Genomic DNA, 140,250 nt, shown 5'->3' on the forward strand with positions numbered 1-140,250 from the left:
TGTAGAAATCTTATTTTAGCCTTCTAACTAAAGATTTCAGTTTCGAAATTCTTGATCCCAACAGAGATTCCATCAAAAAGTTGGAATTCTGACGCTAGAGTTTAGCCGGGTATTACACTAATTCTCCAAGAAGAATAGAGATATTATTGCTCAATTTAGATATGCACATATTATTAGAAGATTATTGCATTTAATAAAATTTTTATACTTATATAACTTATACTATGTAGATTGAGCAGATTTACACAAAATCTAATCATGGTCGTTGGACTATTTTAATCAAACTTAATAATTATTTGAGAGGTACCTTGAGTCATAATATTTTATATAGTAGATATCCCACTGCATTTGAAGAATACAATGATATTAATTGAAATTTACATTCAAATGAGATAAAATCCATTAGTGAATATTCCACTATTAAGGATAAAGACTAACTATAACAGTTTTATCTATTTTTAAGTATTTGAGTTATAGCTATATACTTATCTTGTATTTAGTTAGTTGTAGACTTGTATTATATAAGTTTCTGTAATACGTTCAGTAAATAATACAAAAACCCTTTTCTCTATATGGTATCAGAGCTGCAATCTGCTCTCACGAGTTTTCTGATCCAATTTTCTTAAATTTTAATCAATGGCTTCGTCATCTATTACTGTTATTCAATTAAATGCTCCAACGCATTTTCCTATTAAACTTACTCAGGAGAATTTTCCTGTTTGGAGAAAACAAATTCAATCAACCTTAATTGGTCTTGATTTACTTGATTTTATTGATGGTTCACGGGTTGCACCATCACAATTTCTTTCTGAAAAAGACAAAACAGCCAACCCAGCTTTCGCCTTATGGTATCGACAAGATCAAATCTTGATCAGTGCTCTTTTAGGAAGTTGTTCCGATACTATTCAACCCTTGATTTCTTCAGCCAATACTGCCAAAGAAGCATGGGATCGGCTTCACCAGAGTTTTGCTAATGTTTCTCGTTCTAGAATTTTGTCCTTAAAGACTAAATTAGCACAGAACTCTAAGGGAACCAAACCGATTGCTGTTTTTCTCAATGAGATGAGGGCTATTGCAGATGAGCTTGCTCTTACCCAGAATCCGGTGAGTGATGATGATTTAATTGTTTATATTATCACGCGATTGGGAGATGATTACAGTCCCATAGTTGCTGCGTTAAAAGTTCGTGAAACCCCAATAACCTTTTCTGATCTCTTTGAAAAACTTACTGATCATGAACGATCCTTACAAGAAAAAGATTCCACAACTGTTTCAGCTACGTCACAAGTGATTGCTACTGTCAATTACACTCAACGTTCTAGAGGGCGTTCACAAAATCAGAATGGCAATTATAATCGATCTCCACAAAACTACAATTATTCTGGAAATCAACGTGGTGGTCGTGGTTCTTACTCTGGTGGTCGAGGTCGCGGTTCTTATCGACCTAATGTGGTATGTCAATTTTGTGAATATACTGGGCATGCTACTGCTGAATGTCGCAAATTGGCTCGCTTTCTTAAGGAGAATAATATGTCTTTGAAGACTGATACCTCTCATTCTTTAGCACCGATACCTGCAGTTAATGTTACTTCTGCTATGGCTGCTTCTTCTCCACAACAATGGTTGTTTGATAGCGGAGCTTCTCATCATGTTGTGTCGAATCCAGCTTCTTTGCAAAGCTATTCTGACTATGGAGGTCCTGAGGAAGTACAACTTGGTGATGGTAAAACGCTTGCTGTATCACATACTGGTTTTGTGCAAATTCCTGCTTACTCTAAGAATTTATCATTGCCTAATGTGTTATGTGTGCCTAATCTGCGCAAGAATTTGGTTTCAATTGCTAAGTTATGTCGCACTAATCATGTTTCTGTGGAATTTTTTCCATCTTATTTTGTTGTGAAGGATCTGTACACGGGGGCGTCTCTGCTACGGGGAGAGAACATTGATGATATCTACTGTGCAAGTTTTTCTAGAGTTAATTCTCAACGTCCTCAGCTGAATGTTACTACTCGGTGTCTGTCTTTGCTTTCTGAATGGCATCACAAGCTTGGTCATCCCAACAATAAAGTCTTTTTGTTAGTACTTCGAAATATTGGTCTTCAGTCTATGTCTAACTATGTTTCTAGTTTTCATTGTACTTCCTGCTCTATGAGCAAGAGTCATAAATTACCGTTTTCTGAGAATTCTCTTGTTAGTAATAAGCCTTTGCAACTTGTTTATTCCGATGTTTGGGGTCCTACACAAAAATCTATTGATGGCTATGAGTATTACGTTACATTTATTGATCACTATTCTAAGTATGTTTGGCTATATCCCATGAAGAAGAAATTTGATACTCATGATTTGTTTATCCACTTTCAAAAATTGGTTGAAAATTATTTTCACACTAAAATTGTTTCTGTGTTCACTGATAATGGTGGGGAGTATCAAAAGCTTAAGCATCATTTTTTGTCTTGTGGTATTTCACATTATACAACACCTCCACATACGCCAGAGCATAATGGTACTGCTGAACGTCGTCATCGCTCAATAGTTGAAACAGGTCTTGCTATGTTACAATTTTCGTCTTTACCTTCTAATTATTGGTCTCATGCTTTCCAGGCTGCTGTTTATTTGCTCAATCGGTTGCCTTCATCCGCTATTTCGTTTCAAACACCTTTCTCTAGATTGTTTGGTATGTCTCATAGTTTTAAGAGATTGAAATCTTTTGGTTGTCTTTGTTTTCCATGGCTAAGGCCATATAATAATTCTAAACTTCAGTGTCGTTCATTGCCTTGTATTTTTCTTGGATATTCTCCAACTCAATCTGCATACAAATGTTACGATCCAAAGGCTAATCGTTTGTATTTGTCTCGTCATGTTCAATTTGTTGAGCATATTTTTCCATCTGAAACTTGCACTAGTTCTCATCAATTTACAGATTATTTTCGAGATGCTTCTTGTACAGGTTCGGCACAACAACAAAATTCATCACCTGTTGCACCAACTGTAGTTGCTTCGGTTCCATTGGCAATTTCTATTCCAAGTGATTCTGATTTGTTGGTTTCGAGTACTGGTTCAGAATCTATTACAGCATTATCAGCAGAATCTAATCAATCTGCCATGCCATTAATTAGTACTGAGACTCAACAAGTTGAACCTTTGATGACTGAATCTTTTACTGCTGATTTAGATTTGCCACTACCGATTGTTTCACAAGACTCAGTTCCAGCTCCTGTACAACGGCAGCAGCGACAAAGGAAGCCTAACTCAAAGTATTTTAATTCTTCTTTTGTTAATCTTACAACTAAATATCCTTTACAGGATACACTCGAGCCAAGAACAGTTAAACAAGCTCTGGCAAGTTCACTTTGACGGCAGGCGATGGATTCAGAGTACAATGCTCTTTTGCAAAATAAAACTTGGGAGTTGGTTCCGAGAGACAAACATCATCTTATTAGTTGCAAATGGGTGTTTCGGATTAAGCGTAAACCGGATGGTACTATTGATAAGTACAAGGCCCGTTTGGTTGCCAAAGGATTTCTTCAGGAACCTGGGCGTGATTATTTTGATACATTTAGTCCGGTTACAAAACCGGTCACAATTCGGGTAGTTCTTACTCTTGCAATTTCTAAAGGATGGCAGTTAAGGCAATTGGATGTAAATAATGCCTTTTTACATGGCACACTTTATGAAGATGTCTACATGCAGCAACCTCCAGGATATGTGCAACCTGAGTTTTCTGATTATGTTTGCAAACTGAAGAAGTCTCTTTATGGTTTGAAACAGGCTCCACGAGCTTGGTATCTTGAACTTACTTCTTTTTTGCTCAAACTTGGTTTTCGCAAATCAAATGCTGATGCGTCCTTGTTTATTTTTTCCTCCAATGGGATTACTGCATATTTTCTAGTATATGTTGATGATATTGTACTTACAGATAATAACAATCATTTTCTGAATACCTGTGTACAGAAGCTATCTGCTCAGTTCTCTATCAAAGATTTGGGAATATTAAATCATTTTTTGGGGGTTGAAGTAATTTCTATAGCTGCAGGATTATTTCTTTCGCAACATCGACATATTGCTAATTTGTTAGAGCGATTTGATATGGCTGGAGCTAAAGAGGTGAATACTCCTATGTCTACAGGAGACAAGCTAATCTTAAATGATGGTTCTAGTTCGACTGATTCCACCGTATATCGCCAAATTGTTGGATCTCTTCAATATTTGGCAATTACGCGTCCTGATGTTTCTTTTGCAGTGAATCGGCTGTCACAGTTTATGCATGCACCGACGCAAACTCATCTTCAAGCACTAAAACGTGTTTTGCGATATCTCAAAGGAACCATACATTATGGCTTATTTCTCAATCGAAATTCTACTCATACTCTGTCTGCCTTCTCTGATTCTGATTGGGGTGGTGCCCTTGATAATGGGCGGTCTACAACTGCTTATGTTCTATATCTTGGTTCTAATATTATCTCTTGGAAATCTAGTCGACAAAAGACTGTCTCACGATCTTCTACAGAGGCTGAGTACAAAGCCTTAGCCAATGCTGCAGCAGAGGTATTTTGGGTTCAAAGTTTATTACAAGATTTGGGAGCACCAATATCACAACCACCAGTCCTTCATTGTGATAATCTTGGTGCGACTTACTTCTGCGCCAATCCAATCTATCATACTAGGATGAAGCATCTTGCACTGGATTACCATTTTGTTCGCGAGAAAATTAATGCTGGACAGTTAAGGGTTCTTCACATAAGTTCAAAAGATCAAGTTGCTGATGTGCTTACAAAGGCTTTGGGAAGAACTCAGTTTTGTTACTTTAGAACCAAGATTGGAGTCTCCAATGGCGCCTCAATCTTGCGGGGGCGTATTAAGGATAAAGACTAACTATAACAGTTTTATCTATTTTTAAGTATTTGAGTTATAGCTATATACTTATCTTGTATTTAGTTAGTTGTAGACTTGTATTATATAAGTTTCTGTAATACGTTCAGTAAATAATACAAAAACCCTTTTCTCTATATCCACTGCATTTAATGGATGTCCAACTGCATTTGAAGAATGCAGTGATGTTAATTGAAATTTAGATTCAAATGAGATAAAATCCACTAATAATTATATATTTAATTTAGATGTTGTTATAATTACTTGGAAATCAACTAGACAAATTATTATTGTTAAAACCAATATGTAGTTAGAGTTTATTACTCTAGAATTAGCTAGTAGTAAAGCTGAGTGATTAAGAATTGTCTTAGCGAATATTATGTTGAGGGCTGTGATTGTCAAACTATAATAGCTATTGTAAAAAATAAAACTTTCAATAGCAAAATTAGACATATTCTTCTAAGACATAATATGGTAATACAACTGTTAAGAAATAAAATTATATCATTAATTATGTGAAGTCAAAGCGAATTTGACCAATTATTTGACTAAAGTTTTAAGAAAAAAGTTAATAAATAAAATATCGAGGGGATTGTGATTTAAACAAAATGAAATTAATAGTGATGCGAACCCAACCTTTGTGATTAGAGATCTCATGAAAAAAGTTCATTTAGATATAACAAGTCATCTGTTAATTCTGCTAGCACTATTTATCGTTATCCCTCTTATGGTATGAGAAGTGTTATACTGCATTGATAAGAGAACGAGCTGAATTTCTTATGGATAGTGTATAAATTACGGTTTACACATACTGAGCTCTCAATGATATTCATATCTTGTGAATGATATGTAAATTACAATATACACTTGATGGTATCACCTATATAAGTGGGGTCGCTTTTATGAGATTGTGGTACGCATGGCCTATTAGCGTAAAACAGCATTGACAATAAAATCGGAGATGTGTTATGAGATTGATGAAATATTAGACTACCAAAAAGAGTTTTTAATTCATAAAAATGAAAGTTTTACCGATAACTCTACATGTTAAACCTTATTTTTATTTTTTCATTACTTTCTACTAAATTATGAATTAAAAATCAACTGTTTAATATTGAAACTGTAAAAATTTAACTGCAATATATTAGGTAAAAATAAATATATATATATATATATATAAATATATTAGGTAAAAATAATAATTTATTTAGAAGAAATAAAGTTAAGGGTAGCCACTTAAGCCTCTAATGAGTTGTTAATTATTCAGAGATGGGTATGCGTTTGCGATGCTAATCATTGTACTTGTCATGATTATCCTCATTATCTTCTGGGTAAATTATGCCACCACCATTCATAATCATTACTCTATTTTCCCTTTTATTTTCTTTATTTCCTTTGCCACGCAATTCGATTTCACCTTCTGCCCACTAAAATCTTTAAAGCTTGAATCACAATTACAGCTTAATAAATGGGAAAAAAATTATTAAATTTCTCAAATTTTAATTTAATAAAGTCTAAATTTAACTTTTTATCCTATGCATTTAAATTCAAATAAATTATGACATAAAAAATATTATTTTTAATTTCAAATATTAAAATTATTTATAATTTTTATTCTTTTATTTTTAAAAATTTTTAATTTTTAATTTTTTCTCTAACATAAACTTAAATATCTTATAATGAGTAATTAAAAATATTCGAATTCGAAATTTCACTTACTTTCTACATTTTAAATGTAATGAAAAATTAATTATAATATTCTAATAAGAGTTTATAATTTTATTTAATTCAATAAAATTAGATTAGATTTATTTAAATTTGATAAAATGTTTAGAGTATGATTTGAAATTTTCGCCCTTAATAAACCATAAAGAAGAGGAAGAGAAATTTCAGCAAGGGTACCAGGAGTTGACTGTGAGTGGCTTGGGGAAGAAGATGGATGAAGTTCCTTTCCTTTCTGATAAAAGGAAATTGCCTAGCAACTGATGGACAGGAGGAATATGCAAAAGAGAATCACAAGTCATGTTTACTGACTCAACCCTAACATCAGATTTACATTCATTTTGGATAAACATTCTCTTCAAAACTCATTTTCATCCATCTCTATATTCCAACATCTACACCATTTTTTTTCCATTGATTATAGGAGAATCCAATACAGTTACACTTCCAATATCTAGGCATTTTTTTAAAAAAAAAAAATAATAATAATAGTATTAGTGTGTGGCGCTAAAACAGAGAAAAAGACAGGTCTAAAATCCATTAGAGTCCACTAATCAGGCCAATCCATCAACGCTTCATTCAATCTGCACTTAAGGTAGGCCGGATTGATTGAGAGCCTGGACCTGCCAAAAGAAAGTTTAGTTCGTTTGATGTGATGAAAAATAGGAGAGCAGGTCTAGTTATGTCGCGACCCTATCAGCATGCGTGTCGAAAGAGAATTAAATAGCCGTCTGACAATGATGAGCAGACAACCCGTATGTATGACTCTGCGTGACAGAGACCTATGGCATTATAGTGAAATGATGGTTATACGTTATTAGAGAATAAGAAGAAAAAAAAAAAAATCTCCAGATTAAATTTACACACTTTAGAAAAATTATTTTCTCTATATCTCATAACATCATATTCCATGACCAAATTTAAAACAAAAAATTTAAAATTTGTTCAAAAGGACAGTTATTAATCCAGAATAAGAATAAAAAAAAAAACATGAGATTCTCTTATAAGCCTGGAATGTCAAATGACCTTCTAGTGGCCAAGAGAATCAAAACCCAAAGAAAGAGCTTTCTAGATATTGAATGAGATTATAAAAGGGCAGCTTTGGTGGTTTCAGAGTTTTTCTTTTATTTTTATTTTCTGTGTTTATGATTAAAGTTGTCCCTATGGAGAGAAGAAAATGGAGTCCATAGTATTGATCAAATACTAATTTGTAGGACCCATTAAATGATTTTTTATTTAACTAATTATTATAAAATAATTATCTGCTATTAAAATAATTAATAATTATTAAAAATAATTAATGAAACATGATTCAGTTTTAATCTAAAGAAGTTTATATTTCAGTGGTCTGAACAAATTAAACATGACTTAATTTGAGGATAATGAACTGAGATATCTGTGATTAAAATAAAAATAATATTCATCAGCAGAACCATTGATTATTCCACAGAATTAACATCATGACTAGAGGAGATAGTCATCTAGGGTATGATTCAAATGGATTTGGCCAACAGCACTATAATAGAATAATCAGAGATTGGTCCCAAAACAGTCCAATATAGGTCAAACAGAAAATAAATAGAAAAGCATTCTGCTTATGACTTTACTATGAAAATGCATTATGCATGATTTCTTTCCCTCTTTTATCCTTGCCCTAATTCAGAGAGATAAGGAAGAGAGGTACAAAAAAGAAGAAAGAGCCATATGCAATAGTACAAATAAATTAAATAAAGCAAAGATCTTAAAAGAAGAAACAATTCACACACTTCAAACTTTTAAGGTGTTTTTTTTTTAAATTTTTCAGAGATAGAACACACAGACCGCAAATATAAATAAAGTTAAAATGTGATAATTTTAATAAAATTTTTAGGTGGTATATAAATTCCCACATATTCATTTATAATTAATTTGAAATTTTAAAAGATTTTTAAAAGTGGGTTTTATGAAAAATAAAAATTAAAATATTTTAATGGCTAAAAATAATGACAAATTAAATAGTAAATTTTTTAAAACGTTATTTTAATATATTTTTAAAAATTATGAAATAATAATTTTTCGAAGAAAATCAGAGTTTACGGAAAAGAAAGTTTTCCGCTCAAACAACTCCTAAAGCAAGGGTTAGGGTATAACAGCTAGCATCTTTTTTTGTTTTTCTTTAATTAATGTAGAAAGCAAAGGACTAGATTTTTGTTTGTAAAGGGACACAAAACCCAGAAGCTGCTTTCCACATTGCAATTCAATCTTTTTCCCACTTGCCACCTCAATCTCCTTGTAAACACTTAGTAATTATAAACTAATACTCAATCAAGATCTTCTTTACACATCAGAAAGAGTTTGTTAGACAGATTTAAGGGTCCTACAAACTCAATTAGCATACCCACCTACACAAAATCACAAAGCACTATCTTGAAACTTAGCAGGCAGGCAACGGTTTGAGTTTGTACAAGTTTCTTGGCCAAAGTTTATTTTTCCTCTCCATTTTCAGCTACCAAACATTTGCCACATGTTTTTTTTTTTTTTTTTTATAACCATACAATATTTGAATTTCACTTTAATTAATTTAAAATCACGTTAAATAAATTATTAGAGGGTTTTTTAATTTTAATGGATTAAACACACATGCCAAAACCCATAAAGTAAGCCAATATATCATTAATCACCATCTAATAAGCAACATCCCAAATCTACTTTACACATAAGGAGTAAATAACAAGAAGAGACAAGAGGAGACCCTACTAATATAAACTTCTGAACACCAACCTTAAAAGAAGTAAAAAGACACCAAACTAAAGCTAAATCACCTGCCACTCAAAACCCTCACTTCCCCTCTTATTCTCCTCTGCCTATTATAAATTTAACTATCACATATCTAATATTTTACAAAATTTACCACCCTAGGCTCATACAACAAGTATGAGCTCCATGTGTTTCCAAATTTTTCACATGATTGAGCATGCATTTGGATTTTCATCGCTGAAAATCTCAAATGAATCCGACGGCTGTGATAGATCTGAGTCCAAATCAGACGTTGGAGGTTCGCTTGCCGTCCCCGGATGCATGTACACGTATGAGTACGATGGGGGATAGATTGATGCACCGTAGCTAGTACTGGGATGCGCTGTATTGTAGTGCGCGGCGTACACTGGTGGAGGTGCATAGTAATGTGGTGGGTAGTGAGACACGTGGTGATGTGGAGGGCTTTGATTGATGGGATAGTGAATGGGGCCTTGACCATTACCTTGACTTGGTGATCCAGTGCCTGCGGGTGCATCACTAGAATGTTCACCCTCATCTACGTTGGTAGTATTCCCTTTTTGCCCATTCTTTTTCTTCTTTTTGCCTCCACTTCCACCTTTCTCAGCACCACCACCTTCATTTTCACTGCTGCCTTTCTTGTCAGTCACCGGTGGCGGTGACTGGCTACCAGCTGGTGTGGTCACAGGTGGTTTTTCGTCAATCGTCACCTCCTTCATTTGGCCACCGGCGGCAGGTTTACTGGTTGTGCCGCCTTCGCTAGGTTTGCCAACGTTATTAGTCATCTCTGGTTTATGAGTACTACTTCCATTTTCAGTGGGTTTAGAAGGGTCTTGAATTTGAATTTCTTCAGTTTTCACAGTTTCTTTCTCTTTTTCACCATCTTCATCACCATTTTCTGGGTCGCTTTGTTTTTCTTTCTCTTTTTCTTTCTCCTTATTCTTTGATTTTCCTTTCTTTTTCTCCTTTTGGTCAGCTTTTTCAGGCCATAGCTCTGCATGCTTCCCTGCCTTCACCAGTTTCTTGATCAAAGTATCTGCATCTACATTTCCCAGCACTGTGACCTTTTGTTGTCTTAAATCAATTTCTGCGGTGTAAACACCTGACAAATACTGGAAAAGCTCAACAAGAATAGAACAAGATATCGTAAAATCAACTAAGGGGACATAGATTTTGCCTAAAAATGAACGAAAATGACAAAGGAGGCGTGAAAATGAACAAAACCCAGATGGGATTAATAATCAATAAACAAGTTTGAGAACGGAGAAGAGAACTAATGATAGCTTTGAAGAAATTTTAACTTGCAAGTAAAGAAAAACTCTTACGAATGAAAAAGAGAGCCTCGAAATTCTGGCAAGAACACAGAACTATAAAACCCAGAAATGATGGATGAACGTAAAGTTTTACTGGTTACGTACCGTCAGTATTTGTTAGGATCTTTTTAACTTTCCTTTTGCAGCCTTCACAATGAACGGAGACTTTCAAGACCAATGTCTAAAGAGATGTAGACAATGAAGTTAGAAATATTTAAAGAATGAAAATTTTCCAGAAACATGAATTCTTTCTGGTGGAGGTATAGATCATCATCATGCTTTAATTTACCTTGTACTTGAGAGGCGATTCTGGGTTTTCCTCCACTGCTACTTCTTTATTAGCTTCCTGTTGCGATTCAGCTTTGGCTTCAGTCTTCCCTTCTGCCGCCATTGGAAGAGGTGGAAGTGGGTTCATGAGCGTACGAGAAGAGAGAGAGAGAGAGAGAGAGAGAGAGAGAGAGAGAGAGAGAGAGCGACGAGGGAGGGAAGCAAGGGAATCCTTAATAAGAAGACGCAAAGGGTAAGAAGTGAGAAGGGCTCAAAGAGAGAGAGAAAGGAAAGGAAGTAGGACCCGAGGGTTGGTGTTTGATGGGGTGGCAATAGTAAATCTGGTGGTGATGGGAACTGATGAAAGAAATAAGGGAAATATTTTTTAGTCCGACATTATGATAAAACTAATTAGTTACTCATTTGTTTTTTAAAACATATTAAATTGTTTCAGTGGTTTTAAATATTGAAGAAAATAAAAAATATATATAATTTTATTGATTTTCAATTTTTATTCTATTAAAAAATTTGGTATTTATTTATTAATGCTTCTTAATTTATTTAATTTACTGAATTATAGATGAATGTTTATAGAATTAGTACAGGGATATTTCCACTTAAAAAATCTATTGGCTAGCAAAGGAAAGAATTTCTGGTAACAGAGGGTTAAGTATTCGATTAATACTATTGAAGAATACTTAAATTAAATATGAAATTGTTTAATTACAAAATTAAGGAATAATTGCTGAAAATTGAATGCTACATTTTTTTTATTCTAATTGCAATTTGTTTCTCAAAACAAGTCTCACTATAAACAAGAACCAATACAATTCTTTTACTTTGATGACAGCTTTTTTTTTGGGCAGTATAAAAGAAAAAGAAACTAAATTACATTTCAAAAAATATTTATTTTTTTAAAAGAATTGTTAGAAATTCTCTTTATGAAAATCAAACTTGGTAGTAGTTTTCCTGGAAAAGTCTTGAGCTAGCCTTCTTAGTTCTCCGGTCAATCCAGGTGCACCACAATAAAACACTCCTGCAACAAAAGTACTGCAATCAGCAGCTTGACCCAATACATAGCACGGCTCACATGAAATTCTATGTATTTCGAGTGTATAATAATTCGGTGTGAGTAAAAATTACCCTATTAAAATAATGAACTTACCAACTTTTTGATTGGGATAGTTAACCGCTACATGCTTAAAAACTTTTCGCCAATTTGGTCTAGCAAAATGCGTCTTAACACGCGTTTCAGAGACAACATCAACGCCATTCTTAGCATGTTGAAGAGATTGAAGCATAGCGATTAATGCAGAACGAGCATCTCCTTCTTCATAAACACTTGTACAATAATTATGAAGCTCAATAACTCTGTCTTGATCATAATCAGCCACTTCATTCATCACACCTCTAAACCACTCGAACGAGCCTTGCTCGCGAGTGACCCAGTAAAAATAAGCTCGTTTAGTAGCAAAAGGCTTTCTTTTGTTACCCTTAATGCCACTCTCTACCATCCCTTCTTCTATTTCCTTTTGCTGCTTAATGTTGTTAAGCACATCCTTAACTATGCTAATTAGAGGTGTGGCACCAATTCCAAGTCCAACCAATAGAAGAACATCATAATTCTTGTAGTCTTGTGCTGGTGCTCCATAAGGTCCATCAATTAAGAGCTTTGGCAATCTGCTATTAATGTCAACTTAAGATTTTGAAGGAAAATAAAGTTGGAAAGGAAAATCTGAGAAAGAAAATACCTAGGCTTATTATCACTGCTTGCTATATCAGCTCTTAGAAGGCCACTTTGATTGCTTGATGCAGGTTGGCAAACCTATAATCACACACCAAAAGGCAGCATATATATATAATTATCAGATGCTGAGGAAACTGTTTAGTCTGTTGATTTTTTTTTAGTATAATTGACTCCACTAGGATTTAAGCTCGAGAACTCTGAGCTTGACGATTCAACTACGTATGTATTACCTTGGAGAAAACAGCTTTGAGCTGTGCTGTCCAGTCACCCAAGGTGCGAATATGGATGCTCAAATAATCATCTCCAGGAGCAGAAGTAATTGAAAATGGATGCCTGAAATTAAGACAACGTAAAACCTTGATCACCATTAATTCTTGGATGCTTGTAATTAACATTTCTTGTCTATTTGTAGTATAATTAACAAGAATTTAACTTACCATTGAAATTGGGAAACAGCTGAACAATTCACAAAGATGTATTGCCCACTAGTGTATCTAAATCCTTGAGGCTTGGACATGTGCAGTGCCAGTACATTTCCAGGGTAGACTGCCACCTAATTTTTTTTGGATTTTTATTAAAATTTCTTCTTCATTAGACAAATTGAATAAATTTCAATTAAATATTATAAGAAATTCAAGCAAAAATTATATACACATACCTTCAAAATCCTCACTGATTTGTAACCCGATCTAAATGCACGAATCAAACGTTCGCATGCATATAATCCCATTGGAATAGCGAGATACATCCACGTCTAAATTTCATTGCCAAAACAATTTAAATATTAAACAAGAGAGAAAGCTTGAAAATAATTTGAATATATTCTATAAGTTTTGTGTTCTTGATCATGGATCTTACCGTTTTCTTGTACCATTTCTTGGAAAGATAGAGATAGTAGCCATGAACGATGAAGAGGGCGTAGACGATAACAAACAAGTGGTGTGAGTACCAGAAGGCATTGAATCCGGTGAGCTTCTTCAGGGTGGTAGGGAGGTTTAGCCTGTTCCGGCGGAACCAAGGCTGGGCTAATATATAGGCTATAGCCATGAGCACCACCATGACCACACCAGTCCAACCCTCAGTCCCTTTCACGAACCACCAGTAGTTATTTGGTCGGTCATCGCCAAAGAATGGCTTCATTGGTTCATACTCTTCATCTGTGGCATGTAGTAGTCTAGGGAAGTCGCACGTTAAATGTGCACCGGCATGCAGCCCAACTCCAATTGCTATTCCAAAAGCAACTACCTTGTGGAAGTTGATATTATCATCGAAAGGGACGACGGCTCCTAACTTGGTTTTGCTTCTGAGCCAAGTGATGGTGTTTCTACACACAGGTAAAAGAATCAAAGCCATGTTGAACTTAGTGGTTTCGGCTGCACCCTTTGCGGTGGTAACGCAGTAGCCCATGACATCGAACACTGCTCGGTGCTTGTACTGAATGAATTTCCAAGTGAAGAGTCCTGCGCAGATTCCAAGCCACAAGGCCATCACCCAAATTCTCTTCCAATTGTCCTCAACGAAGTAGGCTACCTTCCTGTAGCATCTCTTTATTGGGTTGTGATCTTTGGTTGGTACAAGCCTTTGGCTTAGTACTTGGCTTAAGATTCGACTGTCTGTTGCTAAGTTTGTGGATTGATTTGGAGCTTGGAGAAGTAGCATTTCCAAGTTGTAAAGCTGGAAAAAAAAAAGACATTGTTAGATGAATTGAATTTATCTTTAATGGGTTTCAAGTGGGTTTGTTTTTTAAATCAATAGTGACCCAATTTGGAAGTTGAAGCCCAAGAAAGAAGGGGGGGTGTTTGGATATGGACCTCAATGTATCCAAGATTGTCTGGGTCCAATTCTTCCATGATCAGAGCAGCATACTCCTCGGCTCGTTCTTGAATCTTTGACAGCTTATTAGCTGAAGCACTTAAAGCAATAATCTGAAAGTCCAAAAAAGCAAATGTAAGGTTTGGAAAGATTTCACAATAATAATGATAAAAAAGCAATTTCAAAATTTTTTTTCGTAAAAAAAAAAAAAACATTTATTTTGACCTTTTATTTTTCAATAATCTCACCTCTTTCACCTCTTCTTCCGTGATCCTTCCATCCGCATTTTTGTCAACCCTGCATTTGACAAAATTTTGTCATTTTGTGTCTCCACAAAAAAAAAAAAAAGCATTTCATTCCTCAAATCTTCTCCTTTTAATTTTAAATATTTTTTTTTTCAAAATTTCAGTAGAACTAAATTAAAAAGAAATATATTTAAACCTTAAAGAAGTCTTAAACAATATTGAATTATAGATTATTCAACAAAATTCAGGGAAGAACATAATAATAATAATAATAATAATACTTAAACCCTTACATGCCAAAGAAGATTTGAAGCCTGGCATCAAAACCCTGGTCAGTAATTTGTTCCCAGAATTCACGCAATACAGCCTTGCTTATTGAAGCTGATGTGATCCCTCTATTCCGAGCCAATGCATCAAACAGTTCACTTGCAAATTCACTCGATTCATTCATTCCTGATCACACATTTCAACAAAAAATTTATCAAAAATTTCTCCCATTTTACTTTCCTTTTAGAATTTTTCTTAAAAATATATATGACTAAGGTACCTATGCATTGGCCAAACCGGTTCTTGGGAAGCAATCCGTCAACGGCTAATTTATCAAACCTTGCTTCAACTTCAGACCAGCCTTCGGTTCCCACATTTTTGGTCATGAACTTCAGCCCTTTCAAGGCACGAGCAGCTCCAGACTTGCTCCTGTCAACCTTGTCAAACGTATTCGAAGAAGTGATTCTCTTGAGCTCCTGTGAAACTTGTCTTAATCGAAGCGAGAGCTGTGATCCAAGTGAAGGATGATTTTTTCTCTCCAATTGACTAGCTAGAAATGCCGTCTCAGAATCTCCTCCCCTTATGTTCTGAACAGAAACTGAGTCATCGCGAACGTCAAGTGTGATCTCCACGTATTCTTCTTCTTTGTATTTTGAACTTTTCTTGCTACTGTTTCTTTTGTTGGTCGCTAATGGACCGCTGAAGCCAGCTCTTCTGCTGCTGGTGCTGCTTCTGCTTTCTGTCTCCGACCATGTTTCCTGTTGATTTTCTTGAATCTCCATCTTCTTTTCTTCCTAAACACAGTACTCTTCCTCAGATTCTGCTTGTTACCCTGCAATGGAGATTGTTTTCTCTGTAAGATGGTGATAATTCCAGAGAATTTCTCATATAGTAGTATATTTTGAATGATTGTGTCCTACACAAGGGCATGCACATGACCTCTCTAAAGGGTTCATTCTATGAACAGTTTGAGTTGCCACAATAGTGCCTTCCCTAAATAAGAACTATTGACTAAAATAAAAATTGAATTTTCCATGGAGTATCATACAAAACACTCAAAGTTAATTAGCAAATCCCAATTAATGAAGCAATGTAATCTAAATATAAAAAGACTTCTAGGTGATAGTTTGCATTTCAAACTTTGAATTCTTATCTACAATTAATTCAATAATATATAAAAGACAAGAATAATCAAATCTCTCACCGGAGAATGCTTCCTTGGTTGAAAAGCGGTTGGAAAAATGATGTAGTTGATGAAGCTGAAAATTGGGATGAAGAGAGAAAATTGGAAAGAAGTTTTGAGAAGCTCAAGGGGAATGGGAAGAGAGATTTATAAATAGAGTATTGGGGTGGTGGTGGTGGGTTTATTGTATGATAGAGAGGAAAACGAAGTCAAAAAGAAAGAAATCTGGGGGCGCAATGGCGCGTAGTTTCAATTGTTAGTTGAGGTGTAGTGGTTAGGTCTTGCATGGCATACTCTGCCTTTGATCCAGTTTTTTCAAATACAGCAATAGTGCCAGTCGTCCTTCACATTTAACATACACCAACAAAATTTCTTCTCAAATTTAGGGTCAGCTCAACCTTAAATTAATAACAATAAATTATTATTTATTTATTAGAATATAAAAAACTAATTAATTATTTTTTTTTAAATATATATTAAAATATTTTTTTCAACAAATGATTAAAATTAATAAAAAAATTTAATTGGTAAGTTTTTTAAAATCTTACTGATATTTTTTTCTAAAATGAAAATAGGTGAATGCCAATATAGCATAATTAAAGGGGAAAGAACAAAGCATGAGAATTAATTTGTTGGGTGATTATTGATTTGTTCCTTTTAGCAAGTAGAGTAAATTAAGAAGTCTAAAAATGCGGGCTGATAAAAAGAAGATCTAGCTAAAACATTTTAATCAACGAGAATACAAGAAAACAAAGTCTTCTTTGCAATTATAATAACAATTTTGGATTATTTACAAATGTGGAGGGATGCGACTCTGAGCAGTATTTCATATTAATCGAATTGAATTAATTTAAAATTTTAATTTAATTATTTATTTATTTTAATTTGATTCGATTTTAATTTTATAATTTTAAAAATTTTAAAAAAATTAAATTCATCCGATTAATAATAATAATACATTATTTTTAATAATATAGAGATTAAATTATAATTAAAATTAAAATATTTCAATTAAATTTTAAAATATTAAAAATAAAATATAAAAAATAAAAAATCTATTAAAAAGTCTACTGAAAATGACTCGATTCGAATTAATTTATATTTAAAATTAATTCAATTTTATAAATATTAAATTTTTAATTTTTAATTTATTCAACTTAATTTTAAATCAAATCAATTAAATATTTACCGTTAGATGTGACACCCAAAACTTCACCATAACATATAATTATAAAAGCAAACAAAAAATGTAGAAGAAAATAAAAAAAAATTAATAATGTTGTTCGCATTATATTCATTCGGTATCTATTTATAAATTAATTCTAATATATAAATCAGTATAAATGTTAAATAAATAATTGAATTAATTATCAATATAATAACATATTTGATATATATTTGATATGAATAATATTTTATTATAATTATAATTTTATTATTTTATTAAAAATTTTATGTGATTTAAATTATTAAAATTTAAATTTTTTAAAATTATATAAATATTTTAATATATTTCTTAAAATTAATTTTTTTATATCACTTATAGCATTAAGAGTTGGTGGTAAATCCACCTTCTACCATAATTATGAGAGCTTGTTTGTGTTTCAAAGTTATGATTAGAGAGAATATAAAATTATATATTAAACTATTTTAAGTGGATTTTAATTAATTAAGATTTAATGACGTGGCAAATCCATGCATGGATAATACTCATCTTTCTTCAACTAAGATAACTATCATGGCAATTGGCATAGCCCACATTGCACGAAATTTGGAAAAATCCAAATCATATATGCCCAGTCAGCAGCTGATCTAAGCAGTCGAATCATACAAAAATCAAAGGCTGTATTACTATATATTATGTTCTGGATTTTTAAGGAATCCACTCACTCATATCTATTAATTCAAATCTCTTGTATTTTAACGGTTAATTACTTTAAATATTTATATTATTTAATTTAGTATGTATTTTTTAATAAAATATTTTCTTTTTTATTTTTAATTTAAAAATAAAAATTATTAATAAGTTTATATACAGTGATATTGATAAGATCACATTTAGAATATAATAACTTTTTTTATAAAAAATAAAGAGATTTTTTAAAAATATATTATTTTATTAATTATTTTTTAAAAATATTTTAAATATAAAAAATATTTTTCATGAAACAACTCAGTTTTAGTATATTATTTAGTTATTTTTATTTAAAAATTCATATTATTTTATTATTTTATGAAAATATGTTGAGTAATATTTTTTTATAAAAAGAATAAATAATTTAATTTTATAATGTATATAAATATTTTAATATATTGATTTTTAAATACTAATGAAATAATAAATTTTCTAAAAATTTAAGATCTAATAATACTTTTTCTAAAATTAAATTTGAGTTTCAATAGGAGTAGAATAAAAAATTTTTAAAAATACACTCTCATTTGTATCAAATAATTTGTCTCACTTTTTTTAATAGTAATTTATTTATTCATAAATTTAAAAAAATAAAATTTGCAAAATAATTTAATAATATAATTTATTTAACTTTTAATTAAGCATATTAGAAAAATTAAATAAATTTTATTATTTTTATTATATTAATTATTTTTAAAATTATATAAAACTATTATTTTTTTATAATTTAAAGCATAATCTCTAGATTTAATAAAATATACAGTTCAGTCTCTACTGTTTTAATAAGAAATTATTTGGCTCTTAAAATTTCATTATGTTATCATTAAATAAATAATAATTTTATTAAAATTCATGATTAAATTATAATAATTTAATTTTTTGAATTTCGCTTTTTATAATAATTTAATTTTTTTTAATTTGAATTAAAATTTTAATTAATAGTTGATTAATGGTAAATTTAATAATACAACTATTTTATTAATAAAATAAAAAATTTTGAAAATAAATTATTTATTATTAAAAAAAAGCACGAAGTGAGTTGTAATTTTTGTCAAATTTCAAGACAATACCGTAATTTATTGATTTTTTTTTCATAAATCTTGCATGAGCAGTGGATTTCGTAAGGATTATGACATGGCGGTGGGTTTAGAAAAATTAAATAATTAATGTCTAATAATGATGATTAGGTGTCATAATAATTACCAATTAATCAAGGATTTATAGAGAAGCCCAGGCTTCAAATAGATGTCAAAAAGAAGGAGACAACTTCAAATAGAAAAAGTTAAAATTACCAAACTCAAATTGGGATTTTGATTTGGAAAATGCAATGCCCACTTGGGAGAATGTTTAGGATGTTTCTTAAAATCAGCCATTACAGCCTCTTGATTTAGCCAAAACCAGTCAAATTTGAAGGCATAATGTCTCTTTAATTTCAGTTTTGACCCTGCCAACTTTTCTTATATTTTTTAAGTTGCAGGAGAAAATACAATTTAAGAAGAATGTGTCCAAACCAGTGAAGAATATTTTTCCTGCATGTGAATTTTCTTGGACTTTTTTTCCCTAAATTTCGCTATAATTAAATAGAAACAAGCTTATAAATACGCGTTTATAGGCAATTTGGGAAATTCTTTTAATCCTTGCTTGTATTCTCTATTCCTTATGAAAAAGTAATTACAAAAAATTATGTGTGTGATTTGATATGCTCTGTAATTTAATTTATAACAAAAAGAGTCATGTAATTTCACGAGTCATATATGATGATCGCTAGACTACTGACACGTAAATTATAACAGAATCCTTCTAGAAAAGTCGAGTCCAAAATTTATTAGAGCCCATTATGCAAAATTGGCTCATCAACGCCCGTCTGAATACTTATACGTAAATTATAACGGAACCCTTTTAGAAAAGTCGAGTCCAAAATTTATCAGAGCTCATTATGCAAAATTGGCTCATCAACACCCGTTCGAATCCACAGTAAAATTCAGACTCATCGGAGAAGAATCCAGCTAATTTGATGTGATGGAGAGTAGAGAAGCAAACCCAATTATATTTCGATTCTATTAACACAAACGCTATTAAGAAATTAAATAGCCGGTGATGAGTAAGCATTTAATTAAAAGAAATTTAATAAATAAATTTTTTGATTAAATTAAATTTAAATTTAACTCAATTTTTTTTTTCGATTAAATAAATTGAAATTGAAATTTTTTAGTTAATTAAAAGAAATGAAAATATATTAAATTGAATTTTAATAAAAACCGGATTAAAATCGAATATTTTAATGAATTTATTTTAAATAAAAAGGTTAAAAAAACATTAAATTGAAGTCCTCTAATAAATATGGGAGGAAATGAATGAGTAGTATAAACCTAATTATTAATGAGATTACGAGCATAAGCATCAAATACATTGAATAATTCCATGGAAAAATAAACAGAATTTGCTAGATAGGTGTCAAAGGTGGCTTTGGAAGATAACATTAGAATTTAGAAATGACTGTCTCTACATGTTTGGATAACAACGAAAACAACAGCAGCTTTGATATGTCTCTACGCCTCTCCGCCGCAGATTAGGTAGCGGAGAGTAGCACGTACAGCATGGACCGCTGGACATTTAGCATCAGCGTTATTAAAAAAATTATTGAATCATATTTGAATTCCTATTAAACTCCTCAAGGCAACATTACTCTTTTCAAATTGATTTCAACACACATCTCACGTGCTTAGAATTTTACTGCACATAATATATTAATGAAAATTTTAATATCGGACGGAAGATTTTAATATTATATTAAATTTAAATTAAATTTAATTCATCTCAAAATTAATTTAAAAAAAAGAATATTTATAACTCATATAAAAGACATTATTTTTTTTCGCGCTGAATATGAAGTTTAGAAAGCTTAAATAATCTGAAAAATGTTATGGAGAAAGTGAGTTCACCTTCTGCATGCGTGGAAGCTAGAGAGGATGGAAGCACGAAAACATTAATTTTATGAGACAAGAGGATTTTTCCTTCTGTCTCTCCTATCTTTCATTTATTTAGAAGATGATGATCATTATGTTGTCTCATTCCCATGTTTCAGTTGAGGAGGTCTGCCAGAGATTTTTCTTTTGATCACAGCCATGCAATAGTGTAATATGCATCTTATGATCATGGGCCCATTTCTTTCATGTTTATACAGCAAATTCATTATGGGCAGGCTTCCTGATCTAATGGTTCTTCCTTTAACAATCCATCAACTCCAAAACGGAACAAGTTAATGTATGATCTGGGTGCTGCGCTGGCAAATCTTTTATTGTAGGTATGCACTTAAAATTTTTTATATGTACTCGGTTTATTATATATTTAAAAAATAAATAATATATTTTATTTATTTTTTATAGAGAGTAAATTCATAATAAATCCAATAGCCCCATTGCATGCAGATGATCTAGATGGTTAATCTAAGCTACTGCTTTCTATTTTGCAGGGTTAGGTAAAGAGACAGCAGAGGGCTAATTGCTTCCTAAAAGTGTTCTAAAAATCAACTTTGCTCCTACCAAACTGCAGATACTATGTATTGTGAACCTGAAAGCAACAATAACCAACTAGCAACTGCAAACCCATTAACATGGGATTTGAAAGAGACTGCTAATAATCTTAGTATCTAAATACACATCTCTTTTATCTTCCTATAATTTATCATTCAAGTTTGTTTTCTATCTTCCATGTGTTTGTTCTGTGCCCTCAATGAAAGATCACACATGAGAAAGTGATGGACCACTTCTCTTCCTCTCAATTCAATAATGGGGTTTGGAGAAAACTTCAACTAACACCCTCTTGATGGGTAGACATGTCCAACCAAAGTGGGTCCCTTTTAGAAACCTTTCCCTTGTCTGGTTCATAGAAGTTTAGCTTCTAATGTCTCAAAAACTCAGCAGACTGAAAAGGGTAAGTTACATTAAGGTTGAACAGCTAAAAAACAAGAATCAGCTCACCAGCTTTCTCTCTAACAAACACTTTATCTAGAAAGTAACAGAGACATTATAGAGGGAATCAAAAATTAAAATTAATGGACAGAGACATGAAGACAAATTGTGGTGCACATTAACAGTGTTTTGCAGGAAAATTTATGGGGGTGAGAAGAGATAAGAGTGCATGAATGGTGAAGTAATGAAGGTCCAGTACAACTCCAACTGCCATGGTCAGGGGTTACTTGGAGTAGCATTAAAGACTCAGATACATGTTCTTTCTTCCACAGTACCTACACCTCCCAAAAATAAATGTTCTTTTTTTCTTTTTTCTGAAAAAGAAAGTTGGAAAAAATGAATCAGATTTATAAGCAGAAAGTTAGATATTGATGCTTTGATGATTTCTGGTTGAAGAACATGGGCTCGTCTTCTCAGATTCTCCATATCATTTTTCTCATTATAACCATTTTCATGTTCTTATCATTACGAAGTACCCACGTTTTGATTGCTGATGCCTCTTTGGTTGCAGCAGAGTACTTCAAAATTCATGGCCTACAAAAGTTGGATTTCATGGAGGGAAGTGAAGATGGTAATGAGAAGCAGATTGAGAAAGTTTCTGGAGAGGACAAAAGTGAAGAAAAAGAAACTACTATAGTGCAAAAATTCAGAGCTTTACTTGGATTGAGAAGCTTCAAAACAAGAAGCTCACTAAATGAATTCGTTTCACCAGCGCCATCTCCTTCACCCACCATAGAAGCTGAGACTCCAGCTCCTGCTTCAATGTTGCCAATCCTAGTTCCTTTCCATCCTCCGTCACATCACTCAAATTCAATCGCACCAGCGCACAAGATTCTAGTGAAGCACAGAGATAAGGGCAGATTTAGAAGAATTCTAGCAGCAATTCTAGTGTCTGCAGTAGCTGCCTTCATTCTCTGTGTCCTCGGGCTTGTCTGGGTCTCTGGAAAATTCAGAAAGAACAAAACAATATCTGCAAGAATGATGTCCGTGTATAAGAAAAAGGCAAGAACCAGCAGTAAATCTAAGTATATATTTTCGCAAAGGTCAGCAAGAAAGGTGAGCTTAAATCCTGGCCTTGATCTCTTGTATCTCAATTCATTAGAAAGGGATTTAGAGCAACATAATACTACTTGTCTTAAACAAATTCCTGAAGCATTAGATACGTCACCAGATCATAACATGACAAAATGTGCATTTCATGAGAGGAAGGAATCAAACCAAGATGTGATAAGAAAATCAGAGTCTGATAATGCTAGTAGTTCTTCCACAAGGGAAATTATGTCTGTTCATGAGGATGTAGAATCTCTTAAGATTGAATCTGATATTGGGAATTCTTACACTGAGGATAAAGTTATTACCATTGAAGGCCAATATTCCTCGGATGATGAATCTTTTCATTCTTTTGTTGATTCACATTCATCTCATATCAGGCTTTCCAATGCTTCAGCTGATAGTTTTAGTGACATGTCAGAAATATTCCCTTCAAATGTGACCAAGGCATCACCATCTCCTCTAACTTCTCCCCAGAATTTAGATATTCCACAAGCAACTTCAGAATGCAGCTCACAGCCTGCTTTGAATTTAGAAGAAAAATTTCCTCAATCTCCGGAAATTCTCAGAGCAGAAGATCTCACAGTTTCATCTCCGTCAGATTCTGATGAGAATTTTTCACCTTCATGCCCTCCTCTGCCTCCGCCTCTGCCTCCACCTGCTTTTGCACCAAGTGTGCCTTTCATTCCTTCGCGCACACCTTCCTGGTCTACCAGAAATACAGATAAGGCTTCATGTTCTTCTCCTTTCACGGATTTATCATCTCCTAGGAAGTCGGATTCTTCTTCAAGATCAGATCAGACACCTCCAATTGACTTGCTTTCATCACCCCAAAGATCTCCTCAGAATTCACGAGCTCCATTGAGCATCCCTCCTCCACCATGCCCACCTACATTTCTACAAGAAAATAGTAGCTCTGCCAAAGGCCCGCCTCCTCCACCATGTCCACCTCCACCTCCACCTCCACCTCCACTTATTCATAGTAGTTCTTCTAAATGTCCACCTCCTCCACCATGTCCACCTCCATGTATAAGAGGAAATAGTAGCTCCAACAAAGGCCCACCTCCTCCACCCTGCCCACCTCCATTTATAAAAGGAAATAGTAGCTCCACGAAAGGCCCACCTCCTCCACCATCTCAGCTTCCACAATATGCACAATATGGAAAAGATGGAGCTCAACTGCCAAAACTAAAGCCTCTTCATTGGGACAAAGTTAGAGCTGCACCAGATCGCAGTATGGTGTGGGACAAGCTAAGATCAAGCTCGTTCGAGTAAGTCCTCCCTTATACTTGTAACATATTTCCGTTCTCCTGCTTGGAGTTCACCAATCTGTGATTTCACAAACAGGTTAGATGAGGAGATGATTGAATCACTTTTTGGATACAACTTACAAGGCAACATGAAGAATGATGAAGCAAAGAGCAAAACCCCCTCTCCGAGCAAGCATGTCCTAGAGCCAAAGAGACTACAGAATTTAACCATACTCTCAAAAGCCTTGAATGCGACTCCTGAGCAAATATGTGAAGCTCTAATAAGAGGTATATAGCTTAAAAGCAAAACTTTATGAAGGATTATAGCCAGTTACAATCAATAGGAGCAGCAAACCTGAAAAAGTAATATTGTCTGCATTGTGAAAAGCAGGGGATGGCTTGTGTTTGCAACAACTAGAGGCACTGACAAAGATGGTACCCACCAAGGAAGAAGAGGCTAAGCTTGCAGAGCATAAAGGAGATATCAATGAATTGGGTTCTGCAGAAAAGTTCCTTAAAGTAATTCTTACAATACCATTTGCCTTTCTTAGAGTTGAAGCAATGCTTTACAGAGAAACTTTTGAAGATGAGGTGATTCATCTGAGAAACTCTTTCCTAATGCTGGAGGTAACTGATCAAATGAAAATCGTACTAGTTCTTTATTTTCATGGGAAATTTATTATTTAATCCTTAATAGTTGGTTACTTAGTTTTGAAAAATAACCCTGACGATTAAAAAATTTACAAATTAGTTTCTCCCTTAGTTTTATTCATTAAGTATTTTACTTTAGTTTCTGTATTTTGAAAAAGCTTATTCATTTTTCTGTAGAAGTCTACTAACTAGTGCTTTAGACTTTTGTACAATAGTTAACGGTTGACTGCTTAACAAATATTTTAAAAGCCAGATTAAACAATCAAGAGACCAACTAATAAGTTTTCAGACTAAATATTAAATTTCCATTTTTTCACAGTATTTCAGCACAGCTTATGCACCTCTCTCTCTCTCTCATTCTATTTTTTCATCAGGAGGCCTGCAAAGAACTCAGATCAAGCAGGCTCTTCTTGAAGTTACTGGAAGCAGTACTCAAAACAGGCAATCGTATGAACGTTGGAACAATTAGAGGAGGAGCTAGAGCATTCAAGCTAGATACCCTCCTCAAGCTTTCTGATGTGAAGGGCACAGATGGCAAAACCACCTTACTTCATTTTGTAGTCCAAGAAATAATTCGATCAGAAGGGATTCGAGTATCAGATAGCATTATGGGAAGGATCAATCAGAAGAACAAAAGCAAAACCATTGAAGAACGTGAAGAAGATTACAGAAGAATGGGTCTAGAGCTTGTTTCTGGTCTAACTACAGAACTCTACAATGTCAAGAAAACAGCTACAATAGACCTTGATGTTCTTGCAAGCTCAGTATCAAACCTTTCAGATGGAATGGCTAAACTGAAAAATCTAATATTCAAGGACTTGTTGACAGATGAAAAGAGAGGAAATTTTGTGCATTCGATGAGAACATTCTTAAATTATACAGAAAGGAATCTGAAGGGATTGCAGCAAGATGAACATAAAGTTCTATTACATGTAAGAGAAATTACAGAGTATTTCCATGGAGATGTGAGCAAAGAGGAAGCTAACCCACTTCGTATATTTGTGATTGTTAGAGACTTTCTGGGGATGTTAGATCATGTCTGTAAAGAGCTTAGAAGCCTGAAAGTCCCCAACGCTCCAAACCCTCTTGCTCCTTTTCGGTAGATTTTGGTGTGGTTATAGGAGAACATCGTCAAACCACCAACTAAAAATGTAATATTTCTTTTTTTTTTTTTTGTTATTTTTTGAATTTTCATGTAGAGTTTTGGCTTGTCTATATTCAGTTAGCTAGCTGGGACTTACAGATTTGAGCTAGAATTTTTTTTTTTTTTTTTTATTAATTCCTAAGATTTGAGTTGCTTTGGTTGGAGGATTTGTAATAACAATTAATGACGTTATTGATTAGGCAAACATAATTTTTTTTATTTTTCAAAATATTTTAAATATTTTCATAAATTTACATGATATTATATATAATATATAGTTTCTCTTAATTATTAAAAATTTACTTTTTAATTTTTTAAAAATTTTAATAAGACTATTCGTATTTTAATTTAATTTTTCTTTTATACCGTTTTAACCAAATGATATTAATTAAAATTTTCGACGGAATTTAATTAGTTTTTTATCAATTTAGCTGACAATATGCCTATTAATTCACAATAAAAATATCAAATAACGAATTATTTGAATTTTATTTCTAAATTTTGTAATGGTGTTCAATTAGAAACTAAAATTTTAACTTACACATCAAAATCTTTTGATTTATGATAAATTAGGTCATTTTTTACAAAACAAACTAAAATAATAGTTTTCAATTTTTAATAATTAAACATTTATATTATATTTTCAACATTAAAATTACAAAATATAAAAACATTTAACTATTATATGACTACATTTTATTTGAAATATATGATTAAAATGTAAAGATATTGAACTATTGTGCAATTAAAATATTAAAGATATAACATTATAATATTTTTAATGCTTTTCGCTTAAAAATAAAGAAATACTAGTTTTAATATTAAAATATCAAAAATAATTTTTAACAGTAAACATAAAATTAATATTTACTCTCTACATTCTTTAGTGAGAGAAAATTCTCTCTTTTGGTATTTTTTTCTTCAACCTACTCAACTTTCTTTCTGCTGCAATGGTCAGACTTTGTTTGCTCCTCTGGATAGGGAAAAGCCTTTCTTTTGGACGTATATGAAGTTTGTATTTGCTTCCTTGCAATTGTGCTATTTTTGAGAGGTCTATTGAAGTTGTTTGTTTATGTTTATGGTTTTACATGTCTGCTTTGTATTATTTTTAGCAGGTTATTGAATGCATAGATCTCTTTTTTTTTTTTGATGTTAAGTTCAATTAAAAGTGTAATACCCGGTTAGAGTCCGGTATCGGAATTCTACTTTCCGGTGGAATTCAGGATGTCGGAATCCGCTAGAAGATTAAGATTTATGTTTTTGTAAAGGATTATGAGCATGTATGGGATTTGACAGGTACACAGAGAGTATAGCAGGCTTGCTACGGGTCCCGGCGACCTTAAGTCGATCTGGATCCTAGCGCCGGTAGCGATTCGATTTTCGGATCGTTACAAAAAGTGTAAAAAATTATAGCCGGTAGTAGTATCTTGTTGGGTCTTATAATTTTGAGTGGCGTGAGAGAGTCACTAATGTGCTTTATAATCTCCATTCTTTTATTGCCAACGGATCTAATCGATTATCGATTCTTTATAACTTTTTGGTGTGAGCAGTTTCGTCTTGAATGTTAAGTTTTTAAAGCCATGTTATACTTCTATTATAAAATTTTTATGGTACGAAAATCTTCATTAATTCTTTTCATGTTTACTATGCCTAGATAAAGAAATTAGGTGATGAGTTTGGAGAGATATAACATTACTACATAATTATTGTTCTGAGTCTTCTAATTTAAATTCACTTAGGCTCGGTTTGATACACTAGCGATTTAAATAGTTATTAATGGTTTTAGTAGCGATTAACAATTTCACTGCCAGTTAAATAATAGATATTAACTATTAGTAGTTAGTTATTTATATAACGAATCAAAATAAAAATATTCAATATAAAATAAGTCTTTACCAGATTAGCATCTTTCATGGAAAGTCTCAACCTTTCTTTCCTACGTGACTCAGAAAAAATTTTTACACAAACTTCCTTCCCAATCCGTAAATTTTTATTATTCCCATCAAAATTCGATTGTAAATCAAATTTGTAGTATTTGTGATAATGGGTTAAACATCTGTAAATCCTCCCCAATCCATTAAACAATTAGCACATAGTTGAAAGGGGGAAAATAATTTTTTAAAGAGCATTTTTTACCTTTTTTTTTTAATTAACAAACAATTTCTGTTAAATTAAGCTAACAAAAGGACTATATTATAGTATTTATGAGTGATGTGAAATATTTTAATTAACTTTAAAAACTATAAGATAAGCTAATAAATTTTCTAATAATTTAGAGAGTGATAATTTGAGATCCAGAAAATAGGATTTACAAATGGTTCTTCTAAGTTTAGTTTTAGAGAATAATGCTTCTCTCCTTTGTCTGCTAGTAACGTATAACAAATTTCTTTTGTCTGCTAGTGACGTATAACAAATTTCTCGTCATTGGGCCATCTGTCTCTGCCATGTTAATACGGATGTACGAGAATATCAGATCTCTGCTCCATGCGTAACGTCCATTTAATTCTCTCCGGCACGCATGCGGATGGACCCACCAGGCGGACGGGCTGACCATCTTCTTTCCTCCAGGCTGGGCTGATAGAGGAGATCAAAATTGAGCCCAGAGGAGATCTGATCATTGGCTGAAAAAGTTGGATCGATCTGATTGAGAAATCTAGGTGGACCCCGGTTTTAAGGTTGAACGGGTTGGATCTGATTCATGTGGAAGACTTGAGCGCCTTCAAGTAATGGCCTATCGTCATGGGTCTGCCTTCAGACCAGGATGGAGAAATTGAACGGTCATTAGAAACTAATAGTATTTTTTTATAATAAGAATTAATATTTTTCATAATAAACATCTGAGCCTGTTTTATAATTAAAATAAAATTTTAAAATATATTTCAACAGTAAAAGATATATTTTTCTTTCATAATAATAATAATTATTGTAAATATATATTTTGAAAAGATTATCCGAATTTGAATCATGGCTTGGAACTCAACAATACAATGGTTATTATATAAAGGCCAACTGATCATCAACTTTGTACTGTGAACAAAAAAATGGAAGCATTGGTACGGTAGATTGTAATACAATGCAAGAAATATTATTAGCTCTTTAAATTTTTTAAAAATTTATTAATAGGTACATTTTAAAGTTATTCAATTTAAATATTTTTATATTTTGAAAATTAAATTGTTTATTCATTTAATGAAAAAAAATATTATAGTTTTAGTTAAAAATTTAAATAATATAAATATTTAAAATTATATGTTAAACGATTTTAAAATTTATATAAAATCATCAAAACGTTTAAATTTTAGTCTACAATGCCAAAAATTAAAGATTTAAATTAAATCACCAAATTTAGATTTTTCATGTTATTATTTCTTTAAAAAATAAATAAAAATGTTACTTGAATGATTTTAAAATTGAAATAAAGTAGTGAGTTTTTAAAAAATAAATAGTAATTCTCTCTGATAAAAATTGCAGTTTCTGGAAAATGGAGACAGAGTAGGGGAAAGCAAGAAGCGGGGAAAACGCTGTCGTATCTGCAAAGAGCCCTAATTTTTTCTCTTAATACCCATACTACCCCTGAAACCGTCGAACCCGCCATCATTTTCTTCAAAGATGGAGAACTTTCGGGACAATGCTCGAAGCTTTCATCATCAACGTGTCAAAATTTTGATTGGATGAATGGCGTGTTATTGCCAGAGGGTTAAAGCAAGAAAGAAGAAAACGTGGCCCCATTGTATTGGCATGAACACTCTAGCAACGTAGACCCAGCTACAGAAGCAAAAATCTCTATAAATAACGCGACACAGCCATTCGAGCTCCACCTGAAAACAGAGAGAAAGAAAGCAAACAGAAAAAAGATTTCTTCCCGCTGATATCACAGAAACTAAAACCAAAGCGTCAATGAAGATCAAGAGCAAAGCCTTTTCACTTCTCCTTCTCTTTCTTTCAGGTTAGTGGAACTCTGGAATTTATTCTATGGTTTTTAAGTTTTCTGGGTTTGCTTAGTGATCTGTTTTGTTAATGAATATTAACGAGAGAATGTTTCTGAAAGTTGAATGAAATTTAAATTGCATTATGTTCAGAAATACTCATCTATAGGATCTTAGTTTGTGAGCATTATTTAAGCTCTTCAGGTGTTGATATTAGTGCTCTGTTTTGCTTATGGGAAATGCAGGCTGGCATTAGCTTTCGTTTTCTTTCTTTTTATTAATTTCGTCTGGGTGAAAATTTTTCCTTTTAATCTAATGATTCAGTTTAGCACATGTTACCTTGCTCATGAACTCTGATGTTCAATAGAGATGTGAACTAAGCGCGTTGCTTGTCCTTCTTCTTTGAAGAATTTTTGCTAGGATTAGCAGCAGCGGCTGCAAATGATTCTCCAAAACTTGGAACAGTGATTGGTATAGATCTCGGGACTACATATTCTTGTGTGGGCGTTTCTCGTAACGGTCACGTAGAGATTATAGCCAACGATCAAGGCAACAGAATAACTCCATCATGGGTGGCCTTCACTGACACTGAACGTCTGATAGGAGAGGCTGCAAAGAATCAAGCAGCTTTTAATCCAGAAAACACAATCTTTGACGTTAAGCGTCTCATTGGAAGAAAGTAAGCATCTATATTTTAAGCTGATTGATTAACTTGAGAACCATTATCTGTTTTAGGCAGTGAATTGTTCTGGGTTGGATTGGTTTGATTTATATTGGCTGTTATGTAGATTTGATGATCCAGAGGTTCAGAAAGAGATAAAATTCTTGCCTTATAAGGTGGTGAACAAGGATGGGAAACCTTATATACAAGTGAAAGTGAAAGGGGAGAATAAAGCTTTTAGCCCTGAAGAGATCAGTGCTATGGTGTTGGGGAAGATGAAGGAGACAGCTGAGGCATATTTGGGGAAGAAGATAAAAGACGCAGTGGTCACTGTTCCAGGTATAATCATTCTTCTTCTTCATCTCTTCTTTCCCATGAAGACTTGCATTGCCGTTTCATTTGTCTTAAGGGCTTGGTTTATGTTGTTTGCTGTAGCTTATTTCAATGATGCGCAAAGGCAAGCAACGAAGGATGCAGGCGCCATTGCCGGGCTCAATGTGGTTCGGATAATCAATGAGCCTACTGCTGCAGCTATTGCCTATGGTCTAGATAAGAAAGGAAGGGAGATGAACATTTTGGTTTATGATCTTGGTGGTGGTACATTTGATGTTAGCATCTTGACTATTGACAATGGTGTTTTTGAGGTTCTTTCTACAAGTGGTGACACTCACTTGGGAGGCGAGGACTTTGATCGGAGAGTTATGGAGTATTTCATCAAAGTGATAAAAAAGAAGTACAACAAAGATATCAGCAAAGACAAAAGAGCTCTTGGAAAACTTAGAAGGGAATGTGAAAGAGCTAAGAGAGCACTCAGCAGCCAACACCAAGTTCGAGTGGAGATTGAATCACTTTTTGATGGTACTGATTTTTCAGAGCCATTGACAAGGGCAAGATTTGAAGAATTGAACATGGACTTGTTTAAGAAGACAATGGGGCCAGTGAAGAAGGCTTTGGAGGATGCAGGACTAAAGAAATCTGACATCAATGAGATTGTTCTTGTCGGAGGAAGTACCAGAATTCCTAAAGTTCAAGAATTGTTGAAGGATATGTTTGATGGAAGAGAGCTTAACAAGGGCATCAATCCAGATGAAGCTGTTGCCTATGGTGCTGCAGTTCAAGGTGGAATTCTTAGCGGCGAAGGCGGGGAAGAAACAAAAGGTAATTGCTCAAACTTAAACTGTATTGTGCATCAATTTATAAACTTAAGGCTCAAGTTCTCGAATTTCAAGATGCTTAATGGGGCTAATTATTTGTTTTTATCGGCTGCAGGTCTTCTTTTGCTTGATGTTACTCCCCTGAGTCTTGGTATTGAAACAGTTGGTGGTGTCATGACAAAATTGATCCCGAGGAACACTGTTATTCCAACCAAGAAGTCTCAGATCTTCTCCACTTACCAAGACCAGCAAACTACGGTTTCTATAAAGGTAATAAAATAAAGTATTGTAAAGTTTCTATCAACTTTTCTACTCGCATTATGTTGATGAACTAACATATTCCTGAAAAATCTTAGGTCTATGAAGGCGAAAGAAGCTTGACAAAGGATTGTCGTGAGCTTGGAAGGTTTGATTTGTCAGGAATTCCACCAGCTCCAAGGTATATCATTGTGCTAGTGTTTCATGATATGGTGACCTTATGTTCAATATTCATTCATCCTAAGCAGTCTTAAATTAAACTTTGCAGGGGAGTACCCCAGATTGAGGTAACCTTTGAGGTTGATGCCAATGGCATCCTGCATGTTAAGGCTGAGGACAAGGCAGCGAAAAAGTCTCAATCAATCACCATCACCAACGACAAAGGGCGCCTGAGCCAAGAAGAGATTGATAGAATGATAAAGGAGGCTGAGGAAATGGCCGAGGAGGATAGGAAGGTGAAGGAGAAGATTGATGCCAGGAACAAGTTGGAGGCTTACATTTACAACATGAGGAGTACTATTAATGACAAAGACAAGCTTGCGGACAAGATTGATTCTGATGATAAGGGAAAGATTGATAGCACATTGAAGGAAGCACTTGAATGGTTGGATGATAACCAAAATGCAGAGAAGGATGATTATGAAGAGAAGTTGAAGGAGGTGGAAGAGGTCTGTAATCCTGTCATAAAGCAAGTATATGAGAAAAGTGGTAGAAGTTCAGCTGATTCTGAAGATGAAGAACCAGTTGATGAATTGTAGATAGCAGAGCATACAAGAACTGCAATTTTTTTTCCCATTTCCAAATAGATTTTTGTTGCTGGAGTTTGTTACTTCACATAGGCATATGTATCAACATTTATTTACAGTAGATGTAAAGCTTCTAAATGGTTGATGGAGCACTGTTGATTTTGTTTCCACAATTTGGTAGTTATCCGGATTTATTGCGTCAGGTGCATAAATTGCAAATCTTACATGTCATGACATGAATTGTCAAAATAAGTCTGGAAAATGCTAAACTCTGTGAAGCCAGGAAACTCTGTGCAGACCACTTTGACAAATTCTGGATTCGGGAATTCTCAAATCCATTTGATAGAACCTGTGTTGTGGACATCTAAGCTCCGGATTACGGAAATGACAAGTCGTTTACCGTAAACGACAAAGCGTTTAACTATAGTAATTGGGCCTTTAACTTGAAGTTGCAGCCCATTAATGAAATATAGTGCCTGAAGCTGGAAGAACCCCCGCATCAAGAAATCTCAGTTCAATATCTCAAAATAATTCCCAGTTCAAAGTTTTTGGCGGGGCCTGAAAATCAAGCTGCGCGGTGCTCGTATAGTTACTTCCACAAGAACGCAAAACTAATATCTATGGTTCCTCCCTCTGCAAAAAATTCTAGGTTTCCCGTTTGGCTCTCCTCTCTCGCTGTCCTAAATCTGGTTCCTTTCTTTCTAGGTTAGATACTCTTTCCTTTTCTTTTTTTCTTTTTCCCTGATGAAATTGAGTGTATATAAAAATTCTTATTGAATTGTTCCTCATCTGGCTTCATTTTGGTTGGATTTTGACTTCTGGGTTTTCTTCTTCATTTTCCGTTTGGCCAGTTTTTTCTTCTCTAATGCCATGGCTGATGGCCGTCTATCTTCTGATGAAGTCATTGCAAAGCTGATTGAAATGGGATTTGAGAATTCTTCCGCTGTTCAAGCTGTGAAGCAAGTGGGTCCATTGTTTAATGATGCTGTTGAGTATATCTTGAATGGTTCTTGTGGAGATTGTAGGGGTGCACCTAGTAATTCTGAATGTTCCACAAAAAACAGCAAGGCTCTGGGCAAAAGAACGTTGTCATCTGCTGTTTTGGGTCAAATGCGTCAATCTAGTATATTGGATCATTTCCAATCCACAGGTAGACCCAAACGAAGAAGAACTAGCAATGTACCTGACACATCAATTTCTGGTTCAGAGGTCTTAGATCGTCCTGTAAATGAAGTTAAGGAATCAGTAACTAGCAAGGGGTGTGGTAACCTCGGAACTGTTCCAGAAGCCTTGCAAGTTAGCTTCAAAGAAGAGGTAGAACCGGGATTACATTGGGAACAGAGAGCTAATAATTTGTTACAAAAACATTTTGGTTATTCATCCTTGAAGAGTTTCCAAAAGGAAGCTTTGGCTGCTTGGCGAGCTCACCGAGATTGTCTTGTTCTTGCTGCAACAGGATCTGGTACTGCTCTATTGCTTCTTCGTTGTATTTACATGTCCTGATAGGCAGTGTTAATATTTGAAACAATTACTTTGCTGCAGGGAAATCTCTGTGCTTTCAGATTCCAGCATTGTTATCTGGGAAGGTTGTGGTTGTGATTTCACCATTGATAAGCTTGATGCATGATCAGTGCTTAAAGCTATCAAGACATGGGATCTCTGCATGCTTTCTTGGATCTGGACAACCCGACAGTAGCGTGGAACAAAAAGCAATGAGAGGCTTGTATGACATAATATATGTTTGTCCTGAGACAGTGTTAAGGTGTGGAACAAATATCTCATTTCTGCTTGTGTTTGGAAAATAGGAATTTCATTCTCTTTTGATTAAGTGCAAAATTTTTCTGCAGACTAATAAAACCACTACAGGGACTTGCAGAAAGTCGTGGAATTGCTTTGTTTGCAATTGATGAAGTCCATTGTGTTTCTAAGTGGGGCCATGGCTTTCGGCCTGACTACAGGTTCCTATTCCTTAATATTTGCTGCATTTCGTGTCCATGTTGTGCTTTAGAATTATATATACATTCTGATTTTTTTATTTTTTGGGGATATTTCAGGCGTTTGTCTATATTGCGGGAGAACTTTAATGCTAGCAATTTGCAATTTCTAAAATTTGATATACCACTAATGGCATTGACTGCAACTGCCACCATTCAGGTTCGAGAAGATATTCTTGAATCATTGAGCATGTCAAAGGAAACAAAGATTGTAATTACCTCATTTTTCCGACCAAATCTACGGTTCTTGGTAATTGTCTCCCCTGCTCATTCACTCCTCCTTATTTATGTTGAGTGATCGTTAACATCTCATTTTCTTGGTAATGCTTTGCATCCTGTCAAAATTTAAGAATCAAAATAGGATGAGAAGGAGGAAAGGAAGAGAAGAGGAATAACCCAAAAAAATATCTTGTTTTTTTACATAATATACAATGCCTATTTATAATAAGAAGCTGCAAAAAATAGATTCATAAATTAATGCATAAAGTAAAGAGAGAATTACCCTTGAATTATGGAAATAATTATCTCTAAATTAAGGAGTAGTTTCTCCTTAAATTAAGAAAACCTCATCAATTTTAATATATCTTGCTGAAAGGAGTACATTGATATAGATGATTTTATTGATCATGATCACAACAGTTTTTTACCAGTAATTAGCATGTTACTTATGCATTATATGTGGGTTAAGTTCTGATGACCTTATCCATTATTTATTTCCATACAAATTTCATCTGACATTTTTCAAAAATAACATTTTTTGCGTGTTGAAATTTAGAGTAATGGCTATGTGGAGAAACAACAAATTTATGTGACATCTACCAGGAAATAATGTTCATTTTTTATCCACAAGGATTGTGTAGTGCTAAGATCAATGTATTTCTTAGTCGTTTCAACAATCTTGTTCTTATGAACTGCCATAGTATAGCAAAACTTAACAGATTTATCTATCAAGGATTCAGATGTTTCTGCCACAAAGAATGAATAAATAAATAAATCAGTAAGTAATGCTAGTCATTTACAAGGAATCAGTTTTATTATACGTATTTTTTTAATGAAACCATATGCTGCTTCTTGTGCTCAATAATTCATATTGATGTACTGCCACGTTAGATGCTATACCTGTTACTTCCCTACAGTAAAACTAAAATCTATGTGGTGTTATTTATAGGTAAAACATAGCAGAACCTCTTCTTCAACATCTTATAAGAAGGACTTTTGCCAGTTGATAGGCATGTATGCCAGAAAGAGAAAGAATGGCAATAAGAAACAAATTATGATCTCAAATGTAACAAGTGATTGTTCTGATAGCTCAACTGATATTAGCATATCAGAGGCATATGAATATAGTGATGTGGACGATGATGTACATTTAACCAAGGAAAATGGGTCAACTCCATCAAAGCAAAGAGAACTGTCAGCTGAATATTTGGAAAATGAGCTTGATGTCTTTCAGAGCGTGGATGACTGGGATGGTATCCATTATTATTATCACAAAATTTCGTGTCCCGTTATGCATTTTATTGGTTGGCTATCATTATGCACTCTAATGACAAGATAGTACTTGAAAATAAAATAGCAAATGAGTTTACTCTTGATCTTCATTTTCATTACTTGTTTGTGGTATTATGTTATGATTCACCTAGTTTTTCAATTTTGAAGTTGCATATGGTGAGTTTTGCGGACAATCTCCTCACAAGGATTTGGAAATGAGTGGGTTAGTTGAGACAGCTGATGCCCCTGGTACTATAGAAGAAAGATTAGCCCTTTTGCAAGAGCCTTTAGAAGAAGGACCGACCATCATATATGTTCCTACAAGAAAAGAAACACTGAGCATAGCAAATTATCTTTGTGATTCAGGTGTGAAGGCTGCTGCTTATAATGCATCGGTATGTGTCCATGGTTGTTACCCAAGGTTTATTTAGGCACCCACTGTATCAAGTTTGTTTTAGTATGATATTTTGTTTTCATTCCTTGATCTAAGAGTTAGCTCTAGTTCTAGGGCCAGCCGCAATTTGGTTCCATGCTGGAACTAGAATTAGATTGGTGGTTCTGGTTCCAGGGCAAGGGCACCAGGACTGGACCTAAGGATTTGCCCTAATCTTGGTTTCGCTCCATTCAATTCTGTTTTGATTAAATCTAATGGTTAAGGGAAATTTTCAATCTTAATGGGCTGTCCCATTCAATTCTAGTTTCAGTCGATCCAGTTTTGATCAGTTCTGATTTCAAATTGGACAGTGGCCATCTCTATTTAGTCTCGATGATAATTTGGAACTATGATACTCCACATTCATTTATATACTCCACATTCATTTATAGGCAAATACATTAAAATGATAAAAACTTGTCTTGACATCTACATTATAAAAAAAGGGGTTGTTCTTTTGTTTGTGAGGCGCTTGTCACTGCTAGTCCTTTGCTATTCTACGTATTCTATGCCACTTTGAAAGGTTAATATTTTTATTAGGTTATTTGTAGTATAAAATACTACTACTGCTGCTGCTGTTATTATGCAACTAATAAGTGGTCATTTTTCCCAGTTGCCTAAATCACATCTCCGACGGGTTCACAAGGAATTTCATGACAACATGCTAGAGGTTTGGATAATGGAACCAAGATTGTTTTATATTTCTATGATCTAAATCTAAAATTCTCTGTAGATAATGGAACCAAGATTGTTTTAAAATTAGCATATAGTTAACCCTAGTCTGATTTAGCATCTGTTAATTATTTTTCTGTTCAAATTTTTTAGGTTCCATTTCCTTGTCCGTTATTGAGCGAAGCCACGTTCACTGTAGTAGCATTATCTTCTCATTTCTATTATTAATATTTTATTAGTTTCTTTGTAATGCCTATTTAAAATACACTTAGTGATTTAGTAATTGCAGTATATTAAAGCGTAAAGCAGATTAGACTGTCAGATATATTGTAATATTTGAATAAAGTCGTCAGTTTTGAAATCCAGTTTGCTAGTTTCAGTTGGCTATATATTTTAACTATCTGGTATGTTATCTGATTTTAATATCGTTTAAATTTAGATAACTAATTTTATTTTCTGTTTTCTGCGATCGTCAATCTCTTTTCCCCAACAGAATAGGCCTCAAACATCTTGTGATCTTTATTATCTTGAAAAAGACATCACTGTTTTGAGTTTCCTTTCACTTTCAAGTATAGTTGTGACAGTTTTGAAAAAGACATCATCTTGAGAATTGACCTTTTTATCATCATCACTATAGGTTGTGGTGGCAACAATTGCTTTTGGAATGGGGATTGACAAGTTAAATGTCCAAAGAATTATCCACTATGGCTGGCCACAGGTTTACATTGGATATTGCTGCCATATTTGGTTGATTTTGCAATCTCTTTGAACATGGACTTCTCAAAATATCAGTCTACCCAATCTTATGTTATACTTTGTCTTGAAAACTTCTTTTGATCTTAAGTTGTATGACAGAGTCTGGAAGCATATTATCAAGAAGCAGGTCGAGCTGGAAGGGATGGGAAACTAGCAGAATGCAGTATGTCCCTTTGAAATGTTAGAATATATGGTGCAAATTTTTGTTGTTCTCGTAATATTGCAACACATAACTGTCATCAAAACTTGCTTACAAATGTATCATTATTTATAGTTGCTTCCAGGATGAAGAATTTCAGTTATGAAGTATAAATTTTAGGGTTAAGTACTTTGGATTAATAAGTTAAAAAGTAGAAATAATTTTCTTTCCCTTTTGGACCAAGCAGTTCTATATGCGAACCTGTCAAGAGTACCATCACTTTTGCCTAGTAAAAGAAGTGAAGATCAGACAAAACAAGCATACAAGATGTTGTCTGATTGTTTCAGGTCAATACCCAAGAATATCTCCTTTTTCTCTTTGCAGCTTTGTTTGTTCTTCTTTATTTCACCATTTTCTTGTTTATTACATGCAGATATGGAATGAATACCTCATGTTGTCGAGCTAAAATCCTTGTGGAGTATTTTGGGGAGGATTTCAGTAATGAGAAGTGTCTCTTGTATGCAATGTCTCGTTCTTTCTAGGATCTGTTTAATATCTGTATGATACAGTTATCTTTTGAATGATGAGTTTTTTGAAGAGTAAAACCAGCTACTGTCTTTTATAGCAATGGGCCTTTGCCCATCTACTTTGTTTTAATCTGTAATAGAATAAACATTTTAATTGCACTGTTTTGTTTATCATGTATTGCAAATGACCTGTATGGTTAGCTTCTTAAACAGTTCCTATGAAACTCCTTTGGTGCAGGTGTGATGTGTGTGTTGATGGGCCTCCTAAAGCGGAGAATCTGAAAGAGGAGGCCAATATATTAATGCAAATTATTGCCTCCCAAAATGTACGTATGATGAGGATCTCCATTTTCCATTCTAATTACCATGTCAGGATTTATTTTACATTATCTTGTATTCTTGTTATGTTATGGATTCTTAAAACATGACCTAATTTTTGTGGATGCAAGGATAGTAATTCTCCTTTTTTCTTTTTAAAGATAAATTCTTTATTGGAGGTCTATGTTGAATTTCAGGGACAGAGCTGTTTTCTTGATGGTTCATACGATGATACATACAGTGATTCTAAATCACATAGATTAATGCAGAAGCCAAACCTCAGAATGTTTGTTAGTAAATTAAGAGAGCAGGTAAACACTAGATCTCCATCTCTTATTCTTTCTTTCCTTGTTCCAGTCCAAGATCATTACATGTCATTGAATTATAAGATGCTGCTTCTTATGGTTTCCATATGGTGATCATGTGTAGTCCCAAAAATTTTGGGAGAAAAATCAGCTATGGTGGCAAGGTCTTGCAAGGGTCATTGAGGGTAAAGGATACATCAGAGAAGGCGATGACAAGGTACCTACTCAAAAAAGATTTTCTGGTTCTGAGTAGAATTTGTAGTTGAACATTATTACAGAATAAGTTCTTTGATTTTATATTTACTATTTCAATTTATTATTAATTGTTCTGAAATAAAACATTGAGAAATATGATCACATCTGAAACAGGTTACTCGGTTTCTTAAAAACATTTGAGATGTGGTCATATGAATATGTTGGTTTGCTCTTGCATTAGCATTTGCTGCTCTCTCACATGTGTGCATTGTGCATGTTATGTAAATGTCTGCATCCATAGTTATTCTGGTATCGTTGTTTCATCTTCATTGTTTCTTTATGCAGATTCATGTTCAAATAAAATTCCCAGAGCCAACAAAACTGGGATTGGAGTTTCTGGAAGTTGAAAGAGATAAACCTTTCTATGTTTATCCTGAAGCAGACATGCTGCTTTCAATGAACAAATGCAAATCTTATTCTACTTTTGCAGACTGGGGAAAGGGTTGGGCTGATCCTGAGATCCGCCGTCAGCGCTTAGAAAAAAGGCGGCTGGATAGAAAGCCAAGAAAGCCAAGAAGAAAGAGAAAATCCAGGAAAAGGAAACCAGATATGACTACTGCTAGAGGGAGAATAACAGCTAAACTCTCAAAACTGGGGTGATCCCATTATATTTTGGTTTCTTTTCTCTAGTCAAAGAGTGGTGCAACGTCCTCCATCCCCAAGGCCCCAACAAGAACTGAAAATCAAAGGGACAGTTTTGCAGAATGCAGAGTTATTATTTAATAGGAGATTATGGATGATAATTGATTTAGTTTGTATAGCGACAGACTACTACCTAGAATTGATTCAGTTGTTACATTTAGGAGTAATGGGTCAAATATTTACTCATGCAAACCTCCAGTGAGAAGTCTTACCTCTTATTGTGTAGTCCATTCTTTTATCTTCTAAAAAATCACATCCTCCGCTGCCTGATCAATAATCTATAGTAAAAAAGATCAAGTATGAAGGAGATAACATCTAGTAACAAAATTAATTGTAAGTTTTAAGCCTTGGAAGTAAAAGATTTTATATTTAATACATAAGAAAATAATTTCATAAGAGATAAAAGTATGAGTTTTTAAAGTAATAAGTATATTAACATCTCATCATGGAGCAACATTTTCTTAAAAAATTATAAGGTTTTTAGAGATTTGGAAATTTTCAATCTAACAAATTAATGTATAGATGAATTTCTATATCTTTATTTTATTTATTTAGAAAAAAAATATATTTTCTGATACCGAATATATCCAATATATTCTTAAACAGAGTTTAAATATTAAAAAAAATCTGACAATTATAATAGATTATATTTTATTAATAATAAAATAAATTGCATTTATTTAATAATTTCTTAATTATATTTTATTATTTTATTTAATAATTATTTATATTAAATTTATATTTTAATTAAATATAGGTGTACTCTACTCTATACTTGCCACTGACTGAGTAATAAATAATTAATAGCTTAATAAAAAAATAAAATTAATAAATATATTTTCAAAGTTTATTTAAATCTAAATTATATTTGAAATAACTGCATTAGCAAAAATCACACAACGAATTGCGAGCATAAAAAATCCGACGGTCCAAATCTAAAGAACGCCCCAGATACAAGACAAATCATCACTGGCAAACCAAAAATTAAGATAGCCAGCGTGGCAACTGCTTGCCATCAGATCATGAAATCAAGACAAAACACCATTGGCAGAAATATAAAGTGCACGGATCGCCAACGTTGCAAGTGGTCCATAAATACCAATCTCACTATCCCTTCTATATCTCAAATTCGAAAGTTCTCACATTTTCCCTCTTAAACGCTCCGTTTCGATTTCAAAGTCTGATCTAGTCTGGTTTAATAATGGACGCTTCAAAGGAGAAGAAAGGTGCAGGAGGAAGAAGAGGGGGAGACAGGAAGAAGGCTGTTTCGAAGTCTATTAGGGCAGGCCTTCAATTCCCGGTCGGTCGCGTTGCTCGGTTTCTGAAAAAAGGCCGGTATGCTCAAAGATATGGAGCCGGAGCACCGATCTATCTTGCTGCTGTTCTTGAGTATTTAGCTGCTGAGGTTTGTCTCAGATCCGATCTGTTCTGCTTAAATGTAAATTCGATCGAATTGTGTTGTTCCTATTTTTCCTTTCTTTGACAATGTGGAAAGTGATATCGAAACGGAAGGTCTCCTTAACATTTGTGCAAATCTCGGCTTCATGTTATTTGTGATTGAATGTGTTGCCTCTTGGTTTCACGCTTTATTTTTTTTTTCCTCATTTTCTAAGCTAATTGGTATTGATGCGGCTGTAGGTGCTGGAACTGGCTGGGAATGCAGCACGAGATAACAAGAAGAATAGAATAAACCCTAGGCATGTGCTACTAGCTGTGAGGAACGATGAGGAGTTGGGGAAATTGCTTCAAGGTGTGACCATTGCTAGTGGAGGTGTGCTACCAAACATCAACCCAGTTCTTTTGCCCAAGAAATCTGCTGCTACTGATAAATCTTCAGAGTCCAGATCCCCCTCGTCCGCTAAAAGCGCTTAAAGATAAATCCTAGTGTTATGTATTAATTCCCAATAATGGATTTTAGGATCTAGTTAGTTTTTCTCTTCTTTTTATTGTGAATTTAACCATCCTCTTAGGTGCATAATGTAGCTGGAGATAAAGTTTATAATGGAAATTTGCCATTTTCTCGCATTCTCTGCTCTAGTTTGCTTTGTTTTCTTGATGCAGACGAGTGTTTGCTTGTTTTAGTTGATTCTAAATAGTTATACGGGACTGGTAAACCATGAAAAACAAGGAATATGTTCATAAATATGAACTCAAAATTGAGCTTTTTCGAAGAAAGGACTTGGCTTGAAATGTGCTGTGGCAGACCTCAAAATTGATATCGGGATCTGGATCATATGCCAGAAAAAGTAACTTGAAAGCGGGCTAGATGGCAGTTAGTCTCTATCGTGTTTGACCAGTTAAGGCCACTATTTTTCTTGAATTTTTATCGGAGCGCATTACCTCGACAAATTGATTCGGAGACTTCTCTAATGGAAAGAGTAGATGTCCACATCTGAGAATCTCACTCTTTACAACTTGAATGATCGGAACAAGATGGATCTCTGGCTTTTTGAGGCTCTGGATCTAGCAGATGAAAGGAGAATTTGGGTTTGGGCTGTTGGCTGTGAACTTGGCCCATGTACTTCTAAACTTCTATTACAAATTCTAAAAATGGCGCAGCGGCTTGGGCGATCATCGGATCGTTCTAAAACCCAGCGAGCAAGAGGTTTTACTAGGGTTTTTAGATCGATACCTGCCGTTGGTGAGGGACATGAATCAATTTCTGGTAGCAATCGTTCTAGCATAAGTTTTCAATTCATTTCCAACGTTGAAATCGTGTCCAATTGCCTCTTACCTTCTATTTTTTTGGTCGGGCAGAGAAAGGCTTCAATCTCTTGTAGCCGACGATTCTTCTTTCGGGCACTATCCATTGCTGCTGCCGGGTCAGGTCTTCTCTATGCTGAGAGCAACTCTGATTACAGTGAGCTCCCCATTCCCTCCGCAAATTACTTTCTTCTTTCCTTTTTGTTTTTCTCCCTGGGGGGTTATTTATTCTTCTGTGATGATGTTTGACTGTTAAAGACTCGAAATTTCTTGACTGTTTCCATCAATTTCTGTAGAAAAAAAAATAACTGTTACGGATTGATTGAATGTTATAGACGCAACGATATCGCTGTCAGTTCCTGCACCATTGAGTGAATCCTTATCACTGCCATGGTCATTTCACTTGATCCCTTTGCGTCCTTCATTTACTTCCCCAGATAACCGGCACTTTGGTTTGTAATTCTTTACTTTTATTGTATTTTTTAAAATAATTGAATAGCTTGGGGCTATTCTTTCAATGGAATTTGAATATGTGTTTAAATTTGTAGGAATTCTTCCGCTGTTTTCTCCTAGAGTTAGTCCTGTTCCATCAACTGACAGAGAGAAAGAGTGCCCCGGTGTTGTTGCCGGAGATAGTTCGAAACCAAGTTGTGGATGCTTAGGCAGGGACACTATAGCCAATGCCGCTGCTAGGGTTGGTCCTGCTGTTGTCAATCTATCTGTTCCACAGGGTCTGGTTTGGGAATTCTTTCAAATTATATGCTTTGGTTATTTCTTGGAATGTTATTGCACACAAGTTTTTTCTGCAACTTTGGCCTTTTTGTAGGATTCTATGGGATCACAACTGGAAAGAGCATAGGCTCTGGAACTATTATTGATTCAGATGGCACTATTTTAACTTGTGCTCACGTTGTGGTGGATTTTCAAGGCATGAGAGGTTCATCCAAAGGGAAGGTTAGTGATTCTATCGAAATAGATTTTATTAGTCAATGCATAAAGATATTTAAAGACTTTAGCAATGTTGTCCAATAGTAGCTAACAATCTTTTGTCACTGTTGTTTTGTTGATATGCTCATTGATATTTCAAAGTAACATACTTTGTGGAAAATTAACATCTTTGTTTCCTTAGTTATTGGCATGTAGTTGCATTATCTCAAGTTGTCAACAATGTTGAGAACTGATTTCCTAGTGCAGGATAGCAATTCTGGATTGCAATTTGCTACAATAAAATTTTTTCAGACTTGCTTGTGAAGTCTCATCTGTAGAAATAGATGCATTATGGACACTTGCAGGTAGATGTGACTTTGCAAGATGGTCGCACATTTGAGGGTACAGTGGTCAATGCTGATTTACATTCTGATATAGCTATTGTCAAGATAAAGTCTAAAACTCCACTACCTACTGCAAAGCTTGGGTCGTCAAGTAAGCTTCGTCCAGGTGATTGGGTGTTAGCTATGGGCTGCCCACTTTCCCTTCAAAACACTGTGACAGCTGGAATTGTAAGGTACTTGAAATGTTAAAATTTAAAATTATCAGAAATTTGCTTTTTCCTATCACTTTTTTTTAATAGCTAAAGTGGAACTTATCCGTGTGTATTTTGTATCTAGTTGTGTTGATCGTAAAAGCAGTGACTTGGGGCTTGGAGGCATGCGAAGAGAATATTTACAAACAGATTGTGCAATCAATGCGGTAGCATCCTCTCACTCTCACTCAGGCTTGGAAACACATTCTTTCAAGGATTACTTGCTAAAGTGATGCTTCGGAGAATTTGTATTCTTTCGTTCATTCCTGTGCAAGAAATTTATTTCACCCATAATGATTACTGAGGTTATTTTTTGTCTACTTTTATGCCATAGGGAAATTCTGGTGGACCACTTGTTAATGTTGATGGACAAGTTGTTGGTGTTAATATCATGAAAGTATTGGCTGCAGATGGATTGAGTTTTGCTGTACCAATTGACTCGGTGATCAAAATCATAGAGCATTTCAAGAAGAGCGGGTATGCGATTAGGCTTTGTTAGCAGTGAAGTTACAAGTATTTGCAGCCTACTTTGTTTTGTTTCTCTTCCATCTAAGAATTCGTGTGCTTTTGAGAAAAAAAATTACTGAAAATAATAGAATATTAGATAGTATTGATAAGAAACATTATTTTGAGGCACCGAATAAGTCAGTAGTCATGTTTTGCAGGAGAGTAGTCAGGCCTTGGCTTGGCTTGAAGATGATTGATCTCAATGAGATGATCATTGCTCAACTCAAGGAGAGAGATCCTAGATTCCCTAACGTAGACAGAGGCGTTCTTGTACCCATGGTGTGCTTGTCTAAATTCTTGTTCCTCCCTGCTCTTTTGCATATAACGTTATTTAAATCCCACTGTTGACATATTTCTTTTAGTTGGTTTGGTGCTGCATGCATTTTATATTCCATTTACGTAACTGATGTGTTAATCTCAAAGTGGCTTTTAACTCTTTCTACGTTCTACATTTCATTACTTATTCCAGGTAACTCCAGGGTCTCCTGCAGATCGGGCTGGATTCCATCCGGGCGATGTTGTGATTGAATTTGATGGGAAGCCTGTCCAAAGCATTAAGGAGGTATTCTACATTTTCTTATTACTCCTGGATGTAGATATTCAATTTAGGTGGGTGCATATCTGGAGTTGCGCATCTTTACAGAACAACTGAATTGCTTTAAAACCATAGTGGTCTTCTGGCAATTGGTCCATGCATTAAAAATAAGATGTTAGGAAGAAGTGCGTAATATGGCTGATGCTTTAGCTTGAATGAATTTGTGGCAGATTATTGAAATAATGGGGGACAGGGTCGGGATTCCCCTGAAGACAGTTGTGAAAAGACCAAATGACATTTTGGTGACTCTGACAGTTATTCCAGAGGAGGCAAATCCGGATATGTGAACCACTAGCATTTCCTGTTTCATCATACAAGTCATACTGAGAATGGTACAAGTAGAGCTATAACGCTGAGCCAAACGGAATTGAAATGACAATATGTTGGAATTAAGGCCGAGTCGAATCAAGTTGAGCAACTATTTTTATGGGTCAAGTTGTGAATTTGTGAAAAGGGTTATTATGATCTTTAGCCCTCTCGAAATAATACTGTAATAAGCACTTTTGTTGTTATTATTTAATTACAGTATACAATTTTTTAAATCTTAACTGTTCCTTATTTTCCGTTTTTTTTTTCCAAAGTTATCATATTCATTCCTAAAAAGGCTCGTACCCCAAATTCAATCACAGGAGGGTCAAGGCTTGAAACTCGTAACACCACAGGGTTCTAACTTCTAAAGCCCACAAGAAATATTGAGCCCAAATAAGGGACAAATCATGTAATCCAACAACTTCACTCGTCAGGATCTGATTGGAAAAATATTGCATCGCTGCTCACAGTTGCGGGACAGCGCTAGGCCAAATCCAAGATTGAAGATTAATCTCCCACCCAAAAAGTCCATGCAAGTAAACTGAGGCATCATCTTTTAAATTGCAAATGAGCAGCAATGAACAATGACAGCATCGTCGGACGGACCACTACAACACTGCCTAGACAAAAGAGAGAACAATCCAAAAAACAGGTGCCAGCTTCCACTTCACAAGTCCTATTGCCTCGCATCAGTAGCTGAAGACCATAGCTAGGGAGCCTCAATCTATTTACAGAAACAAACGAAACATTTTTTAATATTTACATTTCCACCTAGCGGGAAGAGGTCACAGACTAGTGGAGGTAAGGAATCAGACGAGAACCGAAAACAGCAGGGCTGAACCTAAAAAAAGAAAAACGAAAAAGAAAAAGATACTCTCCCTTCCAGAATGTATGTGTTCTTCATTTTCCGTTTGAAGCGACTGGCAACTATAATCATGATGGATGATAAATTTGATCTTCTAATTTTCACTAGCTCCAGACTGGGAAAAATCCAAGTACCAAAACGCCTGAGCCTGACACACCCTCAGACTTCAGTACGCTGCTCTAATGCTAAACTTTCATCAATATTAGATAAAATTACACGCTTGGCAGATTAATAAAAGGCTTCCAGGATTTGGAGACGGCGGCGTTTTAGCACTTGCACGCACAGGATAAACCAGTGAGAAATATTATGAGTTATGATCATTATTTAGAGACATTTACAAAGGTTTAGCTCACAGCCTGGAAGATCTAGCTCATATGATTTGCTCATTTTTAACATTCACAGAGTAAAATCTTGTACCCTATAGTTGTACAGCATGCGATATTAACAATAAGGACAGGTGTAAAATATAATGCAATCTTTACATCGACTTGAGAAAAGTTTCCCCTAGCTTTAAGAAATTGTCTACATTCAGGAAATTGTGATATTCAAGCTGAGTCATCTCTCCGCCACTTCCTGGGTTAAACTCACATCGATAGAAGCTGCACAACGCAATATGACAAACTCGTTAGATCCTCCAAGTTATCATGAAAATGAAATAGAGTTTCATGATTTTCATAATATGATCCATTGAAACATTTTAAGTAAAAGCAAGTACCAAAATTTTTGACTTCCCAATTGCGCCCATTGCCATAAAGGCCATGGAATTATGAATGGTAATCAAGTAAAGCAATAATGGTTTACGTGAACAGAGAAAACAAGAAGGAAAACAAGAAAACTCTGATGTTTCATTACCTTCCGTCCATGCCAATGATTACAATTGTGTTCTTCTGATGGCCAAATGCAACAAAATATTGCAATCCTTCAGGTAATCGAAACTGAGCCACTGACCACTCTGAGCTGAAATACTTTGGCAATACACCTGCATAACGCAATAATGTTGGATAAGCTTGCTCAACTTCCAAAACATTGATACGCAACCAAAACTGCTATGTCAATGTTTTACGAGCTGGGGACTTGCATAACATATAATTGAATTCACCAAATTGGTGAACTTGAATTAGAAGTGCCATAACGTATGCAGCAACAGTATACAGTTCCCAACTAAGATTTGCATCACTAAGCTAAAAGTTGGTTCAGCATAATAGTTCAACAACAATAGACGATTGATCAACATATTACCTTTCAAAATGGAAAGAGACGAAATGCCTGAACCATTAGAATGGTTTGGTTCAGATGCAACATGCAATCTATCATCGGTCAATGTCACCAAACCTGAATCAACTTTGAGGCTAAATACATGGACAGTTCCCTTCTCACTTGAGACGGCTAACCACTGTGCATTGGAAGAGAATGCAAGACTGTATATTTCAGCTCTATCAGCACCTCTCCTAACCTAGTATTGGGGTCCCAAGAAAGGTCAACAGTCAGCAAAAAGGGTTAAGCTCTTAATAGCTTCAAAAACTTTAGCTCAATCCTTTCACATATGTTTATTTCTTCTACAAAAGCTTGATACTTGATAACACAAAAATCTCCATATGTGAAACTATACATGACAGAACCCGTAAATTTATCAATTATCTCTTTGCTTCACATGATTCATTTTGCGAGAAAAGAATTCACTTAAATTCTGCAAAAATCATGTAAGGTTTCAACTTTTTCTAAAATGAAAATTATTTAAACTAAAAAGAATTGAATTCTTTCATTTTCAATTAAAAAATTGTTAGAAAAGAGATTAATGAAATTGAATTCTTGTAAAATTCTTTATCCCTTCTTTTACTTGCAAAATGAATTATAATGAATTCTTGCGAAATCAGATTCATTTCTTTTAAAAATAAAAATTCTGCAAGTTAAAAAAAGAAACTAATTCTTGCATTCCAAACAACAAACTAATATAAAAGAATTGAATTGAATTCTTGTCCAAACAAGAAAGCTCACGAAATCCACCTATAAACATAGAGTCTGCACGTAACAGCATATGGAGGTAAAAGTAGTCGCACAAAAGCGGAATAAAGAATCATACCTCCTGCAGTAATGACCCATCCAAAGTATTAAACACCCTAATCAAAGTGCCCTTACTACTGGCAGTAGCCAACAATCTGCCCTCTTGAGTCATAGTCATACAAGCGATCCTCGAGTCATGTGCCATAACAAACTTGGTTCTCTTGGACCCATAATTTTCCACTCTAATTTGCCCCTTCTGAAGGCCAAGGCAAACAAGTACCATCGGTGATGAAGTATGGGATATCTCACACAACCCTTTTGGGTTCAAAACCGTCTCGATTTGGTGCAGCAGCTTCAGGTCCGCAAAATTGTACACAAAAATCTTCTGAAGCAATACAACAATTATCCTGTCCCGCCGAAGTTTCACGTTTTTCACCTCTGATCGGAAAGATAGCTCTCCGATGCATCGCGATTGATGGTCGTCCCAAATCATTACCTTGCTCATTGGATGTATGGGATCAGGACCACCGCCGACCAAGCAAAGAATGTTGCACCGGAAGAGCATGGCCACAAGGCCGATTCCGGCCCTCGAGTCAAGATCCCGGCGAAAGAGAGGCTTGAAGGGATCGGTATTGTATATTCTAAAACCGTTGTCGAGGCCGGCGGCGAAGCAGCCATAATCTTGGTTGAAGGAGAGATGGTAGATGGCCGGGGATTGTGCGGGTTCGTGGGTAGTACAAGGGAGAAATAGAGGGGGGCTAGATGAGGAGGAGGTATGATCGTCGGGTTCAGAGTCGGAATCCGGAGGGATGTGGTGGGTGGCGGTGCGAGCGTGGTGGGGCTGAGCCATGAAGGGGAATAATTAACTACGATTATTAGGGTTTGGCCAAAAATAGTTGGCCATCGGCGCCGGGCGAGACGACGATCGAGGGCGAGGTTTCTTTTTTATCTTTTCAAAGCACGGGAGGATAAGTCTTCAGGTTATATATATATAATAATAATAATAATTCAGACGCTCGTTAATTAACTGGATTTTTTTTATTTAAATAAACTAATATGATTTTTTTTTCTTGAAAATATAATAAATTGGGAGATATTCTTCGATTTTTCTTCGAATATTTGCATTTTCTTTTGAAGTCGTTTTATGTTTTGGGTATAAATGCAACGGAAGTTTCGCAATTTGTTGTTTGGTTTGAAGGAAGGCACATGTGAGAGCTTTTTATTTATTAGGAAAAGTTTGGTATACAGACAATCTGATAGAGAGTCCCACCCCTTCGAAGCTAAATTGTAGATTTTTTTTTTTGTGTGTTTTTACCATAGCTTAATGCTTTTAGGCTATGGATTTTCTTCTTTTGAATCTATATACCCTGATCTGAACTTAAGAGTAAAGCCCATAGACCTAAGAAACCAAACTAAGTTCAAGTTAGGTTCAAGATCTACTAGAAAAATATATTTTGGAGAGAAGGAAAATTGGAAACATGGTCTCATATAAATTTTAGAACTGGGATACCAACAAGCAGTAGTCAGATCGTGAATGTTCCCGAAATGGTCAACTTTCCTCAATTATTGCACAAGCAGCAGTTGATGTTTTTCAACTGGATTACGTGGATTCTTGGGTTCGTTTGAGAAGGTGCATCTAATTCTTCATGGCTAAACAAGAACGAGATTGCCAAGGAGTGCAACTAGCCATCCCTTCAATCCACTTCTCACAGCTGAAAATGGTTTCTACTTGTGGTGCAAGCTTTTAGATATGTACTTTCTGCACTTTTTTTCTGTTGAAGATATATCTTCTATCACAGCTCTCTTGTTGATACTTTCATATATAACACCTTAAATTATAATAAGTACAATTACCCTCAACATTTTAGTTGTGAGAATTTATTTTTTAAGAGTATTCTTTTTTTTTTATATATAGAAAAAATCAGTTTGTACTAACTATTTTAATATTAAATAAAAAATTCAATATAATGCTAAAATTTACTATGAATATTTGTCCATATAATTATTTCTCATTTCCACGCACACAGATGAAATATGTAAATAATAAATAAAAATATATATCAAAAAAAAAAATTATATTATACATTCTATGATTAATAATACATTATTCTTATTATAATAAGTTTTTTTTTATCTAATAATAAAATTGGATTATAAAACTGCTTTTATATGATACTCTTTCATGTTTTCATTCTCTTTTTTTAACTAGTGAGAATCTTCTTTTTTTTTTTTGTTCCGTTAATTGGTTCTTGGAAGTGCGTATCCCTTTTGTTGCCGTTCTTTGGCCTCCCTCTGTTCCATCTAGACAGAGGAGGGTCTTTCCCCTTTCTACCCCGAGAGTAGGTCTCCCTCTCCCAACTTTTTCCCTTGTTTTTTGTTCTTTTTGTTTATTTTTTTGTAGATCTAATGCTAAATCTTGAGAGTCGTTTATATCCACTTTTCTAGCTTTTAGTTTTATTTTACTCGTGTTGGTTTTTCTGCTCTTCATCGTTTGGTTTTACTTCTGAGGAGTCACTGATGTGTGTATTGATCTGATATTCTTGCAGTTTGCTGCTTGATTCGAAACGAATGGTTCTCTTTTCTAGGGGGTGTATCTCTTAGGGACCAATCACCCAGTCTCTCAAAAACCGTCGATGTCAAAAGAGCTCTGCTCGCAGCCCACATTTTCTCTTACTCAGATCTGCTAGCCTATGCTCAGCTTCCCTCTTCTGTTGGCTCTCCTTCCAGCTTTTGAAGTTTTCTACCTGTTGCCTTCGGCTGCTAGAGTTTCTTAAGGAGTTTTGAGTGCTTTTTCTTTCTTTGGACTAGTAGGCAAGATCTACCTATCATGTTCTTTGGGTCTGTTTGTATTACTCTAAGCTGGGTCTGTTTGTATTACTCTGAACTTGGTTTTTGGATCTGCTTGTATTACTCTAGGTTTAGCCCTATGTACGAATGACCTTTTATCTTTAGCTAAAAAAAAAAAAGCCAGTATTCAACACCAATTTAATTCCTTTCAACAAACCAATCCCGAGCCTCCGCAACAGTAAAGAAAGACCATCAAATCTTCTTGGTAATACCGCCCATAATTAAACATGTATTAGTAGTAACTATAATAATAGTTGTCAAACTAATTCTTTCAATTAATCTCCATAATTTTTAATGGTAGTGCACACTAATCATAAACTAAAAACAGATACATAAACAAGACCACTCTACTATAGTTATAAAAAATCATTAGAAATATGCTGTGAGGAACAATAGAATCAAACACCAACTTGTAAAACACTCTTATTCATTTTCTTTCAAAAATGTCATAAAGTAAGAACTGTGAAGTATAGGACCATCACATTTTACTTAGAATTATACAACTATTTCCACCATAAACTGAAAATTAAAAAAACCCTACGACTTTAAACAATACAATAAAGACCGTAAAATCAAATCACTCAAGTTATCAAAAGAAAAATTTCAACAAGGTTATATCATTATTAACTTATGCTTTTCAATTTTCTTTTAATAAAAATCAGCTAGAATCTTTCGGAGGAATGGAGTCACGTTTGAGACTGGACCTTACGGCACTTGGCTAATAGTAAATAGATAGCAACGTTGATGTCCTATCATAACTAATTTAATCAAAGTTTTATCGAAAGAGATTTTTTCTCAAAAAAAATTGATGTTATGATATGCTCTGTGTAAATTTAAAAACAATTAAAAGGTCACATTATTTTGTATAAGAAAATAACGGCTCTAGTGTCCTTATCATAAGGACATTAATCAAAGTTTCATGAAGCTCCTTGTTCAGGGACGCAATGGAAATGAGCACTGCAGTTATTTCTGCAGACAATAATGTAGATTTTTATTTATAAATATAAAGACACAGAGCCTCCATCATATACAATAAATTTCTGCATCTCTCTCATTCAAACGAGAAAATAAAAAAAATTTATAAATATTAAAAAAAAAGGACCTAGAAATCAAAGCCACCGTCGTCGAAGCCAGCATCATATCCTGCGTCGTACGCGGCCATCTCTCCAACATCAGAAATCATATCACCGACTAGCAACCCACCAAGTAACCCAGCTCCCAATCCCAAGCCCAACTTCCCCATACCGCTCTTCTTCGGCTTCTGCGGTTGCTGCACCACCGGCGGATATCCGCCGTACCCATATGCTGGCGGGTACCCGCCAGCAGGAGGATACCCTCCGTATGCTTGTTGTGGAGGCGGTGGATAACCCCCTGGAGGCGGATAAGGATAAGGATATGCAGCTTGTCCCTTAACCGCTTCCGTATGGTATTGAGGCGGTGGCGGATATGCACCTGGAGGCGGATAGGCGGAACTTCCACTAGCCCCTGCGCCAGGATACCCTACCGGATACGCCATGACGGGCTCATCTACCTTCTTCGCCTTCTCCTGCAACGGAGCCTGGAATTTTTCTCCGAATTTGAAGGAGAAATACAAAGTACCTTTGCTTTTGCCATTAGGAGTCCTCACACCATAGCTGACGTTACCTTCATTCTGCGTTTTCTCATCTCCAGATTTCTGAGACATCAGCTCCTTGATGGGTACATGTACTTCACCGATGTCCTTATCGCCGAGGCTACGATCGGACTTGAGTTTGAATTCGAGGATGAGGCGGTTATCCTGAGCAGAACCTTCATGGATGGTGAATTTCATGGGGAAATTCCATTTGGGATTGGTTCCACAGTCTTTATCGACAGGGGTTTTCTGTTTCTGCTTAGAATTATAAGGATCCCCCTTGATGGAAACCTCAGCATAGACATCCATCTTGGTGAATCTATTGACATCTTTAATGTCCTTGGCTGAGATCTGAGTGATCTCTAATGGCCTGCACTCCATGGCAGATTGTGAAATCAACCAAGAAAATAAAGAATTGGGCAGAAAAGAAACGAGGAAAAACTGAGAGTTGTTGAATTGACGAGGGAGATTCTTGAATTGGGAAATATGGGGGATAGAAAAAGGAACAGGCTTTATATATAGAGAGGAGGAGGCGGAATCAACGATGGGAAAGACGAAGATTCGTTGGATAGGCGCCGTTAACAGTGGAGAAGAGAATATAATGGAAGGTTGCAGATGCTCGCTTTATAATAGGATATAAATCTTCTATTAATGCTTACGCGTTAATAACGCGGGGCCATATCACGGAGAAAAATCTAAATCTTAAAGAACAATATAAAGCTAATTACAAGGACATGTTTGGCAAATTATTAAATGCAGATACTGTATTATTGGTTGAGATAATCTATTAAATCAATAGTTTTAGAGTAAATTAAATTTTAAAAAAATTAAATTTATCTATCGTATAAACGTGATTTTAAATTTACTGGATAATTATAATTTTTTAAATAATTTATTAATAAATTATTGGCTTGAGAGTGGTACAGCGAGCACAATCATTTAAATTCTCCAATGGGTTGACGAATAATTGACAAGTGGATGTCAAAACACGATTGTAAATGCTCAACATGCAAGATTTCTGCGACCGCGTATCTAGAACACTTTCCTTCCTCTCTATATTCCTTCCTCTTGAAGGAAGGAAGGAAGCAAGGAAAGAAAGGGACGAACGAACTCATCGATGAATTGGATGCCAACAACAAGCCCGGGCTAGGCCTACCTGAAGCGGACTCCTTTTTGCTGATAATGGAAGCCTGGTTGACCCATAAAAGTGAATCCACTGCTGGCCTGTTTTCTCAGGGGAATCATGGGATGGGCCTATACCCCACTTCTTTTTTTTGCCAACCCTATACCCCACTTCATAATATATTCTTTGAGAATTTTGGATTGCTAATATATGTATTTTATATATTTTTTATTAAATTTGAATTGAAAGAATATCAATAGATCTATAATTAAATTAATCAATTTATAAAATAAAAAATTAAAAACCTCGAATCAATACAGACTGAGAAAATTGATTTTAAAATAAAAAATTTCTATTGTAATAGTAAAAGTTGATCGGAAAGCGATGAAATCGCGAAACTTATAAATACATAAAGATTTTATTGAAAATTTAAAATTTTATATTATATTAAATTTTATAAGACGATTTATTAGAATTTAATTAGAACTCGTTTAATCTATTTTATTATTTTAATTTAATGTAATATACTTGCAATAATGTTAAATGTTTCTTATGGAAATTAACTGCAAGAACAATTCTGTTCAATTTAAGAAACCAGTTTCTCTTATAGGACCCTCTGTCGGATTATGGAGGTTGTTCAATTCCTACGAAGAATAGCCAGGGTACCAGAAGCACCAACCTATGAGCAAAATTTTCACCAACCGCAACTCAAGCACAAAAAGCAAGGAAGCGTAAGTTGGGCAAGGCTATAGTAAATAAGAGAAGGAAATTCCAGAGAGAGAGAGAGAGGGAGAGAGAGAGAGAGAGAAAGATGGCACTACTGCATGGGTACAATTCGGAGGATCCAACTGAAGACCAAACTCAATCCACTATGCTTCCCCTTAATTAGGGTCTCATTTGACAGCTCGTGATGCCCGCAAAACCCTAGTGTTCCGATTGCTCTAAAAACCATCCATGTCATCATAATGAGAAACCTACGCAGCTTGTTCTTTTGTGTTCCAAATCACTGCATACCGTACCCACAAGCGCCGGTTCGGATGCAGATCGGCGGTTGTCCCACTATTTGTAGTCATCAGATAGCATGGTAAGGCACATAGCCTAACAAGTCCGTCACAGAGGTTGTTACAACATCGTTGCACCTCGCCAAAAGGCTTAGCATCTGATGTGAAATATCTATGCTCAACGTGCTAGGTGGAGCAATTGGAATACTCGGATTGTGCAAATTCTGGGCCCTACTTCAGTGCGATGCGAGTTATTAAGCGGGACACTTCTGCAAATTTACTAGGAAGAGGGAGTAGAAGTGATTGAGATAGAGATAGAGATAGAAATGGAGATGGAGATGTAGGCATAAACTTGTGATAGTTCTTGTTAAATCCATAGCAATAGAAGTTGGTGCACCACAATCAGCAAAACTAGCATTGTTGTTGAAGTTTCTATTACCATCAATTGCGCTGCTCTACTAGTTTCTTCCCCACCCAACATGAATTTTACACACGCTGTCCCTCTACCACCATTACCACTAGTTGTTTGCCCCGCTTCATCACATGTTGGTTTCCACAGAATGGACTTGAGATGGACGGTTGACTGAGCAATTGGCTGGCGCATGATTGGATAGTGCGTCGATGAAGGATAGACAGAAAGAGAAAGGTGGATGGATAGAGGAGGGGAAGAGAGAGACATTGATGGAGAAAAAGAAAAAAAAAAAAGAAAAGGAATTCCAAGGAACAGAACATCTTACTCAGAAAGATCAAGCCTACAGTGGCACTAGATCAGAAAAATTTGACACGGCATCTATATTTCCATTCGCGTAACAAATGATGTTCCCAGTTCATCAAATTGAACGACAAAATTTGAAAAGCTATACTTTCAAATGGTATTCGCTTCAAATACAAACTCTAAAAATTGGAGTCGCAAAAATATTGCTGCAATGGCCCCATGAACTTCGTAACTTAAACTATCAGTACACACTTACCTGCAAAGGGTGGGGTTTTCCACTCTGGCCAACAAATCTTGATATCTTTATTCCCATCAGTAAAAGAACTGGGCTAAGTAAAAGAAAAATATTCGATAGAAAATTGATTAATGATAACCCGTGTAACGATCACTACTTAAAAAAGGCTTTAACAAAATTCAGGCTTCATCGTCTCTTTGGCCACCAGGCGTTCCAGCGACCCAACCCCACATGCCACCAGAGCCCTGCTTATGTTTTGCATTTAAGGCAGCTTGTTCAGAAGCTGCCTTTTGTCGCTGCAGGAGTTCTAGTTCTTTTTGCAATGTCTCCATCGTTTGAAGCTTTTGTCTTAATTCTGCCACATCAACCTGTTCATTCAAAAGGCAATTAGCATGAGCAGATTCCATCTAACATGCAACAGGAAGAGCAACAATTTTTTAGGCTGGTTCTATTTATAAACAACAGAAGCAAAGGAAAATCATCTTAAGTGGATCATCACGAGCCATGAGGCAGCCTCAGACTACAAAGATACCTAAGAAGTCGCTAGAGGTTCTCAATTAACTGAATTCACTCTTTATTACAGGAAATAAGACCTCCTTCTGTTACTTATAACACAAATAATTTTCTAGGAGTATCTTCTTTTCCATTGTGAGAAAATAAAGGACTGTGGAGGAGTTCCTGAAACTAGTAGTTTACACACTATATTTTCTTCTTCTTGTTATTTAAAAGTGGTCCTTGATGTTGATATCCTAGCCGTACATAATTAGGTAATATAAAGGTAATTCTTCCTGGAAGTGCTGAAGTAAACCCTATGTTCATATTATATTCCCATCTCAAGACATGGACTTCACTAAGACTAAAATGGACTAACTTGTAAATCATGGATGGGAATTTCTTTAACTTGAATATGTCGCGAATCTTTTATTAACCACCTCTTTCCAAATGCTTTTTGCTATAAAAAAACATTTCCAATATTCATGACTTGTCTCCAAAGAATATTGTTAAATTTGGGTCAGGCCTAACTCACCCCAAAAGCTAGCTCAAGGGGAGTGCTTATGGCTCATTTAAGAGGCACATTACCTCTTTTCACAATCGATGTGGGATTCAACACACCTCCTCACACCTAGAATTTTTTACTGGTGCGTGGCACATTTATGGGGCGCCCAACATAAATTTGGGTCAGGTCTAACTCACCTCAAAAGCTAGCTCAAAGAGGAGGATTGCCTATGACTTATATAAGGAGCACATTAAATTTGGGGTGAGTTAGACCTGACCCAAATTTAACATGGTTTCAGAGCCTCCCCATCCGATGTTGGGCCTCCCATAGATATGTCCACGCACCAGTAAAATTATGGACGTGAGGGGGTGTATTGAATCCCACATCGGTTGTGGAAATGGGTAATGTACTCCTTATATGAGCCATAGGCAATCCTCCTCTTTGAGCTAGCTTTTGGGTGAGTTAGGTCTGGCCCAAATTTAACAAACATTTTTAAAAAAATAAAGTTATTTCATAGTGATATCTTTCCAAAGGTCACTGAGTGCATGAATTATGGGCTACAAAACATGTAAGACAAAAGGTGGCACCACCAAATAGTTGCCCAAAATCAAACAGCAGGAAGAAAAGAGAGTGTTCACGTAATTGCTAGGACATACCTCTAATTTGAAACATCTAGACTGCTCAGCAGCAAGCTGACCACGCACAGATTGGAGTTCCTAAGATGTCAAGAAAACAGAGTTTAATCCTTTAAAAAGTTGCCTGAGGTATGTGCCATGATCCACAGAAAATTCTAATTAGTGAAAAGCAAACACTAGATAATTGAATTTCAGGTATACGGTACAAAAGAAGCAAATCAATCAAAATATATCTGGTAATTACCTTGTAAAGTTCAGTGTTACGAGTCTCAGCTTCAACTAATTCTTGCTTTAATTGGATAGTTTGCAATTTCTCCTTGCTAAGAGAGGGTTCCAGTTCTTCTTTTTCTGCCTTTAAAGTTGCTACAAGATGTTCACTGGATTCTTCATCCTTAGATTTCTGAATGGAACCAAACATTTCAAGTACAGAAGTAACATGGATAATGATACACATGAAAGACGGTGTTGACTTTTCAGCAATAAGAACATGTGCAATTTTACAATTTGACATACCATGGGCTCTGGATTATCCATGACAATTTCTCTTATTTTGCCTTCTTGGCCTGCTTCAAGATCAGATTCCAAATCTCTGGTAGCATTTGTAGCATTATGCACAGCAGAAACACCATCAGGTACTGGAGTCTCTATGATCTTTGATTGCAAGGTAGACTTATGGCTGGGTTTAAGAACATTCACCTAACATAGACATCAGATTCAGAAAGAGGAAAATGTGTAAGGAAGAAGCTACACTAAAAGAAGTCAGAATCAAAATTAACCTCATTGCTGTAACGCCCATAGTAACCCCCAAATGATACAAGAAAATCTTCACCATTGTGGGAGCTCACAGCCAAACTCAACCCCTGCATCAGAGGCAGGAAGATCAAATCCACTACTGCAGTTTCTGGGAGTGAAAAACAAAATAATAGTTGAAAAAGGCTAGCTACCATTCTATTTAGCATGGTCATCAGTTTTCTACAGTTCAACTTAATAAACCCTTCAATAATTTATCACAAAATTGATGGGAACAAAAATTTCAAAGGGAAAATAACATCGAATACTGGTATTGATAAAAATAACGGTGGACTCATATAGCATAGGCAACAGGAAACTAAAGGATGTATATGGGTTTAGATTATATTCCTCCGCAGCGTCTGAGCTACATTGCAACATTTCCATTTATACTACATTCAAGCACATATAATTTGACAATTAACAATAGTTGAATAGCTGAGAATTCACAGCAGAATGCATTAAAGTTCAATTCAGGTTTGATATCCTTCACCCAAAAAAAAAAAGTTCAAGATGCAAGATCAAACTCAAGCATTCATGTAAAATTTCATCCGTCCCACCATTGACATGCAGCTGAATAGTGTACAAATTTCCAGTACTACAGCATGCAAATAGTATAGACTTCTCGTAAGATACCTCACTGGCAAGAGGAACACGCCCTTCAACAGAAGTCAGAGTAGACCAAACAAGTGTTGACATGTTGAGGACAACAGTTTCAGAGACCCCTGCAAAAAGTTAACCAAAAAATTGCAGAACATTTAGATGATGTAATATAGTTTTTGATCATTGAAATACAAAATAAAGCCAGGACCACCACCCATTTTCTTCTTTTATTATATTTTTGTTAATAGATCTTGAACAGTCCAGAAATATGATGCTTCATCTAACAAATTATTCAGATTTCTGAATTAGAGAACCAAAAAAATACATAACCAGAACATGTAAACCAACTTACTGACTCGGTGGCAGAGCCAAATAATTTTCACAGAAGGGCCAGAAATAATCATCAATAAAAATTCTTATCATAAACTCTACCCCCCCCCCCCCCCACACACACACATAATAGAGAGCACAAATTATATAGGAAGATAACATCTTTGCAAAATATCAATCTATAAGAATCTTAGTTCAAATTAAACTATAACAATGACCTATAATAAATACTATGTAATAATGGTTATCATATAACTTTAGAATATAATTCTATTATTCAAAGGTGAAGAATTTTGGGAAAATTTTGAGTATTTTTGTATTTCACTCTTAATCTTTACAATTGGTCTACATGACTATTTATACACAGAGAATCATATCTAAATAGGAAGTAAATAATCAAATAATAATTACAGAGATAATTAAGGATCCTAATCATATCAAATCAAATCTCTAGAATCAGCTAGGATTAGTTAAATAAGTCAACACTCCCCCTCAAGTTGGTGCAAAGATGTCACACATGCCCAACTTGCAAATCAGATTATGGTAGATCTTGTTGTTAAGCCCTTTAGTAAACACATCCGCAAGTTGCCCCGTAGAAGTCACATGAACTAGGCTCAAGACACCGTCTGTTAATTTTTCTTTAATGAAGTGCCGATCAATTTCAATGTGCTTGGTTCGGTCATGTTGGACTGGATTTTGTGCTATACTTATAGCAGCTTTATTGTCACAATACAAAGTTATCTTGTCTCTCTCGGACAATCTCAACTCTTCTAATAACTTTTGTAACCATAAGAGTTCACATACTCCTTGGGCCATTGCTCTGTATTCTGCTTCCGCACTTGACCGAGCAACAACACTTTGTTTTTTGCTCCTCCAGGTGACAAGGTTCCCCCCCACAACTGTGCAGTAGCCAGAGGTGGATCTCCTGTCATCGAGAGATCCTGCCCAATCTGCATCTGTAAAAGTTTCAATTCGGAGATGACCATGTTTGGAGTAAAGAAGCCCTTTCCCTGGCGCAGACTTTAGGTATCTCAAAATGCGAAGTACAGCTTGCATATGAGTCTCGCGAGGGTCATGCATGAATTGGCTGACTAAGCTAACAGCATAGGCTATATCCGGTCGAGTGTGTGAGAGATAAATCAACCTTCCTACCAATCTCTGATATCTTCCAATATCCACGGACTCACCAGTTCCTGCTTTCAGCTTGTGATTATTTTCAATGGGAGATTCTGCTGGTTTACACCCCATCATACCAGTTTCTTCTAAAAGATCCAGAATGTACTTTCTTTGGGAGATGAAAATTCCTTTTTCTGATCTAGCCACCTCAATACCTAGAAAATATTGCAGTTTTCCCAGATCTTTGATTTCAAATTCCTGGGCCAACAACCTCTTTAGTTGAGCCATTTCCTCTTTGTCATCACCTGTCACCACTATATCATCAACATACACAATAAAAAGGGTGATCTTACCCTTATGATGTTTGATAAACAGAGTGTGATCAGCATTGCTTTGTTGGTAACCAAAGGACATCATGGCTCTGCTAAACCCGTCAAACCAAGCTCTGGGAGATTGTTTTAGCCCATACAAAGCCTTTTTTAACCTGCACACCTTTCCTTGTGTCTTCTCATCAGCGAACCCAGGAGGAATTTCCATGAACACTTCTTCCTCTAAATCTCCATGGAGGAAAGCATTCTTCACATCAAACTGTTGCAAGTCCCAGTCCAAGTTGGCTGCGCAAGATAACAAAACTCTGATTGAGTTCATTTTTGCGACTGGGGCAAATGTCTCTTGGTAATCCACTTCATAGGTTTGGGTGAATCCTTTAGCAACCAATCTGGCCTTAAACCGTTCAATTGTGCCATCAGCTTTGTGTTTCACTGTGAACACCCATTTATAGCCAACGAGTTTCTTCTCAGGTGGGAGAGTGACAAGCTCCCAAGTCTCATTTTTAGCCAATGCTTTCATCTCTTCAATCATTGCTTTCTTCCATTTAGGATCTGCAAGAGCTTTCTTCCAATCCTGTGGAATAGACACAGAGGAAATAGACAAGGCAAAGGCTCTATAGGAAGGAGATAAAGATTCATAAGAAACAAAGTTAGAAATAGGGTGTTTAGTGCAAGATCTGACCCCTTTTCTTTGTGCAATAGGTTTATCTAAGTCATTGAAACATTCAAGAGTTGTGGGTAACTCACCAGAAGAAAGAGTTGTGGGTAACTCGCCAGGAGAAGATTCTTGACTCTGAGTAGACTGCATAATGGCTTCTTCTGCCTTATCTCTCCTTGAATACCTTCTCAAATCTGGCTTGTCCAAACGACCAGTTCTCTCTCCCTGATTGGACATCTCCCCCTGTCTACTAGAACTCAAACTTTCTAGTTGAACCATATCATTCAGAATCACAGAATTCGGGATCACCTCTTCTTGCTCATTATTCTCCCCCTGAAGAGGTGAGTGGGTGGTACTGAAGTAGGGTTCAGTTTCTCGGAAGGTAACATCCATACTGACGAAGTATTTCCTAGAGGGAGGATGATAACACTTGTATCCCTTCTGTGTTGGAGAATACCCAACAAACACACATTTAAGGGCCTTGGGATCCAGTTTTCCTGCCGTCCTAGTATGGACAAAGCAAACACACCCAAATACTTTTGGTGGAACAACGTATGAATTCTTCCCTTGTAGAGCCGTCAAAGGACTCATAAAGTTAAGAGTCTTGAGAGGCATTCTATTGATAAGATAAGCAGATGTAAGAATTGCATCTCCCCAATATATTTTGGGTAGATTCATGGTGAACATAAGAGATCGAGCTACCTCCAATAGATGTCTATTTTTCCTCTCAGCAACGCCATTTTGAGCACTAGTATAAGGACAACTAGTCTAGTGTATTATCCCATTACTCTCCAAATAAGCAGAAAAGCTACTATCCATGTATTCTCTTCCATTGTCAGTTCTCAAAATTTTCACCTTAGTATCAAATTGAGTACAAACCATCTTATGAAAGGATTGAAAACAAGAAAAGACATCACTTTTAGCTTTAATCAAATAGACCCAAGTCATTCGAGTGCAACAATCAATAAAGGTGACAAACCATCGATTACCAGATAAGGAGACCATTTGAGTAGGCCCCCAAACATCAGAATGAATAGTTGCAAAAGGAATGTGACTTTTATTATGGCTCAAAGGATAGGATGTTCTAGTGTGTTTAGCATACTCACAAGCATCACAACATAAAGAGCCAAACTGGGTTTTAGCAAACAAATCAGGATAAAGTTTTTCTAAAACAAAAAATGATGGATGCCCTAACCGCCGGTGTCACTGTATTATTTCCTGATTGACATCCTTATTTTCTCCAAAACAGGCTTGAGATATCGAAGAAGCCGGATCACCCTCCAACATGTATAAGCCATCATGCAGCCTACCATTGCCAATCATCTTCCCTGTGCGAAGATCCTGAATAACACAATGATCAGGAAAGAATTCAATTTTACAGTTAAGAGCATTGGTGATAGCACTGACAGATAAAAGGTTGACAGGAAAGTGGGGAACATGAAGGACAGATGATAATTTAATGTTGGATGTGCAAATAACAGAACCTGTTCCGGATATGGGAGTAAAAGAGCCATCAGCAATTTTGACACTATCTTTGGTTAGAGAAGGAGAATAATTGAGAAAGCCTTTATAAAAGCCTGTCATATGTCTATTCGCACCAGAATCGATAATCCATGGAACATTATTAAAAGAGGAAGCATTACCTGACTTTACAAAGTTAGATGTAGCACCAGAGAATGAAGAGGTGTCAATATGAGACAAGAGGCGCTTGAGACTCTGAAGTTCATTAGGGGAAAGGAACTCAGTCGTTGTTGTCTCCTTAAAGGGCTCCTCCACAGTTTCTGCTAACTTAGCTTGATTTCTAGAGGTACCTCGTTTTCCTCCACGACCTCTAGTGGGACGACCATGTAACTTCCAACAAGTCTCTTTGGTATGCCTTGGTTTCCCACAATAGTCACAGTGTAAGTGATCTTTCTCAGAAGTAGGAGGCTGTGGTGTGCTCAAACTGGTAGTCAACCCAGCCTTTTCAACTGGTGCAGTATGGAGCATAGCATGTCAACGACTTTCCTCTTGTTGAACATGGGCATGGGCATGGGCCTCTTCTAAAGAAGGAAAAGGATTTCTTCCCAACACTTGGACCCGAATTGGATCATATTCGTTATTCAACCCTGCAAGAAAATCATAGACCCGCTCCTTTTCAATCATTTTTCGAAATTTGACTGCATCTCCAGTGCAATCTGCCTAGAAGTCTTGATAGTAATCAAGCTCCTGCCATAAGCCACATAACTCAGAATAAAACTGAGAGATAGTCATTTCTCCTTGCTTAGTACCATGAATCTTATTCCGAATATCATAAATTTGGACATCATTCCCAATCTTGGAATAAGTTAAGGACAAAGCTTTCCATATCTTTGCAGCAGTATCAATTAACAAATAGGACTTAGAGATATGAGGTTGCATAGAGTTCAGTAACCATGTCATAACAAGACAATTATCCGAGTCCCATTGAGGGAAATCTGGATCACTCTCATCAGGTTGCTTTTTATTACCAGTGACATAACCCTGCAGTCCTCTAGCCTTGATAAACAACAAACAAGACCTTGACCAAGCAAGATAATTGGTTCTATCAAGTTTTATAGGACTAATTTGCAAGGAAGGATTATCAAAGTTAGGAATCGAGACCCTTTTACCTTCTGCCATAGTAAAGATTTATGAACAGTGAAAGAATAGGAGGTACCCAAGGTTGTACACGCAAGAAAGCCCAATTGATTCACCAAAAAACCGGGTAACAGCACGGGAGAGCCGGAAAGATGGTCGGAATCGTCGCCGGAGTGATCTGAGCGGCGAAACAGTGACAAACGATGGATCACGCGCCGGGAAGCGACCGGTCACGCGCCGGGAAGGGGTGGCGCGTGAGCCTCACGCGCAGGCTTTTCCGACGTCGGAGCTGGTTGATCGGCCGGCGGCAGTCCGGCGGTTCTCCTGGTGCCGGCGGTGAGAGAAAAAGAGGCTCCTAGATGGGTTAGTACCAAAATTGGTAGATCTAGGGTTTTGAAACCCTAAAAATGAAAATTTGAATTTGGACCCAAAAAATCAGGAAAAAACTCTGATACCATGAAGAATTTTGGGAAAATTTTGAGTATTTTTGTATTTCACTCTTAATCTTTACAATTGGTCTACATGACTATTTATACACAGAGAATCATATCTAAATAGGAAGTAAATAATCAAATAATAATTACAGAGATAATTAAGGATCCTAATCATATCAAATCAAATCTCTAGAATCAGCTAGGATTAGTTAAATAAGTCAACAAAAGGAATAAAAATAAGCATAACTAAAGTACTATCCTTGCTTAATATTTATAATGCCAAAAAAAATTACACATAAACCCCTAGAAGTTAGGCTAGTTAGCATAAAATTAAAATAATAATAACAATCACCCCTTCAATTAAAGAGACAATGAAAATTAAACATATTAACACAACAAAATATGTAAAGAATATATTTAACCTTATCAATCTAAAATTTGAATGAGAGTTGAGAGTACTAGTTTTGTCTACTTGCACAAAAGAAGCAAGGTTATCTTTTAGTTTGGATGGCACAAAAAGTATGACCTAAATTAAAGAGAAGACAAAGGAAAAACTTTTATATTGTACCTATAGGAGAAGAGCGATAACAAAAAAAAATAAATTGGGATATTCCATTTGATTTGTGGTGATGCAATAGATTTGACTTGGGACGGTGTGATAACAGATTATTATGTTGACCTACATTTAACTTTCAAATAACAACTAATTCTAATTCTTTAACTTAAATTATTACAGATAAATTATAAACTGTTAAGGGTCATTAGAAAATTTGAGAAAGCCAATCAATAAAAAATTAATTTATGTCCTCATTTAATAACAATTAAGTAATTTTAATGCTTTAACTTAAATCATAACAAATAAATTATAAACTATTAAGGGTCATTAGAAAATTTGAGAAAGCCAATTAATAATGTTAAATTTGGGCCAGGCCTAATCCACCCCAAAAGCTAGCTCAAGGAAGGAGTGTCTATGGCCCGTATAAAGGGCACATTACCCCCTTTCCACAACCGATGTGGGATTCAACACACCTCCTCACGCCCAGAATTTTTACTGGTGCGTGATATATTTACAGGAGACTCAACATCGGACGGGAGAGGCTCTGATACCATGTTAAATTTGGGTCAGGCCTAACTCACCCCAAAAGCTAGCTCAAGGAAGAGGATTGCCAATGGCGGGCACATTACCATTTTCCACAACCGATGTGGGATTCACCACAACCGATGTGGGATTCACCACACCCCCATGCTCAGAATTTTTACTGGTACGTGACATATTTATAAGAGGCTCTGATACCATGTTAAATTTGGGTCAAGCCTAACTCACCCAAAAGCTAGCTCAAGGGGGAGGAGGGCCTATGGCTCATATAAGAGGCACATTACCCCTTTCCACAACCGACGTGGGATTCAACAAATAAAAAAATTAAAATTTGCTCCACCTAATTAAATTTTATAAATGTTTGCGGAGCCAGGGCCCCTTGTAGTTTGCATCAACATAAGGGCAGATAAGAACAACAAAATCTTCATGCATAAATCATTTTTAATTCCTGCCATCAATTACTCTAATTTTTCTGTCCATGAAGTATCAGGTCCCTTAACTATGGTAATGATTCACTTCTCTCTTTTCTTTAAAAATTTGAAAACATTAATGGCTATAAAACATGGGAAGATAACATGCCTGCTAAACAAATTTGAGAATAATCATGTCTCAAGCATGGTTTAAATAATTTACATAACAGACATTATATACAGGTTTTTTGGCCCACCAATATCTTCACAACCTATATATAGACAAAGGGCCATTTTTGTGTTGAAAATGTCCTTTATGACCTCTATGTGATGGTAACAGCCATTATTCTTAAGTTTTTGGTTAAGTAACCTTGCTCCTTTACCGATAAAAACTCTTCTTTCTCTATCAACTTTTTTTGGGCAGCAACAAAGGCAGCCCTTCTTTCCCAACCTCCCAAGACTCAATAACCCCTTGTGCTGCTGCTTTTAATTTAATTCACCCACTTTAAAATGATTCCACAAGGAATATAGATCATTTTCCAGCTAGATGTTCTTTTTGGTGGTAATAAAGATAGATTTCTATCCTCTACACCATTTCATGCTAGTTAGTGTTAATTGTTAACATTCAACAAGTAATATGAATCATGGATTCAAGGTCTTTATTTAATGTATTTATGCTATTTGTTAGTTGGACTTGGATAATTTTAGTCAAGTGAATTACCGGTTCTTGCTTGGTTTTTTATTTTTATTTTTCTTAAAGAGTGAAAATGCCAAGCGTATAAAAGTTGCAGTTAATGCTTAAGAAATAATATTCATACCACTCTTGTTGTCGCCACCACCAACAATAAACCAATTCTCCCCAACTGTCACACCTGCATGTCCAGCCCGTGGACTTGGTATTTCCCCCTGTTGTGTTGGTCTCGTCCATTCCATCTGGAAATCCATTACATTACAGGTATTAATAATAACCCTATGACACAAGAACAAAAAAAAGAAATTGAGATAAATTATCTTACAGATTGTAAATCAAGCACATGCAGATCATTGAAACAAGTAGCATGTGAACCACCACCAAAAATAAGAAGGTAGCACTCCGCGTGAACTGCAGCAGCATGATCAGACCTTGGAGAAGGAGGCACGCCACTACAAAATAATAGGAGCACAAATTAATCTCTAAAATGTTATTCAACAAAACCTATTGAAAATCACTTTGTTTCAGTATAAATTTATATGTCCTATTTACAGTCAAATCTTAAGAATTAAGGATTGAATTTGAAACATGAGATATGGTGCACTCGAAATTGAATCAACAAGGTTAAAAGGAATTTACAGGACCACCACCCAGCAGAAGAATCCACACATCTATTATCATACAGTTTCTTAAGCATGAATACTTCATAAATATTGCTCTAATTCATGACATACCGGCCAACTATATCAAAAGACTTGCATAAAACCTTAATCATTCCCATCCATAACAAGCAAAATGGTACTCCCTCCATCCTATAATTTTCGTTCATCTTTCATTTTTTACTTGTCTCAAAATTACTATCCACTTTCTTTTTTTAGAATATAATAACATATAAATTGACTATTCTTACCTCATTTAATTTTGTCTTATTTCCAAAAAACTTTTTAAAACATCTCTTAGTATTTAATAAAATTTAATATATTTAAGATGGGTATAATTGGAAAGTTAATAAAAAAATTGCATTTCTTAACACGTGAAAAAGTAAAGTGGATAAAAATTATGGGTCAGATGGAGTATTAAACAAAAAAAACAGAAGCTACAATCCAAAATTGCGAGAATCATCTTACACAGCATCAATTTCATCCCAAGTCATAGTTTCTAGATCAAGGATATGCAAATCATTCAAGAGAGATCTCTTTGCATCTTGTCCACCAAAAATCACTAAGCTTGTCTCGACAAGTGTAACAGATTGACCTCCACGTGAGACCTGCAAGCAAAAATAATAATTGACTGCTACAATTTTTTCCTAAGCAATCATTATCACTAAAAATTTGCTGGAGTGTAAGTTTTCCTCGTCATTCAAAATTTTTACAGAATTCCAATACAAAATTTAATTTCAAGTTTCACCATTTCCATATGTTTAACCACCTTCAGCTCCAAAACTTGCCACAAAATCTACAAATTTACTTGTCATTGAAAAATCAGAAAATACTCTGAAGATTAACTGGTTAAGAGCACAGGGTACAGTAACCAATTTCCCTTATTCTGATTGGCAGGAGATGTTTTAGCTAATGTAGTGAGAAGAAGATACATTTAAGAAAGAAAATTTTTCAGTTAACTCCATTTTGGTGAAAATGTTTCAGTTAACATCATTTTGGTATGTAAAAGATGTTTAAGTGATATACCGGTGCTTTCCCATATGTCTTTAAGGTCGACCAAGTATGAGTTTGTGGATCAAATGCCTTCACTGTGATGGAGAAGGAGAAAAGCATTACACTGGTTGGAAATCACTGCAAAAGAACATTAGTATCCTTTATTATACCTTGAATGCTTTCAGAAGGATCTTTGGTATGTCCAGCAATTGTTAGAAGCTTATTCTCCCAAGCTATCTGCGAAAACAGAAAAGGAAATTATCAGACTAAATCACTTGATTGGCTTAATCCAATATCAGGTCACTGCTTGCTTCCAGTGCAAAGGCTACATCTATTTGTGATATCACGCTGCCATAAGTTCTCATGTAAAACAAGATATTCAGTTATATACTAACCAATGAATGACCAGCACAGGAAGTTACTGCAGCTAGAGATTTTGATTCATCTAACTCAGCCGTAGCCTTAGCATCAACCCTAGACCAAGTCCAGCTTCTTAAATCCAGAACCTGCATTGTTGCTCCAAAATTTGGGATAACTTCTTTAAGGGGTAATGTTGATGCATAAAGAAACAAATCATTCACATCCCTTTTCAACATAAACAACTTAGCAAAAAAATGTAATGATTAAAAAAGGTTATAAGACTGGAGCACAAAATTTATTGCTTCGAGAGCTCCAATGTCAGTCAATAAACAAAGAATTTCAGCATCCAATGGATTTCATGCGAATTCAACAAGTTAGTACTTGAAGCTTAATCAAATTAACAGCAATACACTCCAGTCTGTGAGGCAGCCCTCAAGCACACATGCGTAAGTGAAAGATAGCGTGCTTACATGAAGATCATTAAGATATCGACCATTGTGGTTTCCCCCATATATATACATCTTATCCTGAATAACTGCTGCTCCATGCTGACAAGTGATAAATATGAAAAGACTTTGTTCAGAGAAGAGGATGGGTGGTAAAGCAGCATCAGCATCAGAAGAAGAATCAGAGTTCAAATTTTAAAGTTTAAGTGATAAACACACAATACCTCATATCGGGCTTTTGGGCGTTGGCCAGATATTGGAGGGCAAATCCATTGATCATAAACAACTGAACCAAAGCCTTCTGAGACAATATCTTTATCTTGAGGTTCTATAACACTCTCACTCTCACTGGAAATGGTCTTTGTCTCTAAGAAAGAGTTTCCATTCTCGACTACAGGATCAACTTTTGGGTTATGCTATGGGCAAGCAAAATTTGAAAATATCCATGAGCAAAAGGTCATTGAAAAATTCTTAACATATTATCTCAGACATATATTTCAGTATTCTTCACATTCTATCAAGTAGCACAAATATCAGTCCATAAAACAATATTAGGAAAAAAGGAATGATTATAGTGAAAATGAGGCACCACTGGTGAAGATAGACCACACTACATAATTCCCAACATACTCACATTCGTTTGAATGTCTACAACCGGCTCAGAAACAAAGTTAGATGCTCTAGAATACCAACCTGGATCTTCTTCCTACCCAAAAAGGAAAAATAATAATAATAATAATAATAATAACAACAATAATAACTAGACCACATTCCAAGTAATTCATGAAAACATGAACCTAAAAATCCAGTGCTATGGACCTCTAGTATCTTCACAAAGAGACGCATTGCTTCTGTGGGAGGCATGTTGGCAAGTCCATACCAGCTGCACAAACATTAACACGGAGAACTCTCAACTGGTTCGAGAAAGATTTATGAAAATCAAAATACAATGTGATCTCATAAAATGCTTGCAGCACACTACCCAAATCATTGTGTACCTTATGACTTGAGAAATTTATAAAGAACTAAGACTATGCTACTCACCTACCATAAGCACACACAAATACAAATCAATTTCTACAATTGCCATTCTTTGGTCTCCATAATATTACCGAAATCTGATACCAAGCTGTTACGATCCCAAGTGACTATTAATAGGGAAGGAGCTTATCAAAGGGAGCTCTTAATACCTCAGACTCATTAATAAGAGAGTTTTAAATAATTAATTTGCTTGTTTTATTGAATAAAAATAAACTCCTTATGCATTGGAGGTTCATACAATTGTGGTACTTCTAATTAGAGTAGAAGTCTAAATTCAAATACAAGCAATTTATTTGTTGCTGATAAAAAACTACTGAGTAAAGATAGAGATAAGAAAATACTAGATAAAAGCAATAAAATATAATCTTAATTGATAGATTTCTTTAAGATTTGCACTTTGTTTAAGAATGGATTTGGTGATCTATCTATTATCCATAATATCTCAACTAAAATATTAAGCTTTTTTTTTTTCGCATATTACTCCATTCTAACTATTTTTGTTTCCATTTCTGTCATTATTTGACCAAATTTTCTTGGACATGTCTTTTGTAATTTATGTTCCATGAGGAGTTACAAGCCACTCATTCATATGGAAAAAATAACTGAGAAATCATTGAAGCGAATGCCTATGGAAGATGTGTGTCTGTGTGTGACCATGTCTGATTTGTGAATTCACTGATAAATGCACAAAATATTAATAAATATGCATAAGTACAGATACCTCTTCCACTTGCTTTGTTCTACAGCATTCCAAGTGCTAGGCTTTGGTGTATTACAAGGTCCTACAGTTGCCTGCAACACATATGTTTGGCAAAATTAGTACCAGTACAAATCCCCAATTTGAAATAATAAGTTGACCAACACAGAAGGTTCCTAAATAGGAGGATTCAAATCTTTGGGATCCTAATTAGGCTTGATTTAAAGGATTTTATTTTTATTGTAAATATTCCTAATTTAGGTTGATTCTTTGTGTATAAATACTCAAACCTTGTAAAGATCAATTCAATTGGAATAGAATTAAAAAATTCTTCTCAAAATTCTTCATGGTATCAAAGGCTTATGGCTGCTTTTTGGATTTAATTTCAGATTCCAAAATCTGAAATTTCTTCAGAAACCATAGCCAACTACTGCTCTTTGGGATTTTCCCATCTAGGCCCACCTTTTCCTCTCACCGCCGCTGTTAGAAGAGTTGCAGTGACATCGCCAGCCGTTCCACAAGTTCCGGTGACCAAAATCCAGCGTGTAGGCACACTTGCGCCTCAACACTCTTGGCACATCAATCCCACGCGCCTCATTTTGCGGGCGCGTGGCGCGTTATCTTACGAAGGTCACTAGTCCGTTCACTATCGTTGGTTTTTCCGGCCTGTACCTGCCGGCGCGTAAGTCCTTCTCCGGTGAACAATACCTATTTTGGAAAAAAAAAAGATAAGTTTTTCCTTCTTGAAATGGCAAGACAAGAAAGTGACTAATGTGGAAAGTGTAAAGACTTCTGATAATACTTTTATTTCATCTATTGATTTTGCTCCATGGATTATTAATTCTGACGCAAATAGACATATAACGGACTCTTCTAAAGACTTCCTTGATTATCTTCCATGTCTACAAAAGAATACTGTCAGAATAGCCGATGGTTCCTTCATTCCTGTTTCTGGAACTGATTCTATTGTTTGTACTCCAAATATCAAGTTATCCTTTGTTCTTCATGTTTTTTGTTTCCCTATTAATATTTTATATGTTAGTGCTCTCACCAAAACACTAAACTGTAAAATTAAATTTTTTTCTGACCATTGTGTTATTCAAGACCTTCAAACTGGGAAGAGTATTGACAATGGTAGACTGCATGATAGCTTATATATGTTGGAAGAAAATCTGAGTTTAAATTCACCTCGAGCTCTTTTTGGAAGAAATCAGGATATCAACAAGGAAATCATACAGTAGCATCGACGGTTAGGATACCCATCTTTTTTTATTTTAGAGAAATTTTATCCTAATTTATTTTCCAAGACTCAATGTGGTTCTTTAGTTTGTGATGCTTATGAGTATGCTAAACATATAATAACCTCTTATCCCTCCAGTAACAATAGAAATGCGATCCCTTTTATGACCATCCATTCTGACATTTGGGGACCTACTCAAACAGTCTCACTATCTGGTAATCATTAGTTTATTATTTTTATTTATTATTGCACTCGGATGACTTGAGTTTATTTGATAAGGATAAAAAATCATGTGGTTTCACATAAGATGATTTGTACTCAATTTGATGCTAAAATAAAAGTTTTGGGAACTGATAATGGTACAGAGTACATGGATGGCCCTTTTTTTGCTTATCTGGAGGGATGCTGCATCAAACTAATTGTCCTTACACTAGTGTCCAAAATGGTGTTGCTAAAAGAAAAAATAGACACTTGTTGGAAGTAGTCCGATCTCTCCTTTTCACTATGAACTTTCTAAAAACCTATTGGGGAGATGCAGTCTTAGCTGCAACTTAACTCATTAATAGAATGTCTCTCAAAACTCTTACCTTTAAAAGCCCTTTAGATCTGCTACAAGGAAAAAATGCCTATACTGTTCTGTCGAAGGTGTTTGGATACACATGTTTTATTCCTACTAGGACAGGTGGAAAACTCGATCCGAAGACTCTTAAATATGTGTTTGTTGGATACTCTCCCACATAGAAGAGTTACAAGTATTACCACCCTGCATCTAGAAAATACTTTATGAGTATAAATGTTACATTTAGAGAAACTGAACCTTACTTCTATATTACCCCATGGAGGACAACGAGAGAAAAGAGACGATTCTTAGTCCTATAACTCTAAAACATTTTACTCTAGAGAAGACTACTATACAGGGGAGACTATTGGTAATCAGGAGACTATTATACAGAGAAAGACTATTGGTGATCAAATTGGGCGTTTGAATAAATCGGATTTAAGAAGAGACTCAAGAAGAGACAAAACAGAAGCAAAAAAAGTCATTGTGTAGCCTACTCAATGTCATGAATATTCGCCTTTTCCATCTGGTGAGTCATCCCTAAACCTTGAGCCTTTTGATGATCTAAATAAACTAATTGCTCAAAAAAAATGAGTTAGATCTTGCACAAAGCACTCTATTTCTAACTTTCTCTCTTATAATTTTTTGTCTATTCCACAGAATTGGAAGGAAACTCTTGCAAATCCTAAATGGAAGGGAGCAATTATTAAAGAGATGAAAGCACCGGCTAAAAATGAGACTGGGAGCTTGTCACTCTCCCACCTAGAAAGAAACTTGTTGACTGCAAATGGGAGTTCACTGTAAAACACAAAGTAGATGGATCAATTGAAAGATTCAAGGCTAGACTAGTGACCAAGGGATACACTCAAACCTATGAAGTGGATTACCAGGAGACATTTGCCTCTTTTGCCAAAATGAACTCAATAAGAGTATTGCTATCTTGCGCTGTCAACCTTGACTGGGATTTACAGCAATTTGATGTGAAAAACGCATCTCTCCACATAGACTTGGAGGAGAAAGCGTATATGAAAATCCCTCCTATATTTGCTGATGAAAAAACACAAAAAAAGGTGTGCATATTAAAGAAAATCCCTCCTGGATTTGTTGATGAAAAAACACAAAGAAAGGTGTGCATATTAAAGAAGGTTTTGTATGGGTTGAAGCAGTCACCCAGAGCTTGATTTGATCGATTCAATAGAGCTGTGATTTTTTTTTTTGCTATCAATAGAGCAATGCTGACCATATCCTATTTATCAAACATCACAAGAGTAAAATTACTCTTCTTATAGTCTATGTAGATGACATAGTAATGAAAGGGGATGACACTAAAGAGATGACTAGGTTGAAAAAGATTTTGGTCTGAGAGTTCGAAATTAAAGATTTAGAAAAACTGCAATATTTTCTAGGAATCAAGGTTGTCAGGTCAAAGAATGAAATATTTATTTCTTAGAGAAAATACATTCTGGATCTTTTAGAAAAAACTGATATATTAGGTTGCAAACCAACAGAAACTCCCATCGAGAGCAATCACAAGCTACAAGTAGAGATTGGTGAATCAGTAGATATTGGTAGATATTAGAAATTGATAGGCAGACTAATTTATCTTTCGTATACTCTATCAGACATAGCATATGCAATCAACTTAGTCAGTCAGTTTATGCATGATCCTCGTGAGTCTTACATGCAAGCTGTTTTTCGCATTTTGCGATACTTGAAGTCTGCTCCTGAAAAAGGTCTTATGTTCTCTAAACACAGTCATCTTCGCATACATACATTCACAGATGCAAATTGGGCTAGATCCCTTAATGATAGAAGGTCGACTAGGAATTAAAACTATTAGAGAGGGACAAACTCCTCTTGTACTGTGACAACAAAGCTGCCATCAGTATAGTCCACAATCTGGTTCAACATGTCTGAATGAAGCATATAGAGATTAATCGAAATTTCATTAAAGAGAAGTTAATAAATGGTATCTTGAGGTTAGATCATGTGACTTCCGATAAACAGCTAGCTGATGTGTTTACCAAAGGGTTCAGCAACAAGACCTATCACACACCTTAGTTTGCAAGTCGGGCATGTGTGATACCTATGCACAAACTTGATGGAAGTGTTACCAATTCAAATATTTGAAATCTTAATTAGGCTTGATTTAAAAGATTTTATTTTTATTGTAAATATTTCTAATTTAAGTTGATTCTTTGTATATAAATACTCAAACCTTGTAAAGATCAATTCAATTGGAATAGAATTAAAAAAATTCTTTTCAAAATTCTTCATAATCTCATCCAAAGGTCTTTGGATTTGGCAACCCATTCAAAAACCTAACTACCATCTACATCCATGCATACATGCAATCCATGGTTTTAAATAACTACTATGCAACATAATGGCAGATATTTACAAGCTTTTTAGCTCACCGATACCGTGAAACCTATACTTTAAAGATGAAAGAAAAATTTTATCAATAATGGCCGCAACGGTCTTTATGTAATGCTGATTATCTCACCTTTTTCTTCTGTTGTCTAGATGATGACAATAGTTCTTCCTCATGCTTTGTTTTTAGTTAGGGAAGTTTTAAGTTAACATGTCTCACTTTCTCTCTAAACTTTCCATCTAAAATTTTCCTTTTACAAATCTTTCATTTCTCGTTTCTTGAGCTAAGATTATCAACCAGTGGGCTAAGGTTATCAACCAGTGAGTTAAGATTATAATCTATCTTTCTAGTTCTACACATCCTTATCTTGCAACAAGTGAGTTATTTATTTTTGTTTTTGAAGTTGTTTGCTTATTTGTTGAAGAAATTGCTAAATTTACAGTATGAAGCATTAGTTTGCATGATCTATATATTATTTTTTTCCTAATTTTGTACTATTTTTAGAATATATTTTAGTAAAATACACAAGTAATCAGAAAATAACATTAAATAAACTTTTAGACTTCAATCATATCTGTGACGTACACGATTAGTTATATTTACCATCTACAATTCTACATAGTTACTTTAGTTTTAGATAGATTAATGCTAATAATGTCTAAAAACGTGAATTTATCTTTGCAGAACATATTTTTGCTTATTATGTTATTGTGTATCTTAGTTTACTTATATTCTTAAATATTCATTCACTTTGTAAACTCAATATAGTTTACATAGTGACAAGCCATTACCATTATATTATGGCTGTTGCAGGAACTTCCCATTACCCGCGACCACAAGTTAAACCCATGATGCAAGCAGGTCAGCAAGCAAATACCAAATCAAATTGCAAATTAATTATAAATTAATGCAACAAAAAAAGTTGGAATCTCAAATTTGTTTACTAAAAAACAAAGGTCAGGAAATAAAAACAAAACAATATATTCATTTGAGTTGTCCTCAAATACATCAGGATTCGTGCTCTAGACTAGGAATCAGCACTCTCAATATCCCAGATTTCCCAGTGCCATTCCATTAGACTAGATCCATCAAAGTCTGCGCTCAAACATTCTCAGAATAAGCAGCATTTCACAACATAGATGAGTAGAAGACAATGAAAGCAAATAACTGAAGAAATAATTGCACTAAGACAGTAAGCCTGTATCAAATAAATTCTAAGCACCTTCACACATCAAATTCTTTGCTAAGTTTGCAATATAGCAGCTAAATTATTAAAATCTCAGCTCGAGATTAACACGAATTCCATAAAACGAAATTCAACGTTAACAAACAAGAGCACCACTGCATTAGAAAAATCAAAATTCACTAAGATCTGGCTAAATCATGAAGCGCAGAAATTCACTGGTCAGCGAAACGAAATTCACTAGGTACCTGCTGGTGCAAAGCGTAGAGGAGCAAAGCGGTGTCGTTTTGGAACTTAGAGGAGACGGTATTGACGGAATTAGGAGATCCGTCAAATCCAGCGTATGAAGCAGCTGCATAGAATCGCTCCGGGTACGCGAGGCCAGAGCTTGCCCTCGCCATGGCCATTTCCTCTTCCCTCCCTTTTTCTCTTTATGATTTGATTTGTGAGCAAGGAAATTTGAGTTGTGTTCTATAAATTGTTTCAGCTTTGCGTTTGTAACTACAATAAGAATATTATAATGGCACGTTTGGCGCTGCTTCTTCTGCATTGACTAGAGTGTAAAAGGATTTTGAAGTTTATTGAGATTTGTTTTTGGATCTCCGTCCAATTCATTCCTCTTACTCCTGATTTTTAATAGGAAATTATTAATTAGTTCTCTTAAATTTCAAAAACATATTAAAACGTTTTAACTTTTACCAACTAATTGATTTTTTGTTAATTTAATTTTAATAATTAAATATTTTATTATTTAATTTTAATAATTAAATATTTTATTATTTAATTTTAATAATTAAATATTTTATTATTTAATTTTTACAATTTTAAAAAATTTATTAATTAATTTTTTAAAATTTTAACTAATTAATCCCATCATATTTTATATTTTTATAATATTTAACAGATAAATTATAAATTAATTAATAAATTTTTAAAAATTTAATAATATTTTAATATATTTTTTAAAATAAAATAATCAACTAATAAATTTTTTATAATATAAAATCTAAATAATAAACTTTTCTTTTTTAATATTATTTATATTTTTTAACTCAAAATTTTATTAGTAATAAATTCATGAATTTAACCGAATTAATCTAAAACCCTCGAAGTGTAAAAGTGAAAAAACTAGAAAATATTATAGTGTAAAACATCACAGATGGAATTTGGAGGTCCTTTCAGAAAGTGGGATTAATATGTAAAATAACTTTTTTGGTAAGAGAATGGACGGCTAAATTAGCTTTGTCTCCGAATATAAAAAAAAGTCCAATTAAACTTATAAAATCAAAAATTTTTGCAATCCATGACTGACTAAATTTAGACTAATTTTTCTGGTTATGTAGAATGGCATCAATAATGGCTTTAGCATCGGACTCAAAATGCACATCAGGACTATTATGTTTAAGAATCCATAAAAGATACTCTCTAAGTGCAATAATTCCAGCCAGCTTAGGAGAAAGAACAATTTCATAAAAGGACTCTTTGAAATGATCCATTTGAATCACACTTTAAAAGATTAAAATTAAATATAAATTTAATCCCTTATAATAGAGCACGTGCTTCTCTTGCCGTAGTCGACAAATAAATAATTATATTATACAATAATATCATACTTAATAAAATCTGCACTATTAATAATAACGACAGGATTAGCCAACCCTTTTATCCAACATTACAATTGAACTTATAAAACTCCAAGTAATAGAGTTTCAAGTGGAGGTTTGTTTATTTATATTTTCTTATCTGAATATTGTGTCTCCTGTTATTAGAGATTCCATTTTGGTATCAATTCAATATATGCTTATTGGGCTCTATATATTAACAAGTGGGAATTATTGAGATTTTTATACAAATATGCATAATTCATTTAATCACTGAAATTATGAAAATAAAATAATTGATGGTCCAAACACATACTAAAAATAAATAGTATTGAAAAATAGAAAAATAACAAAAATACTACTAAAATGCAATTGTCATAAATTGAAGTTAATATTATGCAAAATTAACATAAGATCAGGATCACTTTATTAAAAATACACTTATTTTCTGCTCTAGCAAAGAGTAAAAACAATATGAGCCATAAGTAAAATGCCATTAACGTATGACTTTGATATTATTAATAAAGCTTTCCACCACAAAAGTAAATTTGGAAAATCAATAGAAGACAGCTTACGTGAACATGGACCACTAAACCAAGCCAAACTAGACAAGTATAATGATATTGAAAAAAAAAATATTTTTTTATTCTTTCCTTTCAATATAATTTTAGTAGTATTATTCTTTCGACCCAATATCTCTTTTTGTTAAAATTTTAGTGGTATTTTCTTCCGACTTACTTCAGTGGTCTTTCCTTCAGGCTTTTTAGTTTAAAGTATCTTTTTTGATACATTCTCTATTATTGTCTTTTTTTTCAAAATATTTATTTTTGGGGTCTTTCTTTTTTAGACATTCTATCTTTAGATCTTTTTTCTTGAGATTTTATACTTTAAAATCTTTTTTTTAAGATTTAATATGTATTTAAATTGGAACGGACTTTTATAAATTAATATAATCGGGTGCCATTTCAATTAGAGAATGAGAATTGAGTTATAGTATATTTGCTACCACCTCTAATAGTAAGAAGTATTTGGATGTATTATGTGTAGTAAGATTTTGACTATGACATTGAAGGATTATGGATTCAAGAGAAAAGTTGGATTTTGTTTTGGGGTTGTCGTTGAAACAGCTCGATTCAAACTAGTCCAAATAATTTTTTGATTTACTTTTCACCTGATTCAAAATGATTCACTTAAATTATTTAGTAGTTTCGTGCTAACTATTATATATAATTTGAAATTGCCGTAATCCGTCGACGTAGGATGTTTCCTGCATCCAAGCAAGTAAATGACCGTTTATACTCGGTTTCGCTAAATTTACGACGTCTTCGTCGCAAATAGTTCACTAATACGACGTTTTCCACATCCAAGTAAGCAGTTGATCGTTTATATTCGGTCTGCTAAATTTGCGATATTCTTATCACAACTGAATCGAATACAATTGTTAAATAAGATCGAATCCTTGGATATTATGGTTCGCTAGTATCTCGTCTCACACAGATAGCCATTTTCTCGCAAGTTCATTAACTCTGCAGAATTTATCTCATCCAAAATGACTCTAATACTAATTGAAACAATTCGGTTTAAACTAATTCAAATAACTTTTAGATCCACTTTCCACTTCACTTAAAATGATTAATCCAAATTATTTAATAGTTTCATATTAGCTATTATATACCATTAGAACTTAAAAGTTTAATAATAATAATAATAATAATAATAATTAATTGATGAAATTTCAAATCGAAGGAAAAAAATGAGTAATGATATTGGAAAAATATTTAAAGTTATGGACAGTAAATGAAATCAGTTTAATAATGAAGTACAATCTAACTAAAATAAAACTTTTTAAAAAATCAAATTACTAAATACTTGACATTAAATAATGACTTAGACTTAAATAAATTAAAACTAAAGTTCAATTTTAAATAGCTTTGTATTTTTTTATAATTACTTATTATTTATAGTTAAATTAATTATATGAATACTTGTAATTTACTACACTTAATTAAATCAATTGATACTTAAAATTATAATAATAACAACGATTTATACTTAATTAAATTTAAATAATGATTTAAGAGTACCAAAATTAATTGATTTTATTTTAAAAATTAAGGAATTTATTTAACTGTAAATTTATTTTTAAAATTAATGTGAATATTTAAAAATAATTAAAAAGTTATTATGCTAAAGGTAGAGTTAAGCTCTACGGGCCTGGGTTTCTGAGAAATACAGTTGTCTGAACCTTGGAACAGGAAATTAAAAGAGAGAGAGAAACAGAAGCCAGCAGTTTGGAGTAGGAACGGAAGTCATAAAGAGACAAAGGGACGCCGTTCCGTCCATTAAAATCTGCAAATTCCTAAATCCTAAGCTATTGTCGAACGATACCATGTTTCCTACGCTTCTACTTTTATCTATCTCTTCCAACTTACTCTTTCAATTCGTTCTGTGAAACCCTAGACTCAGGTACTCAATCCCCTTCTCCCTCAATGCGTATATAGCTGTTTGATATTTTGAGCTAATTTCGGTGTTTTCAATTTGTTTCTGCTCGCAATATGAGCCTATTTTGCTTTTCATCCTTCCAGATATTGTCTAATTATTGAATTATTTCTCTAATTTGTCGTCTGAAGTTCTCGCATACTTACTTAATCAAATTGTGTTTCTTTGTGCTTAATTATGGTTGTGATCTTAGTTAGAGTGTGCTATATTCTTCTTCTTGTGGGTTCTCCGTTCTTTACATTTTGGCTTTAAATTATTTTATTTTTCTTTTATTTTTCCCCGGGTTATAAATTAATCGCATGGTGGTTTACTTCCTTGCATTTTTTTTTCCTGATGAATTGTTGTCTTTCAGTATTGATGTTGTAGTCTCGCCACATACGTGAATGCACTTGTACATGCATATATAGGTTGATCAGTGAATGCATGTTATGCTGCTAGGTATATAAAGATCATATGATGCAATTATGGGTTTCTCTATGCTTCTTGCTCTTTGTGGACAACTGGGAATTTGAATTATCATTGACTAGTTCAGCTCCGTAGGAGTTCTGAGAAAATCTGATTGATTTGTAGTTTTATTTGTTTGTGCTTTTCTGTTGTCCCAATGTTTGAAGTGCATACGGCGTGGTGAGTCATTGAATGATCAACAAAATCAACACGAAAAATCAAGTCACTGTGCTTTGAATCTTGTGATTCTGTAATAACATTTTCTAGTTGATCAATCTCATGGCATCTTGCTTGATGGCCTTATTTTGGGTGTTCCTTTATTCTTGTGCATGCTTGGACATTTGTTATATGATCCAAATATTGTTTCTTTTCTTTTAGTTATAGACTTGTAGTGATATTCACTATGTCAACTGATAATTAATTGAATGTGGGTTTCAGACTGTGTTTTGAGCGTAAAAAATTTCTTCTGAACTTTATACAACGTGACTGTGATGGATAACCCACGATCAGTCTCGGCGAATGGTGAGGACAATGTTGGGATTCCAGATGATTTGCGTTGCAAGAGGTCAGATGGGAAACAATGGAGATGCACTGCCATGTCTATGCCGGATAAAACAGTGTGCGAGAAGCACTACATCCAGGCAAAGAGGAGAGCGGCTAATTCTGCTTTAAGAGCTAGTCTAAAGAAAGCTAAAAGGAAATCATTGGGTGAAACTGATATATACTTGGAGAGTAAGAATGATGATTTCGATACTCCACTTGTGAACATGAAGGTGGATGACTATCCTCTTTCAGCCTCCAAAAAGAAGAACAAAGAAAAGGTATCAAAAAATCAGGTCCAGTATTCACCAGAAACACCTATAAGAAGTCTTCCTGTGCGAAATTCTCTAAAGCTGAATGACGATTTTCAAAAAGATGTAGAGCCTGAAGAGAATTGGAAGTCATATAAAACACCACCCCTTTCTACAATGGACTCATCCAGGAGTAGGTCACAGAGGAGCTTTGATGCTAGTGCTATGACGGTTAGTAAAATTTCTATGGGAGTTTATTTTCATGTTTTTCTTATATCATATTCAGTTAGTATGATGGCCTGTGGATACTGAGATGAACAAGTTGTCTTCAGGAATACTCTGATGGAAGCACAGATTCCTCTGAAGATGCTGGTGGGCAGACTTGCCATCAATGTCGAAGAAATGATAAAAACAGAGTTATTTGGTGTCGCAAATGTGATAGAAGAGGCTTTTGCAATAACTGTATTTCTGCATGGTGAGATTAATCTTTCTTGGACCAACATGCTTATATTCCAAATCACAGGCATAATGAATATACATATATTACTTCTAGGTACTCAGAAATTTCATTGGAAGAAATTGAGAAGGTTTGCCCTGCATGTCGTGGCATCTGTAATTGCAAGGTGTGCTTACGAGGGGATAATATGGTAAAGGTACTCCTTACAGTGGGTTAGGATTTTATTTTTATTTTATTTTTAATTTTACATAGGTAATTAATTTTTGAAGATGTTTTCTTTTTTAGATCAATATAAATATATATGTTTTTTCCCTGTGAGTTGCAGGTAAGAATACGAGAGATACCTGTCATAGACAAGTTGCAATATCTCTACTGTCTATTATCTTCAGTGCTTCCTGTAGTTAAGCAGATCCATCATGAACAATGCTCTGAAGTAGAACTGGAGAAAAAATTTCGTGGTAAGATGATCCTGATATTTCTGTGACATCTGGAATTTAAGTTCTTCTACATGTGATGTTTACCTTATTTTTGTTTCAGGAACTGATATAGATCTTGTCCGTGCGAAGTTGAATGCAGATGAGCAGATGTGCTGGTATTTTATAAACACTTGCAAGCTGCTTCATTATTGTTTTGCTCCTGTATATATATGTAGACATATAAATACATACATATATATATATATATATATTAATGTTGTGTGTTTATTTCTTCCATACACTAGTTTAGGAGGTTGGTCTCTCTTTCTTGTAAACAATTTATTGTTTGAATATGGATTTCATGAATAATTTTCATCTGGAAATTTTTGTATGATAGTTCATGAAGTTGATTTTATCTGTGACATCTTTGTGGCGTTTATTGGATGCATTTTAAGTATTATGTGTGCTTCTTCTTTCCAAGAACTACAGTTCATTGTGATATGCTTTGTTTCAGCAATATATGCAGGATACCTATCATTGATTATCACCGGCATTGTGCAAATTGCTCATATGATCTATGCCTTCATTGCTGTCAAGATCTTCGTGAAGCATCAAGACATCATCTAGTAGAAGACCAGATGGGTGGGAGGAATCGGGACAAAGAGACTGTGTCAAAGGAAGTGAAAGAACCAAGGCCAAGACTCGGTTTTTCTGCCAAGTACCCTGATTGGAAGGCAAACCGTGATGGCAGCATTTCATGCCCGCCAAAGGAGTATGGTGGCTGTAATTATTCTTCGTTGAATTTAAATCGCATTTTTAAGATGAATTGGGTAGCAAAACTGGTGAAAAATGTGGAGGAAATGGTTAGTGGTTGTAAGATCTGCGAGGTTGGTGATCAGCCAATAGCTGGGTTAAATGATTCCACACTCTCTCAGTATTCTCACAGGGAGGAAAGTGATGATAATTTCTTATATTGTCCATCATGTGAAGACATAAGGGCTAAAGGGATAAACAATTTCAGGAAACATTGGGTTAAGGGTGAGCCTGTTATTGTGAAGCAAGTATTTGATAGCTCATCCATCTCAAGCTGGGATCCAATGGACATATGGAGAGGGATTCGAGAAACATCAGTCGAGAAAATGAAAGATGAAAACAGAGTAGTGAAGGCCATAGATTGCTTAAACTGGTCTGAGGTAGGTTTGTGCTGTATATGTTGGTTCATGGTTATCTGTTTAAATGTCAATTAATTAACTGTGTTGTCTTACCCAATGGGTTGATGTGATGAGCAGGTTGATATTGAACTTAGTCAGTTTATGAAGGGATACTCAGAGGGATTAGTTCGGGAAGATGGTTCTCTACAGATGTTGAAGTTGAAGGACTGGCCTTCTCCTAGTGCTTCTGAAGAGTTCTTATTATACCAGAGGCCTGAATTTATTAGTAAATTGCCTCTACTTGAGTACATCCATTCAAAGTTGGGTCTTCTAAATGTTGCTGCAAAGTTGCCTCATTACTCCTTGCAGAATGATGCTGGGCCCAAGATTTATATATCTTATGGGACCTATCAGGAACTTGGTAAAGGTGATTCAGTGACCAATCTCCATATCAAGATGCGTGACATGGTGAGTACATGTTCCATCTCCAAATTGGGTACTTTGTTCATCTAGAAATTCTAATGTATTAGAGGATGAAATCTAACTCCTATAATGAGATTTAGTATTTGATAAATTTTAAAGCATGGAAGCTTTAATTTTGATAGTATGTCTGAAATAAAGATGCATGCACTATAGCTTTGGAGGTGATTTCTGTTGGCTTTATATATAATTCAGATGGTAATTACCAAAAAATATTGAGAACTTCCTTTGGTTCCTGCATAGAAGCACCCTTGGTTGTCTTATGTATGCTTACTTACAAAGCCTAACAAGGAGAATTTTTTTTGCTTCCATATGTTTCCCTTGCTTTTTTGATCTAAAAGAAAAGAATAAAAGAATGTGGCTTGATATTTTGTAAGCCCTGTGCAGGTATATCTATTGGTGCATACACTTAAAGTGAAGCTAAAGGATTTTGAGGGAAGTGAGTCACTTGACCAAGAAACAAACTTGGGTGAGGGAACATCATCCGATTTATCAGTTGGGAGGCAGGATTTACAGAGTGAAACAAATACAGCTGCAGACAAGGATGAAAGAATGGAGGATCAAGGGGTTGAAACTACTGCAATGATTGGAGAGGTTGAGAAAATTGACAATCAAGGGGTTGAAACTAACAGAATTGAATACGTTGAGAGAATAAAGGATCAAAAATTAAGGAAAGATAGTGGAGATATCTCTGCAGACACTCGTCCAGGAGTTCACTGGGATGTCTTTCGTCGGAAGGATGCTTCAATATTAGTTGATTATTTGCAAAAACACTTCAAGGATTTTGGAAAGTCTGACACTGTAGGAAGTCAACTTATAAGTTTATCTGCATGATCTTTCAAGTTTTCTTTGTTTTTAATGTAACTCAGTCTGCTTCTGTGGAAAGCATGCTACTGATCTTATTGTGTGGATGCCAGGTGAAACATTCTCTTTATGATGGAACGGTTTTCCTGAATGGGAATCATATGAGAAAATTAAAAGAAGAATTCGGTGAGAACATTAGCAACTCTTTCTTTTAAAAAAATTAGTTTCACTGAATTTGGGAACCTCAATTATGTGATCTTATTACTAGAGTAGCATATCACTAATTTGAGCTTCTTATTGCTTCAATGACTGGAAAAGCCTATCACCTAATATGATTTCCAAATTTTGACAAAATTTGCTTTAGATGGGTAAGTGCATGACTATTGGTATTTTTCAACACGAATTTTGTCAAAATGCTGTCTTGTTGGATGACCTCTTTATATTTTTTCTTCACCCATTTTGCATATCATATAGACTTGCAGTGCTGCTGTGAGGACTAAACTTTAATAGTATAAAGTATGTAATATTGGTGTCTCACTTATCTGTTTCTTTATATTCACGGAGTTGAATGCATTATATAATATATATATATATATTTTTTGTTGACATTTGCTGAACCATATATCCATTATATATTATTATAATTATTATCATTATTCCGTTTCTATCAGGAATTGAGCCATGGTCATTTGAGCAGCATTTGGGGCAAGCTGTCTTTGTCCCTGCTGGATGCCCTTTCCAAGCGAGGAATCTTCAGGTGAGTGCATTATGACTAATTGCCTTTGACAGTTGGATGTATTTATATTTCTGTCTTCATTGTTTCCTCAATTTCAGGTAATGTTAAACATCTTGAGTTTTGGACAAAGACAAATTAACTGCAAATCTGATGTTTCATTTTCAAATGGTTGGATATCAAATGGTATCCATTAATTGAATGGTCCGTGTGTTGTCTGTTTTAAGATCACTTATCTAGTGTGGAACTGGAAATTGACATATGTTTTCTCTCCATGCGGGGAGACATTCCTTGCTTGCTATGGGATAGAACAGTTTTTCTGCATTACTGTGCTAAAGAATCTTAAGTCTTTGGTTGTCTTAATTCTGAATTCCAGTAAAACTCCAGCATTATGCTTATAGTTTTGTTTCCTTGCATGTATTTGCAGTCCAATGTTCAGTTAGGTCTTGATTTCTTATCACCTGAAAGTGTGGGAGAGGCTGCTAAATTGGCTGAGGAAATACGCTGTCTTCCTAATGATCATGAAGCGAAACTTCAGGTTTTGGAGGTCAGACAAAGGAAAATTTCATTTAAAGTATTGATTACTTCTTGAAATTATTTTTATTCGTTTATCTGCCGTTTCTTCTGACCGCCTACTATCCTGTTAATGGATTTTCTTAAATTTCATTTGGGTCTTGATACAGGTAGGAAAGATATCACTCTATGCTGCTAGTTCAGCCATTAAGGAAGTCCAGAAATTTGTACTTGATCCCAAGTAAGTGATCAGGGCAAAATTTGTCTAATGTTGTATTAGTATTTTGGATTTTTATATTCTTATTCCTTTTTGCAATCCCTTGGTTGGAATCTAATATTTGCAAGAATTCAATTCAATTAATTTCTATTTTATCAATTCTCATGTTTGGAATGAAAGAATTCAATTCTTTTTAACTTAAAAAAGTTTTTTAAAAAGAACTGAATTCATGCACGATTTATAAGACTTCATTTGAACTTTGTTCTTGTAAAATGAATCATTCTGAATAAAGCGAAAGAGCATGCAATAATGCATATCATTGACCTTAAGGCCTGGTGGTTGTGGGCCTATGGCATTGGATTAGAAAAATAGGTGGGAAATTATACAAATGCATTTGTTTAAATTTGGTCAATGTTCTTACCTCATGCATTTGCCAGAATTGTTAAGGTTCTTGTTGTATCTTCTTGTTGCTTTTGTCTGTCCAGTGCACCTTTTGTAGAAATGCTAAAAGCTATCTGTTTATGTGGCAGACTTGGTGCAGAGATTGGGTTTGAGGATCCAAATCTAACGGCAGCTGTTTCTGAAAACTTGGAGAAGGTTTCTAAGCAAAGAGAGATAAGTTGTGCTTGATTATTGTACAGTATTTGTAATTTAGATATAGGAACATGAGGTTTTGAAGCATCTGCTATGATGCTTGCTGGAATTTGAATGTATAAATGTATTTATATGTAATATCTTGTAATGTTAGTGGCTTAGTGTCTTCTCCATTTCCAGCTGTATGATTTTCGAGATTAGTTCCTTGTTTTTCGGACATTGCGACACTTGTAACTTGTTTTAAGATACAAGTGAGAGAATAGTTTGAGGTCATCTTTTTTTCTGATTTCGATGAATACAAGATTAAATCCTCTGTAGGGATTCCCTATTAATCTGGCCGTATTTAAGAAAGAATTTTTCTGGTGAACTACTAAAATGCAACTTCTTGTTGCAGCAACAGTTCAAGATCTGCATATATAGAATGATATCTTGCTGTATGGTGTGAAACATGACCGTTAGAACTAGCTGCCTAGAAACATCAGATTGTTGAAAAACAATACAGCTTCTGCAGAATCCCTCTGTGAATATTTCCTAGTTTTTTTATCAAGATAAGAGACTAAATGACCCAGCAATTCTGTGGAAATCTGCGGCAACATCTGGCCATGCAGATTCCGGTGCCTGAGCATTTAAGGTATATAACCTGCCACTTCGAGCACAGCACACTGCTACATTATGCCTCTGAAACGAGGGGCTTTCCACTCTAAATTCCAGCTCGTAGTAATTAATATTCCTCGCAGAATCCTTTCTTAAACTTGACCCTATCAAAGTTCCTTTCACGTCCGGTTGCCGGGACGATGATGTGATTGTCTTCACCACAGCTTCTCCCACTTTCTCTGGTCCTCCAAATGCTTCAATCCTGCAACGAAATGTAACAGGACGTGGGTTTTGCATCGCATTTACTCGGGTGGCTCACTTGTAAAGTTGAAGAATACTCACGAGAAATCAAGAGGAACTGGTGAGACGATGACACTAACGTTGAGCTCCCCACTTGAACCCGGCGGACCAAAAGCAACAACTGGTTCATTTACGTTCTTGCGCCGCATATTGTTTAGTGGAGGTGGATCAAGTGATCTCTCAAATTCTTTCTTCTCAGCTGCTCTATACAGCAGCGTCTGGTCCCCGACCCAATTTGCTGGATATATGAATTCTACACAGAATGAAAAGGCTTCAGCTTTCTTTGCAACCAAATAGAGCTTGAAACAAATTCATGCAACCGACTTACTGACCAAATCCTTCATTTGTCTGAATACAACGGCTATAGCCTTCAATTGGATAAAGCACATCCAGCTTAAGATACCGACCACTTTCTGGTGATAACCCGAGAAGAGAACTCGTAATTCCACCAAAATTTGCACCAACCGCTACTAGAGAAGCTGAGCCAGTACCCACTAGTAATCGGCGGCGGAATGTTGATGCCAACGGTGCAAATTGCTCTGCCGGAGGCCTTGCTGCCTCTTGGATATTTTCTTTCCTCTCACCGGATGATTGCGTCATGTAAATCCCGTGGAGCGAGGCATTTTTGCATGCATGAAAGTAGTATTGCAATGCCATAGCCTCTGCTTTCTCTCGTTTTGGCAGCTTAATTTCCTAGCCTAAGATTATTTTGGTGACTACTTCTGAACCTGGCCGAAGTGGTAAACACAGCAGCTACGGGAATCGTGCATCGTCAGTTTGAACGGCAATTCTATCTAATTTCGGTGGTCCTCGAATTTTTGTCTAGAGAGAAATGCTTAGAGCCACAAAACTAAACTTGTGAGTCGTGGCCCCACTATCAGGCAATACCCATAAATCCAATGACCCTTTTGTGGGCTGGAATTCGACATGGCTAAAAGCCTAAAACCAATCTGGGCCTTCCTATAAATCCAGGCTGGTTGGGCTGAAATATTGTTACTGTTTAATCATCTTGGGAACGTATCTGCTAACCACCAACATGAAAGAAGGAAAATAGTCTCCAATATAAAAAATTATACAGTAAAAACCACTTATTAATTTATTGTAATTATCAATCCTATATGATAGAACCGCTTCATACTTCCCTCAAGTAAGATTGGCCAGACGGGCACTTCATTTTTTAAAATTTGAAGTAGTTGTGGAAGCTTACTTCATTTGCATAGAATAGAATTCAGCCATGTCCATTCACAGTTTTCCTAATCCAGTTAATAAATAATAATATTTCTCTATGTCTTCATCAGCTTATGTTAATTATATTGATAGGTCCCTAACATATTTCAAATTCAGAGTAAGAAAATAGATTCTCTGTCTACTATTTCTTCTCAAACTAGATTGCTAATTTTGCTTCAAAATCCTCTTCATCTTGCTCTTTAGCAAGATTATGGATGACATCAATATATGTAGAAACAGAAAAAAGAAGCAAAAATCTTCTTTTTGAAAAGAGGTAACGAGAGAAACTCATACAAGGACTAGCTAGAAATTATGAGTTATTCTTTTCTTTTTCAGACATCCCACATGGGTTTCTCCAAAGCTGTTTGCTCAAATTGACCCAGACCTTGATGAATTCTCGGATGAACAATTCCTCTAAACTCCATTTCCTGTTTGTGGTGCTCATGGAGATTCCTTTGTCTTGATCCTCCTACTCCTAAGAAATCAACAGTCATCACGTCCCCGCTAAACCTCGTTAATCCACTCGAAATTAAACCAGGACTGGAATTTACACCATGAAAAAAGCTCTTATCGTTGCTGGTTTTCTGCTCAATATTTTTGAATAATCCACTGGTTTGATCTAACACCCCATTTATCAAACCCACATCGTTTGCAGCTGGATTCTCAATCCCACCATTTGCATTGAAAAACTGGTTGATGAATCCTCCATTGCCTCCTGCTGTCACTTGAGACTGGTCATTTGAGTTCTGCATTGGACCAAATGTTGAGGATGCCATGCCAGCAACAAAGCTCTTGTGAGTCGTGGGACTTGCAGTTGCACCCATTTGAGCTGCTTTTTGAAGCAATGCAGTAGCAGACATTGAAACTGAGCCAGCAGAAATATGCGCATTTCCTTCAAAGACTGTTGAAGAATTTGCACTCAACTGAAAGGATGAGGAACAATTAGACAAGCTTCTTCCACCACCAAAAAGGCTTGTTGTGCCACTTGAAAACATGGCTCCTGAGGGTTTTGTTGGGATTGGCATGAGCTCATGGGGTAGAGACAGTGGGATTCTGGTGTCTAGATTGCTAAGGTTGGACATTATCATAGGCTGGTCTTGATTGTTGTTAATAGGAATGGATATAAGGTTGGGGACTTGGCTTTGCAAGTTTGTTTCTGTTTTGGGCACTAACCCTTGATTTGCTTTGTTGTTTTCTTCTGTTAGGGCATCACAAAAAGCCCTGTGAGTGATGAAGCTATCCCTCCTGCATGATCAGTCCATTTATACTCTAATCAACAAGTCAAGCCCCTCTCTCTCTCTCCATATATATATATATATAATAGAAATTTATTATTCCGTTAGTTTTAGCAGGAACATATAGTATGAAAAAATTTATTAATATTTCGTATTAAGAATATTTTAGATTTTTCTAAAATGTTTAAAGATTAAAATTAATAAAAAAAATTAATTAATAGACTTTTTAAATATTTAAAAATATTTTTAATATATTTTTTAAAATAAATAAACTAATTAGTAAATATTATAGGGATTAAACAGTAATTTTCCATGTATAAATCCAGTATCCAGTCCGATTCATGGACCACAGAGACGTTGATATTTATTTGATTATGATATGATGATAAACACTTCATAATAAACAAATAATCTGAGCAAGAATTCAAGTAAAAGAATCTTAATTGCAGATTAGTCTAAACACTGTTCTAATCCTTGGTCATGAACAAATAGTTATTAACTAGTACAAATTCTAATTAATTAATCAAGATCTCTAACTAATTCTGCTGTTCAGATATTTAAATAAGTAGATGTTACGTAAGTTTGGTCTCATATATCTTATTAATTAAATTTCTAGGCTTTTTCTATTTTTTTTTTATATTTACTATATCAACTTTGATTTATATCACAAGGGCAGTATTATATTTTCTTGTGTTAATAAAAAAATTGATTTTAATTTCTTTTTCCATTAATTAAAAAAATTATTATTTAGTTTCCGTACAGAATACTCACTAATTAATCTCTTAATTTTAAAAATTATATTAAATTTTTTTTAACATTTTAAAAACTTTACCAATTAATCTTTCGATAATTTTATGAAACTATCATTAAATATTGTAAAAAATTCTAAAATGCTCGAATGGATTAATTAGTGAATTTTTAATATAAAATTTTAATTAGTGAATTTTTAATATAAAATTTTATGAGAAAAATAAAATGAAGTTAAGAGAGTAATATAAAGAAACCTGGAGAAGATGGTGCCACAGTCACATTTGTACTCCTTGGTACCACAGGTCTTGTTATGAGCTTTCCAATCAGATTGAACTGCATATTTCTTAGAGCATTTATCACATTTCCATTTCTTTTCTCCATGTTTTCTACAGAAATGCTTCTTGATTCCTGTGAGATCACCTAATGCACGAGCTGGATTGTGATGAACACATGAAAGTTCTGGGCAAATATAAACCCTTTTTCTGATTTCTGTGCTTGTTCTTTGCCTAAGTTTCCATGGTAGGTTATGTCCTCGCCGATGCAATTGGAGATTTTGATCTCTTTGGAAACCTTTGTTGCAGATTTCACAGATAAATCTGTTTGTTGCCAAGAGGGTTTTTGGTGATAAAGCTATAACTTCTGCACTAGGATCTGCATAATTTTCACACGAAAATTAATCACTAATCGATGATATCGGCTCGGTTCAGCAATAATTTTTAAGGTAGTATTTAGTATTTTACAAATAATGTTCTTGAGTAAGCACATGATTATTACAAATAATGACAATAGAATTGATCATGAGAGAAGGAGAGAGAGAGGAAGCTGCAGATTGCCCATGAAGGAATATATGTTTCCCATGCCAGAAACAGATAAAAACAAAACAAAAGAAAAGGAAGTACTCAAAGAAAAAAAGCCAACAGTTGAATGCAATTATTGAGATCCAGGCCAATAATTGAACCTCCTCCATCCACTTATCTAACTATTATTCACTGTTTTTCTAGCCCTACAAGCTTATAAAAATAATGATTTAAAAACAAAACTTCAAACTCAAACTCATGATTTTCATGGCTTCCCTTGAATATTGAACTGAGAAAAAAAAAAGAAGCTTTTACACTTAGTTAAGTTGAGAAAAAAACAAATTAAGTCTAAGAAACAGATTGTGATTAGCAAATGTAGATCATTGAAAACTAAGTATATGCTTGTAAAGAAATGGGTTCTTTTAATTATGCAGAGAAATTGATTAGATTTGTTCTGAAAGGTAACTTTCAAAGAAAATGGCAAAAAAATAAGTAAAAGAAAATCAAAATTAAAAATGGAAAAGCAAGATCAAAGTTTCAAGAAACTATAAATCTAACTGATATATTACCTGGATTTCCTGGTAAGTTTCTCTTCTTTTTAACTGTTGAAGGCTGATGTTGCTGAGCAGTGGAGCCATTAGTAGTAGAAGTAGCAACAGTGGTTGAAGCTATGGAGTTCAAGTGATTAATAAGCAGCTCCTGCTGTTGAACATCTGCTTCTCCAACAGCAGCAGTTGTATTCCCAGAAGAGAAGGTTCCACCTTCACCTGTGATATTTGACATTGAAAGAAGAAGCAATAGAAAGAGATGTATATATATTTACAAATTTAAACCCTTTTGTCTTTCTTTTACACCGAATTCTCTTGTTTCTTTCTTAGTTTTGCTTGCTGCTTCTTCTTGTTGGGCTCTGAAGAGAGAGAGATTGTTTACTGATGATGAGAGAAAGAAAAACAAAAACAAAAGGGAGTTTAGTTTTGGGGATTTGTTGGTGCTAGAGGAGGACAAAAACCAGGAAACTCTCCTTCATTTCTGGTGGAGAAGAGAGAGTTGTTGCTGTCACAAGAAAAATAAATAAATAAAACATATTAATATATGTTTATGCAAATGCTACTGTTTCATTTGCCCTTGCTGTTCTTTGATATTAATGATTTGCCCTTTCAAAAATATTTATTTATTAAACCAATTAAAAATTTAAGTTTTATGCTGTGAGATGATTTCACCATAAAAAATACTTGCTATTTTCTCATCTTAAAAATAATAAAAAAAATTACTTTTTAGTCTATAATATATAATAATTAACGAATTTATTCTTTACTTTTAAAATTCAATTCTTTCATTTTTTAAATTTAAGATAAGAGAATAAATATAATTTTAAAAATATTTTTATCAAAAAAGATTACTGTTTAGTCTTCATGGAAAAATTCGCTATTTAATATTTTATTTTTAAAAAATATATTAAAATATTTTTAATATTTTAAAAAATCTACTAGTTAATTTCACTGTTAATTTTATTTAGGAGTGAACATTCGGTCGGTTCGGTTCAAAATCGAACCGAACTGAATAAATCAAAAATCAAAATTTTAGTATTTATAAAAATCAAACCGAACCGAATTTGATCAGAAATTAAATCGAACCGATATGATTCAGTTTGATTCAGTTCGGTTTGATCGGTTTTGATTTTTAATAAATTTTTTATTTTTTACACTTTATTTTTAATATTTTAAAATTTAATTAAAATATTTTAATGCTAATATGATTTAATTTCTCTATATTATTGAAAATAACATATTATTATCACTAAATCGATTCGGTTCAATTTTTTCGATTTTTTCTGATTAAAACCAAATCGAACCGAAATAACTGAAATGTTTGAAATTAAAAATCGAACCGAACGGAAATAAATAAAAAACCGAACTAAATTTTCAAATTAATTCGGTTCGATCGGTTTGAACCGAATACTGTTCGCCCCTAATTTTATCACTAAATATTTTATTATTTAGTCCGTATAGTTTAAAAAAAATTATTAGTTGGTCTCTCAAATTATTAAAAAGTTTATTAATTAGTGTCTCTACATTAAGAATATTTTAGATTTTTTTATAATATTTAATGATTAAAATTAAGGGAAAAACTAATTAATAAAATTTTTTAAAATGTTAGAGACGTTTTAATGAATTTTTCAAATGGCGAGCACTTATTAACAGTGAGGAGTATCACAAAAATAATTTTTATTAGGTTTAATTTTTTATTTTTAATAATTTAAATTTTATATATTTTAATTTTTATTATCTTTGCGGAATTTGAATCTTAAATTTATTGAAATTTTTATTTATTTATGGAGATTGAGTTTGAGATTTTCTTTCTTGAATTTTGACGAAATTAAATTTTAGGAACTAAAATGTTGAATTGAAAAAATAGATGGACAAATCTGTTAATTATGTAATATCTTAGGGACGAAAATATATTTTTTCTTCAATTCTTTGAGAGAGGAACCTATAAATTTGTAGAAATTAAATTTCAGAAACTAAAGTGTTGGTTTTTAGAAAGACTAATTTAATCAATTTTCCTGTCATTAACGATATTTTTTATGGAGAGATCTCTAATTTTAACAGAATTAAATCTTAAAGATAAAAGTGTTAGATTCTAAAAATAGAGAGACGAATCCATTAATTACGCTATACTTTAAGGATTAAATAATAATTTTTTCAAAAAATTACATGCATATATATTTAATAAAATGTGATTAAATGTGAAGCCTATTATAATATTTATTTATTTATTGGCGTCTTGACAATCTGTCGACATGTACAGACCTGTTTGACATCTTTACGATCTGTTGCTTTCAACGTAATTTAAGACCTGATTTATGTATGAATATATTTTTTTTTATTTTTTTTGTCTTATGCAGTATAGAAAGTTTAATTTGTACAGTACACATAGAAAGTTTGGGCTGATACTGTATAGAAAATTTTATATTTATAGGTTTTTCCTAAATAGGAGTGAACTTGGTGTATATATTGTGACATTTCTATCAATGAAAGGCAACAACTTCCATTTCTAAATTGTGCGTGTCTCCATTTTCATATGGTATTAGAGATTTCTCACCCGCATGAATATATCCCGCTCCAGTATAGTTTTGACCGTGAGCGAACATATTGAATCCTATCAGTTTGAGAAAAGGGTAATATACCCTTTATATGAACCATAAATACTCATTCCTTTCGATTAGTTTTTGAAATGAGTTAGATTTGATTTAAATTTAATGTTATGCTCAATAATTTTTCCTCCTTCGAGCAAGTGTGATTTTTTAATTATTTTTATTGAAATTTAAATTTACGAGTATAGGTAAATAGTTTTCTGTCAATAAAGCTTGATAGCGTTATCATTTCTTCATTGACAGTTAATGATCTAAATTCTTGAGAAAGTTATAATGTCTTTTTTAAATAAAAATCCTCATTTATCTCTTAATTAGCTGAGAAGGGCCGATCCCATTATGTTCATTGTTGATGATATTCATACATCTAAGAAAGGTAATTTTAGTTCCAAAATTGCCACCATCATCCACTCAAAATAACCAAAAATGAAATCCCGCCGAGAGAGAAAGAGAGAGAACATCTTTAATTACGAGAAGACCCTCGACTGTCACGGGCGAGCCAAGCATGCATCAATCAGAATCCTTCTCGAAAGAACCCAACAATAATACAAAAATTCTCCTTGTTCACGTGCGCTACTACAAAAAGTATTGGCCAACGGACATACCACATTCATGCAAAATACAGGGCTACATTAGTCATTTTAGTTTATGGCATGCCGCTGTGTCTCCTCACCCGAGCCACGGTTTGAATCGGAATATTGAAAATGGCAGAAATTGTGATGGGGCAGAGGTGAAAATTGCAGATGGGGTCTCACACTCACAGACAGAAGCAGAAGTTGTACGTAAGAATTGTAATAATGTGCATGGTGATGGGACTTTTGCATGGTAAATATTATTTATCAATATTGAAAATTTCAAACTCCTTTTGCTTTGTTTTGTAGGAATAGTTTAGCTAGGGTTGACAGACAAAAATAAGAGACAGAATCAAATGGCTAACTGGACCCATATTAATTATTATGCTACCGTTTAAATTTTGAATTTTTCTATATAATACTGCTAATTATTTTTCAACAAGCATTTAATTTCTTGCAACGACACATATACCTCAGCTTTTTGCTGTCGTTTTCCATGATCTCATCTTTATTTTAACATAGCAAGTTGTTCTTAACATAGCAAGTTCTCAACAAGGCGGCCTTGTTGATATATTATTATTAATAATTTGAAAAATGAAAATCTATGGTTGAGTAATAGGTGGGTTGATGGATGTGTGTGCTCACTGCCCACCAACCAAATAGTCCATGAAAATGAAAACTAACTTATTCGATTTATGAAAACTTATGAGCTAAAAGACAAGGGGAACAGCAACGAGACAGAAACTTCAATAATCAATCTATATATATGCATGCATACGTTAAAATCTAAAAATTAATGTATTAATCAGTAAATTTTTTAATACATAAAAGCTATTTTAATATATTTTTTAAAATTAATCGATTAACCGGTAAATAATTCTCGTAAAGAAAATCTATGGGAGAAATTTTCTTTCCATTAATCTCATGTATAAACCGTAAAACCACATGATGAAATGATTAAGGATTGGCACTTTCAAAAGGCATTTTTAAGATTAAAATCATCTTCGAGATTACCCAACTAGTAAAAAGTTTTAATCATGTTTTACCCTAACCCAAAAAGAGAAAGAAAAAAAAGAGAAAAAGAAAAGTACAAATTCATCATTATTTTTTTAAAAAAAAAAAAAAAAAGAAACAAAGAGTTATGGGTGGAGGCAATTGGAATGATTGAAGAGGAGAAAAAGAAAAGCCGTATTCATGGAGAAAGAGAGTGAAGCATTGCATCAAGACACATATTCACATGCAAATGTTTAGATCTTTCAACAACGAATGTCTTTTTTTTTCTCCTATAATCATGTCTCCTACTGAAAATTATAAATGGCTACGTACACTAATTATTCATTGAAAGAAAAAAGAAATTATCAATTGAAAAGTTGGCTGAATTATCATAAGTTCATCAATTCCATTTGCATGATGAACAGTGAATTAACCTTTTGATTAAGACAACTAAATTATTAGTTGTAATTAATAAGATTAACCAATTAAGTTGATGAAAAGTTGGAAGCAAACTTTGGGTTTTACCCTCATCTGATCTTTTGTCTTTGATCAATAGTGGAAAAGTTTCCTTTTTAACCCAAAACTTAGATTCTGTTGTCCCTCTCAAAGGGATGCTGGGGAGTTGGGTGGTATCCTAATCAAAAAGTTTCAACAAATCATGTTTTCAAAAAATTAAAGTTAATTGCTTTAAAATTTCAATCAACAACTCCGATCAGCTATCATCAATTCAAACAAACTATGCCCAAGTTGTAGGTCCATTTTGTTATTTATTTCAAAGCAGCAATAATGCTTTCTTTTTCTCATGATTTTTCTTAACCCACTAAATTAATTATTAATTAATTTATCTCAACTTTGTTTCTACATGTATGCTGAATAACGTTTGATGTGATGTTTATGTTTTTTAACTGGATTCTTGCTGTGTTGTTGTTAATCTGTGAACAAAGAAAAAGTTAGATTTGCTCTGGATTGTGATTTGATAAAAGAGATCTCAATGCATATCTCCCTGAAATGATCAAAATTTTTGTTATAATGATTTTTCCTAACAAGAATAAACATTTTTTTTTCTTTTATTTTCTCAAAAAATTAAAGAGACTTTGGGAGCACATGGTAGCACTAAGTCCAGATAAAATGGTTTCTTTACAGTAATTTTCTCCCCCTCTCAAAAGGTATTTATATATTTTTTTTATATAGAAGAATATTACAAACAAGTTTTATTTATTAAATTAGTTATTTTGATAAAGAAAAATATAACATTTTTATTTCCCATAAGTGATTGAAGGGAACAGAAAGAAGAAATTATTTGGAGCCTTAGAGTCTTTGTTCCAAGGGAAAAGAAGAAAAAGAAAAGGCAGAAATTTACATCATGCACCAATGAAACTATATATATAGCACCAGGTGGTCTGCAGCAAGCTGCGGGAGCCTGTGATAGTGGATAAGCCTACAGATTCAACTTTATGGTTTTGGTTTTGCCCAATGGATTGGGCCTAATCTATATATATATGTATGAAGTTTCATCTGATGAAATTGGCAACGGTGAGGACTACTGGCAATTATTTGGAGATATTCATGCGATATAATATGGGTTATTTCGCCTTCTGCTTCCAATCCTCAAGGCATCACAGTATTGCAAAAAGTTCTGTCTCCATTGTCAGCCAAAAAATGGAAAACAATAGGGAAAAAAATGCAAATGACTTGATGACATACCACTATACTTTCCAGTAAAATGTTATGTGCATTGTGGTTTAATTGGTGAAATGTGACTAGTGATGAGAGAATTGTAAGTTTTGCAAGTAAACTGTATGCATGTCGAAGCAAAGATACTCCCTCTTCTATGCTTGCTTGGTGAAAGCACACCGAAGAGGAAAGCGTCTGCAGTTTAGAGGTAATATAGCAAAGAGTGTCTCCACAGATAGCAGCTACTTCAGGCAATTCTCCTGATTCTTTGAAGTCAAAATATAACAAATCGCGCCTCACTAGCTACCTGTCCTCGAAATGTAGCAACTATGGATGTGCTCAGCACTTCTTGTCACTTCTGTTGGGAGTTCTTTGGACAAAATCATTTACAAGCCCCACCAGCATCCCCATTTTTTGCATTCACAATGCCAGAGCCAACATTACCTTGACTTGATGTTACTTTGACTTCGCCATGAACACAGTTTGAAGAGCTGGAATATGAAATTTCTTGTGTGTGAACTTCTGAGTTTTTATGCTTCTTCACACCCAAGAACCCACATTCAAGAGCTTCCAATGTTCTGGCGGTCAAAGGTCGGTGTCTTGTGCTTTGTCTTCTGGGGTCAAACTAGGCTGCACTGGTGCAGAACTAGCATCGATAGTGGCATTCCATGCTCTGAGATCAGTCTTATCTGAATTGGACAGGCATTTACTACCGGCACTTGCTCTGCGGCGGCTTTCTGCATCCATTAATGCTGGTCCATCATTTTCACAATCCAATGAAACTTGAGGCAGGTTCAGATCAATCAGAGATGGGGTTTGATGTTTTCCATTTTCACCATGAGACGTTTCAATATCAAAACAAGTTACACTCGGCAAGCTTGCAGTGCTCTCTTGTAGACTGCCTTCAGCTAAGGAAATGTTAAATGGTAACTTTTGAGGAGGATTAACATGGACGTTATTGCTGCCCCCCTGCAACTTCAAAGCGAAGTAGGACTCTTCTTGTTTTGATCCCGGGCTAACAGAGAAATTATCAATGACTTGGCTTAACTCGGCACTAGAACAGGCAACTAATCTCCGTCTTTTGACTACAGGATCTAAATTATTTGAATATCCAGATTTTGACCTTCGACTGAATCTGTGCTTAATAGTCCCAGTTGACTGATTTTCATCTGATACATTGTTATTACCTTGGTGGTCTTCAAACAATTTATCATGGTTTAGTACCTTCTGTTTTGAGCCACTGCTATCAACTATATCCTTATTGTGATTGGACTTTCCAATATTCTTATCCTCATGTGACAGCATTTTGGCTGCATCAGGCACTTGCCTGTCCAGCGAATCCTCAGAAGAACACCTTCCTTTTCTCCTTGAGGATTTGGTCATTTTAGAAGTAACTGTAATGTCAACTGGTGAATATCTCACTTCTCTCACCTTCGTTGATTTTCCTTCATGTATCAAGCTGGTATCCACAATGGTGAACTTTGTATGGTTTGAGCCATGACCATCAAATGTTTTTCCATAGCATTTAGCATTATTGATAGTCTTTTCATCGTCCAATGACATGTCAACAGCATCTAATTCATTGTCGTTCAGTGAGTTCTCCAAAAATATCATTTTAATGCGACTTGAAAGAGTTGTACGTAAGGATTTAACTTTCAAATCTTCTGGTGCATATCTCATTTCTCTCGTCTTGGATAATTTTCCTCCATCAACCAAACCACAATCAACAACAGTGAACCTCACAAGCTTCAGATTGTAGTTATTAGAAGCTCGTGGTTTAAGGTAATGAAAGGATTGCTTAATGGATGCATCACTGTGGTCTGATGGAGCTCCTAGAACCGCCTTCTCCTCTTCATTACAGCTGCTGCCTCTAGCTTCTTCAGATTCAAGCTCAATAAGTTTTGGTTCAGATGCCACTTTGCTCAAAACATCACTAACAGAATCAAAGTAGTGGTTGCCTTTCACAAGTTTCCTTTTTGAGAACTTTTTAACACCAGGAATGAGAAACACTAGATGATGGTTGGAACCCATATCATCCTGATTGTTTGGTTGCTCAGAGTGCCACCCTCTTGCTAGTAGACGGGGCCAAACAGCTTCCCAGAATATATCATTGCAACGAGCTTTGCTCAAACGGAAGCCCCCAGTCAACAGCTTGATTATGTCACCGGAAGTCAAAGAGGAGCAAGCTTTCCCGATTGGGCAGACAGTGAAAATAGGATTGCTTTTTGCAGGTTCCATGGCCAGACTTGTTAGATCTTCCTTCCCCTTACCTATTCCAATAGCATCTACAAGAGCTTGAATGCCAACGATGGCCCTTAAATTGGATACATAATCTTCTAGAGAAATTTTCCCCTCAGAAAATGCCGTAGAGACCTGATGACAAATCACAAGTAAAATGAGGCAAGACAGTAAGTTTCAAACTGTAGTAAGGTAATATTTGTTACTATTTCAATAGAGATTACAACATATTTATATATGAGAGACCGTATCTAGAAAGAAAAGAAAATCAAACCAATGATCATGCAATCCTTAAGATTAAGGGACTAACACATTTATCAATATTTACTTCCTATATTAACATATCTACTTTCTATAACCTATAAAACTCCTCTCAAGTTGAAGCATAGTGTTAGTCATGCCCAACTTATTACATATAATCAATTCGAGTCCCATTTAGAGATTTAGCGAAGATATCTCCTAATTGTTCTCCAATTCGAATATGTTCTATTGAGATTATCTTTTGTTGGACCTTCTCACGAACAAAATAACAGTCAATCTCAATGTGTTTAGTCCTCTCTATAAATTTGAGAGCTTGACAATTAGAGAGAATGTATCAGAATAGTCAACTCCATAAGTTTGATCATAACCTTTGGCACTAAACGGGCATTGAGGTGAGCAACACATCCATCAGGGTTTGCTTTTAGTGCAAACACTCATTTACACCCAATAGCCCGCTTTCCTTGGAGCAAGGACATCAACTCCCAAGTACCATTAGTGTCTAAGGCCATCATTTCCTCTTCCATTGCAGCACGCCAATCAGGATAGGATAAAGTCTCAATAACAGTATTGAAAACTGAAATAGAATCTAAAGCAGTGGCAAAACAACGAGAAGAAGATGCTAATTAACCATAAGAGACAAAGACGAAATAGGATGATTGCAAGTACATTTACCTTTGCGAAGAGTAATGAGCAAATTCTCAGACGGTGAATGATTAGTAGGAGCAGGGTTTGTCAATGAATAAGCTAGTAGCGGAGCGAAGTCAGAGTCCTCTAAGCGTTTAGAATAAACATATAAAAGGGAAGGGCAACCTGGCACTTGAGCGGAACGTGCAGGAAGAGTCTGAGGAGACAGAGAGTGAACAAGTGTATAACAAGAGGTCATCTTCCCCCCCTGGGTGTCATAAACAGAAGATGGCGGAAAGAACGGAGTTGACTCAAAGAATGTTACATCAGCAAATACAAGGTACTGATTAAGATCAGGAAAAAAAAATCATACCCTTTTTAAAGTCCAGAATAGCTGAAAACGACACATTTGAGTGATTTGGGATCCAATTTAGTAATTTTTGGACGAACATCACGAACAAAACAAGTACAACTAAAGATACATGGCTTAATAGAAAATAAAGATTTATTAGGAAACAAAATATTATAAGGGATATCGCCATGAAGGACGGAGGAGGGTATGCGATTAATCAACAAACAAGCAATGGATACAGCATAAGCCCAAAAGCATTTAGATACTTTCATTCGGAATAAGAGGACTCTGGCGATGAATAGAATTTTTTAATAAATTCACAATGATTAATAAGACTGATTATCTCACTATGAATAGAATTTCGGATTTGCAAAAATAATCCAACATCATCCCTCATTCAATCTTTCCAAGTTTCATCAATTGGAGAATCCTTGGTAAGATGATTATACATTCCGATACTTCGTAAATAAATACGGATAGTCTTACTCCAATCGAGAAAATTAAATCCATTCAATTTGTATTCCGTGATTTTAGTATCATAGAAATCACCTCAGCTACAGTGTTTTTAACCTCAGCTACAGTGTTTTTAATTTCAGCTATGAGAACAACCAACCCAAAGCAATAGCAACAAAAGAAACTAAGAATAAAAAAACAGGACGTGAATAGTACCCGGACAAAAACGCCTCCACCCAACAGTCAAACAGCAAATGAACTACAGATCTGACGAGGGGGTTATGAGGCGACTTCGACAAGGGTGACCGGAGCAGTGATGGACAGGCAACGCGCCTCTACGCGCCAGCGAGTGGGACGGTGTCAAAACCTTGTCGCAGCGCGTGAAGAGCACTCACCGACCGAACACCTGTCAGCTCTTGAGGGCAACTTTGCCTACGCTTCGGCGTCTAGGTGGGCAGCGGGAGACAAATGTTACCCTATATGGTAACCCAAAAGAACAAGAGTTCTAAGTCTCAAAAAAAAAAAAAAAAATTAAATCTCTATGGGAGAGGAAAAAAAAAAATCTCTATGACAGAGGCTCTAGTACCATGTGGTAAGGTAATATTTGTTATCTACTACAATAGAGATTAGAAGCCGTATCTAGAAAGGAAAAGAAATCAAGCGTATAATCATGCAATCCCTAAGATTAAACAATTAATACATCTATCAATATTTACTTCCTATATTAACCTCTTTACTTCCTATAACCTATAACACAAACAATGAAACTGTATTTTGCAGCATGCTCACAAATCTTAAGAGGAAGAATATCCATTAGAAAGATTTCAATGTTTCCATGTTCTTCAGTATGATATTGATAATGGGGGTTGTGTTGCATAAATATTCTTAGAAGTTGATGGGTATGGTATATAGCAATGGCAGTAACAGTAATACAAGAGGAATCTTAGGCATGAATTATGCATTGTTTTAGTTCTTAAGAACTTCAGATCTAGAAGAAGGAGAATCCATCTTGCAAGAACTAAGCTATGGGTTGTTAAGAGAGAGGGCCAACAATAGCTAAGCCATAAATTGATATCTCACATAGCATTGAAATTTGAAGCACCTCTAGAATATTGTTTTGAGAATGCAATGGGACATGGGGATGCAAACGAGAGAGTAATTCCTGTTGCCTCCATCCTGTAAAAATTTTCTGTCCATAGATGCATTTCTTTCGTTTTGTCTTCTGGCAATCTGACCATCTATGATATCCATCAGACCTATAAAATTCCCCATAGTAAAAGGACAGTATGTTCCACATCTTTTTGTTTTCCATGAATCTCTCTACCTGAACAAAATTTTTCCCAAATATATATAGACTAAGAACAAAACAATCAATGTCAGCATCACTCCAAGGATGATTTGGTAATCCAGGAACAGGAACATAACTTTTGCTTTTGGGCAGCTGAGATAAGTTAGCTTCCCCTGCCTCCAAGGGTCCAAGAATTGCTGATTTTGGTTCCTTTCCTTCATCGAATCCAAGATCCAAAGGTTCCACATTTTGCTTTGAACCTTTCTTCTTCAGAATACTATTTTTCCTATTCATTCTAGATTTATTGGATGAATTTGCATGGACTGAATCGTCAGTGTTCCTCATTCTGCACCCTTCATCTCCTTTATTACTTATTCTATCATGGACCCAAGTAACAGGGATTGGCAAACCTCTTAGAAAGGAATTAGAATAATCAACTACGCCTTCTGACATCATTGGAGGAATTTCTGCCTGATACTCATCACCAACTCGGGGATTCACACATGGATCTCCACATATGCCACTTATCTCAGGAGAGTTCAGAAGAAGTAACTGCTGCAAAGATAATTCTTCAACAGAACTGCAACCATTATTCAGGGGAATTGGCTCCATCTGAAACACCAGCAAAAAATAAGTGCCACGAGAGCAATAAACTCAAGATGCAAGTTAGTAGAGGATATCATATATTACATAAATGATGCAGTTGGGTGCATTTGCACTAGATATTTTGTGACTTGAGCACACAAATCCAAAATTTATGACTAATAAACCAACAAATAAATGGCATGAACGGGATGTTCCATGCATTCTCTCGCCTAATCTTTTTAAGATAAGATAATATGACACATGAAATCAGTCTTTCCATTAGCCTTAAGCATTTAACTAACAAGAATCAGTGGTTCTCCATGCTGGGGAACTTAGTTTAAGACAAAAAGGAACCCCGGCAACTGAGTCTATAGAGATGCTCTGCAAAGTTTTGATTTTATGAAATTTCATTGCCCTCCACCAAAGCTGACAGTTTGTCACATGTTCAAAGCATTTGAAGGGGGCCAGCAGTTGTTGCTTAACAGGATGGCATTTATAAACTGAACATTTCTGTAAGAGAAAATTTAATTTGAAAGGAACCTTTTTATTGGCTTAACCTATCACAAATGATGATGGAACTAAGCACTGCAGATGAAATAAATGAATTTGAACTGTGCCCTACTTTTATATTGTATTGATCAAGTAGTCATAATCGAGCATATTGGAATGAAACACTACAATTGTTCAAAACTTGTATTAAATTTCATAGAGGAAAGTATCATATACGAGGATGTTCTATGTTTTGGATATGAATAAGTTTTTTTTCTAAATGGCTTGAAATGATAGAAATAGAGGAAATGCAAGAGTTTCGACTGCACATACAGCAATGCTGAGAGACAGAGATGAACAAATTAAGAAGGCATGCACAATCTGTAGTAGTAGAAAAAAAAATCTCATATAATATGGTCTACAAATTTCTTAATCAAACCAGAAAGTCCAAAATTATGAAAGAAAACCTAGAAGAAAACTAATATTTTCCAGGCGAATTAGAGGATTCACCGTTTACCAACCACCCATATTCTAACAAAGCAACAGATTGTCAACATCAGTGTAACCAATAAAAGAGATTGATAGAAACAAGTACAACATCAGCTATTTCATAGAGAAATCAGAATCTTTCCTCTCATAGTGCTAGCATTCTCAGTCTATATACAAACGTATCCAAAACTGACGTTGACATACTTGATCAGCCAACAATGCCCATACACCAAATGCAGTAAACGTTGACAAATCCTAGAGGTTTGAGGACACAAACCCAGATAAAAAATACAAGCTGCAGATCCATTTTCATCAGAGATTCAACATCAATGGCCAATAAACATGTCCAAAGCAAAAAAGATTCAGCAAAATCACTAGAGAAATAGAAACTAAAGATCCCATAAAACCAAACAAGCAGTATACCATTATAAATAACAGAGTACAGCACGCAAGCAACCAAACTAACAATGTTAAGGTCGATATGAAGGATGAATGCGATCCCAAAAACAATTAATTCGTTTCAATACAAAGAAAACATATAAACAATAAGAACACAAGATATAGATAAACCCACATTAAAAATAAAACGTCTCCCAAGAAAGCAACACTAATATTGATTGACTGTTCACTAACCTCCTAGAAGAACCTGGAATATCAAACCAAAAATGAAATCCACAACCTGGGCAAATGGGTTTTCATGTTATGCTCTAATTCCCATCTATTATTAAGCAAGAAAAAGAACCATGCGAATAAAAAGGAACAAATATCAAATATTCAAAGCAAAGATAAAGGTGGAAAGAGAAGGTATCTTGCTTAAGGCAGCTTGTGTTTGATGGGTGTTCTTAAAGACAATTCAGGGGGCTACTTTACAGAAAAAAAGAAAAAAGAAGCGAAGTCCTCCCCAAGTATGGAGAAATACAGGGCTCAAGAGGAGAGGGAAAAATGTTTTGTCATATCCTTAACAAATTTATGCAGAAGGGAAAAGAAAGGCATGAAATTTTCAACACACTGTCTTTCAAGAGGAAGGAAAGGAAAATTACCATTTAGTATATCCTTTATGATATAAAAAAAAAAGTTTATTAATTAATTTTTTAATTTTAAAAATATATTAAAATATTTTTAATATTTTAAAATATTTATTAATTAATTTTTTTATTAATTTTAATAGTTAAATATAAAATATTTTTAATTTTAAAAAATTTATTAATTAATTATTAAATATTAAAAATATTTTATATTTAACTATTAAAATTAATAAAACAATTAATTAATAATTTTTTAAAATATTAAATATATTGTAATATATTTTTTAAAATTAAAAAATTAATAAATAAACTTTTTCATGATATATTTATTGTTATAACTAAAAACTTCAGTTGATTGGAGTGGATCATAATGAGTTTGGGAGATGTAATTTAATTTGGCAATCCTTTATAAATAAATTAGAGCCTCTTAATATTTCTATTTGTATTCTAACATTTTAAAATTTAGAAAATAGAATTTACTGAATGAGTATAAATTTAATAAGTTTGATTAAAAAAAAATCATATATCTCCTCCTTTATATCTTTTTTATTTATTCTATCGTAATATATAATTATTAGACTTTTCATGGATTCATATATCATTTGTTTTTGTCATTTATATCCGTATGTACGAACGTATCAGAATACTCTTTTTTGTTAGGACTGCAAGGTAACTATTACCGCGCTAGGCTTTTCTTGGATAGATCCGCATACGTGTTCAGTCCGGTCTAGGGGTGAGCATTCGGTCGGTTCGGTTCAAAACCGAACCGAACCGAATAAACCGAAAATTGAAATTTTAGTGTTTATGAAAACCAAACTGATTTTGGTCAGAAATCGAATCGAACCGAACCGGTCTGATTCGGTTCGATTCGGTTCGTTTGATTGGTTTCGATTTTTAATTTTTTTTTATTTTTTACACTTTATTTTTAATATTTTAAAATTTAATTAAAATATTTTAATTTTAATATGATTTAATTTCTCTATATTATTGAAAAAATATATTATTATCACTAATCGGTTCGGTTCAGTTTTTTCAGTTTTTTTCTGATCAAAACCGAATCGAAATAACCGAAATTTCTGAAATTAAAAATCGAATCGAACCGAAATATATAAAAAATCGAACCAAATTTTTAAATCGGATCGGTTCGGTCGATTTTTTCGGTTTGAACCGAATACTGCTCATCCCTAGTCCAGTCTACTTCATATCACAGGACTGGGTTGCGCAAAGTTGAGCCGATTTACTTGCGTGTGGCCTTATAGATTTTGAATCTGTATCCTTCTACAGGATTCGATCTCGCCTCAAACTATGAGAAGCTCCGCGTTCAATTAATATAAAAATTTTTTTAATTTAAAAAAATACTATATATATTTAAATTCAAATATTTAATGTTATTTAAAAAGTTAAAAAAATAAAATTCAAATATAATAATTTATTTTTTATAAATAAATAAATAATATTTATTATATTAATTACTCCAATCATTTCAATAAATAATTTATGTTATCTGTCACAATAGAATGCATTTTTTTAAAATTATTAACTTTTTTTAATATATTCATGTCTACAAAATAATATTTATTAATTTTAAAATAATTAAAAAATAATATGAATTATTATTTGTAATAGAGTAATACGATTGGTGATATATAAAGAAACGGTAAATAAAATTTATCATTCGAATTATATTAATCTAATTTCTTTTTAAATAAATATTTTATTTTAAATAGAATAAAACAATTTTTTTAAATTTAAAAAAATTTCATTTAAAAAATTAAATGTTATATAATTTTATAAATTTTATTTAATTTTTTTAAAAATAAATCATACCAAATAAAACGATACCTATCCCTGAATTCTTATGGGCAGAGGCAAGTGAGCTTGCAAAAGAAATGCTACAGTAACAGGGGATCGACTAGACAGGCCCATGACCCAAATGTGATCAATACTTTGGTGAACCAATGGATTTTAACCCAAAAGAGGAGTTATACTATTTAGATGTGATATTATAGGAAGGATATAAGTCTAATTAAATTATATATTTTTATTATTGTTAAATAAATATAATTTAAATTTTTTATTAATTAAACTCTTATACTATAATTTAAATAAATTATAATTTAATATAATATTATTTTTTACTATTAAAATATTTTTAATAATAAAATATTTTTTATTAATAAAACTTCACTACTCTAATTTTTAAAATTTTAAACTATTTCTATGTATTTTTTAAAATTTTTATTTTCATTAAAATACTAAATTTTTAATATTTTAAATTATAAAAAAATTATTTTTTATCATTAAAAAATAATATTATATTAAGTCATAATTTATTTCGCTTTTATATAAAAATAGAGATATTTAATTGATAAAAAAATTAAAATTAAAATTATTTGATACTGAATAAAAGTATACGAGTTTAATTGGATTATTTCTATTATATGAAATAGCCTATAATGAAACAGTGAAACATCAACAAATATTTTTTTTTTTTAAAAAAATTGTGAGGTAATTGTAATTTTTTTTAATTAGTGATGCAATTAAAAAACAGAACGGTATTGTAATTGGTTAAATCTGTAAGAAAGAGAAAGTGAGGCGGTTGATGCTTACGCCAGCTACTCCGACGCTCAAGTTACTGAAAAATAGGGCGAATATAGAACTTAAAAAGAGTTGTATCATAGAATTGCATACTTTTATCTTTGTGATTGGTGACTTTTATATTGTAAGAGGACATAATTAAATATATAATTTTTTTTTATAATTTGGCGATGATGTGGCTGGCTATTTAATAAGGGATTTTGTCGATTTGACTGGTCAATGAACCCGTGATTACAGGCGTAATGAGTTTACTGGATTATGCCTGATAACCGTAACTTCATGCGAAAGCTTATCATTTTCAGAGAAGAGTGAGTCTTGATAAAGAACCGGACGTAACAATGTCTGGATCTTGTTTTCTTTAGGTGGGACCGTGCATCCATTTATCAAACCCTTATCCTCTGACCCTATTTTGTTGTGACAACTCATGTCTCACTTTAGGCGATTCTTGTGTAACATCAGAGATCCACCCGCTTGTCTTTGATTTTTTAGATTTGAAGGAGATAGTTATTCTCATAATATGGGCACGTGGCCCATTAAGATTGGTATTTCTCTGCTCACACCGTTTTGCCTACCTAACTCTTCAATGATGGCTGCCCCATTTCTCGAACCGCAGTTAAAACCTACCGTCAAAACCGTCTTATAAGAGCCCTTCTTCTTCTCCAAATATCACTTTTGCTCACGACTGTAATATTTGCTTCTAGAAAAACTAATCACTCCTTCTTTCTTGTTTGTACTCCTTTGCTTTCACGGTAATTTTTATTTTCTATTTTTCGTTTCCTTTTAAGATGAATAGGAACATTTCCTCTTCCTATCTTACTCCTGGTGAAAGTTCTGCCTCGAGCTCCTCCTCTGATGACTCCATCTGTACCTCAACTCCTATGGTTCTATTGAGGATGACTCATAAAAGTGAAAGCAGTCTGATCAGTGACATTCCTTTCATCCTAATAGAGCAAGATGTAGGTTGCCTTCACGACAAGTACCAAATTTCTTAGGAAGCCTTCCACGTCTTTGCCCCCTCCTCAAGCGTTCACGCAGATGACCAGATCCCTTTGGAGGATGCCATCATAGTTTATGAAGAGCAGCTGAAGGCGGGTCTTCAGTTCCCATGGACTCGTTTTCCATTGAGGTCCTTTTGTTCTACAAATTTTCAGTCGTCCAGCTGCATCCCAACAGTTGGAGAATCTTGGTGGCCTTCTGATTTGTTTGTTCTAATAATAACATCGAGTCGAGTGTGGCCCTCTTCTCCGAGTTGTACCAGCTGGGTACTCTGAGAAATGAAGAGTTCTAATTTTTTAGCGGACGAAAACGCCAGACGATGTTTGACCAGATACCTTCTTCATTAAAGCGGTGAAAGAATAAGTTTTTTATCCTCTATCACCGGACGTTCAGGAGTTTTGGACGCCTCCGAATGAGCTAGAACCTGCGGGTGGAGCTAAGGAAGGATGGAGTCCAACCGAGGAGGGATGAGAATGAGATTTTAGCCTTTTCTTGACGATGGCTAGGTCCCCTCAGAAAATGGACATTACCAAGGCAGTGAGAAATGTCATTTTGTCTTGGTAGAGTCATCTCCAGGCGAGCCAGACTCGGATCCTCACCAGCCCAACCTTGGGGAGAGCCCTTCCCTGATTAGAGATTAGGATATTTTTCTTTTTATCTTCTTTTAGATTGTAAACTGTCTTTCTTACTAACTTTTTAATTCACACAGATATGGCCGGGTCAAGAAGCAAATTTGCTAAAGCGCCAAGTGCTGCCGGCAAAGCCAAAGTTGTTGCTAGGGCAACTGGCTCCCTTCCCAAGCGTGCTCGCTGAGCGAAAGAAGTAGTCATGCTTCCTCCTCCTCCTCCCCAACTTACAATAGAAGAGTCAGCTCACTTGCAGCCTGAGTCTTCTGCAATGGGTGCCTATGCATCTATCTCAATTTTCGAGCCTTCTGCTACATTCCTTACTTGTACTAAGCCCATTCCTGTGAATGTGGGGTTTATTTTTTGTGGCCTTCTAGCATTCAACGGCTAGCGCTAGCGCTAACCCAAATGCCCTCTCTCCTTAAAGATCCCAGCCTGGCCGTCCTGTTAACCAAGAATGCTCTGAGACCCAGAGATCGTTGTCGCCTGAACGAGGTTAAGACTAATGAGCTTTTTGACAACGTCATGTATTCTATCCTGGAAAGTTCCCTCTATGCCTATATAGCAAGGAGAGTAATAAGGTCCTGAGGCGGAAGTTCGGTGCTTAAAAAACAAATAGAAGACTCTTGGCAGAGGAATGCATGAGGCTAAAGACTTGGATTGACAAAATGGAAAGCACAATAAAAGAGACTCTAGAGCCAGTAGATAAACTCCAGGCAGACCTGGGTGAGGCCAGTGCTTCTAAACTTGCACTTAAGAATTGGGCTAAGAGTATCGAGGATCAAGTGGCCCTACTTCAGTGCAAGTCCCAGAGCTGTAGTATTAGGTTGAGGAAAACTGGACTGTCTCCAACAGAATTGCTGAATTAGAGGCTGAGCTCCAAGAGACGATGGTCCAGGGAGGAGAGATATTCATCGAAGTCCAAGACTTAGTCAAGAAGGAGCTGGTAAAGCGGTTTCCTTCTGAGAACTTTGCTTGGATAGATGACATCCTTCCAAAAGAGGAAGAGGGCAAGGACGATCATGAGGAGGAGTGGATTGATGATATCGACCAAGCTCCTACAGAAAATGTAATAGATGTAGGAATACTAATGTGATAGAGACTCCTGAAATCATCTCTCCTCCTTTGTAATTCTCTAAGCTTTTAATGAAATTATATTTTTTTTTGCGTGTTTTGTATGATCGGTACTCGTCTATAACCCTCTTCCATTTGTTGCCCATCCAAACTTGAATAATTGATAAAAATTGTTAAGGGGTCAACACCCAATCATAGCACCCTGTCATTGGTTTAACAGCTGGTTATAAAATAACTCGCCCTTTTTGTAAAAGGGGACCAATACTCGAATATGTGGCCTGGCGGATATTCGCTTTACGGTCTAGGCGTCCAACGCATTATAAGCTTTTATATAGGACTAACACCCGGCTTTCGAGCCTAGCGGAACTCACCTTGTGGCCTGACGTGAATGCCTTTTTCAGTGAGATCAACATTCACCTCGTGCCCTGTGTATGAAATGTCTTAGAAACTTTTTGTGAAGATGGACTAATACCCGGTAGTTGTATTCGCCTCGTGACTTGACATAAATGCCTTTTTTAGTAGAATCAATGCCCGGTCATCTAGCCCGGCAAAACCCACCTTGTGACTTGGTATGAGTACTTTTTTTAGTGGAACCAACGCTCGATATCCGAGTTTTGATGAAGAACTGGGCACAACAGTATCCGGATCTTCTTTTCTCTGGGTGGGACCGTACATTCACTTATCAAACTTTTTCCCCGTTATCTTATTTTGCAATCTATAGCTCACTTTGAGCGATTTTTGTGTAACATCGATTAGATAGCTTTAAATTTTTTGAATCCATTCATATATGCATGCTTATAATTATGCTTAATTACTATTGATTTATCGCTATATATATAGATTATCATACATGAAACGATAGATATTATATATATATATATACATTTTTTTTTTTGAAAATTGCCTATTTGATATGAGCCCACTAGAAGTCGAGGAGTTCATGATGGTTTTCAAATCCATACACATGAATTTAACATCGCTACTTTATATATTAGAATTTAGAAAACAATATTTTCACAATAGTTAGTAAAATTATTATCTTATGATAATAGTTTGATAATTATTTAAAATTATTATAATAAAAAATTTAATTTATTTTTTATTATATCCAATCATATATTTTACTAAATAATTTTTTTATATTTAATAAAATCAAAATTCAATAATTTTTTTTATTTATTATAAAAAAATTATTATTCTATATTACGATAATAAAAATAATGAAGTTCAAACTATGATTGTTAATTTATAGCAATAATTTAAATAATTTCACAACCATTTAAAATTCAAATTTTTTACAATATCATTATAACAAATAAAATTATAATATTTATATATAAATTAAAAAATATATATATAATACATGCATATTTATATATATTTTAAATAATATATATATATATATATAAACTTATTAAAAAGTAAAATTTTTTCATTGAATATTTACCTTAATGAATATTTAATTCATTCATCTCATTTAAAAGAGTAATTCATATATATATATAAACTTATTAAAAAAGTAAAATTTTTTCATTGAATATTTACCTTAATGAATATTTAATTCATTCATCTCATTTAAAAGAGTCGAATTACTTATTTCAATCTTAAATTATTTAATTGAATTAAAATTTAATTAATATTTTAAATAATTAAATTCATCTTAAATCTAATTAAAATTTATTTTAAATTATTTTTAACTCATATCATATTTAGTTACTATCATTGTAATGATATCGAAGTTGCTTTGCTTTATATATTTTAATTAATAATTTTTATGTTATATATAATATATTTTAATACTCACAGCCTTAATCTGATAGTTAAATGCATCTAAATACATCTGAGAGGTCTCAATTCTACTCTTTCATCCTCCAATCCCCATCTCAAAAAAATATATATATTTTAATAATTTTATGAAATATCTAAGTTCTATTAATTTATTTAAACCCTAATATATATATAATGGGCTGGCAGATATGCTCGTACGTACGATTCTGTATGACATCGATAGGTGACACTGTAATAAGACGATAGTTATGCATTAGGATAAGGAAAAAATAAATAAATAGGGGGAGTACGATCTCCATCTCAAATTATCAAATTCGATATTCAAAAATAATTCATAAGTTGTCTATCTTTTTTAGGATGAAAAAGAATCTAAAAAAGGTAAAAGAAAAATGCCTTCTAAGCCCTAAAAAGACTTCCAAGTATCTAGGTTTTTTTCTTTTTTCAATTTTTAAAATATATAGTAAAAATTATAGGGATGATTTGGCCATAACCATTTGTTTATGACTTTATGCATATTTGTTTAGTGGATAATGGGAAACCTAATTATAAAGCTCCAAACCCTAGATGCTCACTAAAAGAAGCTTTTGCTGCTCTATATTATATTTTCAATCAGTTGCTCATCAGAAGTTGGTCACTGAAAGCTACAACGTCAAACATTAGAGATAGAGAGATTTGCAATTCCTTTGTTTTGGTTTTCTCAAGCTTTTTAATTCTTAAAGAAAACTAATTTCTTTAATTTTCTAATTAGTTAATCACAGCCAGATGGACAGTTGCTGATCATCCGTATTTTGTTATTTTTACTCTTTGAATTCTGTTTACTCACTGTTGTTATTTTTATAATCCCTTGGGGGGAAAAAGCATGTTGATATTCTCCTAGCTAGTGTTGGCCTACAACATTCTTTACCAAACAAATTGCACTTTAATTAATGATGATATGATGTTTAATTATTAAGAAAAGAGAAAAGAAAATTAATTTTTTAATTTTAATATCTATATATCATTCTTTATTTAAGAATTTTTAATGTATTAAAAAAATTAAAAGTATTCATTATTAGGTATGTCCTCACACTCAGAAATTCTCAAATTATTAATTTTAGAATAAATTAACAATCACTTTATTATTTCATAAAAGAATTATATGTCAAATGTTGATATTTATCCTGAAACTAATCAAAGGTATATTTGATCTTTGTATTGTAAGAATATTAATTATATAGATAATTATTGGCCATTGAAGCTTATAAAAAACTTATTCTGTTTTTTATCAAATTACGGTGTGAAAATTCGAATCTAATATATTTTTATTCATTATTAATTCATATTTGAATTAGACTTTTGATGTTATGAGATTTAAAGAAAATAGAGTTATAGAGTGTGGGTAAGTTTCATCCCTCATTCCCATTCCCTCTTTTTCTTTCTATATCTCTCATTGATGTTTTCGCGACGTGTCCCATCGTTCAGGGTCGTACGTACAGATGCTCCTCTTTTTAATTGTCAGACAACTATTTAATTTCTTTCTGTATCAATATAGGTTCGGTTCTGAGTGCATAGAGTTCTGTAACTCTATTGATCCATCCAATCGGGTAAGTCGAATTTCGACATTTCAAATCATGACTGTGAATTGAGGCACTGAATTTTCTCTTACAAGTTTAATAAGGACCGAAGTGTTTGAGACCTAATTGTTATCAAAAGTTTCAAATCAATTCGGCCTACTCTTACCATAAACGGAATTGTGTACTCATGGCCAGCGAGCATAGTAAACTCTTATAGGTTTTGAGCTCGACTTTTGTGTAAAGACATAACTATGATCCGGATATGAGTAGCCCAACGATCATCACCTTTGAATTTGAAAATTTGAACCTATCAATGCACAGTTTAGAGGCTCAAATGACCTAATATAAAATCTTAAATAAAACCCATAATTTTTCTTGACCAACAAAAATAGAATTTAAAATCATAATAGATGCAAATGCTTTTGCAGCCAAATAGAGAGACAAACCTAAAATAACCTAAGTTTTTGAGGTAATCACACTAATTAATACAAGTTTAAAAAAATAATTAACAAAGTTGATTATTGCTTAGAGATTAATCCCAAGACATGCAGACGTGCTTGAACGTAGTCCACACATTTTGAGCAGTAGAATGAATATTATAAATGTTATTTTAATTAGTTAGCAAAAGAGAGTTGGAGATAATTAATTAGACAAAGTAAATGGTGGGTGTGGGGGACCATGAAAGCCTTTCTCTGCTTGCTTGGGAACTTAAAGATTTTGCAGCTAGCTGGCTGGCTAGATTAGGGTTAATTTCTGCAACTCATCCTCAATTTCAGCAACTTGCTTATGTATCTCTTTGGTTTTTTTTTTTTTCATTTTTTGAAAAATACAGAAGCTTAGCCAATGTGATTCTAAAGTTCAAATATTTTCTTTCTTTCTGTTCATATTTGGATGTATTTTGATATATATATCTTGATATAGTTCTTTTCATGAACTTTGCCATATATATTCACTTAAATTTCGTTTGGAATGATTTATTTGATTGAAAAGAAAAAATTTAAATAAAATTTTAGGAAATTATACATAATATATAATATCAATTTTTCTTTAAATAAATTCTTTAAAATTAAAAAATTTTGATTTTTTAAATTAATAATAAAAAACCAATTAAATTTAATTCTTAATTCAAAACAGGAGATTATGATGTAAGAAAAAAAAAATTTCAGAGATTTAATTATATGTTAAGAAAAAGTATATATATATAGTTTTTGATTATTTACAATAATCCTTTGTTTAGAAAATTGATTCTTTCTAATAATACTTTTATTTAAAATCAAAAAAATTTAATTTTTCTAACTTTAAAAACTTTATTTAAAAAAATTAAAAATCTTACCTAATTTTATATGTAAAAATTTATTTACATTTTTTCTTATAAAAAAATCTATACTGTATTTAAAAAATATATTTTTAATAATAATTTGTTATTGAAAAGTGAAACTTACTTTTTAATGTTAATTATATTTTCGATATATAGAATACGCATTACGTACAAATATATATATATTTAAATATTAACATGTGATATCATTATAATATTATATCGTGTATCATACGAAATGAGTGCGTTGTACGTGTATACAGATATATTTATCTATTTTTGTATAGACATGTACTATATATACACACATAGTAATGCTATATGTACATATTTAGAAGGGAGTTTGCAGAGAAAAGAGGCAACAAGATCATCATCAGCTAGCAGTTAAAAATGGTAGATGAACAAGATCGATTGTTGCCAGTTGCGAATGTGGGTAGGATCATGAAGCAAATCTTGCCACCAACAGCCAAGATTTCAAAAGAAGCAAAACAAACAATGCAAGAATGTGCGACAGAATTTATAAGTTTTGTAACTGGTGAGGCATCTGACAAGTGTCACAAGGAGAATCGCAAGACAATTAATGGAGATGACATCTGTTGGTCTCTGAGTTCTCTAGGGTTTGATAACTACGCTGAGGCTATAGTAAGGTATTTACATAAATATAGAGAAGCTGAAAGAGAGAGAGCTAATCAAAACAAAGCTACTTCAACTGCCAATACTCAAGACAAAGTTGAAGAAGACTTAAACTTTACAAGTACCCAACACGAGATTCAAACTGAGATTACTCCTGCTCCATTAATGAAGTTCAGAGTACTTGAGAAGGGTAACAGCAGCTCTCCCAAAAAGCCATCGTGACGATGAGCAGTGTTACATTGCCTTCTCTGTTGAGATGGAGAGGCAGAAGAAACAGTGAGATCATATATGAAGACTTAAATTTCTTGAGAAGATGTAATGATGAGTTATGAGAAGATTGGAGTCTGCCTGAGGTAACTGTAATCTTTCTTTCTGGAACTGGGATTTTCCTGTCTTCTCCACTGAACTTTAACTCAACTTTTTTCGTTTCAAGTGAAGTCGACATAGTTGTAATATCTTAGTTTTAGCTTGTGCTTTGGAATTTAGAAAAGAAAAATATAAATACTTCCCAAGGTACTTGATTCTACCTTTCCTTGTGATTTTGAGTTTTAGCTCAAAGTTGTTTTGAAGAAAAAAAAGTAAAGTACTTATAGTTATGCTCATCTTCCACTTTCTTTTCAGAGATTTCAGAAGGAAAATTACCCAAACGTATCAAAATTTAGTTAATCCTGTTCTTGGAGTGAAGATGCTCAAAATCTAATCTCATGCTGTCAATATTTAACAAATAAGTCTCATGTAGTTACTATCAAGAAGTTTAGCAAAGAATGTTTTCTTCTCTATTTTCCCCTTTCTTTTTGCTTTTTCCCTCAGCAACTCTCTTTCTCTTTCCGTCTGTGTGTCTGTCCCTTTCTCTCAAATCTGGTCTGGGTGCGTGGCTGACTATTATTGTGGTTCATATCATTAGAGATTTTCTGCTAATGTCCTGATTATTATTCTCCACATAATTATTATTGGTAAATCCTTGTGTTTGGATATGCCAATCAAGCATATAAAAATCAATCAAATTAAATGAAAGCATATAAACGAGAATTTCCAACAAATTACACTAGTTCAAGAAGAATCAAATATTAGTCTACAGTAGTTGAGATCTGGGCTTTGATTATTCCTCTCTCTCTCTCTCTCTCTCTCTCTCTCTATAGAAGGAAAAGGAAAATGAACATATCAGATCACTTGTTTAATCACATTAGTTTCAAGTATTTCTCTTCATATGATGTGAATAATCAACGACCTTCTCTTGTTCGTTTTGTCGTTGCTGCTTTCAGGCTGAATCAGGTTGAAATTTTAAGGCAATACTCATTGATTCTTACCCAACTTCATGTGAAATTGCAATGCAAATTATGTAGTCAAATTAAGCCACAGATTGTAAATGCAGCAGGTTTAGGGTTTTTGCACAACCCTAGAATAGGGGACCACAACATATTGAGGCCTTACATAACATGATTTGTCGTGAAAATCCAATTAAAATCTCAGGCATGCAATATTTTAACTATAAATTTGCAAATGGATTGGGTAATCTCCAATAAAGGGTGGTTACCAAAACCCTAGCAAGTAAGATTAGGGTTTCAACAAAAAACCAAGGGCTTCTATGACCTAGCTCTCTTTGGGGACCACTTCTCAACTATAATCAGTCTGTTCAGAAGATGGAATCTGAGACATGTTAACCAATCATACAAAAGAGATGTAAGAAAAGTGCCATTAAAATTCAGTCTGTACAGAAGATGGAATATGAGGTATGTTTACAACTATACAAAAAAGAGATGCAAGTAAAGTCCCACTAAAACTGTTCCCCAATAAATGAGTGAAGTTCTACACACTATAAGGGACAAAAAGCTGAAACCCTCAAAACATTCCAACCAGTACTATTCCAATGAGGCATAACACGATGGTTTTCTTGATAAACTGAATGTGAAAACCTGCTAATTCCAAGACCAACAATATCAATGCAGTGCTATAAAGTGATGGTTTTCTTGACATAGAATTATTTTCATGAGTGCTGTTTCCATGAACTCCGACCACGGGATCACGGTATCGAGCTTCATAACCTGTGTGCAAAGTATTGCTTGTTGCTGACTGTCTGTACACACATCGGCAACAGTGAATCTTGATTTTATTAAGTAAACCTGCACTGGACCACAATTGATGCACTAATTTTACAGGACAGAGGGCAAGAGGATCATGGGCTGTCTGTTGCAATGCAGCAGCTTAGCTTAAGTACAGCAACAGACACGTCTCAAGAGCTGCATTGATCCTCTTAGACCACCTTTTAACCTTAAAATCATAATTGTTAAATTTGGGCCAAGACTAACTCACCCCAAAAGCTAGCTCAAGGGAGGATTGCTTATGGCTCATACAAGAGGCACATTACCCCTTTCCACAACCGAGGTGGGATTCAACACACCTCCTCACGCCCATAATTTTATTGATGCGTGACATATTTTATGGGAGGCCCAACATCGGATGGGGAGGCTCTGATATCATATTAAATTTGAATCAGGCCTAACTCACCCCAAAAGCTAGCTCAAGGGGAGGATTGCCTATGGCTCATACAAAGGACACATTACCCCTTTCCACAACCGATGTGGAATTCAACAATAATAATGGTTCCAGGAACTTAGTTTATCCAAGTCACAAAGAGCTAGTTTATGCAGACTCAAGAAATGAGATAGACATTGTATTCATGCATGGTGCACGCCTAATAAGTTCTTGCAAAATGGATGCTACCAAGCCCATGCTGTTCTTACGTCAGTGTGTAAAACATATAGCAGCCATATAGCCTCATGAGTCATGATACATTTGATAGCTATCCTGCTTATGAAAGAAACAAATTATTTCATGAAAACCTTCTGTTATAGGTTATAGTAAGTAAATATGTTAATATAGGAAGTAAATATTGATAGATGGGTTAGTTACTTAATCTTAGGGATTACATAATTATAGGCTTGATTTTTCTTCCTGTTTAGATACTGTCTCTCATGTATAAATAGGTTGTAATATCTATTGTGATATACAACAAATATTATCTTTCTACATGGTATCAGAGCCTTTCTCGTAGAGATTTTTTTTCTCTTCTTTCTTGTAAAGTTTTAAAATTTTTTTTTTAAAAAACTTAGGGCTCCATTCATTTGGGTTATCCATAAAGGGTAACATTTGGATCTCACCATCGCTGGAGTCGCCACACTGACCCCTTGTCAGATCTGAAGTTTGTTTGCCGCTCGGGTGTTGGGTGGAGGTGTTTTATTTGGTATTGTTCATCGGCACTGTTCACAGCACTGTTCATCGGCACTGTTCACGGGCACTGTTTATCGATACTGTTCACGGGTACTGCTCATCGGTACTGTTCACAGGTACTTGTTCTTTTGATCCTTTGCTATTTTGATTGTTTTGGATTGGTTGTTCTGATGGCTGAAGTTAAAACCACCGTAACTGATGTGATTCCTGTGATGACTAAAATTACGGAATACAAATTAAATGGATCTAATTTTTTAGACTGGAGTAAGACTATCCGTATTTATTTACGAAGTATTGCAATGGATGATCATCTTACCAAGGATCCTTCAACTGATGAAACTCGTACAGATTGGATGAGGGATGACGCTCATTTGTTTCTGCAGATTCGAAATTCTATTCATAGTGAGGTGATTAGTCTTATTAATCACTGTGAATTTGTTAAAGAATTAATGGAGTATTTGGAATTTCTGTATTCTGGCAAAGGGAATATTTTCCGTATTTATGATGTGTGTAAGGCGTTTTACCGAGCCCAGAAAAATGATAGAACTTTGGCATCCTATTTTATGGATTTTAAAAGAGTTTATGAAGAACTTAATGTATTGATGCCCTTTAGTACAGATGTGAAAACTCAACAAGCTCAACGAGAGCAAATGGCCGAGTCAGGTAATTATAGGCTTGAGTCTCATGCATCGACTTCTTATGTTACTCTTGCTGATGGTACTAAATTTTTTGTCATGAGTTCTGGTCATGTCAACTTAACCCCTTCTCTTTCTGTATCCTCTGTGTTATGTCTCCCTAAATTCGCATTTAATTTGCTTTCTGTTAGTAAACTCACTCGTGCATTGAATTGTTGTATCTCATTCTTTCCTGATCACTGTATTTTTCAGGATCTTTCGACGAAGCAGATTATTAGTAGAGGGCGTGAGTCAGAGGGTCTCTACTTCTTGGATCAGCAACTACATAGATCACTTGCATGTTCCACGCATTTAACACCTTTTGATGTTCATTGTCGTTTGGGGCATCCTTCTCTCTCAGCTTTGAAGAAGTTATATCCACAGTTTTATTCTTTGTCTGTTTTAGATTGTGAGTCTTGTCAATTTGCCAAACATCATCGTTTGCCTTCAGTATCTCGAGTCAATAAACGGGCTTCGTCCCCCTTTGAGTTAGTACATTCAGATGTTTGGGGTCCTTGTTCTACTGTGTCTAAGTCTGGCTTTAAGTACTTTATTACTTTTGTTGATGACTTCTCTCGTACTACTTGGTTATTTTTAATGAAGAGTCGCTCAGAATTATTTTCTATCTTTTGTGCGTTTTATGCTGAAATCCAAACCCAATTCAATGTTCCCATTCGTATATTGCAAAGTGATAATGCTAAAGAGTATCTTTCTGGGGAATTTCAATCTTATTTGTTACAAAAAGGGATTCTTCATCAGTCCTCTTGTGTTGACACTCCTTCACAAAATGGAGTTGTCGAAAGAAAAAATCGACATCTTCTTGAAGTAGCCAGAGCCCTCTTATTCCAAATGAAAGTACCTAAATGTTTTTGGGCTGATGCTGTATCCACTGCTTGTTTTTTTATTAATCGCATGCCTTTCTCCATCCTTCATGGTGATATCCCTTATAATATTTTGTTTCCCACTAAATCTTTGTTTCCTATTGAGCCACGTATCTTTGGGTGTACTTGTTTTGTTCGTGATGTTCGTCCACAGGTTACTAAATTGGATCCCAAATCACTCAAATGTGTCTTCCTTGGCTACTCTCGACGTCAAAAAGGGTATCGTTGTTTTTCTCCTGATCTGAATCGGTATCTTGTGTCTACAGATGTAACATTCTTTGAGTCCACTCCGTTTTTTCCACCATCCTCTGTTTATAACACCCAAAGTGAGGAAGATGACCTTTTGTTATACATTGTTCGCTCTCTGTCTCCTCAGACTACTCCTACACCTTTCGCTCATGTGCCTGGTCGCCCTCCCATCTTTCATGTGTATTCCAGACGCTTAGAGGACTCTGACTCCGCTCCGCTACCTGCTTCTTCATCGACAGATCCTGTTCCCACTGATCCTTCACTGTCTGATCTGGATTTGCCCATTGCTCTTCGCAAAGGTAAACGTACTTGCACTTATCCTATTTCAGCTTGTGTCTCTTATGATCAATTATCCTCTTCTTCTCGTTGTTTTGCCACTGCTTTAGATTCTATTTCAGTTCCCAAAACTGTTATTGAGGCTTTGTCCATCCTGGTTGGCGTGTTGCAATGGAAGAGGAAATGATGGCCCTTGACACTAATGGTACTTGGGAGTTGATGTCCTTACCCCCAGGAAAGCGGGCAATTGGGTGCAAATGGGTGTTTGCAGTAAAAGTAAATCCTGATGGATCTGTTGCTCGCCTCAAGGCTCGTTTAGTGGCCAAAGGTTATGCACAAACTTATGGAGTTGACTATTCTGATACATTTTCCCCAATTGCCAAGCTTGCATTTGTTCGATTGTTTATTTCCTTGGCAGCTACACATGATTGGCCTTTGCATCAACTGGATATTAAAAATGCTTTTCTTCATGGTGATTTTCAGGAGGAGGTTTATATTGAGCAACCACCTGGTTTTGTTGCTCAGGGGGAGTCAGGCAAGGTTTGTACACTTCGAAAATCCCTTTATGGCTTGAAACAGAGTCCTCGGGCATGGTTTGGCAGGTTTAGCGAGGTGGTCTAACAGTTTGGAATGAAAATGAGCAAGTGTGATCACTCGGTGTTTTATAGAAATTCTGATAATGGAGTAATTCTGCTTGTAATATATGTGGATGATATCGTTATCACAGGAAGTGATATTGCTAGCATCACATCCCTAAAAGAATTTCTTAAAACACAGTTTCATACAAAGGATTTGGGTTCATTGAAATATTTCTTGGGAATCGAAGTAATGCGGTGTAAGAAAGGCATCTTCTTGTCTAAAAAAAAAATATGTTCTTGATTTGTTAGCAGAAACAGGAAAATTGGGTGCTAAGCCTTGTAGTGCTCCAATGACCCCTAACCTTCAACTTACCACAGAAGACAGTGAGCCATTTGCAGATCTTGAAAGGTATAGAAGATTAGTTGGCAAGTTGAATTATTTGACGGTGACTCGTCCTAATATTGCATATTCAGTGAGTGTGGTAAGTCAGTTTATGTCACCTCCTACTGTTGCCCAGTGGCATGCTTTGGGACAGATTCTTTGTTATCTTAAAGGGGCCCCAGGGCGAGGGCTATTCTATGGCAACCATGGGCACTCAAATATTGAATGCTTTTCTGATGCTGATTGGGCAGGCTCGAAGGTTGATAGGAGGTCAATTACTGGGTATTGTGTTTTTGTGGGAGGTAACTTGGTCTCATGGAAAAGTAAAAAGCAAAATGTGGTCTCCCGTTCTAGTGCTAAATCTGAATATCGAGCCATGGCACAAGCCGTTTGTGAAGTCTTGTGGGTACGTCAACTATTAGAAGAAGTTGGGTTCACAAATTCGGTGCCTGCTAAGTTGTGGTGTGATAATCAATCAGCTATCCACATTGCCTCCAATCCAGTATTTCACGAGAGGACTAAACACATCGAGATTGATTGTCATTTTGTTCGTGAAAAGGTCCAACAAAAGATAATATCAACAGGACATATCCGAACTGGAGAACAATTAGAAGATATCTTTACTAAAGCTCTAAATGGAACTCGAGTTGATTATATATGTAACAAGTTAGGCATGTTAACATTTATACTCCAACTTGAGGGGGAGTGTTATAGGTTATAGTAAGTAAATATGTTAATATAGGAAGTAAATATTGATAGATGGGTTAGTTACTTAATCTTAGGGATTGCATAATTATAGGCTTGATTTTCCTTCCTGTTTAGATACCGTCTCTCATGTATAGGCCTGTGCAATCGGTCGGTTCGGTTCCGAACCGAACCGAACCGAAAAAACCGAAAACCGAAATGTCAAAATTTTAAAAACCGAAATAACCGATTATGATTATATAACCGAACCGAACCGAACCGATAAAAATCGGTTCGGTTCGGTTCGGTTCGATTCAAACCGAAATCTGCAATTTTTTTTAAAGATTTATCGGTTCGATTCGGTTCGATTCAAACTAAAATCTGCAATTTTTTTAAAATTTTCTATTTCTAATTTCAACAAAATAATACAATAAATATTGTCTGAATACACTCAGCAAATCAATAGGGATTACTGGACTAGGGAGGGAGGGAAAGAGATTGATGGCGAGCGACGGGAAGAGGGTGAGCAACTCCCACTTCTTTCAACAGATCGACGGGAAGAGGGTGAGCAACTCCCACTTCTTTCAGCAGATCGATGGGAAGAGGGCGAGCGATTTGTGACTTCTTTCAGAGGGGGAGGGGGAGGGCGTCGTCGTTAGGGTTAGGGATTGGGTATCAGAGTGAGTGTGAGTGATGTGAAAGAGATTGATGGCGAGCGACGGGAAGAGGGTGAGCAACTCCCACTTCTTTCAGCAGATCGACGGGAAGAGGGTGAGCAACTCCCACTTCTTTCAGCAGATCGATGGGAAGAGGGCGAGCGATTTGTGACTTCTTTCAGAGGGGGAGGGGAGGGCGTCGTCGTTAGGGTTAGGGATTGGGTATCAGAGTGAGTGTGAGTGATGTGAAATTGTGAATAAGGGTTTCGTTTCGGGCTGGGGGGAGGGGAAATTGGGAGGGGGGAGGCGAACGCCTGGGCCGAGGGTTGGGGGTGCTGGCCTGGGTTGGGTATCAGAGGGGGAGGGGGAGGGGGAGGGCTCGGGCTTGGGCTTGGGCTTGGGATTAGAACCGAAATCGGTTATTTCGGTTTGATCGGTTATTTAACACGTTTAAACCGAACCGAACCGAAAACCGAATAATTTTAAATATACTAACCGAACCAAACCGATCATCCCGATTAACCGAACCGAAAAACCGAAATTAATCGGTTCGGTTCGGTTTTTCGGTTTAAACCGAAATCTGCACAGGCCTACTCATGTATAAATAGATTGTAATCTCTATTGTGATATACAACAAATATTATCTTTCTACACCTTCTATAGCAACACTACTGGTTGTTTCTCAGGGGTGTGGAACAGAATATTGTGGGCAGGGCGTGGGATGGGTGAGCAATGTTTGTTTCTTTCGATGCAGCTTTGGCAGAACAAAAATGTCCCCAAAGGAGTTTCAAAAGCTGCGCTCAGTCACTAACTAGAATGCCTAGTAGTTTACACCACATTGCAGTATTATGTATAACAGGTTAATTCAATTTAAAAATTGACAGTAATACATAATCAGAAAGCAAAGTCAGTACGAAATATAAAGAAGCACACTTAATCAAATCAATTCTTCAGATTGATTTGATTCTTCAACGACGAGTGCCCTTAAAATGTGGGGTTGCAATAGGATGTGGCATCAAGAAATAGGTCTTTAGAGGTCAAGGCCACCTTCCTAAACCACTCAAGAAATACTCATCAATTTCTTCTCATCAACTCATGCTATGATAATTCTGCTACTTTTGCCTATCAACAAAAATCTATCAATATCTCATGTTTCACATTCAACATGATTCCAAGCAAGCAAGCAAAATAAGCAATGCAAACCATCGAGAAGAAATTTATGATAAAATTAAGTAATTTGATTAACAAAAGCTTCCACATATCCCCAACCATCATCAATATCAGGTCCTACCCAATAGCCAACTATTATTTTATGAATACATAAGCTTACATTCATGCAGAAAGGAAAAAATTCACCACAATGAAATAAGGGAGTTAAATTTCCAGAGCTGCCCGATACGGAAAATATATCTCTATTTGAGTGGCAGAATGCAGGAAGGTTGGTTGCTGCAAAGAAAATTCAGAAGTCATTTTATGGAATGAAGAATAGTGGAGCTTCAATGTCCAATGCAATTACTTGGCTTTGTGCATACAGAGGCACAAAAGTCCATTTTTTTTTGCGTTGGAATTAGATACAAGCCTATTGTCATAGGATACCAAGACATTGACTTCCAAATTCAAAGGACTAAATGGAATTTTTCCACACATTTTCTCTTAACACTGCTGATGCCGGCTTTGGCTAATGCAACAGAACCCAATGGATGTCGGCACAAGAGGCACAAATTATACCAAATTAAAATGAATGGTTTGTCTTAAGCATCTTGTATATGGCTGAAAATGAAGAATACTTTTAACTTACCCAACTAGTTTGGTATGTGCATTTGACTTTGACCTTGGGCTATGAGCCAACCTTTTTAATCCAAAACAATGAATGAGTTTAACCCTAAAATTCTTATTCATTTCTGGTTGAGGTTCTGATCTTAAACTTATTCATTCCATCAAATTCATGTTAAGAACAAATTATTAAGTGCTAAACTTGAACTGGATATGTTAAATGCTACCTCTCCTGCAGATAAAATTATGATGATATGGCAAATCTGAAAGAAACCTTTAACATTATGATTTATGAAAATAACGACCATGCATAAATATTTCAGGAAAATAGCATAGGGTCATACTAAAACAAGAAGATTACGAAAGAATACCTGTTCTGATGGTTGCTTGACTTGAAAGTCCAGCCAGAGGTACTCCCCTCAGTTGTAATTTCTGTAAGAAAATGCCCAACAAATATTAACCGTGTCTACACAAGAACAAGTGTTTTTACATGCTATTGGTATTATGCAAATGGATGGGACTGGTTACAGCATTCTCAAGTAGCAAACTTTAAGATAATATTAAAATTCAAAATCTACTGCAGTTCTGAATTCTTCCCAACCTGGGCTAGATCAGATCATATGTTGAGCTGCATTACATTCCTCTTGCACCAAAAATAACTTCTAATTCTCTCCCCTTTTACATCCCCCCAGCAGAATAATGTACTTGACAAAAAAAAAGGTAAAGACTAGAATTTCCCCAGGTCATGGTGCAAAAGCAAGCAAATGCTCTCTTGATGTAAATTACTGATAACACAAGACTCAAAACCAAATTCAAGTAATTAAATCTATAAATGCTCTGGCCATGTTTAGAGTGCTTTTAGCACACCCATAAAGAAAACCACTTAAATCAGAACTCAAATTATCCACTGCAACAAAAAAAAAAAATCTAATGCGGGGAAAACCAAAATTATCCTTGAAAACATATAAATATAATTGGGGAGACACTATTAGATTACAGACAAATTATCTAATTAACGAAAGCCATCAAGTTAAAAAATCAATTCACATCCGCCCAAAGAAAGGACATTGGGATCCAAAGAAAGATTTTAGCCAAGATAAAATTCCAATTCTTGGTTTCGCTGAAATGATCAAATGGAATGCAAGTAGCACATTAATAAAGAAGAAGAACTTCAAAAGAAAAGAAATAAGCTTGTAGTATGTAGAATGGCGGCTCAAAATCATAATTTAGGTGAGAATTACCTGGATTGAGAATTTTCGGGCGCAGAGAGGCATAGAGAAGCTAATGGATACAACACACGCCATTGAAGTGGAGGCGGGTATTGCGAAGAACGAAGTTGCAACTTTTTCCTCCAATCTCTGGGTTTAGGGGTTTGACAAAGTGCTTGTTCCTAGGAAGAATTAGAACGTTCGACACTGAAGTGAGAGCAGCGACGACGTTTTAGATTATAGGAGTAATTTATGCTTTAACTTGAAAATGAAAAAGCCCACCAAGATTTCAGATCTCAACGGCAATGCCAGAAGATGGACAGGCCCAAAGTTTTAACAGGAGTTTGTTTTAAAACGACGTGCCGTATAAGATGGTAAAGGAGTGGGACTAATATACGTGAAACATTAGTTAATATGGATGTATGAGTTAATGTATATAAATAAACTAAATCGTTCGTGAATTAGTCGAGGTTTGATTCGATAAAAACTCGATTGAGCTCGATTCGATTTCTAAACGAGTTAAATTCGAGTTTAATTTTTAATGTCATTTGGTAAACGAGTCAAATTTGAACTTATTTGGCTTGTTAAAGTTCGTGAGTTCGATTCGTTTCTAAGTTTATGAGCATACTCACGAATACACTCATGAACAGTCTCGTTAAGTAAGTTAGAGATTATTATTATAAAAGAAATAAATTCAGAATCTGCATATAATTTTATAAATCAAATCTAATTTTTTTAAAATTTAGTTATATATAGTTTAATTACACTTTTAAAGTTGCATATATTTAGATTATTAAGATTTAAAAGTTCATCTTTATAAGTTTACGAGTTAATTTATAGATATACTTGATACCGTCGGCCTTCATGCATCCAGGTAGGAGGCCAAGCCCACGAAGACTGCCCCAGTCCACAACCCAGGAAGCTTTACTTCGGCCAGATATAGCCTCAGAGAACATGAGGAAGGACAGCAAACTCAGTCACCTCGCAGCCCTGCCTGCATGTGCACCGAAGGGAATTAAATGGCCGCCTAGCGTGGAGAGGACGTCTGACGCCATTCATACTTACGGACCTATTCAACAGAGATATGTGACACTGTAGCAAAAAGGCCGTTGCAGACAAAAGGGAATGAATAAAATGAGCTCCTCTCTAGCCAAACTTACACGACCACTTTAAATTCTATTCTTAAACTCGATAAAACTTGACTCGTCTAAATTCATTTGCTAAACAAGTCAAGTTTGAATTTCTTAATATTCGATTTGAGTTCAAAATGAGTAAAATTCGAATTCAAAAAAATTTTAACGAATTAAAGTTGCGCTATTTAAAGTTGAGCTCGATTCTATTGGTTCTGTTATTAGTATCGTTTTATAAATATAAATAAATAAGGATGCTGCTACGCGCCGCTCCAAATCCAAAATCGAAAGCAAATGCTTAATATTTGGGCTGTTTAGCTTCTTACAATATCTTAAGTAGTTCCTTTTAAGCTTTACCCTCATTTAAAACACATCCTTGGCCATAAAAAGAAACAACTTTTAAACAATCAGCTTTATTCAACGTGTCTCACATGATTTTATATTCAGCATAAATAAGAGTAAGAATTTTTAAATTTATATAAATTCTATAGTTAATTTAAATAATAAATAAAAATTAAAAATAAATTACAAACGGCTAATAAATTTTATCTTTAATTGTAATAATACTAAATTTCAAATTAGTGTATAATATTATATGAATCTTATTTATTAAAAAGAATAATTTTAAAAATTAATGGCTAAAATCTATATTTTTTATTTTATTATAATTATACTTCTATTTTTTTAGTTAAAACTTAATTTTTTAAAATTATTCTAATTGCAATACTTGTACCGTATCACTCCTCACGTCAACGCCACGTCATCATGCAACCTCAGTAAAATTTAGAATTAATAGCTAGAAAAACTCTATACTTTATTATTATTATAATTTCACCCTATAATTTTATTTTTTTATTAATTAAATTTTATTCCTTCAATGTCTAACTAAATATAGTTTACCATTATTTATATAGTTGGAAACTTATAAAATTATCAAACCATTCTTTTTTATTATTAAATGTATTTAAAAAGTATTATTTATATTATTATTTAATTTTTTTAATTTTATTAATAATTTTATAATAATAATTTATTTTAATTTTATTTTAATCGAAATCATTATCGATTTTTCTTAATTTCATGTAATATGTTTAGTATTTAGTATTATTTTTAAAATTATCGTTAAGAAAATAATCTTATTAATAGTTATGAAGTATTAAAAAATAATTTAAAATAATATTTAATATGATTCAATTTAAAAATATTTAAAATAATAAAATAAATTTTTAGGATGGTTTGTTTAAATTATTTTTTTAACTCTCAAGTATAATATTACTTCACTATTTTTTTTAAATTATAATAATATTTAGTATGAATTTTAAAAAAAATTAATAATATATAAATTAAATATTTAATTTGTCTAGCCTTACTTAATTAAATAATTAAAAAATATATAATTCATTTAAAATTATAAATTCAATTCTCATTCATCCATCTCCTGAATACTGTAATTAAATTTTATTCCTTCAATGTCTAACTAAATATACTCTATTATTATTTATATAGTTGAAAACTTATAAAATGATCAAGTGATTCTTTTTTATTATTAAATATATTTAAAAATTATTATTTATATTTTTTTTAATTTTTTAATTTTTATTAATAATTTTATAATAATAATTTATTTTTATTTTATTTTAATCGAAATCATTATCAATCGATTTTTCTTAACTTCGTCTAATATGCTTACTATTTAGTATTACTTTTAAAATTATCGTTAAGAAAATAATATTATAATAGTTATGAAGTATTAAAAAATAATTTAAAATAATATTTAATATGATTCAATTTAAAAATATTTAAAATAAATTTTTAGGATGCTTTGTTTAAATTTTTTTTTTAAACTCTCAAGTATAATATTAATTCACTATTTTTTTCTAAATTATACTAATATTTAGTTTGAATTTTAAAAAAATTAATAATATATAAATTAAATATTTGATTTATCTAGCCTTACTTAATTAAGTAATTAAAAAAATATATAATTCATCTGAAATTATAAATTCAATTCTCATTCATCCATCTCCTGAAAAAAAAAAAGATAATTACTTAAAAAGAATCCTATACTTTTAGTTTTGTTGCAATTCTACTCTAAACTTTTAAATTATTATCAATTTTATCGTGAAATTTATTGACGTGGCATATTGAGATAAAATTGATGTGGCATGCTGGCGTAGCATTGACGTGGCTAATGACGTAGTAATTTCGTTAATTTTTAACGGAATAAGTAATAATAGGATACAATTTGAACAACTTTAAAAAAATAAAATTTTATTTTTAAATAAATATATAAGGTGTAATCCTAACAAAATTAAAAATGTAAGTTTTTTTTTTTTACTATTAACTCTAACTTTAACATGTATACTTATTTATAACTATACTTATTTAAGTTATAAACTGTTGTACACTTGATAATCTAATTTTACCATATTATTTAAGAGTAAATTACATTTTAGTTTCGAATTTTAACATAATTAATGAATTGATTCTTATATTTTTAAAACTGAATACTTAAATCATTCTATTTTCATTATGTTTAAATGCACATTCACTCCATCTATTTCTCCGTTAGTTCAATTGTATACGGCTAGTCAAACATTTTAAAAATATTTTTCTTTTCAAAATATCCTTATAGACCGTACAACACATATGAAAACAACTTTTACATCTAAAAACTCAAATCTTCTTCTTCCTTTCTCATTCTCTCTGAGCTAGTCAAGTAATGATTCAGAGGCCTGAAGTAATTGGAGCACATGTGGTGTTAATGGAAGTGGATAGGTAGCGAAATAGACTTCATACGCAGTACAGGTAATGGCCGAGGCTAGAGTCACTGCTGAAAATAGTGAACAGTCTCTATCTTGGATTTAAAATGGTGAAAACTTTGAGAAGATTGCAAATTTTAATCCAGGGATTAATATAGGAACTGATATGTTTTAATATATTAAAATTGAATGACTTAAATGTTTACAATTACTTAAATTATATATTCAAAAAATTGAGAAATGGCATCCAATCAAAAAATTTTAAATTATTTTGTATTTGTATATTAAAAATGAGGCGTTAATGATATATATTTAGTTTGATTTGATATCAAAAAAATTGAAAATGGTGAAAATTTTGATAAAACCGTAGATTTTGAATTTATGGGCTAATATGTTTTAATACATAAAAATTAAAGAATTTAAGTATTTATAATTAATTGAATTATAATATACTCAAAAAAATTTGAGAAATGGCAATCAGTCATAAAATTCTATATTATTTTATATTTATGTATTAAAAGGAAGGAGTTAATATTATATATTTAATTTAATTTGATATCAAATAAATTGAAAATGGTAAAAGTTTTGATAAAACTGCATATTTTGAATAAAAACCCGTTGGCCGCTGGTAGTTGCCACTAGCAAGCACAAAAACGGGTCTTCGTCTTTTCTTCGCAATTCAAAACGTTGTTGGTCTGTTTGTTTCTCAAGAAAGCAGAAGAAAAGAGGAGAAACTGTGTCCCTTTTTTTTTCTTTTCCACTGTCACTGGTAGTTACCCTTCGCACTGCAGTAAAAAATTGAGAACTACTTACTTTGCTAATGGAAAATTTACCATAATGGAGAGAAACCGGAGAGAGAGAAAATAAAAAAAAGAGAGAAAAGAGAGAAAGATATCTTAATTTAGGGCAGAATAAAATCTATATTTTAAAAATTTTAATATAAAGAGAGGCAATATAAATATTTTTTACCAGTAATGAGAAAAATAGATGGAGAAACTATGTATTTATATAAAACGAAAATAAATGGATTTAAGTATTCGATCTTAAAAATATAAGGATCGATTCGTTAATTATGTTAAAATTTAAGAATTAAAATATAATTTATCTTATTTTTAATTTTGAATGTAATATATAATTTCATACAACTAAGCGTGATGATTATATCTTAATTTTAATTTTGGAAGTAATATAGTAATAATCTAAATTTGCAATCCACGACATAGTAGTATCATTGTTGTGACACTTAACATTACTGAAAATATATAACAAATTTTAAATTTCAATCTAAAAGAGAGAAAGAATGAAAAGATCTCCAATATTCCAACTTAGATAAATAATTCAGAGTTACACTTACAAATTATGTCTATTAAATTCTCCATTTTATTTAGTAACAAAATTATATAAGTATTATGAATACCATATAAAATATAAATATGATTAAGATTTAAATACGTGTTCTCGATTTTTTAGCTACGAATTAAAAAATTAAATTGGATATTAACACTTCTAATCTCATTATACCACGTACTAAGCTTAATTTCTTTTTCTCCATATCCTTACAAAATCTTAAATGTGCATATAATAATAACAATAATTCAGTATATATATCAAATATAACATAAATTTAGTTAATTTAATATTTATTAGTCAATTATCTGCTATTAATAAATTATTCTAAAAATTTATTAAAAATGCACTTATTTTATTTGATGGGACGCACTATAAATATAACTTGTAGGACTCCGAGTATATATATATCCTATTAAATCAAACCGAAAAATCATATTTTTCATCTTCCTAATATTTCAGTTATGTAGCTCTGATAGCTTAGCATTTTCGATCAGATTTTTTTTTTCACTCATATTTATTATGTTCATTTACTACACAGTTGTTTTTACTAAACTCGATTTATTAATTTTCTTTTGAATCAAGCCTTTTAAATTAGATGTAACAATCGCAGTCTCAGAATTTCAACATCATCAATTACTAAATCAAAATCATTTGTTTCAATTTAATAAAAAAATCCATCAAAATTAAAATCATTAAAGAATATAAAAAATGATGAAATGAGATATGAGATAAGATTACGAGAGTGACGTTGTTGGGTGTAATGATTGTAGCAATGAAATTTTTAAATGCTAATTTATTGTGATATACTTTATGATCTACTGGGAATTTAGATGAAATGTTACTTCGTTTTTGTGCATCTAATTTTAAGGAAATAATTTATGATTTTAACATTTTATTGTTTTCAATTTTTGTGAAAATAACTTTTTTTTTTTGGTTAATGAGATAAAGTATTTAAATAGAAAGTGTTTATCAGCATAAATATTTTAACATATGATGTAGTAAGATATTAACAAAATAAGTTATTTAAAAAAAATTTAATTTTTTAAAATTTTAAAAATATTGAATAAAATAGTTTGATATAAAATAAGTCATGATCTATTATCACAATATAGAAATAAATAATAAATATTTGATAAGTCGATTTCATCCGTTAAAAGAAAAGTCCAAACACTGTAACACTCTGAATAAGTCGAATCTTAATATAAAATTAATGTTAGTAGATACTCATTACACTTATAATTACGATATTTCTTATTTATTAATCGATAGAATTTCTTATCAATTAGCTTAATTTTTAAAAAATATTATAAATAACTCAATTTTATTATAGTATAAAAATTAATAAAAAGTATAATTATTATACAACTACTTTTAAATTATAAATAAATTCTTATATTCATATTTTTTTAATTTATTAATTTAAAATTCAGAGTAATTATATTTATTATTATAAATATTCATCGCGTCACATTCTCTTTATTATAAGTCGGTCAATCATACTATAATTTTATTTCAGTTTCATCAATAATATATTTATTATCAAAATAAATTTAGCATATATTGTTTATGATTTACGCAATTAAAATATATAATTATTTTAAAATTATTAATTTTATTTTTATATAATTTTTAAATTTATAATAATCGCACTTTGCAAATATTATGACAAACCAAATAACTTAAAGATTATGTTAAGGCATCGGCCCGCCTGCCGAGCTGCTCCCCTCGAATTTAAGGAGGGAAAACCAAATCTACCAAAAGGCCTCCAGTTAATTTCAAAATTGCCCTTATCGCTATCTCCACCTCACTACATATAAATACACGATAAGAGCACTTACAGTTAATGATAAATCAAAGCTTCTTTAAGTCTATTCTGAAAGCTGAAACGCTCTCTCGTCGTCCTTCTCAATTCATGTGGCTGCCAGGTTTTAATTATCATATTTATGTAATGAAATTTGATTTCGAATGATATTATTTTTCATCCTTTTTTCATTCTGAATTTTCAATAGTGCTGTTTGTGTGTGTGGCAATCTTTATATGGTGAATGACGTTTGTTTTCGCTCTTGCTTTCTGTTTGGTTGGCAAGAAAATCACGGAAAATCTAGGATTCTAGAACATTGAGTTTTGTTTTTTGGGTTACGGTTTGCAATGTACCAATGCGATTCCCGCGGATTCCGTAATCTTATTTTTGTTTTGTTGACTACTCTAGGGACAGAAAGAGAGTCGCACTGGTTTGCGTTTTTAATAATGTGACTTTTTTCCTATTATATTCTCTTGTATCACATTGTTAGTCTTTGTTGATTCTTACCTTTTCTACTGGACTTTTGGTGGTAAATGACTGAAATTGTTACTAGAACTATGTTGTTAGCTGTGCGATCCCACTTTCTCCCTAGTTTGGTAGTTTCAATTCTTTTATGTACTGGAGAAATGCAATTTGTAATTTGGAACTTAAAATTTTGCAAGAATTCAATTTAAATGATTTATTTTCTAACAGTATTTTTATTTGAAATGAAAGAATTTAATTTTTTTTACTTAAATCTTTATTTTAAAAGAAGATAAAATCTTGCATGATTTTATAAGCAATCATTTATTTTTTTAAGAAAATTATAAAATTTTTAATTAATAATGAATAAATAATTCTAGAAGTTTACCTCTCATTTTAGAGTGTCGACTATGTGATTGATGTATATGCTATTCACCGATATATTTTCACTTATTACTGCTTTGAGTAAAGGTAATGCTGTTTTCACCGACAATGATTGTCAATTGTTCTTTTTCAGATACATCTGAAGAAGTGAAAAATATGGTGGAAGCAGAAAGCAGGGCACAAGATAATATTCGGAAGATGATACTTGAAGAAGCAATAAGGAAGGCAAAGAAGATCATGGAAGGACATCCAGAAAAGATGTTTACTATAGAAGAATATCAGAGGTTTCATCAGTATCCTTGGTACATACTGGAGGATTTTATTAATACAATCTTTTTATGTGTTGCTACTTGGTAGTCCTATATTTAATTGGTTAATGATGTTTAGTTGGATGAAATATCCTTCACTGCATTGCTAGATGTGCCTATGAACTGAGTGCTTTTCCTGGATCTGATGACAATTCAATATGGATATATAGAAGATTTAAGACGACCTTGGAGGAAAGTGTTCTGTCAATAGTGAGTTTCTTATGTATTTATCCAGTCCAGCTTTGACATAGACTTTTGTTTCATTGACTATGTTCATAATGGAGTGTAATCTACGTCCTTTTGATCTGAGTTTAAGTTCACAGAGTCAATAAAGCAGTTTCACTTTCATAATAGTCTTTGAAAATTTTGAAATGCATGCTTATTATTTTAACTCACATAAGCTAATATCCTACCATACCGTTTTCTGGTCTTTGACCAGTTAACTACTGGAAAACTCTCAGGCTGGTAACTGGAAACAATTTCAATATGTCTGTTAATGATTCAATGTTCCTCTTTGCTCTCAGGTATTGCCATCTCTAAAGGATAAATCTGATGCGGCATTGTTAAGGGAACTTATCCTAATGTGGTCAAATTACAGTTTGATGGCAAGGTGGCTTTGCCGATTTTTTGAGTATCTTGATCGCTACTTTATCCCTGAATCTATGGAACTTTGCTCACTTAGAGACATCTCAGTTAACTGCTTCAAAGATTTGGTAAGAAGAACTTGTCATATTCTCGTATTCAAGTAGTGTATCAAAGCTGTCTTCTGTCACTCTGTATATTTATATTTTTCTCCCCTTTCTATTGTTTATTATTTTCAACTGCTCTAAATCCATTAATATTGCTGTCCTATATATCAGGTTTTCAGGGAGTTATATTCTAAATTCCGGGCAGCTGCAATATCACTGGTGTGTACATATTCTTTACCTTATCAAGGCTTCAAATTCTGCCCACCAGACTAATATCTAAACTCAATTGTTTTTCATGCAGATCAATCAGGAGCGCATGGGATTGCACATTGATCGTGACTTACTGAAGAATGTCCTACTTTTCTTTATGGAAATCAATAAGCATAAAGGAGTAAGCTATTATGAAGATTTTGAGAGGACAATGCTTGAAGAAACTGCTACTTACTACTCTCAGTTGGCTCAGCAGATGCTTGTGTGCGATTCATCTGAAGATTACATGCAAAAGGTTTTCCTTTATATATATGTTTTATATTATATATTTTATTTATTAGAAGGAAAGTGGGGGGAAGGAGGAGATCAGAGGAAAAGAGAAGAAAGAAAACCTGGTTTCTTTTGCTTGTTTTAGTGGATTGATAGCATCAAAAGGAAAAAAAAGAAACTTCCTTTCAAATCTCCTGGTCGTATATTTTGCAAATTTTCAAAATGAGCATATTAATAGCAGAAGGATTGCTTATCAATTTCTTAAAAAATGATTTCCCATTATTTTTACTAACATTGTCTACTTAATTGTAAACCCCATTCCTCTTGTTGATTTTCGTTTCAATATCATAACTTTGAATTTTTTCCTATTTCTTCCCAACCAGATAAATGTATTATTAGGTTCAAGGTTCTTTTCTTTCCTTTGCTTTTTAACCAAACAAGTGGATCTATAAATTAAATTCCATGCACTCTACCCTCTTCCATATTTTTCCTTCTTCCTTGCCATTGATTTTTTTTTTTTTTTGCGTCATGAAATGATTCTACTGATCTTTCAGGTTGACCAATGCTTCAATGAAGAGAAAGCAAGAGCTAGTTACTACTTGCCCTGCAACTCACAACTCAAGTTAATAGAGGTACTTTTATTGCTTTTATGGGAATTCTATCTTAATTCTCTTCTGAGCATCTACAGTATTTTGAAAGGACACCTAACATGTGAAATTGACTAGGTCTGCTGCAAAGTTTCAATACTTTACTTTTTCTGGAGGTTTTTTATTGGATTCTTCTCTCTCTCTATATATATACACACACACACACGATGAACTAATATTTCAAAGCTAGGAGGAATTTCATGTATGATATATGAAAGTACACAATACAACATTCATGAACAATGTAGTCTATATAATTAGCCTGTTTATTTGTTCATTCTGCAGGTTGTCAGATGTCAATTGCTAAGTCAACCAGTGGACAAATTGATTGAAAATCGAACAGCTGAGAACAGTGGTCTGGTAACGGATTATCAGGTGAGTTTAAAACTTTCCAAGATTATGATATTGATGGGGGCTGAAAGAAGTTTAATCAAATCTTAACCTCCATATATCGTTTAATGTTATTCCAGTCAACATTACCCCAGTTTTTCATTTTCATGTTTAGTTTTTCTTAGAAGATGACAAATCATTTGCAGGAAATGTTGTCAAAATATGCTGGCATGACTCTTTAAGAGGAAACCTCTGCAACCACACAATGAGACTTTTGTTGCTCTACCGACAAGCTCAATGCAGATAAGCTAAAACTGACATATAGTTTTAATGGAATACTTAATGACTCGGAATTTCAGTCATTAGAGAAAGAAGAAAGGTTTTGATGCCTTCGCAACATTAGCTGTTAGGGCATAGGGAATAACCTTCTTTCTTTATAATTGATTATATTTTGTACTGCTAGGTATATGCAAGCTATAGTCTTACATTTCTTCTTATTTTGAAAATCTTCTTATTCTCTTCTAGATAGTGGCACTTGTAAATGAACAAACTACAACAGAAATTCTGTTCTCGAGATAATGTAGATGCATTATGATAGGATCTCATCTTGCTTGTGCAGATTAGAGAGGATGGAGCTTCAACTGCAGTAATCAAACAAGACTTGGGAACTGATATACATAATCAAAATGACCCATTCACTACTTTTCTATTATGCAAATCTCGACTTAAATTTGAGATAAGATTTCACTGGTTTTAATTAGTCAACGATACTTAATTTCAATTCTTGTAGCCTTCAAAGCAGGACTCTGCCATTGGTTTCATTATGAACGCTTCCAATTCTTGACAAACAGTGGCGTAATTGCCCATTTTCCTCTCAGCTTTTACCGGAATTATCTGAATATGCGTGTTGGAAGGTTTATTGGGGGTTGAAATTAATGTAGTCGAGTTTTAGTCCAAATGGATTTTCATAATAATTTTTATTAAATTACTTTAGTCATATCCGTTTTTAAAATTATTTATTAATTTGATTATGATGAAATATGGTGAGAATTTAAGTTAGCCGAGTAAATTCATTTTCACATTAAATACAACAAAAATATTTTTTTAGAAAGAAAAGGAAAAGTCAGGCAGGTGGGGCCGGCGTACACAGAAAGGTAATTAGGTGAAGTTGCTGTCAATTAATGATATAGCAAAGCAAAAATCAAAGGGTCTAATCATCAGATTGGAATCTCAGATTCAGGGACCTAATCAGTTGTCTATTCTTGCCCTCTAACCACCGGACCTAATGACTTCAATAACTCTTTTAAGACAACACATGGACAATGGTCGACACCTAAACCCATTTTATTTCACTTTCCTTTTCCTTTTTTTTTTTTTTAAATATTCCTGCATGGCAGTTGATCCCATTACATCGATAAAAATGCTTTAGTGGTGCGTTTGACACGGTTAAAATTAGATGTTAATTGTTATTTTTGTATATTTTAAATGAGTAATTATTATAGAAGTAAAAAATAATTAATAGTGTAATATTAATAGTTTCAGTAGTAGAAGGTTAATAGAAAAACTTAAATAAATTTATATAAAATTTATTATTACGTTTTTTTATAACAAATAATAAATTTATTATTTATTTATAAATAAATTAATATTAAAAAATATAATCAACACTATTTTTATTAATTTTTTAATAAAAAAATAGTCATCTAGAATTAAGAACTATTAAAAAAAATAAAACAGTTTTTGTTAATTAGATGAAACAACTCACTGGATGATTCCTCGGCGGTTGAAATGAAGCTCCTGAAATGGCGACTATTTTAACTGGTTTGTCAGTACATAATTTTTATTATTAATTATATTTTTTTTACTTTTATATATAGAAAACTAAAAATAATATTAATAAATATGTAAAATATAACTCAATTATTATCTAAATATCAATAATAAAAGTTTAAAAGTTACAAGAATAATAATTACATTTTATTAATCAAGCATCAAACGCTCCATAAGTGTAGAATGTTACAAGTTTATAACTACCCTATTAACCTTGTAGCAATTGCCCCATAAAATGTGGAAGCTGTTAGAAGCTTGCAACTCTTTAATCGATTGATACATACTTGCATGCAAGCATAGAGGAGGATTACAACGAAAACGGTGGATTCTTTTTGTTCATAATAATAAAGTTAACGACTTTGAAGACAAATTTATTTTTAGTTAATCATTAAAAATTC

At 33.9% G+C, this 140,250-nt stretch overlaps 17 protein-coding genes across 21 annotated transcripts; 8 read left to right on the forward strand and 9 right to left on the reverse strand.

Moving 5' to 3' along the window:
• Positions 1-9,223: 9,223 nt before the first annotated feature.
• On the reverse strand, positions 9,224-11,232 carry LOC110620188 (heavy metal-associated isoprenylated plant protein 35). Its single transcript, XM_021763815.2, has 3 exons — positions 10,948-11,232; positions 10,764-10,839; positions 9,224-10,447 (listed from the first exon to the last, which is right to left on the reverse strand). The coding sequence occupies exons 1-3, from the start codon at positions 11,071-11,073 to the stop codon at positions 9,531-9,533; spliced, it is 1,119 nt and encodes a 372-aa protein (XP_021619507.1). The 5' UTR covers positions 11,074-11,232; the 3' UTR covers positions 9,224-9,530.
• A 435-nt stretch (positions 11,233-11,667) lies between these two features.
• LOC110620514 (respiratory burst oxidase homolog protein B) lies at positions 11,668-16,340 on the reverse strand. Its single transcript, XM_021764287.2, has 12 exons — positions 16,201-16,340; positions 15,277-15,828; positions 15,023-15,182; positions 14,733-14,781; positions 14,484-14,597; positions 13,531-14,346; positions 13,331-13,426; positions 13,110-13,225; positions 12,903-13,005; positions 12,677-12,750; positions 12,091-12,605; positions 11,668-11,961 (listed from the first exon to the last, which is right to left on the reverse strand). The coding sequence occupies exons 2-12, from the start codon at positions 15,776-15,778 to the stop codon at positions 11,852-11,854; spliced, it is 2,655 nt and encodes an 884-aa protein (XP_021619979.1). The 5' UTR covers positions 15,779-15,828; positions 16,201-16,340; the 3' UTR covers positions 11,668-11,851.
• A 6,121-nt stretch (positions 16,341-22,461) lies between these two features.
• LOC110620406 (formin-like protein 11) lies at positions 22,462-26,182 on the forward strand. Its single transcript, XM_021764128.2, has 4 exons — positions 22,462-24,383; positions 24,460-24,650; positions 24,754-24,989; positions 25,388-26,182. The coding sequence occupies exons 1-4, from the start codon at positions 22,462-22,464 to the stop codon at positions 26,114-26,116; spliced, it is 3,078 nt and encodes a 1,025-aa protein (XP_021619820.1). The 3' UTR covers positions 26,117-26,182.
• A 3,806-nt stretch (positions 26,183-29,988) lies between these two features.
• On the forward strand, positions 29,989-33,075 carry LOC110620508 (luminal-binding protein 5). Its single transcript, XM_021764280.2, has 7 exons — positions 29,989-30,103; positions 30,492-30,762; positions 30,872-31,083; positions 31,180-31,902; positions 32,014-32,168; positions 32,255-32,337; positions 32,425-33,075. Exons 1-7 carry the CDS (start codon positions 30,055-30,057, stop codon positions 32,912-32,914), a joined length of 1,983 nt encoding a protein of 660 aa, XP_021619972.1. The 5' UTR covers positions 29,989-30,054; the 3' UTR covers positions 32,915-33,075.
• A 305-nt stretch (positions 33,076-33,380) lies between these two features.
• On the forward strand, positions 33,381-40,626 carry LOC110620824 (ATP-dependent DNA helicase Q-like SIM). Its single transcript, XM_021764725.2, has 16 exons — positions 33,381-33,607; positions 33,754-34,364; positions 34,445-34,664; positions 34,750-34,860; positions 34,957-35,146; positions 36,065-36,368; positions 36,556-36,782; positions 37,434-37,490; positions 38,130-38,210; positions 38,348-38,411; positions 38,635-38,734; positions 38,821-38,904; positions 39,153-39,240; positions 39,430-39,543; positions 39,662-39,754; positions 40,078-40,626. The coding sequence occupies exons 2-16, from the start codon at positions 33,773-33,775 to the stop codon at positions 40,390-40,392; spliced, it is 2,640 nt and encodes an 879-aa protein (XP_021620417.1). The 5' UTR covers positions 33,381-33,607; positions 33,754-33,772; the 3' UTR covers positions 40,393-40,626.
• A 921-nt stretch (positions 40,627-41,547) lies between these two features.
• On the forward strand, positions 41,548-42,459 carry LOC110620826 (histone H2A.1). The gene is made up of 2 exons (XM_021764728.2): positions 41,548-41,839; positions 42,073-42,459. Exons 1-2 carry the CDS (start codon positions 41,636-41,638, stop codon positions 42,304-42,306), a joined length of 438 nt encoding a protein of 145 aa, XP_021620420.1. The 5' UTR covers positions 41,548-41,635; the 3' UTR covers positions 42,307-42,459.
• A 326-nt stretch (positions 42,460-42,785) lies between these two features.
• On the forward strand, positions 42,786-46,327 carry LOC110620825 (putative protease Do-like 14). Its single transcript, XM_021764727.2, has 11 exons — positions 42,786-43,099; positions 43,192-43,294; positions 43,473-43,589; positions 43,686-43,868; positions 43,964-44,091; positions 44,430-44,641; positions 44,745-44,826; positions 44,994-45,136; positions 45,325-45,445; positions 45,636-45,728; positions 45,932-46,327. Exons 1-11 carry the CDS (start codon positions 43,085-43,087, stop codon positions 46,046-46,048), a joined length of 1,314 nt encoding a protein of 437 aa, XP_021620419.1. The 5' UTR covers positions 42,786-43,084; the 3' UTR covers positions 46,049-46,327.
• An 895-nt stretch (positions 46,328-47,222) lies between these two features.
• On the reverse strand, positions 47,223-49,914 carry LOC110621287 (autophagy-related protein 18a). 2 transcript variants are annotated; one of them, XM_021765513.2, is made up of 5 exons: positions 49,016-49,914; positions 48,175-48,388; positions 47,788-47,914; positions 47,651-47,679; positions 47,223-47,534 (listed from the first exon to the last, which is right to left on the reverse strand). In XM_021765513.2, the coding sequence occupies exons 1-5, from the start codon at positions 49,784-49,786 to the stop codon at positions 47,491-47,493; spliced, it is 1,185 nt and encodes a 394-aa protein (XP_021621205.1). In that variant the 5' UTR covers positions 49,787-49,914; the 3' UTR covers positions 47,223-47,490. The 2 variants fall into 2 exon arrangements, with proteins under 2 accessions (XP_021621205.1, XP_021621204.1); XM_021765512.2 differs by lacking the exon at positions 47,651-47,679.
• A 2,820-nt stretch (positions 49,915-52,734) lies between these two features.
• LOC110621425 (protein SRC2) lies at positions 52,735-54,011 on the reverse strand. Its single transcript, XM_021765707.2, has one exon. The coding sequence runs from the start codon at positions 53,774-53,776 to the stop codon at positions 52,886-52,888; it is 891 nt and encodes a 296-aa protein (XP_021621399.1). The 5' UTR covers positions 53,777-54,011; the 3' UTR covers positions 52,735-52,885.
• A 2,272-nt stretch (positions 54,012-56,283) lies between these two features.
• LOC110621131 (acyl-CoA-binding domain-containing protein 4) lies at positions 56,284-77,311 on the reverse strand. Of its 2 annotated transcripts, XM_021765220.2 has the most exons (18): positions 76,956-77,310; positions 71,376-71,446; positions 70,433-70,496; positions 70,248-70,319; positions 69,838-70,029; positions 69,638-69,715; positions 69,203-69,313; positions 68,978-69,044; positions 68,841-68,902; positions 68,283-68,422; positions 67,481-67,607; positions 67,283-67,397; positions 59,527-59,615; positions 58,878-58,961; positions 58,615-58,797; positions 58,346-58,501; positions 58,123-58,182; positions 56,284-56,837 (listed from the first exon to the last, which is right to left on the reverse strand). In XM_021765220.2, exons 1-18 carry the CDS (start codon positions 77,112-77,114, stop codon positions 56,649-56,651), a joined length of 2,019 nt encoding a protein of 672 aa, XP_021620912.1. In that variant the 5' UTR covers positions 77,115-77,310; the 3' UTR covers positions 56,284-56,648. The 2 variants fall into 2 exon arrangements, with proteins under 2 accessions (XP_021620912.1, XP_043814916.1); XM_043958981.1 differs by lacking the exon at positions 58,878-58,961 and having other exon boundaries at positions 76,956-77,311.
• A 3,225-nt stretch (positions 77,312-80,536) lies between these two features.
• On the forward strand, positions 80,537-87,680 carry LOC110620614 (lysine-specific demethylase JMJ25). 2 transcript variants are annotated; one of them, XM_021764415.2, is made up of 14 exons: positions 80,537-80,774; positions 81,690-82,273; positions 82,375-82,517; positions 82,596-82,695; positions 82,825-82,957; positions 83,037-83,091; positions 83,430-84,108; positions 84,205-84,534; positions 84,934-85,347; positions 85,464-85,536; positions 86,022-86,107; positions 86,511-86,630; positions 86,767-86,837; positions 87,344-87,680. In XM_021764415.2, exons 2-14 carry the CDS (start codon positions 81,743-81,745, stop codon positions 87,441-87,443), a joined length of 2,835 nt encoding a protein of 944 aa, XP_021620107.1. In that variant the 5' UTR covers positions 80,537-80,774; positions 81,690-81,742; the 3' UTR covers positions 87,444-87,680. The 2 variants fall into 2 exon arrangements, with proteins under 2 accessions (XP_021620107.1, XP_021620108.1); XM_021764416.1 differs by having other exon boundaries at positions 82,596-82,689.
• A 109-nt stretch (positions 87,681-87,789) lies between these two features.
• LOC110620615 (psbP domain-containing protein 7, chloroplastic) lies at positions 87,790-89,144 on the reverse strand. The gene is made up of 3 exons (XM_021764417.2): positions 88,634-89,144; positions 88,344-88,554; positions 87,790-88,263 (listed from the first exon to the last, which is right to left on the reverse strand). The coding sequence occupies exons 1-3, from the start codon at positions 88,956-88,958 to the stop codon at positions 87,951-87,953; spliced, it is 849 nt and encodes a 282-aa protein (XP_021620109.1). The 5' UTR covers positions 88,959-89,144; the 3' UTR covers positions 87,790-87,950.
• A 615-nt stretch (positions 89,145-89,759) lies between these two features.
• Positions 89,760-93,362, reverse strand: LOC110620309 (zinc finger protein GAI-ASSOCIATED FACTOR 1). Its single transcript, XM_021763997.2, has 3 exons — positions 92,880-93,362; positions 91,768-92,164; positions 89,760-90,773 (listed from the first exon to the last, which is right to left on the reverse strand). The coding sequence occupies exons 1-3, from the start codon at positions 93,091-93,093 to the stop codon at positions 89,861-89,863; spliced, it is 1,524 nt and encodes a 507-aa protein (XP_021619689.1). The 5' UTR covers positions 93,094-93,362; the 3' UTR covers positions 89,760-89,860.
• Positions 93,363-98,650: 5,288 nt separating this feature from the next.
• Positions 98,651-106,475, reverse strand: LOC110621151. The gene is made up of 3 exons (XM_021765270.2): positions 106,113-106,475; positions 103,731-104,528; positions 98,651-101,073 (listed from the first exon to the last, which is right to left on the reverse strand). The coding sequence occupies exons 2-3, from the start codon at positions 104,526-104,528 to the stop codon at positions 99,286-99,288; spliced, it is 2,586 nt and encodes an 861-aa protein (XP_021620962.1). The 5' UTR covers positions 106,113-106,475; the 3' UTR covers positions 98,651-99,285.
• A 10,349-nt stretch (positions 106,476-116,824) lies between these two features.
• On the forward strand, positions 116,825-118,171 carry LOC110620728 (nuclear transcription factor Y subunit B-4). The gene has a single exon (XM_021764557.2). The coding sequence runs from the start codon at positions 116,848-116,850 to the stop codon at positions 117,310-117,312; it is 465 nt and encodes a 154-aa protein (XP_021620249.1). The 5' UTR covers positions 116,825-116,847; the 3' UTR covers positions 117,313-118,171.
• Positions 118,172-125,887: 7,716 nt separating this feature from the next.
• On the reverse strand, positions 125,888-127,900 carry LOC110620642. The gene is made up of 3 exons (XM_021764452.2): positions 127,713-127,900; positions 126,843-126,903; positions 125,888-126,144 (listed from the first exon to the last, which is right to left on the reverse strand). The coding sequence occupies exons 1-3, from the start codon at positions 127,773-127,775 to the stop codon at positions 125,927-125,929; spliced, it is 342 nt and encodes a 113-aa protein (XP_021620144.1). The 5' UTR covers positions 127,776-127,900; the 3' UTR covers positions 125,888-125,926.
• Positions 127,901-134,699: 6,799 nt separating this feature from the next.
• Positions 134,700-138,872, forward strand: LOC110620657 (cullin-1). 2 transcript variants are annotated; one of them, XM_021764466.2, is made up of 9 exons: positions 134,700-134,846; positions 135,702-135,861; positions 135,987-136,086; positions 136,401-136,589; positions 136,737-136,784; positions 136,867-137,070; positions 137,600-137,677; positions 137,978-138,067; positions 138,229-138,872. In XM_021764466.2, the coding sequence occupies exons 1-9, from the start codon at positions 134,765-134,767 to the stop codon at positions 138,262-138,264; spliced, it is 987 nt and encodes a 328-aa protein (XP_021620158.1). In that variant the 5' UTR covers positions 134,700-134,764; the 3' UTR covers positions 138,265-138,872. The 2 variants fall into 2 exon arrangements, with proteins under 2 accessions (XP_021620158.1, XP_021620160.1); XM_021764468.2 differs by having other exon boundaries at positions 134,789-134,866.
• Positions 138,873-140,250: the final 1,378 nt, after the last annotated feature.

The sequence above is a fragment of the Manihot esculenta genome, chromosome 8 (assembly GCF_001659605.2).
Source record: "Manihot esculenta cultivar AM560-2 chromosome 8, M.esculenta_v8, whole genome shotgun sequence".
Taxonomy (NCBI): domain Eukaryota; kingdom Viridiplantae; phylum Streptophyta; class Magnoliopsida; order Malpighiales; family Euphorbiaceae; genus Manihot; species Manihot esculenta.

Bases quoted from the DNA above. Each gene is read 5' to 3' on its own strand.
- LOC110620188 (XM_021763815.2), bottom strand. From the start codon at position 11,073: ATGAACCCACTTCCACCTCTTCCAATGGCGGCAGAAGGGAAGACTGAA. The intron at 10,840-10,947 runs GTAAATTAAAGC...ACATCTCTTTAG, and splicing joins AATCGCCTCTCAAGTACAAG to ACATTGGTCTTGAAAGTCTC. The intron at 10,448-10,763 runs GTACGTAACCAG...AGTATTTGTCAG, and splicing joins GATCCTAACAAATACTGACG to GTGTTTACACCGCAGAAATT.
- LOC110620514 (XM_021764287.2), bottom strand. From the start codon at position 15,778: ATGGAGATTCAAGAAAATCAACAGGAAACATGGTCGGAGACAGAAAGC. The intron at 14,347-14,483 runs GTCCATATCCAA...TTTTTTTTCCAG, and splicing joins ACAATCTTGGATACATTGAG to CTTTACAACTTGGAAATGCT. The intron at 12,606-12,676 runs GTATTTTCTTTC...CATTAATAGCAG, and splicing joins AGCAGTGATAATAAGCCTAG to ATTGCCAAAGCTCTTAATTG.
- LOC110620406 (XM_021764128.2), top strand. From the start codon at position 22,462: ATGGGCTCGTCTTCTCAGATTCTCCATATCATTTTTCTCATTATAACC. The intron at 24,384-24,459 runs GTAAGTCCTCCC...TTTCACAAACAG, and splicing joins CTAAGATCAAGCTCGTTCGA to GTTAGATGAGGAGATGATTG. The intron at 24,990-25,387 runs GTAACTGATCAA...TTTTTTCATCAG, and splicing joins ACTCTTTCCTAATGCTGGAG to GAGGCCTGCAAAGAACTCAG.
- LOC110620508 (XM_021764280.2), top strand. From the start codon at position 30,055: ATGAAGATCAAGAGCAAAGCCTTTTCACTTCTCCTTCTCTTTCTTTCA. The intron at 30,763-30,871 runs GTAAGCATCTAT...GCTGTTATGTAG, and splicing joins AAGCGTCTCATTGGAAGAAA to ATTTGATGATCCAGAGGTTC. The intron at 31,084-31,179 runs GTATAATCATTC...TGTTTGCTGTAG, and splicing joins CGCAGTGGTCACTGTTCCAG to CTTATTTCAATGATGCGCAA.
- LOC110620824 (XM_021764725.2), top strand. From the start codon at position 33,773: ATGGCTGATGGCCGTCTATCTTCTGATGAAGTCATTGCAAAGCTGATT. The intron at 36,369-36,555 runs GTATCCATTATT...TCAATTTTGAAG, and splicing joins GAGCGTGGATGACTGGGATG to TTGCATATGGTGAGTTTTGC. The intron at 38,905-39,152 runs GTATGCAATGTC...CCTTTGGTGCAG, and splicing joins AGTAATGAGAAGTGTCTCTT to GTGTGATGTGTGTGTTGATG.
- LOC110620826 (XM_021764728.2), top strand. From the start codon at position 41,636: ATGGACGCTTCAAAGGAGAAGAAAGGTGCAGGAGGAAGAAGAGGGGGA. The intron at 41,840-42,072 runs GTTTGTCTCAGA...ATGCGGCTGTAG, and splicing joins TTGAGTATTTAGCTGCTGAG to GTGCTGGAACTGGCTGGGAA.
- LOC110620825 (XM_021764727.2), top strand. The intron at 44,642-44,744 runs GTACTTGAAATG...TTTTGTATCTAG, and splicing joins GTGACAGCTGGAATTGTAAG to TTGTGTTGATCGTAAAAGCA. The intron at 45,137-45,324 runs GTATGCGATTAG...CATGTTTTGCAG, and splicing joins GAGCATTTCAAGAAGAGCGG to GAGAGTAGTCAGGCCTTGGC.
- LOC110621287 (XM_021765512.2), bottom strand. From the start codon at position 49,786: ATGGCTCAGCCCCACCACGCTCGCACCGCCACCCACCACATCCCTCCG. The intron at 48,389-49,015 runs GTATGATTCTTT...CCCCAATACTAG, and splicing joins ATGGGTCATTACTGCAGGAG to GTTAGGAGAGGTGCTGATAG. The intron at 47,535-47,787 runs GTAATGAAACAT...TGCGTTGTGCAG, and splicing joins ATCATTGGCATGGACGGAAG to CTTCTATCGATGTGAGTTTA.
- LOC110621425 (XM_021765707.2), bottom strand. From the start codon at position 53,776: ATGGAGTGCAGGCCATTAGAGATCACTCAGATCTCAGCCAAGGACATT.
- LOC110621131 (XM_021765220.2), bottom strand. From the start codon at position 77,114: ATGGCCATGGCGAGGGCAAGCTCTGGCCTCGCGTACCCGGAGCGATTC. The intron at 67,608-68,282 runs GTAAGATGATTC...ATTATTTTGTAG, and splicing joins TGGGATGAAATTGATGCTGT to TGGCGTGCCTCCTTCTCCAA. The intron at 58,798-58,877 runs GTTAATTTTGAT...TGTCTATGTTAG, and splicing joins ATGGGCGTTACAGCAATGAG to GTGAATGTTCTTAAACCCAG.
- LOC110620614 (XM_021764415.2), top strand. From the start codon at position 81,743: ATGGATAACCCACGATCAGTCTCGGCGAATGGTGAGGACAATGTTGGG. The intron at 82,274-82,374 runs GTTAGTAAAATT...AGTTGTCTTCAG, and splicing joins TTGATGCTAGTGCTATGACG to GAATACTCTGATGGAAGCAC. The intron at 82,696-82,824 runs GTACTCCTTACA...TGTGAGTTGCAG, and splicing joins GAGGGGATAATATGGTAAAG to GTAAGAATACGAGAGATACC.
- LOC110620615 (XM_021764417.2), bottom strand. From the start codon at position 88,958: ATGGCATTGCAATACTACTTTCATGCATGCAAAAATGCCTCGCTCCAC. The intron at 88,555-88,633 runs GTCAGTAAGTCG...CATTCTGTGTAG, and splicing joins TCAGACAAATGAAGGATTTG to AATTCATATATCCAGCAAAT. The intron at 88,264-88,343 runs GTGAGTATTCTT...ATTTCGTTGCAG, and splicing joins CCAGTTCCTCTTGATTTCTC to GATTGAAGCATTTGGAGGAC.
- LOC110620309 (XM_021763997.2), bottom strand. From the start codon at position 93,093: ATGTCAAATATCACAGGTGAAGGTGGAACCTTCTCTTCTGGGAATACA. The intron at 92,165-92,879 runs GTAATATATCAG...AAAATTATGCAG, and splicing joins AAACTTACCAGGAAATCCAG to ATCCTAGTGCAGAAGTTATA. The intron at 90,774-91,767 runs GTTTCTTTATAT...CTGATCATGCAG, and splicing joins TGTGGCACCATCTTCTCCAG to GAGGGATAGCTTCATCACTC.
- LOC110621151 (XM_021765270.2), bottom strand. From the start codon at position 104,528: ATGGAGCCAATTCCCCTGAATAATGGTTGCAGTTCTGTTGAAGAATTA. The intron at 101,074-103,730 runs GTGCTTCAAATT...ATTTGTCATCAG, and splicing joins CTCAAAACAATATTCTAGAG to GTCTCTACGGCATTTTCTGA.
- LOC110620728 (XM_021764557.2), top strand. From the start codon at position 116,848: ATGGTAGATGAACAAGATCGATTGTTGCCAGTTGCGAATGTGGGTAGG.
- LOC110620642 (XM_021764452.2), bottom strand. From the start codon at position 127,775: ATGGCGTGTGTTGTATCCATTAGCTTCTCTATGCCTCTCTGCGCCCGA. The intron at 126,904-127,712 runs GTAATTCTCACC...ATTTTCTTACAG, and splicing joins CCCGAAAATTCTCAATCCAG to AAATTACAACTGAGGGGAGT. The intron at 126,145-126,842 runs GTATTCTTTCGT...TTTTCTTTGCAG, and splicing joins TCAAGCAACCATCAGAACAG to CAACCAACCTTCCTGCATTC.
- LOC110620657 (XM_021764466.2), top strand. From the start codon at position 134,765: ATGATAAATCAAAGCTTCTTTAAGTCTATTCTGAAAGCTGAAACGCTC. The intron at 136,590-136,736 runs GTAAGAAGAACT...CCTATATATCAG, and splicing joins TTAACTGCTTCAAAGATTTG to GTTTTCAGGGAGTTATATTC. The intron at 137,071-137,599 runs GTTTTCCTTTAT...CTGATCTTTCAG, and splicing joins CTGAAGATTACATGCAAAAG to GTTGACCAATGCTTCAATGA.